A 141,719-nucleotide genomic window follows, 5' to 3' on the forward strand; every position below is an offset into this window, starting at 1 on the left:
TATATGGTTTAATTTTGAGGAATCATAGTAAGAAGACTGAGTTGAACTAAAGATAGGATGCCACACCAGTCAAAATACAAAGATGGATAAGGGGAGTAGTAGAACATTCAGTAACTCGGTATCTCAAACTAGCACAGACTCATGAGATAAATTACAATGACATTGAATACCCAGATCTCATTCCTTATCCAGGAGATTATGATTCCCTAAAGGAAGAGGATGATAAAATGTAAATAACGGATTTTAGAATTTTCTCTTCATATTTTACAATTCACATTTACACTTATATTATTATTATTATTATATTATTCATTTATGTTATTCATGTTTTGTGACAGTTGGAGCCTTAAAGCTGTAAGACACCAGGAATGTTTACTCATATTATCTTTTGTATTCATTTCTCTGTTATATTAGTTTCATTATTAGATTTGAACATATATGTCCAAATGGAAGAATATGGTATCTTATTTTGGTATCTTAAGTGAACTATATTTGTTCAAATGTCTATCATTATATTGGTACACATGTTTAGCAAGTAGTTTATGTTTAGCAACTTCACTGAGAAGTGTGTGTGTGTGTGTGTGTGTGTGTGAGTGTGAACTGGCTGTCGGCCTCAGATTCAGTGCCAGATATCTGTTTGGAAAACAACGTATTATTGGATGATGATAAAGACTATGGTGATGAAGAGTAACTTATTCCAAAGTCCTTTCTTAGTGCTCTGAGGTAAGGTTTGTATGGATAGGAAAGATTGGCTACCTAGGCTCGTGATTAAGTACTTTTGTGATTAATAAAATATTTACTTGACCATATTCAAGCCTTGGTAGTGATCATGCATTTACAGTTGAATTTCCACCACATTACATACAAGGATGGATATTTTAACACAACAAGTGAAAAATATTACACGTTACAGCAGATGAACATCCCCACAACCTTGATGAAGTATGTAGGTCTGGGTTGAATGTCGAGATGGTTAAATTGAATGTTTATAAACTGTGAACAAATGCATTTATGACATCCTGTGGGTTTAACACAGTTTACTTCCTCATTTATATAACGCCTATTTCTTTTGTGCATAATCCTCAGCTTGCTAAATTAGAGTGAGACACATGATAAGTAACATTAACAATCTGAAAAGATCTGAGCTCAGTAATGATGCTGAAATATCTCTTGGACAATGAATGGCAAATATATTTCAGCTGTACCATAAATAGTGTTTAGTTGGATTGTTATTTGTCCAATCAAGTCAACAAAACAAAATAAATAGACATTATTATACATAATGTGTAAAATTCCACATACACTGGATGGGTTGATTTTTAAGTGGTGGGATGTTGCTGCCTCACAGCTTACCTTGAGCATGAGGTAAGGAAACATGACAAATATGCAGATGTGTACATGCATGGGAGGCCAAGACATTTTACACTCCCCATGTAGTCACACACTTTTCTGCAGTTCATCAAAATAAAAAAAAAAGACTACTTAAAAGATTTATGTAAAATAATGTGCCTACTGTACTTTTTGTGTTTTAGGTCATTGTGCGATAATTGGAAGTCCTATTGTTAGAAGAAAACTAGGATGCTACGATAAGTTTAAGAAATGGTAGGTAGATGAGGGATAGTTGTAGTGTATTTTGTACATGAAATTAATGGTTGTGGCAAGCTGCATATTTTTGCAGAGATTGTGCAGTATGAAGAGTTTTGTAAAATGGTAGTAAACAACTACAGTCAGGTCCATAAATATTGGGACAGTGACACAGTTTTGGTAATTTTGCCATTGTACACCACCACAGTGGATTTGAAATGAAGCAGTCAAGATGTGACTTAAGCGTAGACTTTCAGCTTTAATTCAAGGGGTTTAACAAAAATATTGCATTAACCGTTTAGGAATTACAGCCATTTTTTACAGAGTTCCTCCATTTTCACAGGCTCAAAAGTAATGGGACAAACTAATATAATCATAAATATTAGTATTATTTTTATTACTTGGAGGTAAATCCTTTGCAGTCAATGACTACCTGAAGTCTGGACCCCATGGACATCACCAAATGCTGAGTTTCCTCTCTTGAGATGATTTGCCAGGTCTTTACTGCAGCCATCTTCAGTTGCTGCTTGTTTGTGGGTCATTCTGCCTTCAGATTTGTCTTCAGTAAGTGAAAAGCAGCTCAGTTGGGTTGAGGTCAGGTGACTGACTTGGCCATTTAAGAACATTTATTTTCCAAGCTCTTGGGCTGCTTTCACAGTATGTTTTGGGTTGTTATCCATCTGTACTGTGAAGTGCTGTCCTATCAGTTTTGCAGCATTTGACTGAATCTGAGCAGAAAGTATAGCTCTGTACACTTCAGAATTCATCCTGCTACTTCTATCAACAGTCACATTATCAATAAACCCCAGTGACCCAGTTCCATTGGCAGCCAAACATGCCCATACCATAACACTGCCTCCACATGTTTGACGGATGATGTGGTATGCTTTGGATCATGAGCCCTTCCTTTCCTTCTCCATACTTTTCTCTTCCCATCATTCTGGTACAAGTTAATCTTGCATCAGAACTGGTCAGGCTTTTTTTTAGAGGTTTTTTAGCAAAGTCTAATCTGGCCTTTGTGTTCTTGAGTGTTACCAGAGGTATGCATCTTGAGGTAAACCGTCTGTATTTACATTTATGAAGGTGGCTCTTGATTGTAGACTTTGACAATGATAGGCCTACCTCCTCCAGAGTGTTCCTGACTTGGCTAGATGTTGTGAAGGGGTTGTTCTTCAATAAGAAAAGAATTCTGCAATCATCCACTTTAGTTGTTTTCTGTGGTCTCCCAGGCCTTTTGGTGTTGCTGAGCTCACCAGTGCATTCCTTCTTTTTAAGAATGTACCAAATTGTTGATTTGGCCCTCCTAAAGTTTCTGCTATCTTTCTGATAGGTCTGTTTTGGTTTTTCAGCCTAATGATGGCCTCCTTCACTTGCATCAACACCTCTTTGGACGGCATATTGAGAGTTCCCATGAACAGCTACCAAATGCAAATTCAACACTTGGAATCACCTCCAGACCTTTTATCTCCTTAATTTATCATGATATAAGGAGGAAACAGGCCACAGCTGGCCATGAAACTGCTTATCAGTCAATTGTCCCATTACTTTTGAGCCTGTGAAAATGGAGGAACTCTGTAAAAAATGGTTGTAAATCCTAAACGGCTAATGCAGTATTTTTCTTGAAGCCATTGAATTAAAGCTGAAAGTCTACACTTTAGTCACATCTTGATTGCTTCATTTCAAATCCATTGTGGTGGTGTACAGAGGCAAAATTACCAAAACTGTGTCACTGTCCCAATATTTATGGACCTGACTGTATATTCAAAGAGAGGCACATCATTATGCACAAGATTATGTATATTCTCAAAGAACCTTGTCATCAGGGCACACAAAATGCAGTGCCTGAAGTCAGCATAATGAGTCATAACTAACCTCACCCTATCTGAGTGTGTGAGTATGGTCCAACTGAAAGTAAAATAGATAACAGGCAGAAGATTATAGTATTAAATTATAGTAGGCTAGGTCCATGATTATATTTAAACTGATCATCATGAACTTATGTCTTTTCAATCCCAGGGTTGGTCAGCATCCAAAAAGACAGAGGAATCAACATAGCTTTATATGTTAGTTGATGATGAACAGTGCTTGCAACCTCCTTCTACAGAAAAGAGTACATTTTATTGGTATACTTGACACATAGACCATATCCAGACCAAATGATGCTTTGCAGAAATAGAAATGTACATTTAATAACCACTGCATCAACAACCATTAAATTATAATTTTCACTGATCAATATTTGCCTGATGTGAAATTCCAAATCTTTAATTTCATATTTTAATCTTATACAGGTAAATTCCCTCATGATCACATGATTAATAACATTAAATCTCCTATCAGTCTCACAATACAAGTGCAACGGTAACAAGACAAACATTTCTCAGAGCAATTCTTCTGAGCACATTATAATGATTTCATTCATGGACATCTAATACAATAAATGAAACGTGGGACGTTTATGCTAATTTATGAAATTATAAATATAAGCATATTAACGATGAATGTTCAATTTACTCTATATACACAAGCTGTGAAAGCTAGTTAAACTTTCTTTTTAACCAAGATTAAACAGTCTTTCATCTTTCGTTCCATCAGACAGAGCAGCACCTGTAGGTAAAGGCATGTTTATCACATAAAAAACATTAATAAAAAAAAAAAAAACATTTAAAATCGTCTTAATGATAAAAAATGATAACTGAATCGTGTACAGATAATTCGCTGTTAGATAGCTGTTTCAGCTTAAGACTGCCATCAAGTGGATGCAAAAAAAAAAAAAAAAAAAAAAGCAAAGCATTGAACAGGATGCTAAAACATATGTTTTACTTAAATAAAATAATAACATTAAAACGAATCTCTCAAATATGCATGGACAATCTTAATTTATCACACTTTAATAGAAAAGGGGAATCTACTATCAGAGGCTCTCAGAAAGTAATCATCTGGCCTAAGACTTATGTGACCCATCACAAAGATCACACTTTTTCCCCATTCTGATGTTTGATATGAACAATAACTGAAGCTCTTGACCTGTATCTGCATGATTTTATACATTGTGATGCTGCCAGGTTATCTTGGCTGATTGGATAACTGCATAAATGAGCAGATGTACAGATGTTCCTATTAAAGTGGATGGAGAGTGTATGCCACTATTTAATGCAGTGTATGCTAATGAAAAATAAAGTACTAACTCTGTGTTGACAAGACAATCACAGTTCCCTTTCAGTCATGCTCGTGGTAGATTATAGCTTTCACATACCGACATATAATCAGTATTAAATGTACAGAGCAGCCAGGAAAAATATATGATTGTGTCACTAGTTTCCTCACACAAGACATAATACAATCTGAATGGTTAAGGTGGATTGTTCAGTGCAACCACTGTGACATTAGCAGATAATTTCCAGTGATCTGTGTTAAATGGTGTTCCCCTGATCCACATGTGAACATGGTGAGCAGTGCTCCTACAACACTCCCAGAAGCTGTGTGGACAACAATTTTGTTCCTGGTGTGGAAGTGAGGATACCTGCTCTAGTTCAAGTGCAGGACTTGCTTCATAAACTCATAAGTGGTGAAGGCAACGGCTTGCGATGGTACACAGCGGATGTAGTTGAGAGACAGGCCACGGTACAGTCCCTTTTTAATCCCGTACTGATTATACACGTGCTTAAGGGTCTTTGTAAGGGACCTAGGCAAAAAAAAAAAAAAAAGAGTATAACCACATATTAGAATTAGTAGAAACAACAATCTTTGATTGCCTCAATTAACACTAGTAAATTATTTACTACCACCTATACATATGATATAAAGGATAAACACTACTATCACCAAGATAGGGCACAACTATATTTAAAATCAGACAACAACTTACAGATATTTGTCGGCATCAGGGAGGGCTGCTCCCAGCTGCATTCTCCTCCGGGCAACATCCAGAGGATAGCTAAACAACACATATCAAGAGAGATTATTAAACTACAGGTTCAATAGTTTCAAGTATCAAGTGTATCCTTCACACATTTTCATACTTATTAAAATAGTATGTCCAGCTACCAAACAGAATTTTGGCCTCCATTTAAGGCCAGCAAATGAGTGACTCAGACAGAAATCTAAACATAGATCAGAACCGGGCCTCCCAGTGAGCAGAGCAGAACAGCTTAAAGTAACAACAAAAACAAAGGATTGGTTTGGAAGGAAAATGTTACTCATTCACTAAAACCACTACATCAAGATTATCCCATATATTCAACAATGGGTGCTTTAATAGAGCAGTTGTAATTAGTTTTTTACTTTTACTGTGTCATGTCCAAATTTAGGTTTAGGAGCCTGTAGCTGATCAGTTATTCCTCTGCAACCATGGCGAGCAGAAAAGCATCTCAGAATGCACAATATGTCAAAGGTTTCATGGTTTAGTCTTCTGAGATGCTTTTCTGCCACCAGATTATTGGCCAACAGGATAATTGCAAGAATGGGTAGGTGTTCCGAATAAAGTGGCCAGTCCGAAAACAATATTCCAATACTGTAATATCAAAAAAAAAAAAAAAAAAGAAAATCAAGAAAAAAAGAAAAAACAAATACTTAAAGTATGCCCTTGCAATCATGGTTTATAAATTTGATTTATTGCGGATCATGAAGCGTTAAAAGCCACTACATATTGATTTTCACTACATTTGTACACATGAATTTAAAAAGTCCTAGGTATAACTTACGATATGGTTTGAGCAATGGCCCCTGCTACTCCTCCACATAGCAGGTTAACATGTGTCTTCAGAACCAGGACATCAGGATTGTCCAGTGACGGCTTTCCCAGGAGCTCTGGGAAATGAGCCAGTCCCAGACTCTTCAGTGTTCCAAATGTAAAAAAAGAAAATCCTGGAGGAAATCAAAAATACAATACACACAATTCATATAGAGAAAAAGGATAGTATACAGCCGGGAACATCACATTTAAAGTTACAATGAGGCCCTGATTTATTAAAGTTTAACAACTTGACAACATTCGCAAAAACATTCAAGCTGATTTACTAATAGGGTCTATGTTGGAATGCGTCATTGACAAGAGCACGGTAGTATGTCTTTTGTGTGTTTGCATTAATAATTGAGCAAGACATTCAAAATTGTTTTATTGGCTATGCCCAATGCTTGAGCAATGGTTCTGATCAATTTTCCCTCTTTTCTCAGCTTCAAAATGGCTTGCTTTTCTCCCATAGACAGCTCTCTGGTCTTCATGGGGTTTATCCTTTTTAACAACAAATGCAGTCTTTACAGGTGAAACCCAGGGATCAAACCAAGAGTAGACATTTAGAGCTATTAAATGTTTAAACAATCAATCTAACAGAGCACATCAACAAGAAACACCTGTCAATCACATGTTCCAATATTTCTGATCATTTGAAAAATGGGTGGGTTCAAACAGAAGGTGTCATGTGCTAAATCGTTTAATACATCTAGATATAAATATCAGGAAATGAAAGCCAAAATTCTGATCTATCGTCTCATATTCATCTTTTGATCTCAAACCCAAATATCTTCAGTGTATATAAAACAAAATAATCGGCCTTGCAGTTCCAATACTTTGAGCAGAGACTGTATACCTTATGAACAGAACGCACTCTTTGTCTACACTACTTTTCGAAGCATCCCACTGACTTCAATCATGTTTTAGTTTCACTTTACTTTTCTGGGAACTCTCTGATATCTAAACTCACCCTAGCTATAGAGAACAATTAGTTATTTGCATGTTGTTAGGTCTCTTTGCATGTGACGTCATTTGTGCAAGGTTTTTGTATATCATTCACAACACACTCATTTACAGCATGTACAATTTACCCAACATACACCGAAATTAGTGCCTAAACCAGGGCCTAAGTTTTAATGAAATGACAACCAATTGAAAAAAGCTTAACCTGCATAGGGAGCCATGCCAATGATGGTTGGAATTAAACCACGGTAGAACCCAGGGATACCCCCCTCCTTTGAAAAGAAAGCACATTTTTTAAAGAAAAAAGGATATGACAAAACAATTCTCATTCAAACACCACCTTCCTCTTATACCTTCAGGTAGATGGTCTGGAAGGCGTTTCCTATGCCAGTGTAGCGATGCTCCCCGGTCACCTGAAACGCCAGACGAGCACGAATAACATCAAGAGGATAAGTGCAAATGACTGCCGTCATTCCTATAGAAGAAGTGCAAACACAGAGAAGCACACTCTGAGTCAGTTAATATCATTAATACACTCATTTATAACATCTAAAAACTAAGAAAAATATATTTTCTTATCTACACGGATGGCCAATATTACACACCTGCCATAGACCCAGCCATTAGCCGATGAACATGCCCAGATATACCAAGCTGTGTACTAAGGAACTACAAATACAAAATAAAATTAAACACACTAACACTGTTAAACAGACATTCTTATATAACTGTAGACCTTATACATACATATGAATAATGTGAAGTACCTTTTTATAGTTGTCAAAGGCCATAAATTGAATGGCCCCGTAGGGAAAGATCCTGACCATCATGGCCCCATTTCCTTTGTACAGCCCGAGGAAGCCCTCTTTTTTTGGTACAGCCCTGAGTGTAGCAAACACTCCTACAAAGTGCACAAGCATATACTGTATAGTTTGGTATCAGATTTAAGGTTTACCCTTAAAAGTATAATCCAAATAAATCTATTATCTTGCTCTTATTTGCAATAGGTATTACTTACCCAAGTGTTTGTAATGAGGATTATGAGCTTGTAGTAAAATTTTCACTCTGTCTAGAGGTGCAATAGTGGTCTTGGCACAGCATCCTGCTACACCTACATAAGTGGGAAAAAAAATGACACCCCATATTTAAATTATGGCTACTTAATCCTGTCACCTCACTGGCTCACAATGGCAGTCAAGGGCAAAATGAGCTTCTCTAAAGGTCGTATGAAGGAAACAGCTGCATAATTTGTCACTGTCAAAGCATGGCTCATCTTCTAGGCCAAAAACAAAGTCACTCTTAACCCAAATGCCTCAGTGAAACATTGCACAATCTAACTTTTACAAGTACAAACGATAAGCCAATGTGTCTATAAACGTGCAACCTTATCAGCCTTTGAAATATTCATAGATCACATAAACCTGAAATATGCTAAAGAGCCCTTTGCCAAACCACACTTTTTAGCATCTGCACCAATGCTCAGATCTTCCAGATGAGTGTGGCTGCCTGTGTGGGTGTTTTGATGATTCACATCAATCACACAATCCAGCAAACTGCAGTATTTCTATTTAATGCAATGCATGCAATGTCACATCAAAGGATTATCAGTATTGCAACTCATGTCGTAATCACAATGTGTAGAAACATAATTACACTAGACATTTTCTCCATGTTATAAAGCCTTATACAATAAGAGCTTACTATGTTGCACTCTATGTGTCACTGAATACACACACCTGCTTCTTTTGCATAAAATCCTGTACAGCTTGTTCAACCAGAAGATATATTGACCAACTTTACCTCCTGCTATAAAGGAGCGGAGGACGTAGTAGTAGTCCCTTTGCACAGTGTTCCCTCCTGCAATCTGAGACCGACCAGCGGAGGAGACAGACGCCTCGGTTGTCATGATTAGTGGATCAGCACTCAAGCACAGGCATGTCTTCAGCACAATCTAAAACATGAAACACCCCACATAAAAAAAAAAAAAAAAAAAAATTATATATATAATAATCATCATCATCATCATTATTGTTGCTGATGTTATTATTATTATTATAACACACTAACTGGATAACGCTGGTACAAACGGTACAAATTTTGACGCATCTCGGCACCACTAGAACTACAATATGTTTGTTTTATGACGGGTAATTATTATCAATCTTTACTTCTGAAAGAAATGACTAGAAATGATTTTTTTAGTGACTATGCACTACATCGTAGTTTTACGTCATTACCATAATGAACCACTGCACTGTCTGTATTGTAAACCTTATAAATAACCATAATATAATTAACTCTTACATCGTTACACTTACGTTTACTTATTGTAGTGATGTATGTTCTTATAAATTCATGTATATTCTCATAAAGGCATGTCATTATGAAGGTTATGCTATACATTACATTATCTAGATTACGAGTTCTCAAACTTTTTTATAGCCAATGGCCCATTTAGCTGTAAAATAAATCTCAGCACAGGTTTATATCATGACCATTTAAATAATGTGTACAGTGATAGTCTAGAGATTTTGTTCCTGAGCTATTCACTGACACACATTAGTCAACCTTCAAGTCAACATGATTTATAGGCTACTAGTTTTTCAGTTGTTTTGTTGAGGTTTGGATTAAACCCATTCAACTATTCCAGTCTATAATACGTCAGTAATAAATATAATAACTTTGATCATGCTGGGTTGTGATTTCCACCACTGTAACAAGATTAAAAAGTGACTGAGCTCCTGGATATGCTCCACTGACCTCTCTCTTTGGAAACCACTGATCTAGCTAACCAGATAGTGTCTAGCTAACTAACTGTCAACAGATCCGGTCAATAAAGCAAGGGATTAGTGCTGTGATCGGATCTTCGGTGTAATCTAGAATATTTTTGCTATTTTGCAGGCAGGAACCACGTGTTGTGTTAAAGCACAGAAAGCCCCCGGATATAAAACAAACCTACCCGTCAACAATGTCAACTGTCAGTCGAGGTTTTGGCTCCGTGTGTTTCCTCCGCGGACTTTGCGCCGGTCCCGTGTGATTCTGTGTGATCCTGTGTGATCCCGTGTGATCCTGTGTGATCGTCTACACACGCAGCAGTTCCGGATCACAGATGGTCTCCGTGAAATCTGCGTTACTGCATTTCCCTGCCAAATTTAATGATTAGCCAAATTAGCTAGCTCTTGAGTGACACTGCCAGATTGTGAATCTAGTGCAGTAATGTTAATGGGTTAAAATGTTTTCCATTGTAGACCGTATTGATCAGGTGCAGCCATCCTGATGACCGGGCTTTCCTCATAAGGCCAATTCAGGACATTAGGGACAAACTTCGCACGTGTCCCTTTCACTGGCTATCCGCCTCCGGTGCTCATTATAGGGTGCGTCTCAAATCGACTTCTAGTTCCTCAAACTAGGATCTAAGGATGGATTTGGTGGTAGTTTGTGGTTACTATATTCTGTCCTAACACAGACAAATCACCAAGACTTTGTAAATTGATTTACATATTAGAGCAGGGATCACGAAGTGCAGAACTTGGGATGTTACAAAATGCGATTCTGCATGTAATCTCAGTGTAAATGCTTGGGTTCTCTGCAGAAAGTATAGGGAGATAGTCTCCAATAAATACATATGATATGTTTACCTAATGTGTCTGATGAACTGATGAACAGATGGATTGTGTTCATAATATCAGTCTGTTTCGTCAGTATAAGGGGCCCCGTTAAAATTTTTATTTGTTTGTTTGTTTGGTCTATGGCTGCAAAAAGTTTAGGACCCGCTGTCTTAAGCTATTGGAGACCTAAAGCCATACCATAGAAAGTATGATATAGCTCTAGGATGACATTTACATTACGAAAACTTAGAACCTTTTCAATGCCGAAATACGAGTTGATTCCATATAGATAAAGACGCCGATTTGAGACAGACCCATTACGATCGTTTCTGTCGCATAAATATTACGTCATTGCTAAGCGGCAATGGAACGTCACTGTAGCTGAAAGTATGGTTTTAACTATTTTAGTTTAATGATTAACCTGCAATTTAATAATAAAATAGTAATATAGTTATTATTATTACAAATATTATATTGTATAATATTATATAATATTATTGTTTCAATATTATAACCAGTGTATACAACACAGCGAACAGTATAACTGGCCTATAAATAGCCTAACTAAGAATCTTACTTTATAATTCTATTTTAAATTGATAATAGCAGCAGACTTATTGGTCTTTACATTTCACTGCTCATGAAATCTTTGATATCAAATGTTTTATCATATTTTACCATATTATTGTCATGATTATTCTATATTATTATTTATAATTTAGGCTACTGCAATCTCTGTTATAATCTAACTGTTGGCTTACTGCTGTGTTTACATAATTCCTTCACAATTTAAACATTTAGCTTTTTATGGGTGTGTACAAAATGCTAGTGTTTGAAGGAGGGTTATTCATCCCAACAAGTCAAGGTCAAGGAAACCTAAAAGAATTTTATGCATCAGATACTGCAAAAAGGCATATGTTGCAATGACAAAGAACAACATCACCTTTTCATTCATTTAAGTTTATATACGGCCTTGTTGCATGTGTCATTGTGTTAAATGTGTTGATTTTGTTAAAGAGTCATGCTTTCAGTTTTCTGGCTTTGACCTCAACCTGCCTGTTGTGGACATTATATTGGGAATTCCCTTTGCTAACTGTATACTTGCAAATTTGTGTGCTGATACACAAAATCTTGAAAAATTTAGCATTTCTTTATTTGCAATCATTGAACTTTCATGAAAAACTATTACAGTGCATCTGATGTTGCACCTCAGGATACTTGATTATGTGTCAAATGTAAAATATAATGAGAGATATAAAAGTAGAAAATCTACTACATTCAATCTTAACATACCGTATGCTTTCCCATAACATTATTAACAAATATCTGAATAACACCAATGAAATTAATTCTAATACTACTAAAACATTAATAATGACAACAACAACAACAACAATAATAATAACAATTATTATTATTATTATTATTATTATTATTAACATTTTAGTAGAATTAGAATTCTTATTATTATTACCTAAAATGTAGTTAACTAGCATACTAATGGCATAAATACATTAAAGCCTTTACTTTCAGTCTATAATTTTGGTACTTTCAAAGTGACCACTAGATTTTGGTGCGTAACTGTGGGAATTTGTGCTCATTCAGCCACAAGAGCATTACTGAGTTAAGGCACTGACGTTGGGTGAGGAGGCCTGGGGTGCAGATCATGTTCCAGTTCATCCCAGAAGGTGTTCAGTGGAGTTGAGATCAGGAGTAGAGTTCGTCCACTCCAGGTTTGGCACATCATGTCTTCATGGAGCTCGCTTTGTGCACAGGGGCATTGTCATGCTGGAACAGGTTTGTGCCTCATAGTTGCAGTGAAGGGAAATTGTAACACTACAGCATACAACAACATCCTATACAGTTGTATGCTTCTGACTTTGTGGCTGCAGTTTAGTGAAAACCCACATGTAGTGTGAAGGTCTACACACAGTACTGTGCAAAAGTCTTGGGCACATGCAAAGAAATGCTGTAGAGCAAAGATGCCTTCAAAAATAATGAAACTAAATGTTTCTACATTAAAAAAAATACCATAAAGAGCAGTAAACAGTAATAAATGAAACAAAGTCACTATTTGGTGTGATGATCCTTCGCTTTAAAAAAAAATAGTAGTCTCAGGTACAATGTGTGCAGTTTTATAAGGAAATTAGCTGTAAGTTTTTCTGAGCGTCTTACAGAAGCAGCCACAGTTCTTCTGGAGACTTTGACTGTCACACTCGCTTCTTATTTTTGCAGCAAAACTCAGCAGCCTTCATTATGTTTTTTTGTCTGAAAAGTGTCTCTTATGTAATATGCTGCTTTCTTTACTGACATACAAACATTACTTTTGTGCTGGAAAACTAATGTTTGGAAATTTAAAATGTTTTTGTACTGAATCAATAATGTAGAAGTCATAAAATAAAAATCTATAACAAAATTTGTACTAAAAAATAAACTAGGGTGCCTAAGACTTTTGCACAGTACTGTAATTCTGTACATATAGTGTATGTTGTTGTGAAGGACACCTTGCTTATGGTTATGATGTGTGTCTTGACATTTACATGGCACACATGATGAGTGCAGAGGCGGTGTGGAGAGCAGAAGGGGTTCAGAGAGTGAAAGTCCACTGAGCGTTTTGTCTGAGGCCGGAGGGAGTGGAGCTGCACTACACGCTCACGTAGAAGTGCGCTTTAACACGGTGTTTTACACCGAGACAGCATGGCAGTGTTATGAGTAAGTTTCTAGTAGACTTATCGATGAGTTTATAGTAACTCGACCGACTTAGCCAGTTCGCTAAGTGAAAATGCTGAAGGACCAGGCGTCTTTTCCAGGAGTGGAGTATTATTAGCAGGTCAGACGCTGCAACTGTCTCTCCGGTATGTAAAGTATTTAAACTGGCTTTAAAGTGTACGCGCTACTGTAACACCACCACAGAATTAGCCGCTGATTATGAGTATTGGGTCCTTTTTCTCTAATTTTGTATAGAGAGTGGATTTCAGACGGTTTAAAGCGAGAATAAGTGACGCTGAGGCGGGCTTTGTAGCACCAGGAACGGATAAGCAAGTGGCTAAGTGGCTAAGGCTAGTTTAGCCAAGTTAGTAAATGTTCATCTGGACTAGCTAAGTCTACTTTAATAACTTGTCAGCGTTTGCGAAGGATTGGAAACACACAAGGACTTTATACAAAGTATAATACTAATAAATGTAAATGATTCCAAATATAATATTGAAAAGTTTTCGGAAATGAGTAAAGATAACTTTAAGGACTGTGCATTCTGGCACACTAGGGCGTTAGCTTTGGTTAAAGCAGCATTGCTGATATGCTGTTTTGCTTTAAACAACAACAACAATAACGGATTTTTAGATTGAATTTCTTCCACACTTAGGCTACATTTTATAAATGTTGCTGTGTTACATTGTAACTAACAGACTAAGGAACTTCACACACCATTTATTACACTAACACTTCAGTGCACCACATAATGGCCACTAACTCCAGTGTAAGGCATGTTAAAGTAATAATAATAAAGCAAAATTACACAATAATAAAATCAATCCATCATTTAACACCTTCAAAGTCCAGGCTTGCCAGCAGGTCCATCTTCTATTCTTGACTCCTGTAACTACAGTACCTTATTTACATTAGTTTCACTGTAATTACTTATCATTTATTACAACTATTTACTTATCATAGTTACTGAGTAGCACGCTTTAAGATAAATAACTGAATAACAAGTATAATAACAAGATATTAGATGAGATAAGAGATTATTAGGATGAGATCATGATATATTTATGTTTTCCACAGACATGCCCAGGTTTTATTGGACTGGACGCTAAATAAGGATGATCAAATTCCATATTTGAAAGATCTTCAAGCTAAAAATTATCTTAACTCCATTTCCCATGTGTGCTGACTCATCTTTTAACCCCCTCACTCTCATGAAGCTTAGCTATGCCTCATACTGTCAAACGACCAAAGAAAGTACACCCCCCAATAAAACAAAATGTTCGAAAGTTGAAATCATTTACTGATAAAAGACGAGTGGTGAATTCAGTCAATCCCAGGGGGCCAACAACGCGTACACGGCAACCAGTAACCAGACAGCCCAAAGCAAAGAATCAAGCAACCAGGGTGGTCCAGGGAAGTGCCATCAGCAAGGTCACCAAGAAAGCAGTCCCAGGAAGAGCAAGCAAGACCAATAATACATTTAACATTACAGGATCTGTCAGGTGCACACGTAGCTCTCAGACCCAACATGGCCTGTTTGCAGACCTCGCTGGCAGGAGGAGGTCCTTTCGAGGCAGTCAGTTGTCCCAGATTGTCCTGCAGGAAGTGAAGTCTCACAGGAGGGTGGTCACAAAAAAGCCCAACAAAGGCCACGAGACCAGGGAACAGGAGACTATGAAAAACCCAGAACTTTGTGACCCCAAAAGTGATGTCCAACAAAACAAGGCACTTGATCCCGACAGAGAGCATCCCCCCTTTAACCCAGGCTCTGAAGAAACAACAGTCGAGGAGGACAGAGAATCACTTGTTCTCAATGCTGCTAAGGTGGAGGAGGAGAAGGCAGAGGTCACCTCTGAAATGGTAGAAAGCGAAAACAACCCTGGGCCCATTCAGAACACTGCCAAACCAAGCATTGAGTTCAGTGATTTGCTTGTGAACTCGTGTGACTCAACTGTTAAAGTGGACTTTGTTTGTACACTTAATACCTCAGACCTGACAATATCCACGCTTTCACAGTCACATGATACTGATCCTCAAATAACTCCAAAAGGCTCTTCTCAGCCAGATGTGTTTGTGGTGCCCCCTGTAAATGAATTACTTAAAGAATCAGCAGCACTTCAGCACACTCCAGACCCTACCCAGGTGGCGGACAGTGAGCATCAGTGCACCTTAGACCCGAAAGCCAAAGACGTGAATGACGTGGATGTGAAAACCAAAGATGCAAATGACAATGATGATGAGTTGTACAACAAGAACGAAGGAGCGCTGTCACTCCTCTCATTGAGCGCAGGCTTTTACTGCAGCTCTCTGTCCGGCCTGGACTGTGAGTCACAAACACCAACATGTTTCCTAAATAAACTGTTGAGCAGCTCAGAGAGCACCCAATCCTCTTTTGACACTGAGTCAGAGGCTGGAGGTTCAGGACTGGCTCCAGGACCTGGGGAAGCAGGTGCTTCTTCCCTCCTGGAGGCAGAATTACACCAGCATTTCCCCCAAGTTCAGGAGAGAAAGAAGAGGAGGAGATGTGGGGCATGTGTGCCTTGTCTTCGCAAGATCAACTGTGGACAGTGCAGCTGCTGCTTAAACCGAAAGACTGGCCATCAGATCTGTAAGCTCAGGAAATGTGTGGAGCTGAAAAAAAGGCCCTCTCTGATCTCTGCTGGAGAGGTAGGCCACTTGACTTCATTCATTTGTTTCTGTTCCTCAGTGCTCACCATAGTTAAAGTGAAACTCTGTAGTTCGTGACAATAGCAGTTCATAGCGTAGCACAGATCATAAAGTATTTTCTCCATATACAGATGTTTTTTCATGCTCTTTAGCTCTCTGGATTTGTCAGTTCAACACGCAAGAGAGATGTTAATGTGAAAAGCAAAACTCTGGAAAATGACTCACATGGGCTTTAACAGAGTGTTGGGCACATTTATTAATCTTAGAACAGCTTAAGAATGCCAGCTGTCACATTCTGTGTTTTACACGGCTGCTTCCCCTGCTGTGACATGAATGGGAGTAGCCAACCACGAGTCGCTGTCAGCTCAGCACGTGGTGTGAGTGTCTGTTTGTGTGTGTTAGGGAATGATAGGCTTCCGTACGCTAAACTGCCACGATGACGTGTCTCCTTCCTTAGCCCAGAAAGCTGTAGCATGTTTTTAGCTGAAGTGTCACGCTGTGCTGAAATTCAGTGCTGTTCAGAGCATGTCATGTCACGCATTCGCACTGACAAAGTTGCCAAAAGGCAAATGTGAGAATGTTTACTCCCTTTCTTCAGTCGAGGGCCGTCTAGAAAATTGAGGTACAGAGTTCAGGACAGAATTGCAGTAAATAGAAACCTGGAAACTCTGTTGCTCTTGTCACTCCTGTCAGCATGAATGTTTATACATTTTCATATACATTGCACATTTGCTGCTGAAATGCAGTGGGAATCGATTTTAAATGAACTATGTATTATATAAATATCGTTGTCATAATCTAATGGAAACATTCAGGTCTTTAGTAATACAAAGGAATGTGCTGGTGTCTGCCTAATAGCACAACTTTTGCAGTGACATATTTAGTCCTTTTGAGATATTAATGCCACGTTATCAAAAACACACAAACAAACATACTGGAACATACTGGAATATGTATTACTTCATTGCAACAAATGTCTTACATGTAAATCTTGGTGAGGTTCTTAGTTTTACCTACACGAGTCATGTACATGAATTCTTTATATCATTAAATAGGTTGATCAACGATTAGCAGGCTTCCACTGCAGCTTATGCCTAGCTTAACTTCTCATACTAAAAGCTTTAACTGCTTCATAGACCCAGAAGGATAGAGGAAGCTGTTCACTGTCTCATATTCTGGATGTCAGAATAAAACATGGAAAATTTTGGTAAAAGCATAGTTGTTTCAGGAAAGTTGCATGAGGCCATCAAGTATCTGGGCACCATAAAGTTGTAGTAACGCACAATGGATATATTCAAAGATAAAGAAAAAACTTAATAAATGTGTAAACCCTATTTTTTCTCATATTGTGCAGTGGTTCGTTGTCATGAAAAACAATGTTTGTATGTGTGGGAGGAGTGTGAGTTAGAGCGACAATCCTGTGATTAAATTTGGTGATTTGATCCGCAAGATTGGTGTTAGAGCCAGCATAATTACTTTCATTATATACTATTATTACAATCAAGACAAAGCTAAACACATCATGGCTTTTGTCTTGACAATTCTTGTGCAAGACTGAACAGCATGTTGACTGTGCTAAAACACATCAGATTTTCAGGGTTGTGTGAAGTAATGTAAAGTCAGCATCATAAACAGTTTCAACTACTGGCTAGCTGAGAGTCAGACATTTTATACTGGGCGGTAATATAAAAGGCGCATCTTAGACTTAGTGCATAATAACGCAAATAATTTAGATTTTTTTTTTTCTTATTTCTTTTGCATTTCCATGCACACTAAAACAGTATTTTCAACCACTAAAAACACATCTTTTCAAATCTCCGAAGTGGCACAGCACAAAAGTGTTTGCCCTGTTGTTGGGAGATCGCAAGTTCAAATCCTGTCAATGCCACAGCCATTTGTGGCCAGAATTCAGGAGCAAAATTGCCCATGTGTTTTGGTTTGGGAGGGATGGCATTATACTTTCTTGCTCGTCAAGCAGAGCGACACTAGCTGATTGTCGGTGTCTCTGAGCTCATGTATACAGAAGAGGGCAGTGCTCTCCTCAGATTGTGTTACGCTCTGACACAGCAGTTCAAAAAGATGTGGAGGTTGGCTTCACATATCTCATTGTTGTGTGATAGGGGACATCACCTCTTTTCCGCATCTCTTCAAATATGCTATCCAAAAATTTAAGGATAAATCTACAGCTGGATTGCTATTACAATTGCTATTGCACAATATGGAGCAAAATAGCTTAGTTGAAATTATATTGCAGCATATAGCATTCTTGATTATGCCATGCAATAAACAAACAGGTAGGTGATGTGTCAGCTAAACTGTATATTTATGCTGTACTATACTGTATGGTATACCTGACCATCACACCCCTGTGCTTTTTGAACATGAACATTCATTCATTCATTTTAAGTAAACTTTTTTATCCTGGTCAGGATCTCAGTTGATCTTTAGCCTATCTTGGAAATACTGGATGCATGGTGTGAATACACACAGGAAGGGACACCAGTCCATCGGATGGCACCATGCACACACACATTTGCTATATCAGTTCACATTTTCTATATCCTAGTTTTTTACTGGCTTAAAGGCCAGTACTTGATTTAAAGGGGATAGTCTAGACACAGCAGGAGAACTCCTGGTGCTTTTAATAATATGAATGGGAATGTCAGTACCTTTGCAGTAAAACTTTTACTGTAGATTTTCTCTGTGGAAAATTAACCTATTCTTTAAAGTTATTTACTTGGACTTCTGTTGCCAACTGAGTACAACCCAGCGTATGCAGTGCCAAAGGGAAAACCCACACTGCAGCAGTAACCGCAATGCTTATGGGGATTCCTTGCGAAGACCGAGCGAATGCTTAGTAGCAGCAGCGAGGCTACACTGGCACATAATTCATGCAGCAAACATGTCCATAATATTCAGAGACTTTTACAGCCAAGTAAGATGAATATGGCAAACGAGAGGGTGCATTGATTTATTCGTTCTACATTGTGCAACATGCCAACCATCCAAAAGATGACAGCGGCTCTTGACGCTAAACTATTTTCTGCTTTTCATAAAATGTCTTTCTTATTTCACTTGTTTACTGAGACTGCATTGCTGACTTGCTACCACTGAGCTAAAATGCCATGTGTAACTTGTAATAGCTATAATTCAGTACTTGCCATACCATCACCTACAATTTTGTCATGTAGTCATAATAAACACAGCATGTGTGTTTGTTCCCACTGTATGTATTCTAAAAACTTGTTTTCTTTTGTCCAAATGACTAAAGAAAACTGTGCTCATAGTCAAATGCAACATTAAATCTTGGAGATTTAGCATTTATTAATTTCCAATTCACCAGCTCTGTGATTATGTGGCATTTGTTTTTCATTCTGTGGGTTTTTCGAGTAATAGGAGGAAAATTCTGGTCAGCGGGTACTGCAGCGAGCCAACTCGGCCAGTCTGGCTATACACTGTTAGCTCCCTTACGACTTTATGTAGTGTTTTAGTGTGCCACAGTGACAGAGCTACTGTAGTTTGCATTGTAAATGTAGCAGGGCTTTGCTTGGCCGTGTAGGGAGAGGAGGGAAATCAGGTGAAGTCAAAAGGTGAGAGGGCCAGTGAATAAATCAGGTCTGGTTACAGTCTCTCATCAGAGCTAATGTGTCATACTGGATACATAATTGCAGAATATATTATTCATTAGTCTCAGGCTTAGAGACTTCTAAAACAGAATGAATGTCACTAGTATGTCACAATAAACCTAATACATGGTTCTGATCTATCACAACTCATTATTAGCAATGAGCAAAAATGGGCAGCATATATTTTTATATATATTTCTATATACACCTGCTCATTCATGCTGTTCTGTAATCAGCCAATTATTATATTTATGGCAGCTGCACAATGCACAAAATAATGCAGATAGAGGTTCAGAGCTTCAGTGAATGATCCCCATCAGAACGGGGGAAAAAATCTGATCTCAGTGACCCTGGCATGGTTGTTAGTGCTAGGCAGGCTAGTTTGAGTATTTCAGAAACTACCTTGAGGTGGATGGCCTACAACAGCAGAAGAACATGTCGGGTTCCACTCCAGTCTGCCAAGCACAGGAATCTGAAGCTACAGTGGGCACAGACTCACCCAGACTAGTGGAAGATAAGCAAAACTGGTCTTTTACCAATCTTCAGTTGTCTAATTTCAGTGAGTGCCATCAACTGCATACTGTAACTTTATTTAATTTCAAGTTTCTTGCCTTCACTTCTTTCCTGGCACCATTTGGTAAATGTCAGAAATGTCCTATAATGTCGACAATCTCAGGTCATAGACATATTAGTTGGATGTCATGAAGTTGGGAGGATCTCCACTATGCTGTGATGCAGAAGATGATGTTATTTCACTTCACATGTAGTTTTCGGGCTCCCACCCTCCAGTTCCATAACCATAAAACAAGGTTTTCCATTTGAATTTAGAACATTTCTGCATTTACACTATAGCCATGCTCTAGTTGATGGTAGGCTAAAATTCCAAGACTGTATGCACTTACACTGCTATGCTTACACTGACAAAAATCACATGTAGAGGATTGTAAATAGTCAGGTTAGTAGCAAGCTGCCTGTCTTGGAGGTGTTTGTGTCTTATTAAAGTTCACTGCAGTTTTTCATAATCAGTTACATTTCTTCGAGTGAACATGGTCCTGTGCATTCAACAGTCTAAGTTCAAGCTTGTGTGTAATAGTGTGTCAAACCAACATACAAATACCCTGGTGCACTGTTGATAACCAAAACACACACACACACATTTGTCTTACTATCCTTGTCAGGTCCTTCCATTGACATAATTATGCAGCTAATTAATGCTGTGACTACACCTAAATTTAGCCCTACCTTTAACCTTAGTAACCAAAAAGAAACCTTTTAGGCTCATCTGGTTTTTTAAATAAAAGTTGGGATTTTTTGTAAAACAAGCAGTTCTTCTCATTGGGACCACCCAACATCAAAACTGTTAGATATTCCTATCCTTGTGGTGACATTTAGGCCCCACTAAGATGCCCATGAAGAAAAGCATGCCCATGCATGTACACACACACACACACACACACTGCTGTTGAACTCATTCAACCCTTTATGGCACTGCTATAGTTCAGGCATGGAAGGAAGTCTTGTATAAAGTAAGCTTGTGGGAGCCTCCACCCTGCCACTACAGCACATGGAAATTCCTGACTCTCAGGACTATGATACTGTGTTTGTGTTTACAGCTTGTTTTGTTTAGGACATATAATGGATGAGTATGATTTTTTTTTAAATATGCTTAAAGTTAAATGTGACAGATTTCACAAGAAACACAAAAACTGAAAAAGATAGTGTGGGTTGCTCATACTGTGAGTGTGTGTCAGACTGTGAGGTGTGGGCATGGCCACTAGGAGGCTGAGATGCCAGAAAGGATTCGTGAGAATCGTGAAGCATGAAAATGTGAGGAGGCAGCACTCACTGGCAAAACTACTGTAACATCTTTTCTCCTGTCTGCCTACCACTGCTTTTACCAACCTCCACACCCGGTATTTACCCACATATGAAAACACCAACCACATTACAGTATGTTCTGTAGTGGATATCACAACACTGTGAATCATTTTATACCTATGAATGCTGTAATGATTGTAGCTAAAGGTATTCTTTCTGGGTCCAAGTTATCTAGACATTTGAATATCTACACAGTTGTGCATAAAAACTGGAATCCAAGTCCCGTGTAGAGCAGTGAAAAAAAAAAAAAAATAGGAGCATTTGGAAAGGCTTTTCACAATGTGGGATCTGCAAAAATTGTTTGAAATATGGTTAATAGGATATAGTGCCTAGTACTCCACCCTGACACACACAGAGAGGGAGAGAGAGAGAGAGAGAGAGAGAGAGAGAGAGAGAAATATGGTCTATGTTTTCAATTCAAAATGGCCTATTTTACATTTTACCAACACTAAAAATGACTTTCCTTACTATATGTGTTTGGCTCCATTTCTCCAACAGATATTTTAAAGACCTTATGTTTAAAAGTCATTTATATTACCAACATGATGCCTTGGGGTATTTTCTCCCTGGAGTATAAGGTGAAACAAAAATGTTTGCAGATGTGAACCAAAAAAGGTATGAAAGGCTATATCTCATCTGTATGTTCTCTATCTTATATTCCTAGTCCCACCTTCCACTATGAAAAATGTATGCATCAGATATTGTTCCCAATAAAGTGCTCAGTGAGTGTATATGCAAAATCTTCCCTTAATCTACCAGCACATCTATCTCGTGTTCTAAATTTCAACTTTATATTGTACGAAACTCTTAAACTCTTGGTCTGGTCTCACTTTATATTAGGCGTCCCTGGTGATTTTAGTTACGTATACACTGCTATATGCAGCTATAATGTCACTACTGAGGATGTGTGCACATATACAGATGGATCACAGCACTACATCTTATGCAAATACCCATGTGTATCAACTTCAATTTTGGCTCATGTGCATACTCAAGTCTATCCTGGCAGTTGTAACAGGACATCAGGTTTCTCTCAAGTGTGTTAGGTTGAGGAAAATTACATTTGTATGGTTTCTGCTGTATCTGCTTGTTTTCCAGTAACATTTTCGTTCTGATTGGGACAATAGCTATAGTCCTTCATTCTTAACGGGTCCTTCAAAACCATCATTTTCGAAGGGCATAACTGATAGATCCTTTCTCTGTCCTGAGATTTTTTGCACCGGCGAGTTAACGTAGGTCAAGTTTAAATATGAACATTCCATTTAGGAATAATAAACTACAACTAAAAGGAATAAACAGATAAAAGTAGCTCTTTTAAGTAGGGTTTACAGCTTATGGGGGGGAAAAATAGCTTTGAAAGTGTGTGTTCCAAATGGCTGTTACTTTTAACCTTTACAAATAATTCTCACTGCAAAGGGTGTAGCCTTCTTAGGGAGTAGGGCATAGTCATGATAATCCCAGAATGCCAATAGCACCTAGCATCTGCATACTAACTACACAGGAACTGTCCATTTATTTGAAAGTGTAACTTTTTAGAGTGACATTTCCTGTATAGTTAGTATGTAAGGACTCAAATTACAGACTGGTGTTAACCTTTTTGATTCTGTTGGGTTAGCATGTTACAACACGATTATGGTACAGGGATTATATAAAACTTAGAAAATGTCAAGATACACAAGCCAGAACTGAAATTGATGCACATGTTTATTTACATAAGATATACTGCTGTAATCCATCTGTGTCAGTGTACACACCGTCAGTATTTACATTATAGCTACCTGTATTGTTCATGTGTAACTACACAGGTATTAGGACACTTAGTTTGAAGTAGAACCTTTGGTGTTCCTGTGTCACTCCACACACATACACACATAAAACACAGAGCCATACACTCTCTACATTCCCACCACTCAGGGAACCCGTGGGCTGGATGACTGGGGTCTGTTTCCGTCATCCGTGATAATAAAAGCTGCAGGCAGAGACAGAGTCTCAGTCCAGTGCCACTCACAGGCTCCACACTCTGCCCTTCAGAAGACAATGGTTGGTGATGTCCTTATCAAGGGATTCATTGATCTTTCAATCATGTAGGATTTTTGGGCAATCAGCCTGATTCAAAAGAAAAATTCAAGTGAAACAAAACAAGAAACTAATTAGACTGCAGATTGGAAAAATAATGACTTTGTTACTTAAAAGGTGTCTTAAATTTGAGTGATGGAAATGTAACATGTTTCTTCTTTCTTCATGTTAGAAGGTTTTCAGGCCTATTAAGTTAATCATATTGACTTGGCTTGCTGTTCCTGCTGTGTGGGGTCTTATTCATTGCGTGGGCTCATACATGGAGTCATTCTTTCCAAATCTGTCACCATTAATGCAAGTGTTGGAACTTTCCACCATTTCTACATCCCACTAGCACCTGAATATGTTGAGATAGGGCATGGTGTAGAGGGATGGGGCAAGCACCTCCAACCATCTAACTCATTAATTAGTTGTTAGTAAGGGACGGTTTGCCAACACGCTGAAAAGAGCATGATTAATGCTGGCACTGCTTGTGACTAATGACAGTTGGTCAGCTTGTTAAAGCTCGGCATATGGGACATTTTAAGAGTAAGCCAATAGGAGAGAGAGGTGGAAGAGATGCACCATCATCATCAAAATGATCTAATGCTTCCCTTGATATGTATAACATGTTCAGTGCAGTGACATGACAAATGTTTGGGCATTTGTTTTTATACCAGTGACACAGGGGAATATACTGTGTATATTTAAAAAAAAAAAGAAAGAAAGGAAAAAAAAAAGCCAACTTCAGCATGGATTCTACAAGAAAGCTTGTTGGGCAAACATTAACCTTTTGTGCAGTAAAGTGAGGATTAAAGTGAGAATTTTCTGAAACAGGGTTTATTTAAAAGCAGATAAAGCAAGAGCTTTCACAAGTGGGCACATCCAGCACATGCAAAAGATCATTATTCAACCACATTAATTTTAGCATTATTACTCACAAATAGCATCAGCTGGGTTTTCTGCAGTCAGAGATTACCTCATCAGGTTCACGCTGCAGTCTTCCTATCCGAGAGGATCTCACGAGCTCTATTATTCGGCAGCTGTGGCGTGAAGACCGCGTCTTTCTGAAGGCTGCTGATTCACTGCACGACCCAGAGCTCTGCTAACGACCGCACTCGTCATCGCTGAACGCACGATGACAATAGCTGGGGTGAGGGAGGGTGAGGGGGACACATGCTCGCAGATCATGAGAGAATACAAAGTTTCAGGAAAGTAGAAGCAAAGTTTAAATAGAGTGGGTTTACTTAAATGTGTGTGAAGTGTATCATATATAGACAACAGACCTTATAAGAAGTACAACCTTGTCTGACTAGTTCAGATGATAAAACCTGTCACTCCACCTTGACTCAATGTCATTTCACAACAATTCAGCATGTGATCAAGCAAGAAAGCCAATCTGTCTCCACACCTTATATGCCAGGTACGCTCTGATTTCCTAATGTAATCATGCATTTAAAGGAGTGCACAGGTCTTATAGAATGCATTATAAACTCTCATTTTTATGTTATGCATTCGCCTGTGATGATAAGACTAAGTGTGTGCACTACAATAGACTAACTAAGAACTAAGGAGTTGCGTTTATATTGTTTGCTGTATTAATGTAACAGTTAAACAGTTAAACGTGTTTCCTTGTGGTTGTGTGTAAATCTGAATGTGCTGATGGGTGTAAATGGCATTGTGTATGTAAGACAAGTTTGACAGTGGAAAGGATGGAAAGAGGACTCAGAACAGCGAAATACACCTCTCATGGGAGAGAGAACAGATGTGACCTCTGAGGTGCCTTATATATTTGTGCCCTGAGAGAGTATTAGTTATTACTTATAGAATAAAGTCTCTTTTTTTGCAATTCCATGTAGATATGTAACTAATTAATGATAACAAGTGCAGATAAATCTATGTATGTGGTTTACATGTATATTTTAGCAATGTAGAACAACCTGTTCCCATTCGAAAGCATAGCTCCCCTTGCTGCTTTCCGCTCCAGTCCAGCACTGCAGTTGTCCACCCCACAGCTTGTCTCTTGCCCTCATGCATACTTGTAGAGTAAGTGCCCACATAGGGGATCCTTTGTTTAGGAGGGTCTAGGCATGGCCGATGATTTACAAGCTGCTAAAGTCTCCACGCGATTGGCTGCCTGTGCTGTGTGTGCGTCGGTCAGAGGCATGCGTCAGGCGTCTGCGGCAGTGTGTAGCTGTTTCGCTCTGTGCTGATCATGCAAACCTGGGCAGCTCACTTCTCATCGACCACTACAGCCACTTATTCTTCTAAATCCAAGGGAGGCAAGATGGCTACCTTTTAGGATTATGTTGCCTAAAATCGAGGGCTTGCCCCTGAGGAGCGACAAGGTATACCACTGGCTTTTTTACAGCTATTGTCTCAAGGAGACAGAGGTGTTATGACTGTGGGTCTGCTCATTTGCTTTGTGTATCTGACTGTGTTTTGTTCTTATTCCTGCATCAGTAATGTGTGATGTTTTATGTTTTGATTCTTCTTTTCAGGTGAGGTGCAAAGATCTTTCTAAACCACAGAAAAACAACCGAGTCTCCAAGGTAACGGACACCCACTTTTTGTGTCTTTTAGCTATACGAATGTTTTCTCTTTCTTTTTTTCTTTTTCTTTTTTTTTTTAAATTAAGTACGGTTTTGGCACCTGCCGCTCTTTTCATTGAGGAATGCTGCATTTGTAATCAGCATGTAGCTATGTTTATGCTGCCTGGCTGGCAGGAGTGAGCATAAGATTTTCATCTGTGCTCCGTGCTCTGTTTAGTCTGTTTTCTATTGAGTTAAGTGAAGTTGTGAGACAGGAAAGGAGTGCTGTATGAATGAAGCCACCACAAGCAGCTTCAGAGAAACTCTCACCAGGAAGGAAGCATGCTTTTTTAGAAGTCATGTTGCAGTAAAGGCTCATTACTCTGAAATTGTGCACGCGACACAGTTTTGGTAAATTACTCTTTGGAGGGTTTAGAGAGGGCTAGGGGAGCATCACGACACTTGTTAGTCGTGTCAAGTTAGGAGCAAATCCCTCTTTTTTTCAGATTTCAGAATTGCGACTTGAAATCTAGACCACAAGTGTAAATCTGTGACCTACTTGTGTCTTTGATTCTAAAAATGTTAATTGTGAATCTTTGTTTAGTGATGGAAGAAATGGAAAGATTAAAGAGAAAGTGTTATTTAGGTTACTTTAGCTTTCTTCTTTTTTTTTGTAATGGAGTATTATATTGTCTTCTTTCTTTGGTAAATGGGAGATTTCGTCAGTGTGTGTAGTTAGTGAGATGCAAAAGATGAGAAGTCTCTCCTCTGTGTTTGGGTTGGACACGCCCACTCTGCTCTAACTTTCCCTGGTAACGCTTCCTTAGGGAGGCTTCTTAGAATTCTGTAGGCAATACGTGCTCTGTTGCTAGGGGTGTGCGTGGGGGGTGTGTGTCGTTTGCCGTGTCGTGTGTGTACGGTGTGTGTGTGTGTGTGTTTGTGTGCGTGTGTGTGTGAGTGTGAACAGGGTTGTTTTTACCCTGAAAAGGAGTCAAGTGTGACTTTCTGGGTTTTCAGGGCTTCAGACACAACAAACGAGAAACAAAGAAGCCGAGATGTCTGACGTGCTGAGAATGAGCAAATCATCTCCTTTATGCCAAGTGATCTGAACAAGCACTATTTGTGTTTTTACAGTAAACAAGAACACTTGATAAAATGAGTTATTTCAATTTAGATTCTGCTCTAAGCACATAAGAGGAGACAGCATGGGGTCAGAAATGATCACAGTTTTCAGTTTTAATTTCTGTGTCATGATCAGCAAGGTTCAACTCACTAAGATTTCAGGTTACTAGTTTACTATAGACATCAGGTTAACGCAAATGAACAGCATGAAATTGAAAGCATACATTATTACATACTGATTGTTGCCCTTGTGAATTTTATATGCAGTTGTTTTCTTCTTCTTTGTCTCCTTATTATTATTGTTAATTTTTAGAAAAGGCAAGCACTAGGCTTGGCTTAAGTATCAAAAATAAAGTGCACCAGAGTATTTGGATATTTTCTGTACAGACTATTAATGTGCACATATTAGCTGTGATAATATGAAGTAAAAATTGTTTAAAGTTTCTTTCACCACTCTTTGTGCAATTGACAGATATGTCATACACACTGACTTCAGAGAGATGCATGTGAATATGCACAGCTCAGCAGATTTCCAGCAGAGTTCACGAGGTGCATGGTCATTTAAAGTTCAGATGTGTTCAACCTTCATAGTACACTCTAAAAGCAATTCTCCACGTGCCAAGTACGACAGCCAGTGCACACATCTGTTTATTGATTGCTGCAAGTGCGAGTGCAGCACATACACAAGCATTTTGAAAGTTGCTATCTAATGGGACGGGGAATGGGAAATAATCTTCCTTCACACAGGACTGTGTGTATGTAAAGTAGCCTAGGAGTTTTACTGTCATGTCCCATTATTATTGGTAATTACAGCCAGCTGAACCCATCATTTGAAAAACTGTTCCAACTGTCCTTCAAGAGAAGGGTATTGCAGTTTCTGCAGCTATACAAGCAGTCCCCTCTCAACACTTTGCATTAAAACTGGAAAAGCCTATGACTTTGTAGCCTATACTGAGAACTTGCATGTGTTTTGTTTTTTTAGCTGCTGTTAGCCGCAGTTTGGATGTTAGAACATATTGCTAATAATAATACATTTGTTTTTTGTGCATTTATATTTGGTGTATATTGTAATACACTTTTATTTTTAAGATATCCATTCTTGCAGCATACTTTAACTGAAATGGAAAGGATTCTGGGCCTGTGTTTGACAAATCATCTGAAAAATGCAAGTTACAAACTATGGGCCGTATCAGAGCCTTCTTGTAAACACGGTCCAGTTGGTGGCCATCCTGCCAATTCTTTCCAGGCACTTATTTTTAGTCATACAAGACCAAACCAAGGGAGAAACTCATATACTAGAAACAGATTGACAAAATTATGTTTCAAAAATGGATTCAAAATAGCTATTAAAATCTGACAAAACTGTAAATAATGTGGTCTTTGGCTCAAATAATATGAAAGAACATGTAATTCAAGTTGCTCTAGCTACTGTGACCGCATGTTTCTCCATAACTATTGAAGCAAAAGACCCCGTATGTGTACACGTGTCAATGTAAGACTTGATAGGCTAGATGTTTTCTGCTAGTGTCATTACTAACAATGTAATTGGCTCTTTTTATTGGTGAGGTGGGACTTATGTAATTCAGCTGCAATGTTGAGTGTTACACGTTACCCCATTTATGGGCTGTTTCTACTCAAACTGAAAACAAAAGCATTAACAAAAGTGCATCTGATGATTCTGATCTTGGATTTAAGTCCATTGACTTGAATGAGGAGCGGAATTAAAATGAGTGCTACTCTCTTACAATTTGTTGTAACTAATCTTAGTGTCACAGGTTGTGCATCATAACACATCCTGCCATTAGTTGTATAAATTATTAAAATACGTCTAGTTTAATATGCAAAAAGTATATTTTATAGCGACAGATAAATGTGGGTGAAACCCATATTGTTATACTGAGACATTTGAAGTGCTCACATGATTAACATGATTATCAAAGCTAGTATCGTTTTCACATCCTGTTCATGACAATCAGCCTCAATATTTGCCTACTTCTCATTCATATCTCATTCATAAATTCGTTGATTCATTCATCTTCAGTAACCGCTTTGTCCTGGTCAGGGTTGCGGTGGATCCAGAGCCTATCCTGGGAACACTGGAAAACTGCTGTCCTGAGAGCTCTACACAAGAAAAATATGGCAACTTCAGAGGTGTGAACTGCACTCAGGTAATCTGAGTGGGCTGCCCAGAAAATCAACTTATACGTAACCCGAGTCTGAATACAGAAAACTTTCCCAGCGTAAATATTGATGTAACCTTTGAACTTACGTTGCCGATTAAGTCACCAACTCTGAATACGTTTCTATGGCAATAAAACTGATTAAACACATTTCTCGCAGTGTTGTGGTGGTAGTCTTTTCTCTGAATCATGACACAAAAATTTAACTAATAAAAAAAAATCTAACTTTAAAATTGAACATTTTAATGTTCCAGGTCACAAAGTACAAATGATATCAACACTCTTAGGTTTAAATTCCATATACAGTATATACACTTTCATAAACAGACATTCTGAATAGATCATGAAGACATACAGCAGAATCAGATGATTTACATCGGCTGCATGTTCAGTTCCTGAACATTTCCATGGTTGGTTATGAAAAGTAGTTTCTGATGCTGGCTGCTTTCTTTTTTATTCCACTTCTGGATTACATGCCAGAGAAGCTGATGACTATATTCTTCATGTTTTTTCTCCAGCAGTAATAGTTGCAGGTGCTGCCTAAGTTATTGCCTCACACTGTTTTTGGCATGGCTAGTCAATTGCATCACTGCATGTCCTGGCATAAAGGTTGTGAAGGGGGTTTATGTATACAGTATTATACACAATAAATTGAATAGCTGCTGGTGTATAATTCAGATTTCCAGTAAACAATAAATCCACAGGTTGCCTCAAAACCCTTAAATTCTTTAATCCTTTGTGTTTGTGTCTACTTGTGCTTAGATTTAGGCAAGAAGTGAAAATATGTAATATATAAAAAAGAGCCTAAGGTACTGTGTGAATTAAATTATAGCTACACTACCTGAGCGATGTGTTCTTGAGTGTTGATGCTTTTTATACTTTTGTTCTGTCATGGAAATACCAGTGTATGTGCTATATAAATTGGTGATACAAATAATATAAGAGTATGCAAAAAGAAAATTTTTCGATTACAAAGATTTCCACGGTTTTGTATATTACTTTTTTAGAAACTACAACCTGACATCTAAGATATAAATGAATGTCCAAAATCCAATTGACAACTGAGAGTTTTACAGCATGGCACTGTTCATATATTTAATTTCTCCGTGAGGACCTATGAAACATGGCCATGTAATGCAATTATACAAGACACAACACAGAGAAACACTGACTATATTGTATGCACTCCTGCAATTAAAGAAAAATCCACCCTGAACACTTTGCTTATCAATCTTTATAATCAACACATTATTTTTTATGGTGTCTACTATGTATTTTATAATGAAATTCTGAGTTAACTTACTTAAAAATAAGCTCTTTCTGATTTTTTTCCCAATTAAATGTCATAGGAACTGTACTAGCAATGCCCCGCTTGAGGCACACGACCGCTAACTTGAAACGGAAATAATGAAAATACAAACCTAACCAACAAATTACATCACAAATATTGCAATATTAAATTCAGAGTGGAGCCAGAACAGGAGAAGTCTAGTCAGGAGTGAACAATTATTTGTGGGGACTCCCAGCCAAAGAGGGCAAAAACTTTTGAATGCATTCATTGACACCTCCTTATCAAAATGTGCATTTATTTGAGTTCAGGCCATAGTCTTGCTGTGGCACCATCAGGTTGTTGATTTGTGATGGCCAGTAACAATATGCCCCACATCACTTCTATGCCAAGACCTGTTTAGTCATCATTCTGTTTTTCCTTGCCCAGGTTGAGTCACAGGGCATCTCAGTAAATGGCACTAGCTCAGAGCAGATGGAGGAGGAGGTGCCAGAGGACGAGGCATGTGATGTATCTCAAGAACACTCTGCTCCACCTGACTCGCCCACGCCTCTCCAGCACGGCCCTGCACCAACACCAGCTGAGAGTGAGCTCCGGCCTGCTGTCAGCCACCATGCACTTCCTACTCACCATGACTCTCACAATGGTGCTAAACATGTAAAACCAAACACTGAGAAACATACAGATCCCACCAAAACACAGTCTGAGCCCCAAAGGACTTTTAACATGCTCACCAGCATTCAGCCACCTGAGGCACTTCCTGAAAAGATGGAAAATGGAAAGATCCAAACGCCAGATCCAAGCATGGTGGCAGATGAACAACTTACATCCAACTTAGGTAGTAGTGTCTACTTTGAAGATGCTTTGTCTACACTAGCAACTGTAGTATGTTCCTCCATCACTGACAGGAAGGCTTTGGAGGAGAAGCTATTTGGTCCACAGACCTCAGAAATCTGTTCTTTTAAAAGTGAAAGAGAAGAACCATATCAGAGTCATAAACACCAAGAACAGACTTTTAACAATCCAGAAGATGACAACCCTCATCTTAAAGACTCAGTTGCACTGTCTTTTTCTAATATCCAGTCTTTAGTTGAGCATAGGAGCATAAGCATTGATCAGGCCATAGCTATTGAGGCCTTAACCCAGTTGGCAGCTACCCCAGAAACAGTGCCCTTCAAAATAGATCATCAGGGTCAGAACCCTCAGAATGAAAGCACATTGTCCACAAACTTTGCATCAAGCAAGCCGATACCTTTTCAAGAAGCTAAATCTATATCAGAGGTTGTTTCCAATAAAGTCCCAGTAATTAGTTCATCATTGCATCAGACATCTGTTATTTGCGGTCCATTCAACAGGCAGGAAAATTCCACCCACCGCAGCACCCCCACCCCCCACAAACTCTCCTTACATGATCTCTTAAAGGCTAGCTCAGAATGTGAAAAAATCTTGCACACCCAAGAGAATGGAAGATTAAGTCAAGCACTTTGTAAAACAGAGAGGATAGATGGCACTTTTAAAAAGATCAAACATGTTGATAGAACACATAGCTCAAGGAGGAGAGATGAAGAGGAGGTTGCTGCCCAGTTGTTGCAGCTTGCATTCATGATTGAATCACAACACAAGCCAGTATCTTCTGAAAACAGTCCACCCAAGGGAATGCCAGTTCAGACCATAAAATACAATCATCACGCCATTGGGCAACATTTAAAAAGGCAAAGCAAAACAAAATCAACCTCCTCAAGTCCAAGAATATCAAAAAAGAGAGCCACTGAGATTGATGGAAGTAATCACAGGATACCACTAGCCAAGAGATCACCCAATGGCAAAGCACTTCTCAAGATGAAGAGTAAAAGGGAGGCCTTGCAGCAAAAAGCAAAATTGCACTCCAAAAGGAATCCGTTTCTGCCCCAGACGCAAATAGACCTGAAAAAATACCTAGGACATGCTAATAATGAAAATAGGCGACTTTTCCATTTCAGCAACTCCCACAAGAGAGAGCACTTAGACCTGCAGGCTCTCATGAGCTCTGGGAACCAGAACACTCAGCATTTCCAAGCAGACCATGCCTCTCTGGGTCACTGCCATGGCAACCAGTGTCAACCAAATGGACATTGTCATAGTCTCACAAATGGTCACCTAGGTGCTACCCAAGGCCAGAGGCACGAATGTGAAGAACATTTAATTTCTCAGGTATCGAAAACCCACAGTGTGCTGAATCATGGTGCTAAATCACAAGTTCCCTGTGCCATACCTAATGTCCAAAGGCCAGACCAATCAGTGAGTCCAGGGAGGCAACATAAAGTTAACAGTCTCAACTATGAGCCACGTCAGGATTTCGTTGATCAGAACGGGTATTACAAAGTAGAGACATCCGGCTCTGTGACCATGTTGTCTGTGTCAGCTCAACGTATGGAAAATGGTGATGTAGAATGTCCCGGAGAACACACTCCCACCAAGCACACGCTCAACAGCTTTTTGGAATCTCCATTAAAGTTTCTGGACACCCCAGCCAAGAATCTGATCAACACTCCCTCAAAAAGATTATTGGACCTTCCCTCCTGTGACTGTATGGGTAAGCTGATAAAATGTAAAACAATCACAAACACTATTACTAGGAGGAATTTTTCATAAACACATTGCATTTTTTTAATTTGTAGATCAGATCATTGAGAAGGAGGAGGGCCCATTCTACACGCACCTTGGATCTGGGCCAACTGTAGCGGCAGTACGAGAGATGATGGAGAACAGGTGACATACTTTAATCTTAATCTCTTCAATGCATAAATTTTATTATCTTTCCTTCTGAGTGTAATTGATGTGTGAAGTGTGAAGGACACGTTTGAAGAATCCCCATTAAATACAAGATAACCTAGACCTGTTTTGATGCAATATGACATGGTATAATAACAACAAATTGATTTTAATTTTTAAAAATTAGTTTCGAAGATTGGGAGGATAAGCCTCCTTCATTGGGAATGACAGGTAAAGAGAAGAATAGAAGACAAGCAAGAAAAGAGGGTTTCTTTCACTTTCCTTCCTTACTCCTTTACACAGTACAAAAGGAAATTAATTTGATAAAATATCTAAATAATTTCACTTTATTAAATTACACAACAATTTGAATCTTTGTAAAACTGTACATAGAAACACTAGTGTGTACAAGCAGAAAGGCCAAACCTGGTTCTCATGCACTGTTGAAGTTACAACAGGAAGCCACTTTTCTATGCTGAAGGGGCCCCGCAGAGTGATTTTACCACACTATAGGTTCACAGATGACCTGCTGCAGGCTCATGTCTGTGATGCATTTAGGTGCAATGTGTAATGGATCCTTTCTCAGTCTCTAAAAACCACATTTTTTTTCCCTTCTAGGTATGGGGAGAAAGGTAAAGCCGTACGCATGGAAGTGGTGGTATATACAGGAAGAGAAGGGCGGAGCTCACAGGGTTGTCCAATAGCCAAGTGGGTAAGTGACCTGTCCCAATAAATACATTTAATTTAATTTTTTTCCCCAGATGGAAGGATTAGTGTTCTTGCTAGTGGCTATGGGTGTATTGTAAGTTTTCATTTAGCAGTTAGTCAGCATTTTCACTACCCAGTATACTGCCACCTCAAAAAAAAAAATTATATATATATATATATATATATATTATGTATGTATGTATGTATATACACACACACACACACATATATATATATATATATATATATATATATATATATATATATATATATATATATATATGCCTCAAAATCTAAATCCAAAATAGAAATCATTTAATTAATTTATTAATTCTTACTTTATTCTTAAACATATGTTTAAATTCATAAAGCAGATGACAGGCTGCAGCTACTAACCATGAAGGACTGAAGAACAATTAACACGAAAAAGAAAAAAATGAACTATAGTCTGTAACTGTGTATACACACAACTCCTGTGCCTGGTCGACTTATACCAGCACAACACACACTACCATGACAGTGTCAGCACTGAGAATGGTCCATTACCTAAATAACAGTTGGTGCTGTACTGCTATAGTCTTACAGTCAGTAAACATGGCAGATAGACTGCTGTTCGACCTGGGTATGAACTAGTGTTTTTCTCTGTTCAGTTCCTGACAGCACCACTGCTGGCTAGATATTTTTGGTTGATGGACTATTGTCAACCTAGCAGTGACACTGGGTGACAGTGAAATCCCAAGAAAATTTTTGCACCTACTACACCAGCACCACACACACTACCATGTAATTGCAATGTCAGTACTCAGAATGGTCCACCACCCTAACTTATGGCCCCTTTTCACTGATGGAGGAGCTAACAAATTGTGCATAGCAACAGGTGAGTTACAGCCTTGAATATTGCACTGCGTTGATCACAGGACTTCCTACAGCAGCAAGAAACAAACTACAACTTGTGCAAAAAGCAGCAGCAAGAATATTAACATGCACTTGAAAACAAAATGATATTAGACCAGTTTTAGCATCACTCCACTGGCTGCTGGCTTCCGTTAGAATTGATTATACAATTGCACCTTCATACATCCCTGAATGCCTGATAAACTATGTCTTTAGTGCTAGCGCTAGCCTTCGCCACATTCAGTGTATGATCCTTAAAAAGAGTGGTGTAGCAGCCCTTTTTAATGCTTCAGAGATCTGGAATACATTTCCATTAAATATTTGTCTGGTTCCATTTATCACTTGTTTTAAAAAAATAAATAAATTTAAAAAATTTACTCACTTTAGCCTATAACTAGCTTATATTATTGCCTTACTTTTGCTTGTTACTTCTATGTTGCTTTAGTTTTATTTTTACACACTTTTTATTATATAGTTTTATATTTGATATTGTTTTTATCACTTTTATTAGTTATGTCATTATCTTTTTTTGCCCGTTTTACTATTTATTTTACTATTTTTTTGATTACCTTTTGTTTATTTATTTACTTATTTATTTTTTACTTCAACTGTATATCATTTTGAGCTGCATTTTTAATGTGTGAAGATTGCTATATAACATTGTTGTTATTATTATTATTATCATTATTATTATTATTATTATAGTCAGTAATTGTGATTCTAAAAAAGTGCAACTATACAGTATAGCAGCTGTACCTGACAAAATGACCAGTGAATATTGATGATAGGCATGTGTATTGTATACATAGATACGTACATTGTGTATCGTGCATTGAAAAGTACAAGACAAGCTGAGTGCAAGCTAAGCTTTTGCAAGTTGAGAATAAATAAGGCGTACATATCTAGTTGTTTGTAATGATAGAGACTTGGGAGAAGGTTTAGGCTTTATGTGCTGGAGTTTTAATAAATCCAAAACAATAATCCAAACATTCAGAGGACAGGACAGCAATCCAGAACAGCAATCAGGGAAAATCCAACGGAGTATGCACACAAAATAAAGGTCATACACAGAAATGGAAGAAATTAATCAGTGACGCTGAACTTAGTTAAGAAATATCAACAGTGTATGAATGCAGGAATTAGTCGTTTCTTTAGTCCATAGACTATAAAAATGGACAGGTATATTGAACAGGAAGGGTGTGTGCAGTATTCAGAGGGGAGAGCCCTCTGCTGGTGTGGAGGTGTCAAAGTATGAGCTGGTATTACACTGTTACGTAAACCAGTAGGAGTTGAGTGGAAACAGTGTATATGCTACAAGCGGTACTTGGTGTGTCACCCATGGCAAATTTTACCAACCCTGGTTATGCCTCTCAGGTTATCCGTCGGGGCAGTGAAGAGGAGAAGCTGCTGTGCCTGGTGCGTCAGCGAGCGGGTCACTGCTGCCAGAATGCTGTGGTGGTCATCCTCATCCTAGCCTGGGAGGGCATCCCACGCAGCATGGCTGACAGACTGTACCAGGAACTCACCAACACTCTCTACAAATACGGATCGCCCACCAACCGCCGCTGCGCCCTCAATGAGGAGTGAGTCAGGAACTGCACGCAGCACAGAGAATGCCAGTGATTCATACACACACAGATGAACCACACACGGGTGGTTATTTAAGTAACACCAATGAGTGAGGGCTGATAGTTATTATTTATTAAGTATTTCTACTACTCTTTGACTAATATTTTTCTTTTCACCTTTTTTTTTTTACCTGCCTCCTCAGTCGTACCTGTGCTTGTCAGGGTCTGGACCCAGAGACCTGTGGAGCCTCATTTTCTTTTGGCTGCTCTTGGAGCATGTACTTCAATGGTTGCAAGTTTGCACGCAGTAAAGTGCCCCGAAAGTTCAGGCTGCACGGTGACTACCCTGCAGAGGTAAGAGCAGTAAGCCTTCAGTGAGGGGACACCATAGTTTTAAGAGGTGCTTTTTATTCCTGATCATATTGGCCCTGGTGTTTATGTATGTATGACATGAAAAAAACATCATGGGTTATATCCTTCACTGCAAACTGTGACATACAATATGACTGATTTTTTTTAACACTTCTGGGTTCTATTACATGGAAGCAATCACTGTAGAGAAAACATGACAGCAGTGGTACAGTTTATAATTGAACATGTTAATCTTTCATAATTTTTTATTTTTATTTCTACTTTTGAACCATGAGCTTCATCAGCAGTTTTATATGCATGAATAAATATAATATGGTTTGTATAATCGGCTTTCCAGTGTGTGCATTTTCAGATAATGAGAGTAATAAAAAGGTTAATTCCATTAAAATGTATATAGGTTATTTGAGAAGAAGGATATGTCCCATTCCTTTCACTTTTTACTCAGAAATTATGTGTAGCTTCTATTATTTGCATGTATTAACATGGTTGTGGTGGAATATTCGGTACTGTGCATGATTAGTTGGGGAGTGATAGCGATGCTGATTTATCTGAATGTGTATATAAGTAAAATGAAAAAAGGTTTAATAATTGTTCATGGTGCGAGCTTACACAGTATACAGTATACAGTACATTTTTCTAATGTGGAACATTGATAATGCAAAAAACTCTTTTGATTTAGAATAAAAGTGATGCCAATTTATGTATATGTACATAAACAGTCACTTTTACTCTTCTGCATATATAAAGGAAAAAGCAGTTGTAGTGCTACAAATAAAAACACTATACCAATATACCAATATTCATATAAACCATCATTTTTACTATTCCGATTACTGTAATCTCTTATTACAGCAGACTAAGCATATAAGTGCTGAACATATTTGGTAGAATCTGTGAGGCAGATCAACATCCTCATTCACAAACTGTGTTACTGCTGTCATGTTTCACTACTATGATTCACCTACAACGCTGAGGTGTAAAAAGGGTCTATTGTTAGAACACGAAATCTTAATATCTTTTTTTTTTTCAACAGGAGGAGAAGCTTGAAAATAATCTGCAGAATTTGGCAACGGATGTGGCTCCTGTGTATAAGAGACTTGCACCTGAGGCTTATCAAAACCAGGTATAACTATAATGACAGTCAAATAATTAAGTTGTAATCTTAAAGCATTTCACAACTCTCAAAGTAAGCATGAAATCACTAGAACTATGTGAGCCTCTCTGAGCAAAAGGGGGAAAAATAGCTCTGCAGATGTTAATTGAATATGAGTGCAAGAATCAATAAATTTTTCCACATTCTCAATATTGGCAGTATTCGGTATTTAAAATTTCTACTGATGCACTGTGAAGGCTGATATCCTGTTGTGAAATCGAAAAGTTGAGTTGACTTGTGTCCTTGTAGGTGGGACATGAAGAGTTGGGGCAAGACTGTCGTCTGGGCACAAGAGAGGGTCGTCCATTCTCTGGTGTGACGGCGTGTGTGGACTTTTGTGCTCATGCTCACAGAGACACACACAACATGACCAACGGGAGTACTGTGGTGAGCGTTGCATGTTATTTATGTAGGGCTATATTCAGAGTAGATGTAAGCGCACATAGTGAGGATTTAATACCGAAATTTCACTTTTTTATAAATTTCACAATTTATAGCTACTGCAGTAACTACTATAGGAGTTTGCTGAAAACAGAGGCATGTATCAGTTACGCATGATACTGGGTGTGAAATTAAGCATGATTTTCTTGCTCAATATCACCTTGATTGAGGAGCAGTATTAAGTCCAGTGTAATGAGTGTGATGTAAATACAAAAAGTCATCCTGAAATGTATGTTTTGGGTATTGTAAATACACTGATAAATTATGGAATACCAATTGACACCAATTTTAAATATATCCTTTTTCAGACATGTAGAAATGTCTGCATGATATGACCACCAAACCTGTAGAACCATGTCAATAAAAAGCATACTCTATCACTACCACTTGCAGGTGTGCACTCTGACTAAAGAGGATAACCGTGCAGTGAGAAACATACCAGAGGATGAGCAACTTCATGTCCTGCCTCTCTATAAGATCTCAGAGACTGATGAGTTTGGGCAGGTGGAGGGCCAGAGAGCTAAGATGGAGACTGGAGCATTGCAGGTGCTCTCTTCCTTTCCAAGAGAAGTACGTATGCTGCCTGAGCCCGTCAAGTCTGCCCGCAAGAGAAGACTTGAGGCCAAGAGAGAGCGAGAGAAGCAGAGCAGCCAGGAAAAGAAACAGGTCATCCCAGCAAAAATGAAGAACGAGCTCCTCAAAGGTATTGTCAGTAGTGCCATTTTTGATTCACTCAGCCGGTTGTGTTTGTGTGACACTCTCAACAGCAGAGGTTTACCCGTTGCATTTATAATTTTTGGCCTCTTATTGCACAGAAATAGGAGACACCTGATAACTATGCTTTTATGCTTTCTCAGCTAAAGCAACAGTCAGACAGAATGCGAACAAAATTCAAAAAGCCAATTCACTGAAGGGGAAAGGACAGGGGATGCGAAAAATGCACTTCAGTTACTTCATGCCGACTTTAACTAGGTGAATGCTGACCTGTGAATTTGTGAACCTCAGTCTCAGACAATAGAAAATAAGAAGGCGAGACAGTGGGAGCTTTGGTCAGTAAAAAATGGAGGAAGTGGTTATTATTAAGATATGGTCTATATCAATAATTCAGTTAGCATCAAGTGGTGACATCCACCCAAATATGCTAGTATTTTTGTGGAAAAACTTTTTTCTCTGCCTGCTAGGATTTTCTTATTTTCTTGTTGGCACCGGTGTTCTTAGAAATGAACCCCCAGACATTTGTAGAATGGAATATCCTTAATCTAATATTTGGCTGCCTTATTATAAGTATAACTTTTTCTCTGTTTACATTCTTATTGATTAGCTATATTTTTCTTCATAGGTTTTAAAAGCACTTCGCCTTGTTTTAAAATGGAGGCACAGAATTACTGTCCACCTATGCGAGTGACTCCAGACATGGAGACACGCTTTTTAAGTTTAATAGATTCATCCAGCCCTTACAGCAACACGAACTGTACTTCGCAAGTGGGCCCTAGTGAACACACTGCAGCACTTTCTCCCTACTCTCACTGCAACCTGCCTGCCCCTCCCCAGTTCACAGAACAGAAGCCCTTCAGAAACCAGCAGGATAGCTCCTTAGAAACCAAGTCCCAAGGTTTTAGTGACTACCATTTTGGAGTAAAGACAGAACCCAAGGAGGTGCACTGCTTCCAGGGTGGAGCTTCTCCGAGACTGTTCTCTCCAGCCCAGGCCGAGGGTCTCCACAGCCGACTGAACCAAGCACAACCGAGCCTGGATAACAACTACCACCATGGACCACCCACAACCTTGCGACCCCTGACCCCTGAAGAGGTTAAAGCTGAGGAGGTGTGGTCAGACAGCGAGCACAACTTCCTGGATGGGGATATCGGTGGGGTCGCAGTGGCACCATCTCATGGCTCCATCCTCATTGAGTGTGCTCGGCATGAGCTTCACGCCACCACTCCCATCCTGCGGCCTAACCGCGGCCACCCCACCCGCGTCTCTCTCGTCTTCTATCAGCACAAGAGTCTCAATGCACCAAGCCATGGCTTGCTCCAGTGGGAGGCCAAGATGGCTGAAAAGGCCAGGGAGAGAGAGGAGGAGGCTGAGAGGCTGGGATCTGAGGCTGCAAATGTGGGAAGGTCAAGGGCAGTTTCAGAAAGTGAAGAGGAAGATGTGTGGAAGGATGGGAGGGAGGAGCTAAAGATCCCTACTCGCCAATCACTAACAGCTACTCGGGACAACGTCACCACATCATCCCCATATGCTCTTACTTACGTCACTGGGCCTTATAACCGCTGGACGTGACCGTGGCCATGCCACTTTTAGCTAATGCCTTACCTCAGTCAGATCTCTCTGTTTTTAACACATGCTTGTTTTTGTTTTTTTTTTAATTTTGCTCTACATCTCAGCTTTTCAAATGATGCTGACTGCATTTGTCAGTTTTTAACTGTGAGATTTGGTGTCTACATTTTTTTTTTTCTTTCTTTCTTTTTTTTTTAAAGAGATGGTGCTCACAACAGATGTTTTAAAAGCTGGTTTTATACAAAGAGATGGAATTAGTGCATAGAAGATGTGACTATTTATTCTGAATGTTTTTTGCAACAGTTTGTATTTAATTTCTGGTCCAAGCCTGTTTACTGCAATATTACTGTGTCAACCTGAAAATGATGTGTGTAGTAAACACTCAGAATTGACATTGTAAAATGTGAATTCTATTGTTTTTGCCTCAGCTTGGGTGCTCTTGTCAAAAATTCAATAGTTGCTGTTTTATGGTGCCATTGTAGCAGTAACTTTGAATAACCACATACATTACTATTTTAAAGTATTGTGACACAGTTGGTTGTTGGATAGATTTGAACATGTAGCATTGGTTTTTATCATGTAATGAAGGTACATAGATACTGAATTATTCCCATTACACATTGCGTTGTTTGAAAAAAAAAAAAAAAGCACTTTGAAACAACTTGACTTTTGAAATGTCCTGTATGCACAGTTTTTGTTTATAAGCGACCTCCTTCATCCAGTATCTGTATATATGCTTTGCAAGTTGGTTTGGAACCCATTCAGGATTTTTTTTGAAACCATGCTTATGAAAGCAATAATCATGGAAGGTTATATGCTGCATTTTGATAGTGTGTGGAATCTAAACCATTTTATTACTGGAATTTGCATAAAATACAATATTACTAGTTTCCCAATTGTTTAGGTTTTTTCAACTCCAACAGAGGTTGAAACAAGACTTGAAAAACAGCATTTTATATAATCTGACATAATATTTTGTCACATATGTGTGCTAAAATGCATCAATAGTTTTACTGTATGTTTTTCCATGGTGCTTTTTTGAAGACTATACATCCAACTGATAGTAGATCATTTTATTTTTTTTTATTGATTTATGGTGTTTTTTATTTGAAATAAATCATGCCATGTTTTACAATTTGCATTCTTTGTAAATGTCTGAATATTATTTTTTTTTAAACCAACATATATTTGTTAGCCTGCTACTCCATTGCCTGAAATGGAGTACAGTCGTTCACAACTATGCTCACTGTAGAAATGCTAAGTTTTATATTAGACATTTGTTATTGCAATTTAGGAAATCCTCAGTTTTTCCAGTCTTTTTCCTTAAGGTGCTTAAAGTTTACTGTGTAAATGTAGTATATTATGATGTACTCCCAGAACTTTTATATTGAAAGCATTTGTGTCTAGAAAAAAACATTTCTTCATGCCAGCTGTGTAAAGTCACCTTTTATAGTTTTTTCCTGACAGCAAGGCAGAGAAAGTTCTTAAAAAAAAAAAACAAAACAATAGGACCTTCTGAAGACACAAAGTGGCATGGCTATATTCATTCTAGTGTACATTTCCAATTAAAGCTACTTTTGCTGAACAAGGAAATTGTTGCATTTGTGAAAAACACGGAGTGTCAAGCACTGAGTGCAGAGCTATCTTCTACAACATAGCGAAATGCTAATTTTCATAAATAAATGAAGACAACTTGGTGTTTACACAGCATCAAAGTGTCTCATTCATCATAGTCAACATTTATGGTATAGTAATTTGCTGTCTCTTTAAAGCCTATATTGCAGCTTGCTGCCAAAATAAGCAGCCAACAGTTAAGTCATATATTAAAGTAACATAAAATTAACTTTATGAAATGTGCATATGACTGAATCCTTTTGGAGAAACTGAGTGTGCAGATTGAAATTAATTTGAGTGTGCAGATTGATCGGTGTGAAATAGTCACTGCAGTGGTTTTGCAGCATTTTTAAGAAAGCTTTGAGACTAAATATGTAACAGGCAAATGTTATTGCATCATAAAATATATTCCGTTCAATTTTATTTTTATGGCACTTTTAACAGTAGACTTTTTCATAACGCTGCTTCACAGAAATGAGGAATTACATCTGGATTTCTAATGAGCATGGCAGATGTGAAAGTGGTGACAAAGACAACATGAGGAAGAAACCCTGAGAGGAAATTATTCGGTGGCGGCACTGGGTAGTGAGATTTTTATCATTACAGCAAACAATAAATAGTGAAAAGAGAGACAGCACTAAATCTGTTCGAAGGATAGAGAATTGGAATGATCATATTTTGAATAGGGTGAGGATAGAAGTGTAAGACTCCAGTGGTATTCAGGTGAGATTTAAGGGTCTATGTTCCATTTTGCAAATGTAGGTTACATTACACCAGTTAAAAAAGAGAGAGCAATAGTTAATGTTTTCAGTTTTATCAATTTTTCTTTGTACAGAAAGCCACATGTGTGACTATTTACATTGCAATTCAGATAAATGGGATGAAAAAACATTTTGTGATACACGAAGGGCATCTCACCAAGCAGGATAGTCATGTTTCTACTTTAAAAAAAAAACCCTTATTAAATATAATCACAATTAACTCATGTCATAGTTGAAGGACATTTTGTTACTGTAATGTCTGCTCCACCCACTCCGCTTATTAGCATGAACTCCATTTCCTAGAATCCTCAGCTTAGAAACAAACTACAAGATCAGTCACGTGAGCGGTCCCATGACCCTGAATCAGCGCCCCTCCCCCCATCAACAATTATGCAATCAATAACTAAAGCCCTGACACAGAACAAGCCTCATGTTATTCTGAATATACTGAAATAGTCAGTAAAAAAGCCTGTAAGCTTCCTCCACCCTGACTATATGATTGTGCCATAGACCTGTTATCTGACGCTACCCCACATTTCCCCTGGGTATATCCCTTGTCTGCCGAAAGAAATGAAACCATGGAGGAGTCCATCAGTGATGTTCTCAAACAGGGATATATTTGTGCACCTACTTCAGCAGCACTGGCTAGATTGTTCTTTGTGCAAAAGAAGGAGGTAGGTCTTCAGCCATGTATTGACTACAGGGGGAGAAGTGGAACAGAGCATTCAGCACCACTTCTTGACATTATGAATACCTCCTAATAACATATGGACTGGTCACTGTCTCTTCCATCCTTCAGGCCTGTAAACAATGTCCCCTGGGGCATGTTGGGAAAGATCATCATAGCGTACATTGACGACATCATGATCTAATCTCCCTCATGTGCAGAACAAGTCTGACACATGAAGAAACTGTGTATCTAATACCTCTACTCATTCATGCAATTATCCAATCAATGTTGCAGCAGTGCAATGCATAAAATTCATACACACACACAGGTCAAGATCTTCAATTACTGTTCACATGAAACATCAGAATGGGAAAAATGTGATCTCAGTGAGCATGGCATGTTTGTCATTGCCAGATGGGCTGGTCTGAGTATTTCAGAATCTTTACATATTTTCACATACACAACAGTCTCTAGAGTTTACATGGAATTTGATGAAAAATAAAACACTTCCAGTGGATAGCAGTTCTGCGGCTTGAAAATGTCTTGTTGATGAGGGAGGTCAGAGGAGAATGGCTGAGAGGAAGTGTTCATTAATTCAAATAATTCACTCTTTACCCCTGTCGCCTGTTCTTTTTCTAATCTTTCGAATGTCCAGTTTCAATGAGCCTTTGCCTGCTGTAGCCTCGGCTTTCTGTTCTTGGCTGATGGGAGTGAAACTCAATGTGCTATTCTGCTATTGTAATCCATCCACCTCAAGGATCAATGTGTTGTGCATTCTGAGATGCTTTTCTGCTCACCACAGTCATAAAGAGTGGTTATTTGAGTTACCATAGCCTTCCTGTCAGCCTGAACTAGTCTCTTTTGACCTCTTTCATCAACAGTGTGTTTCTGCTCACAGAACTGCTGCTCCATGGATGTTTTTTTTTTTTTTGGACTGTATTCTGTGAAAATCCCAGGAGATCAGCAGTTTACGAAGTACTCAAACCAGCCGATCTGGCACCAATAACCATGCTATAGTCAAAGTCACCGAGATCACATTTTTCCCCATTCTGAAGTTTAAAAGAATTGTATCTGCATGATTTTATGTATTGCACTACTGCCACATGATTGGTTTGCATAATTGCATGAATGAGCAGGTGTACTGGCATTCCGAATAAAGTAGAGAGTGAGTGTGTATTGAACAGATTTGGCTAATTAGTAGACAGGTAGCTAAAAGGTGCCTAAACGCCAAAGGTGTCTCAGAGCTGTGTTGACTGGAATGTGTGTGCAATCCACAGCACCAATCACTCTTGGAAACAACCTCTGAAAAGCATTTGTTGAATCGTTATTAATACTAGTTTACATGTTACTTAGGCTGTGCTATCCTGTTGAATAGGTAAAAGTACCCTGGAGCATGTTGGCCATACAGCAAGTTACCATGGCAATATAACCCAGTAAAAAGTGATTCACCACCATGAGTCAAAAAAAGCAAACTCAAAGATAGCATCATGAGACAGAACCCAGTTAATGGAACAAGATTCAAGCCAAATTTATACTGCTTGTGAATTTTTTAGAGTAGCCTACAATAAACACATCCTACATAATGCAGGGCTGCAGTTTATTTATTTAATAAACACATTTATCATGTTTTTATAATTTTCCATGTCAGAGCAAGTGGCTGCAGACTTGTTTAACGAGCCAAGTATGAAAAATCTTGACTTGGCTCCAGTTAAGTGACATCGACATTTAATTAAAATATTTTAAATTTTAATTCGTTTTTTTAAACAAAGCAAAGACATCCATTTATTTTTTAAAAACAACAGCTTGCCACATAAATAACACACCCTGGAAGGAGTTGAGAAATAACATTATAGAGCATTTAGATTAAAAAACAGATTCACATTTAAAATAAATTCAGCAACCACTGATGTTCTGACAGAAGTTTCAGCTGGCACAGAATAAAGTTTGTAGATGCCAAATGTTTGGTGATAAACAGGTCCCAGCTGATTTTCCATATACACACATGGAGCACTTTATTAGGAACACCTGCTGCCAATAGTGTGGCAGCAATGCAATGCATAAAATCATGCAGATATGGGCAAGCAGCTTCAGGTAATGTTCACATCAACCATCAGAATGGAGAAAAATGTGATCTCAGTGATTTTGACTCCGGCATGATTGTTGGTGCCAGAAGGACTGGTTTGAGTATTTCTATATCGGCTGATCTTCTGGGATTTTCGTGCACAACCGTCTCTAGAGTTTACTCAGAATGGTGCATTAAAGAAAAAACATCCAGTGAGCGGCAGTTCTGTGGACAGAAATCCCTCATTGATGAGAGAGGCCACAGGAGAATGGCCAGACTGGTTCGAGCTGATAGAATGGCTACAGATAAGCACTCTGTACAATTGTGGTGAGCAGAAAAGCATCTCAGAATGCACAGCACATTGAACCTTGAGGTGGATGGGCTACAACAGCAGAAGACCATGTCGGGTTTAACTTCTGTCAGCCAAGAACAGAAAGTTCAGGCTCACCAAAACAGGAAAAAACAGTTAAAGACTGCAAAAATATAGCCTGGTCTGATGAATCTCCATTTCTGCTGAGGCACACAGATGGTAAGGTCAGAATTTGGTGCCAACAGCTTGAATCCATGGATCCAACCTGCCTCAACAGTCCAGGCTGGTGGAGGTGGTGTAATGGTGTGGGGAATGTTTTCTTGGCACACTTTAGGCCCATTAATACCAGTCAGTCATCGCTTTATTGCCACAGCCTATTTGAGTATTGTAGCTGACAATGTGCATCCTTTCATGACCACAATTTTTTCTAATGGCTACTTCCAGCATGATAATGCACCATGTCACAAAGCAAAAGTCTTCTCAAACCGGTTTCACGAACATGACAATGATATCAGTGTTCTTCAGTGGCTTTCCCAGTCACCGGATCTGAATCCAGTAGAACACCTTTGGGATGTGGTAGAACAGGAGATTCACAGCATGAAAGTATACCTGAAAATTCTGCAGTAATTGTGTGATGTAATCATATCAACATGGACCAGAATCTCAAAGGAATGTTTCCAATGTGGAATGTGGAATCCATGCCATGAAGAATTGAGGCTGTTTTGAGAGCAAAGTGAGGCCCTACCCAGTATTAGTATAATGTTTCTAATAAAGTACAATGGCATGCCAAAGGAGCTCAAAACCACATAATCAAAAGTGTAGCTTATCTCTGGTGGTGTTCTGCTCTGGGTACATGCCCTGCTTAAAATAAACACTTCCCAATAAGAATTGGCCTAATTTTCCAATCAGTAACTACTGATTTTAATATAGTTAATTGGAACCAACAGGCAATTCCCATTGGGGACTGTATTAAATAGGGTAGTATCAGCTTGGCTGCTCAACTATCTTCCTAAACTTTGCATGTGAACATACTAGTAAGATTTCCAACCAGTTTATTGCTCCTGTGTAGAGCGTGTGTAACTGCACTGAACTGGCTTGGCATTCCGACTAGAGTACCACTGGGGAAAAAATCTACCCTAAGGAAATCTGAAATTACAAAAAGCCAATAGAATTATTTAAGATAAATGTAACAAACACTGACACTGAGCAAAGTTATATTTGATATTTGGTTAGGTTTAATGGGGGCACGGTGGCTTAGTGGTTAGCACTGTTGCCTTGCTCCTCCATGGTTGGAGGATTGAATTCCACCTTCGCTTTGTGTGTGTGTGTGTGTGTGGAGTTTGCATGTTCTCCCTGTGCTTTGGGGGTTTCCTCCCCAGTCCAAAGACATGAGTTGTAAGCTGATAAGCATTTCCAAATTGTCTGTAGTGTGTGATTGTGCTCTGTGATGGGTTGGCACCCTGCATAGGGTGTCCCCTGCCTTGTGCCCCAAGTTTTCTGGGATAGTATCCAGTTCCCCCGTGATCCTGTGTGGGATAAGCACTACAGAAGATGTATAGATTAGGTTTAATATTTTGATATTTGATATGTGAGATGAGGTTTCTGTGGCACATGGGCAGTATGTATTGTTTTCTATCACAGCGGTTCTCAAACTTTTTTGCAGATAGGGACCCCTTTAACTAAAAAATAAATTTCACAGATTTGTTTTATGAACAAGTATTAATCTTATTATTTAAATGTGTACAATAATATTCTAGCTGCTTGCTGCAGCCAAACAGCTTTTTATCCCTGAACTTTTCACTTACAGAACACTATATCCAAGTTGACGTTTTTATAGGCCTACTTGTTTTTGAGTTATTGAAGTTTGAATTGAAACCCATTCAATTCAAATGACCAGCCAAGAAGATTAATGATAAGAACTCACTACTAAAAATAATAACTTCAAAATGGATTTTCATGAAGTGGATTTCCAACACTTTAACTAAATAAAAAACAAATCACAAACTCCCTGGCGCTGCTCTGCTGAACCAGTGTTCTGTATATTGTATGCAGGTGGCCTTTATACTCAAATATTCTACAAATTTTTTAGATCCAGCAAACAACAAATAAAGAACAAGTAAATGCCCTACTGAAAAATCCAGCACATTATGTCCAGCTGCCATCTGCTAAAACGCAGGCTGAGCCGGTCACACTGGTAGATCAACTTTGCCAGCTGGTGGTGCTAGTAGAAGGGAAACAGTTTCTGAATTATAGTAACGCAATGAGAAAATCTCAAACATTTATTGTTCCGTTCAGACAATTAATAAGGAAGTTGGAAAATTACTTCCCAGCTGGCAATGTTGGTCTACCAGCATGACAGCTCGGCCTATGTTTTGATAGCTGGTTACAACAAGCTGTTTTTTTTTTTCAGGAGGGTGTATGCTAAAAAAAAATGCCCTCTTGAATGTTTCTGTAAGGGTTTCGTTGGTTAAATGGGGCTTATTTGTCTTCCTAAAAAGGTTTCACTTTGAACCCTTTCTGATAGGGAAACACTTTTAGGGTTCTACGCTGTTTTATGGTTCTACACTGAATGGGACAACTGAGGAACCCTTAAGGCAGGGGTTCCCAAACCTTTTGGGCAAATGACTCCAAATGGACGTTATGAATTTTTTGTGAGCCCAAACCCTGACCAACCTACATTTACTTACCAGTCTAGTGGTAATTGTTGTGCTGTTACAGTAAAATAATCCTCGCCAGGGTGGTGTGATATGGCCGGCCGCGAAGCAAAGGAGCCCAGTTTATAGTTGGCACATGGTTTTGTGTGTATGCAAAGCAGTGACAGCACAAGCAGCATTGTTCACACACTTCTTGCATATCTTATTCACAAAATGTCACGTCAGTGCTAAAGCATCCCTGTCCGTCAGGTTTCCAAGCTGAACAAGCTAAAATGTTTATCAGTTTCATGCACAGTGATAAGCTTTGTGTGATGAGCTGTGTCTCAAACCTAAAACTCTGACCTTACATTCAAAGGAATTTATTAATCTAGGAAAACCGCTTAGTGTTAGTCTTCAATAACAGTCTAGACTAGTACATAAGCATGTGATTTAAGAATCAACACTGTTTAGTGGCGGTAGATGGATGGGGAAGTTTGTCCATTGCTGACTTCTGCTAGTGAAGCATATCAAGATAGTGAAAAAACTAAAATATATCATATGATGAGGTTGTTCTTCTTTCAGCTGCTCCTGTTAGGGGTTGCCACAGCACATCACTTTCCATTGTCTACATACTGATTCAGCACAGATTTTTATACCAGATGCCCTTTCTGACAGAACCCTCCCCATTTATCCAGGCTTGGGACTGGCACTGTGAATGTACTAGCCTGGGCACTTCTAGTGGCTGGGGTCAGCACCCAGCGTGGGGCACAAACCCACAATCCTAAGATCAAGAGGCCCCTGCTCTACCAACTGAGCTAGCCAGGCACCCGAGATATAGCATATCATGTACTCTATTCATTTAAATGTGGCCTGTATGACTCCTGGTAACATTTCAGAATATTAGCACACAAAATCAGTTTTTGACTTTTCTCTGTCGAAGACTGTGAGGCCAACATTTGTAAATCAAGCTTAGGACCCTTAGTTCAGGAGCCCTTGCCTTCAGGGTTCAGAATTTTCAGAGTTAAATGAAAACAGTGGAGATATTTAATAAAAATGAAAATTAAAAATAAATTTAAAAAAGATGGGGATTTATGGAATAACATAGTAGAAGGTCACAATAGTAAGTTGCTGATCAGACAGAGATGAACACTGTGCTGAGAGCAGTAGTGTGGCTGAGGCTGGGTACAGTGCCACTGGGTGGGTGTTGACGCGTGGGCTTGCAGAACTGAGTCATTCATTAGCAGTGACGCGGTGTAGGAGTCCGCGTGACTTCAGCGGGTTGCCGTAGTTTCCGGTTGGCTGTGTGACGTAACGAAGAGCAAGAAGAATTTTACAGGCAAGATGGCGACTTCGGAGCCGGTAAGAGAGAAAGGGGTGCACTTAGCTAGCCTGTTCTTGTGTTTCTGAAAAAACGCCAGAGCTGATGTTTCTGCGTGTTTCTGGGTTGTTTTTGCTCTCATTATCAGGACAGTGCGGATCTGCGGCTCGGATATCTGTGTGGAAAGATGGGGTGCGCGGTCTGCTTCTCAACTTGCGGTGGATGAGCACCGATGCTAAGCTAATGCTAGCTAATTATCTTCTAAATGAACTTGGTTGGGGGCATTTGCCTTGTCTCTTGTCGCCAGTCAGAGAAAGAACGGCGCTTATGGTGGACTTTTTAGCTGGTATTTCTACATCACTCTAGGTCGTCGTGTTAGTTGCTTTTGAATGGACGCACTTGGTGTGTTTTTACCGGCTTGTCGGTTATTTCTGGCCAGTTGAACACGTGTGTTGGCTGCAGCTTTTGCTAGCTCTCTTTTCCAGGGAAACACAGAGCTGACACCGGCACCACTTCACATCGAAGCATAGATTTAATCAACCTAGGCTCGGGAATGCTATGACTGCTAAAATGTCTTTGCAGAAATATTTCGTCGTGGATTTGTAGTGTGTTGCTGTACTTGTGAATGAAGTAGCGTTAGCTAGCAGGCTAGCATACGATGAGCTGGATTCGTGATGAGCTGGACTGTTGTTCCGCCAGTAGAGGGTGTGTTGCATTCTCTAAATGTATTTACAGGGATTATCTCCGGTATTAGGCGAGCAGGAGGAATGGCCTTAACTGTTTCCCAGTGGCATAACGGTACTGCAATCTCTGTTTCCACTTCCTGTTTCTGGCTAATGCTGTTCTGCATGGAGCTCTGAGTTCATGTTTAGTTATTCCCTAATATTCACTTATACTGCATTTGCTGTGCTCTATATTTAAAGGTTTCCAGGTCAAGTTCCATAATTTATCTATAAATTAAACTTAAAGTTATAAGTATTATGAATTCATGTTACAGAATGCATTTGAATTCTTCTTCTTATTATTATTATTATTGTTCATGCAGCGAGGACCTGAAAGTGAAGAGGGCTCGAATGATAGTCCCACACCAGCTGCTGCCAGTCCTGAACAGTACATAAAACACCCTTTGCAAAACAGGTAACAGTGTTTCTTTAAACAAAAACAATCTACCGCACACTGACTGACATTCATACTGAGTCCTGCTGGCCTTATTTATGGTTAAAATCCATCCAGTTAGGGGTTTGGGATTATTCTATATATTACAGGTCAACCTGAGCAAGATAAAATGCCTCATGACATCAGGTCTGACTTTTCATTTCCTGTGATCACATTCATCACAGTCTCTCAGTCAGGTTGGCTATGCTTTCTTCTGCCATGCTGGATTATGTGTGTGTGTGTGTGAGAGAGAGATACTGTGACAGTCTGTCATTGTGCCGTAGGAAATGCTGACCACACACGGTGATCTGTGTGTTTCCAGAGCCGTCGGTCTTGTTGCTACACACTGCTCACCTTTCCGCTCTCTCTGCACCAATGAGAAGCCTCGATTGTTCTCAGTGTCACATTCAATACACTCTGTAGCATTTTTAAACTTTATCATCACTAGTCATTGGACTTTGGACCATTCTTGTTTTTATTTATAACCTGTACATGTATGTCTTCATTCCCCTTTCTGTTTGGATAAGGTATACTATCTGAATAATGTTACTTTTGCCAGTAGGTGCATCTATTGTTATCTGTTTAACAATTCTGTAATCCTACCATGTGTTAATAAGTTTGAGTGTTTGTCTAATGTAGGTATTTAGTCCTTATTTAAACCCTTAGTTAAGTTTCCACTGTGTCCTCTCTGTAGATGGGCTCTCTGGTATTTCAAAAATGATAAGAGCAAAAGCTGGACAGAAAACCTGCGACTGATCTCCAAGTTCGACACAGTGGAAGATTTCTGGGCGTAAGTTTGTGACTGTTGCAGTACTACCGCTGGTCTTTTCAGTACTGATTTGATGAAACACTAAATTGTTCTGTTTTAATCCTACAGGTTATATAACCACATACAACAACCCAGTAAGCTTGGATTTGGCTGTGATTACTGCTTATTTAAGGTATGATAGAAAGACATTTTTATTTCTGTTGACCATTTTGACAGTAAAGTGTCTCAACCAGCGTCCTTTATTCACTGATCACACACTGTATATGTTGTGGGTGCTCTGTGTCTCAGGATGGGATCAAGCCCATGTGGGAGGATGACAGGAATAAACTTGGAGGGAGGTGGTTAATGACGCTCGGCAAACAGCAGCGACACAATGACCTCGATCGCTACTGGATGGAGACAGTAAGTTGCTTTTCCTTTTTTCTTATTTCCCCCCCCCCCAGACGTTTTTTGCTTCTGAAGGGAAAGCCCTGTATTTTAATTATTTGTGCATTGTTGTAATGTTGCTTTATTGATGTTTTGCAGCTGTTGTGCTTAATTGGCGAGTCTTTTGACGAAGCCAGTGAAGATGTTTGTGGAGCAGTAGTTAATGTTCGTCCAAAGGGGGATAAAATATCCATCTGGACAGGCAACTGCCAAAATAGGGAAGCTATTATGACGATAGGGTGAGTTATATTATTTTGTAGTTGCACATCAACTAACGACAGCTTGTGACTGAAGTGTTGTATAATCAGTAGAAGTGGCTATGAGCTGCCGTTCTAGCTTTCAGTTTCTGTATGCATGAACCTTGCTCTCTAGGGACTAATCACATTCAGAAGGAACTAAACCTCTGATCTGAATAACACTTTGTTTAATATTTTAGCTCTGACCAGTGAGTTTCTATGTGTATAGAACTGTATAGTTGATCATTCCTGTAGCATTTGTAATCTTTCTCACACCTAGAGGTCCTTCCAATCAATTAGATCAACTCTGCATGTGTGAAGTACAATGATTTATGCATACTTCTTTTTCTTCCTTTCATTAAGGCAACAATACAAAGAGCGCTTGAATCTCCCCGTCAAAAACATTATTGGATACCAGTCCCACGATGACACCTCTAGCAAAAGTGGCTCTACGACAAAGAACATGTATTCGGTTTGAAGAAGACTTTCAAGTTGTAGGTTTATAAAATTACAAATTTGCATCACATTATTATGTTTAAGTTGTCAACTGCTGTAGTGTCCTTCCTTTTAAAAAAAAAAAAAAAAAGAAAAGAAAAGTAAGAAAGAAAATGTGCATTTGTAGTATTCCATTCTAAATGAACCAAGAATATCTAATGGTTTTGACCTATGTGAGGAACTGCATCAGCTGAAGCTATGCGAATCATGCTAGATGATATTTTAGAATTCAGACATTACGCTAATTAATAAAAGTGGCCTAGCTTGAAAAGTTTATGGCTTAGATTGAAAAGACACTGTTCTTTCCTTTATCCTTTCTTTTTCTCATGCTTCTTGATATGAAAACATACGGGGGAAAAAAAAACTATGAATACACAAGGACAAAAGGGCCGACAGCTTAATTCACACACATTTTATGGGCCTCAACTATTTTAACATGCTTTGGTTAGAGGTGTTTGGCATGAGACATGACTGCAGAGGCGCCTGTAGAGAGAATATCATAAAGGTTTGTAATAAATGAGCTTCGGTTGCTCTCCAGGTTTGAGATTTGGACGAGCGGCCAATTATTGTTTCAGCTATGCTGGAAGTGTGGAGTCTTGCTTGCGGACCTACTTTCATCTTTTGTGTTAGCCCCACATATATTTATGACCTACGCATTGCCGTTGAGCTACTTAGTGAGAGGATGACTTAAAAACCCATTCTGTTTTCCATTATTATTTCCTTTCCTTTGTTTTTTGAAGTTGTTAGTAATGTGGACTACTACTACTTAATATAGAACATTTTTACAGTGAATTATATAGTAAATACATATACAGCCATGCTTTTAGGTGTGCTTTTCACCTTTTCCTCTTACAATCAGCATTGTAAACGTCTAATTTGCACCACTTTTGGGTGAATTAAAATGAAGACAATACTTATTGTGAATTTATTTTGCTCATAATGTATCTATCTGTAATTCCAGGATTGTATATTACCTTCTTCCAAAGTAAAGTTGACATGCTTTGCATTAACAGAATTATTTGTGCTTTTTCTTTACTCTCTAACAGTATTAATGAAATATGGTACAACAAAACACATTGCAATGTAAATTCACTTTGACTGTGTTGCTTCATGAGTCATGGGTATATTGGTTTCGTAAAAAAACCTGTTGTTTTTTTTTTTTTTTTCCCTCCTAATTAAAGCTCTAATGCATTGGTCATACTTGTGAAATTAGCCACTGACCTAAATGTGTACCACACCTATTATCCTCTGACTACGTGACAAAAATTACCTTGCCATCCATCTGTTTGTATACAAATGTAACTGTGTAAATAAAGATGGTAGAAGAAAATTAAAAAAAAAAACACCTGTCTATTGAACACAAGTTTCTAATTTACAGTCTGTAAACCATGATGTAACCTGAATGCCATGTTTATAGACTAAAGCTCAAAATTGTAGACTCTGGGCAAAATATATCCAACTGTCAGAACTTTTTTTTTTTTTTTTAAGTTCAGAAACCTTTGGGCTGAATCTCAGATAATGGGCCGAGGTCTCCAACATGAAATTTTTTTTTAAACTAAAATACTGGTCAAACTTAAAGTAAAGGATACACAACTGGAAAAATAAATCATATGGGTAGGCACAGGTCTTACATTTTAATAGAGGCATAAGGAAAAGAAAGTACACCCTCACTCAGTTCTCTGTTTTTATTTATCAGGGCCTAAATAACAACTAAGTGGTCCTCACCGACTTCTATAAACAAATGAATAACCTCAGGTGACAACAAAAAGACACAGCAGGTTTCAATATGTAGTTGTTTTTTTTCTAAAAAGTAAACCAACACTCAGAAACCAGGTGGGAAAAATGAACACACTATAATTCAGTAATCTGTAGAACCACCTTTAGCAACACTAACTTGAAATAAGTACATTTTCTGTAGTTGGTCAGTCTTGGCCCACTTTTCTTTACAGCATTTCTTCAGTTCATTGATGTTTGAGGGCATTTGTTTATGGACAGTTCTCTTAAGATCCTGCACAGCATCTCAATGAGGTTGAGGTCTGGACTTTGCCTTTGCCATTCATTCATTTTCATTTTTAGCCATTCAGATGTCGATTTGATGGAGTGCTTGGGATCATGGTCCTGTTGCATGAGCCAATTTCGGGCCTAGATTAAGCTGCTGGACAGATGGCCTTGTTTGTCTCAAGAATATTCTGGTATAAAGTGGAGTTCATTGTCTCAATGACTCCAAGTTTCCCAGGTCCTGATAACCCCTCCACCACCATGCTTGACAGCTGGTATGAGGGTTTTGTGGTGATGCACTGTGTTTGGTTTTTGTCAAACAAACATAGTGCTGCACATGATGACCAGACCTCTCCAACTTGATCTCATCAGATCAAAGGATATTGTTCCAGAACTTTTGTGGTTCATTCAGATGCAATTTTGCAAATCTTAAGGCGTGCTGCCATATACTCTTGGGAGAGAAGGGGCTTTTTGAAAACCATACTTGTTCAGTCTTCTGATTGTGGTGTCATGGATATAAACATTTAATGTGCTTACAGAGGTCCGACACTAGACAGAGGTCTGATGTAGCTCTTGGGTTTTTCTTTATATCTCTGAGCATTAAACAGTCTGACCTTGGACTGAACGTGCTGGGACACTCACTCCTGGGAAGATTGGAGTCTTGAAGGCTCATCATTTGTAAACAATCCTTCTCACTGTAGAATGGTGAATTTCAAATTGTTTGGAGATGGCCTTATAACCCTTCCCATATTGATGAGCAGCAAGAATTACTTCTCTGAGGTCATGACCATTGTCCTTACTTCTTGGAATGACATAGACACACACCTGAGTGCTCAAGAACACCAAACTGCCAAAAGTTCTGCTTTTATAGAGGTAGTCACACTTCCTGATGATTAACTAATCTTGTGTATTTGATTAGTAACACCTGGCTGCTAATTACTCTCTTAACGATTGTGAAAGTAGGAAGGGTGTACTTTTTTCCCACCTGGATTCTGAACGTTGGCTTCTGTTTTAGGAAAAAATGACTACATATTGAAATCTGTTGAATTTTTTGTTGTCATCTGAGGTTTTTGTTTGTTTATAGAAGTTGGTGAGGACCACACAATTGTTCTTTAGGCCCTGATAAATAAAAATATAGAATTGAAGGAGGGTGTACTTTCTTTTTCCCAGGACTGTATGTTTAAATACTGATAAGACGGTAAGTTGCTAAGGATTACACATCAACACCTTGCATATACACCACACCTAACAGCCTCATGACATTACGTAAAGAATCCATTCTATGTGCTGAACCTTGGCAAACATTAGTGGCTGAAACACTGAGTGGAAAATTACAGTTCCAGTCAGATACTGTTGACCTGTCTATATAGCCCTGCGTTTAACCGAGTATGCACTGTTGTTTGTTGTCTATTCATTTATTCATTCATTCATCTTCAGTAACCGCTTTATCCTGGCAAGGTGTGCGATGGATCCGGAGCCTATCCCAGGAACGCTGATGTGATGAGTGGACACATTCACACACTCATTCATACCTAAAGGCAATTTACTGTAGCCAATCCAGCTACTGGCATGTCTACATTACCAAAAACTGATCTGCTAGTTATGCTTGTAGCTTTATATATCTACTCAAGTTACAACATATTTAATGATGTATGCTGGTGGGTGGAGCTACATTTTGCAATCCCTTAACCAAGAGCACATAATTATATCATAAAAACAAGAAAGGGTGTATTTGAATACACACATCATTAATAATGGATTATGATCAAAGGACGAGTCAAACAAAACAGTTCAATTTATTGGTCTTTAAATTAATTCAGTTTGGTAGCCACTTAGTGTTGTCTTGTGTAGATGAGAGTTGTTTATTTACATTTACATTACAGAGCATATGATATAAACACTGTATAAATGTAATGTAATATGCCTAGATTTCTCAAAACATACTAAATGTGCTTTATCCAATCGTGACAAAATTTACATCCCCACCATATACATATAATATGAATTTATTTCTATAAAATCTTTCAGTGTTAGAGGTATTTTGTGATTAGATTAAATAAGCTAACTACAGTGACTACCGAGGGAGAATTCTGTAACATATACAGCCTGCGTATATTTAACATTTACAGAATACTGCAGGTATGAAATTCCAACCAAGGCTGAGGGTTGCATTTGTGCAAAAAATATGCTTACATGCCTGAGTCACAGGCCAGTTTACAGGTTTGCATCTCTAACAATCTCTCTAGACTTTCCAATTTGAACACAAGCTACTAAGAAATAAAGATTTGTTGCTTAATAACCTAAAGGAAGAGAAGGCAAAATGTCAGCCATCAGGACAAAATGATAGTGCTCTCTTCATCCCTGTTTGAGAGAAGTACCGAAAGCATTGCAGAAGAGAAGAAATAAAACTCCACAGCATAGCTGAGTTCGAAGAGCTCCAGGTTCATGCTGAGTGTCCACTCGAAAATGGCAGAAATGTGCCTGTAGTAGAACTCCTTTTGAGAAAAGAAGATGCAATCTGACACAAGCAGGGGTTAAGGAATAGGTTCTAAGGAATGTATAAAGGAACACCAAGTAATTTTGACATATTGGCTCTGCAAGTTGCACATGTTTGTCTTGGCTTGTCCCTTAGCACAAGACTGAGAATGTGGCACACTCTGGCAATAGGTTAGTTATTTTGATGGAACAGTCCCTCCAATCAACACGTGGGCCAGGATAGGGAGTGACTCTGCCAGCATGGGTTCTACACAACAGCAGATGTGGTTGGGGCTGCTCCAGCAATTAAAGGAGGGGGGACCACACAACACTAGTTGCATATGTAACTGTGGTTCTATGAAATTCTGATAAGCACCAGGGTTTCTTGTCATTCGGAACCTGCACCCACACGATGACAGGCTTCTAGGGAATTATGTGCTGGATGATGGTATTTATTGCAAACACTGTGTCATACATGACTTAGTGGTTTTGTTGGAAGGTCTTAGCCAGCAAGTGCACATGCACAATATATCCAGATATTTCAATTGCTAAGAACAGCTTTGCACTCAAGCCTCCATCATTGAGCAGTTGACAACTTCAACACAATAGACTTTAAGTTAAAACTATAATAAATCCAGAAATGACTCTCATGCTAATACTCATAAGTTGCTCATAAGTTCCTGTTTACACAATTGTACTTTTTGACTATATAGTATACAGTATAGTAGAAGGGAAATTATTTATAATCGCACAATCTGGAGTCACCCAGACGAGGATGGGTTCCCTTTTGAGTGTGGTTCTTCTCATGTTTTCATCGTCATGTTGTCTAAGGGAGTTTTTCCATGCCACTCTCGACTCTGGCTTGCTCATTAGGGATAAATTTATAAATTTTATATTTCTGTAAAGCTGCTTTGTGATAATGTCCATTGTTAAAAGCACTTTACAAATCAAATTGAACTGAATTGTGTTTCTCACCACTCATGGAACCAAGTTCATGGAACCACAGTTTCATACTGTATGTAACTAGTGTCTCCTGTCCCAGAAATATATAAAAGCGTATGGCCCAGCCAGCTGGTTTCTTGTCAAACCAACACTTAATAGTGCTACATATGTAATGCATGCATTTAGACAGGATACAGAGGATGGTCAGTATGACCTGAATGCTGGAGAAGACGATGCGTATTGGGTAGAGGGCACGCTCGAGTCCAGTTAGCATGCACCTGCTTGTCAGAAATGTAAGCAGCACCGTGTAGAAGCAGATACACACGAAGCTCAAAGCAGCACCTAGGTTATGCAGAAACATCAGCTCTGCTGGCTACAAGAGGGAAGAAAAAACCACAAGGACATAGTCATTTTATGTTCTTAAATAGGTTTTGTTTACGAGATTTGGTTGTGTAGGCGAAGGTAATGCAGCCATGCAGTCGTATACAACTGGCAATCAGGAACATTTAGTTATTGAATACTGTATTTACTATTCTGTTTTCATTAAAGCACTACAATGTACACACAGACACACACTTTTGCTATCTTAGTATTTTATCGAAGACAGTAAGAGTAGTTTCTGACAGGGCACATCTTAGCTCTTTTTTCAGTGTTTTCAGTTTTGTGCCTGAGGATCTCCATTGCACATTACTTTAATCTTTAAAATCTTTTAATTGCATTGAGTAACAATTTGTTGGATTACATTATTGCAGGAATTGCAGGAACTACAGGAATGCAGATTTCCCACAGCAGAGTTTGACAATGCTGATCTAATTTCAGATTAGGCAAGGGTTTTAAACATCAGGTAATATTTCTATAATTCCTATAATGACCTTAATATTTAGTACATCTGGCTATTTAAGTATGAATTACCAATGCACAAACCTATGGCACACATACCATTTCAGAATTTAACAAAAATAAATCACACAGATCAGAGTTAATAAGCTATATATTGCTGTAATCACTTACTATTTGTACTTACATTGCAGTTTCCAGCCACAAAGGCTCCAACTCCAGCGATACAACCAAAGACCATGGCACATTTACTGAGGAGAGAGTGCACACTGCACTTTTTCACGATATGTGCATGATGGAAAATACTGAAAACCACAACTAGATAAAAAAAGAGAATGTACAGTATCATTCATTCATCTTCGGTAACTGTTTTATCCTGGTCTCAGTGGATACAGAGCCTATCCCAGGAACATTGAGCACAAGCAGAAATACACCTTGTATGGGATGTCAGTCCATCACAGGGTCCCATGCGTACACAATGTACAGTATAATATAGCTTTTTCACACACGGCATTCTCTTTGCTACTAATGGTCATAAATCAGCTTTCTATATAAATTTTATATATACATATATACTTTCATAGCATAGCCTCTACTTTAATTGATCTACATCACTGTAAATGAAGAATTAACTTGTATTACAATAGCTATGACACTCACATAAAAATGAAGCCCCATTGATTGTAGCACTAAACAGGGAATTTTCTGGAAAGTTGGTTCCACTTCCACTAAAATGTAAGAAGAAAAAATATGTGTCAAGACTGGCATGACAAATCCAAAGTGGCAGAACTCCAAGAGGTTTATGGGAATAATGTTTCCCTAACCTTATGGTGGGTATGTTATGTCCCGTGCAGCAACTTCCAGTTTCATTTGTCAGACATGAGTTGCTGTATTCCCTGGAAAAGAGATTTATTGATGAATAAAACCGGAAACACTGATTTATTCCCTGTGGCTGATTAACAGTTCAGGGTCACAGTGGCTCTATTCTGGAAACACTCTGCACGAGGCAGGACTGCACACTGGATGTGACACCAGTCCATCACAGGGCATCACACATTCTCACATTCGCACCTTTTAATTAGTAGTCAGTCCAACAACATGGTACGTTTTTTGGGAGGTCAGAAGAAAATGGAAACCAGAATGTACATGGGAAGCACAGGACAAACCCCACACAGACAATTAATAAGGCTACAGTTCAAATCCCACAGCTGTGAGGCAAACACTACATTCTGCATTACTGCCATGTTTTTTTCAGGCAACTATAAAAATATAATAAAACATTTGAAGGTCACAATGACCTACATGTATCAACAACTACATAGAAGATCCCAGCAGTGTGACCTGAGTGATGATTCAGTAATGGCATCGTAATCATTGAAGCAATGTTAGCCTTGTAATACTGGTACATCACTGCACAGACACAAAATATGAAGGCAGTTTATCAACTAAATTTGATACAAATGAAAAAAAACATGATAACATGGTAAGAATTATTAGTACATACCAGTTACTGAGTGAGCAGACATGGTGGAATCTTAATGCAAGTCCATACCTACAAAAACCAAAATTATAGGTATGAAAAAAATGACAAAAAAAAGACATCTATTAAACAGCATTTTGTATAAATGTTGTGTATTTCCTCCCAGTATACAACTTTACTTTTTTTTTTTTTTTACAATAAGCCAAGCCCTCATCAGCAGCTGAGGTGATTGGTTAATGAATAACCCGGAACTCAGTGATAGGGACTGAATCATATACACACAGTTACAAATTTGCTCAGCAATATAAGAAGACAAATTACAGGATAATCCATCTCCTGTACTACTGAATTAGGTGGATAAATTGAATCATACAGCCAAACCGACAGCTACAAAACAAGACAGGTGAGAATTCAACTAAGAAAGACAATATGATGGATGTTATGCCTTTGTCTTGTATTACTGTAATGAAGTGTATTTAAGTAGTGAGTAAAGGCTATCAGAGAATATATTTCATATTTTAAGAACCCAAAACACCAATTAACTGTTGTTGGGCTTTCTAAAATTTGGTTACAAGATACCACCCAAAATACACAAAACATGGAAAAGTTGAATTCTCCTGAATCCAAAGAGATATTTTCTATACTGCTATCCCAGAGCAGTATTATACATAGCTTGACCATTTCTCTCTAACATAATAAATAATTTACACAGGTTAGACAAAGAGCAGATTACTAGAAGATCTCAAGCTATTGTTTATGTTCTCATAAATACCATATTATACCGTGAGCAAAACAGTTTGACTTACACCGTCCAGCATCCGATGAATGAAACAGCACTGAGACTGATGGGTAAAATAATCCAGAATGCCATGTCTCTTCAGGTGAGTTACCAAATGATTTAGGAGATCTGATTCTGAGGGTGTCAGTAATTCTCTTCCGAATAGATTTAACCACCCAAGTGCTGTGTCCGCTTCATTGTGTTTCTATTCTCAGCACCTCAGCAACTGTACTGCAAGTTTCTTCCAGAAGAGAAGACCTTACCGGTTAGCCATGTCATCCACTAACCAAGCGACATTCTTCAGATTTAAAACCTTCTGTCTCCTTTAACCACTCCTTGCAATACATGGCCCTGTGAGAAAGCAGGAATGAGAATATTTGGGCTGGGCCAACTCAACTTTATCTCACTGTTTGCTTAGGCCAGTGCTTATTCATTCAGCGAGCACTCTCCTCACTAATCACACTGCACAATGATAGCAGTGAAATAAATCTACCCTCAATGTTCCAAACTCAGGTTTTAAAATGTGCTGGACAAAATAAAATGTGTTTTTGTTCCTGTCTTATTTCCTACACAGTAACCCAGGGCGTTTTGAATGGGAACACCAGGGCAACCATGTGTTTCAAACCCAAGTAATGAAAAGCAGTTACTTTAAAAAGCACATAATTTTTTTTTTTTTTAAGGGAACAATTAATGGACACTTCTCCCAGAAAACAATGCAATAGGCAAAGTCCAAATTTAAAAAAAACTATTTTTAGTACTAATAAATTGTCATTAAAATGAATAAAGCGCTCTGATGTAGGTTTCATGGTTTTTATCACTACTTTAAGGTAAAAGCCCATAGCTTATGTATATTTATGTGTTTGCTGTCGCACGTTTACAAAACCAGCCTGACTGGAGCGCCACAATGAAACGCGTGGAAACTTTTAGTTGCTCAATCCAGTTACTGGTTTTGTTTACGTAAGTGCCAGCGCCTGTGCGTCAGAAAACACCGGCTTCTGCGTTATTTAAAAAAATATATAATAATAATAATAATAATAATAATAATAATAATAATAAAAGAGCTTCAAATGGCCGTTAATTTCGACTCCTGAAGAAGCACACTTCAGAGTTCTCACTGCAATAGGGTGCATCCCTACAAATCTAACCCTATGCCTTATTCACTATATAGTGCACTATTTTCATCGTCCGCCATTTTGTAGTGCTGTTCAATGTTCCACTTTGTGCTTAATCAGTGTCTTTGTCTCACACTGAAAATACGACCTAATCAAATTTATTTATTTTCATTTTTAATTATTTTATTTTATCTAAATTTTATTTTAAGAAAATAAAAACCTTTATCTCTCTCTCTCCATATATATACACACACACTTCTCGTCTGGTCTTTTTTAAAACAATGCATATTTTATTCCAAAGATTTTAATTGTACCCATTGTTTATTCAGCCTAATTAAGATGGATAGTTTTGTATTGCTTCATATTGTTTTGTTTTTTTTTTTTTTAAAAAAAAAAAAAAAAAAAAAAAAAAAAAGAGTTAACAAATGGCTAAGTCTTTAAAGATGCTCGGCTTGGGTCGCTCTGCAGGTCAGGACCTGAACGACGGGTCCACGCCCCACAATCACTTCAGAATGGAGCACCGCCTGTGTGTCAGTCATTAAGGACCCCTGATGTAGGTGACTAATCAACTGCCCTGTGAATACAAATAACATTGTTTCCAATTAATTGTTTCTGGGAATTCCAAGTCTTTATTTTCAGTGATTTTCAATGCTTCGTGCTTTGTTGTTGTTGTTTTTTTAAACTATGATATCCATCGTACGCTTCTGTTTCACAGGAGAAATGTTAGATAACTAACGTTGGGTCCTAAATATCAAAACAGTCGACATGGCGGCGTCTTTGAGGCTGACAGTCCTGAGGCTCTTACGGCTGCAGGAGTCCTCAAGTTCAGTTAGGTTTGTAACAAAAAGGACCATTTCTTTGAGATGTTTATAAATATTTACATTCTCAGTTATTGCGTCAAAAATAGTGAAGTATTGTTATTTAGCATAGCAAGTTTAATGAACGAACTTTGCTAGCTATAGCGGGACTGATGCGGATAAAGTTAGCTCGTTAAATTAACCTAGCATAGTTATCTCTCCTATTAACTTCCTTCTTCAGACACAAAGCACACAGTTTAGGTTAATAAGTCATAGAAATGCAATGCTGATATTTTCACAAGTAATAGACTAGATATAAAAAGGTAATGAGGTTCACTGTTGTGTTATTTCTGTTAGCTCAGGTAACGTTGTGCTTTTTCCTGCGTCACTCACACACCAGTATAAATAGTGATTACTCACGATGTACACATATTACAGTAGTAAGTTAACATGAATAAAAACCCCGGACTTATACTATTTTACGATACACAATCTATTGCTATTTGTATTTCTCTATGAAATGTCCGTTATAGATGTATACTCCTGGGCCAAAAAAAATTAAGCTTTTAATGGTCATAACAACAAATCATTGGTCAGGAAAATAGCAAGAAGATATTTTTGGGAAAAAAAAAACATCCCAGAAGATATTTTTGGAAAACTTTGTACAAACAAATGGATTAAGAATTAAACAAATAGATAAAGGAAGTTAGTATGGGAGAGCTTTTCCCTTTGATTTTTTTTTAAATGTTTAAGCCTTGTGGTGCTTGATGAGCTGCATCAGGTGTGGCAGATAACCAAAAAGTGATTCATCTTTTAAGGAAAAAAAAAAAACATCCCAGAAGATATTTTTGGAAAATTTTGTATACCCAGACACGTGTTAGTTTGAATTTTACATCAAACATTTTAATCATCATTATGATTTTACCTTCGCATACATGAAGACTATATAAGTGAATTTCCCTGTTTCTAGCTTTTCCCCAAACAAACAGTTCAATGCTGCAAAAGTAAACCAGCAAATGGTGGCACAGGAGCTCTCAGGAGTGCATCTGTTTAATTCTTGCTCATTTTCTGACCACAGATTTGTTGTTAAGACCATTACAAGCTTAATATTTGCCATTTTGGGCTTGGCCTGTTTCTTTCTTTCTTTCTTTCTTTTTTTTTTTTTTTTTTGTCCTGGAGTGTATGTACAGTCAGTGTAATGTAATCCTCCTAATGAAAGGATGTTTACCATTAATCTTCTGTATATTAACACAAAAACTTCATTTGTCTCCGAGTCCTCAAATGTGTATTCATCAAACGTCACTTAACTTCGGCACAGTCTGGGTCTAGATATACGTTGATTGGGAGTTTGAAGAACTGTTGATTCATATCTGAGTAAGGAATAAGGTAGGAATTAGTTTGTGTGTGTGTGTGTGTTTGCACACACACACACCCTTTCCTGCTGTGTTGCGTAGGATGCTCTTGTTGTGACATTTAGGATAGTACTTAAAATCACATTCATGTGTCCAATAAGTGCAGGCTTAAATTCGACCTTTTCCTCATCTCTAATCGTCTTGAATGTAGTTTAGTGCAGTTCAATCCCTGAGACAGAGAAGAGAGATTAAAACTGTTAGAGATAATGGTAGTAGAGATGTGTGCTTGCTTTTCAGTTGATGAATTCTTATTGAATTCCACATATCAGTTCAACAGGTATGATTAAAAAATTAAAAAGATATTAATAACTAGAAATGTACCTTACTGCACTCACTGCTTAATTGTTTTAGGATATTTTTATGGCTGACACTAGGTATGACATGGAAATCCTCTGAAAACATTTAACTATTAATTTCAGAATGGTTACATTGTTTGGATTAGCAAATAACAAAGAAATAAAATAATCTCCATAGATTTTCAGTGAAAGATAGAAGTCAGTGCCGCTCCCTGTGGTCAGTCCAAAAGCACAGCATACAAGCTCAACAGTCACAGAACAAACCATTCTCAGGTGAGCTGTTTTAAGTCTCCATATATTTAAAATGAAATACCATATGTATCTTTAGATAACATGTGACTGATCTGATCTCAGTCATCAGTACCAGACATCAGATTCAGTCCATGTTCATTTAACAAGTATGTTGCTCTTACAGCCTGGTGTTCTCTGAAGACAATGTGTGCTTTGTTTTACAGGAAGATGGCTGTCCGTTTTCACAGAAGACACACCAAACCCCAGGAGTTTAAAGTTCCTTCCTGGGAAGCCTGTGCTGGGAACGGGAACTCTAGACTTCCCAACTTCAAGTTCTGCAGAGTGTTCTTCTTTAGCCAGGTAACATCTTTAAATTAACTGTAGTCCCTTCCAAAAAAAATTAATTTTGATTTAATATATGTAATTAAATAATTTTAATGAGAATGTTTTAATGCACTTCTCTGTTATACTGGGTAGTTGTGAAATTACAGTCAGAGAACATAGCCAACATAGACGAGAGTGAAGGACAGCTTATCTGTGTTTATCACTTAATGTTATGCCTGGTCAATTTGTCCTTGTTCTTTTGGTTCCCATTGACTGCAGAAATAGTCTGTACTTCCTTAACCTGGTTGTATGTCATTTCATGCAACACAGATTAGTCACAAACCAGTGATGTAAGACTAGATGATAATATCTTGACTTTAATATTTTCCCATTGTTTCCGCAGGAAACTTTTTCAGGTTGAAGGAGTGAAAAGTGTGTTTTTTGGCCCTGATTTCATCACACTTACAAAGGTATCAGTCAGAGGTTGACGTCAACTGTATTTATGTAGATTTTTATCAAAACAGCAACAGTAGATGAAACTGAGTTAATGCCTTTATTACTCCTGATCCTAGATGGATGATGATGTTGAGTGGGCAGACATTAAAAGGCATGCGATTGAGATCATCGCAAAGTTCTTTGAAAGTGGTGAACCTGTAACAACAGGAGTAACACATCCAGAGAGCAGTAAGTAAAGCACTGCAGAGCTTAGTGGAACAGCTCTGGTATTTGGAATTATGCCAGAACAGCGATAGAGTGGTAATTGTCATCATTTTTCTTTGTAGCTGTTTTCTTCAAAGAAATGTTTCACTGATAAGTCAGATTTCTCAAGACATTTTTAATGTTTGGTGTATGTTTTGCCCGAGAGTTACTAGATAACAAATAATGGAAGTATACAGTATCTCAACCAATTTTTTTGTAAAATTAGATGCTCAAGTCTTGACACGCTTGGCTTGCACGTTATTTCACACAGACTTGCAATATGGTTTATGATACAGTATGATTCAAAACCTCACCTTGTAGCTAAATGGTGCTATGGGGCAGGCATCTTGCACAACTAGAATCACTCTTTCCCTCAGAGCAATTTGGTATTGTTCCCTTTGGAGACAAGAGCCTTGAGCTGAATTGATCCAGAAAGCTAGACGTTATTTGGACAATACGTTGAACCTAAATTTGTAGGTGCAGACTCTCCCTGGTATTTTACAAAATCATGTACTTAAAATGTAGATTGTGTGGTGCAACAATATTCTGAAGCAAGTATATGATGATTTTGGCTGTGTAATTACGAAAGATTTTGGCTGAGATAGACGGCTAGCTACATTGGTCTTGTTCCTCCAGTGCTCATGGAAATTATCAGAAATTGTGTAAATAATTTTCATCAGTCCATGTCTAACTCTGATATGCTGAAATGTTTTATAACTTCATCTCTGTTTTTTGATTTTGTAGATGTGTCAGAGGAGGATGATGAGATTGTCTCAATGATTAAAGAGCTTTTAGACACTCGAATCAGGTAACTCATGTTAAACTAATTGTGCATATAAAGGACTTGCAAGTGTCACATTCAGTACCCTAACTTCTGAAAAAGGGGGGATGTACACAATATTAGGCAGGTGCTTTTAATGTTATGGCTGATCAGAATATATATGTATGTATGTATGTATGTATGTATATGTGTGTGTGTGTGTGTGTGTGTGTGTGTGCCAATGACCAGTACATCAGGTAAATCAGTATATTAACAGTAAATCTGATATAATTAAATGTAAATGGTATCAACAAGTGTTAACAAGTGTACAATGATGTAAATGAGTATTAGCAGCCTTGATGTTTAAGTATTACAGGGTTCTAAATTCAAAGTGCAGTATGCATGTAGTCTCATAGCTAGTGGAGCTTAGTGTGTAGATATGCTGAGTATAGCTCTGAGGATCAGGATTTAGATCAGTAACAGTCTGTAGGGTGTGTTTTCATGTTCTGGTGGGTGCTGCTGGTGTGACCAGTTTAAAAGCTCGTGGGTAGAAACTGTTCTTGAATCTGGTGGTTTTGGCTTGGATGTTCCCGTACATCGTTCCAGATGATAGAGGTTGAAACAGGAAGTGGCTGGGGTGTGTGCGGTCAGAGGTGTTGCTGCTGTCTTTCCTCAGACATATCTTGTGTAAATATCCTGGATGGGTGGGAGGGTTCCTGCAGTGATGTGCTGAGTGGTATTCACCACCCTCTTCAAAGCCTTGCGTTCAGCAGCTGCCATGCCAGACCATGGTGCAGCCAGTTAGAATGCTCTCCACCGTGTACATGTAGAAGTTGCAGAGGAGCGGTTGTGACAGGCCGGCTGTCCTCAGCCTTCGGAGGAAGTGGAGGCGTTGTTGGGCTTTTTTGGCGATGTGTGACGTGTTGAGTGACCAGGTGAGATTCTTGGCTTCGTGGATGCCGAGGAACTTGAAGGTGCTCAGCCTTTCCACCATGGTCCCCTCTGTGCTCAGTGGTTCGTGCAGTCTGCTCCCCCTCCTGAAGTCAACAATCAGCTCCTTGGTCTTGCTGACGTTGAGGGAGAGGTTGTTGTCGGCGCACTACTCCATAAGGAGTTCCACGTCCTCCCTATACGGTTTCTCATCATCGTTAGTGATGTTGCTGATAATCGTTGTGTCATCAGCAAACATTATGATGGTCTTGGAGCTGTGTTTGGTGATAGATATTGGTTAAAAATACGTACATTTGACTGTACCATCTGATGGCATAATAACATTTCATTTCTAATTAGACTAGTTGAAAAGTAGTATAAAGTTATATAAACCTTGCTTGACCATAATGTTTTGAAATCATGTCTTTTAAGTAGATCTAATGTTAATGCATGGAACTGTCATACATAGTTTTATAATTTATGTCTGCCTAATGAGTAGGCTACACAGACACTGCTTTATCAAGCAGATAAATGTACTGAATTTTCCTTCATTGACGAACTACTTAGTAAATCAGACCAAAAAGAACATTTGCTTTAAATATTTAAGATTTGCCATCTATAACATTGGTAGCAGTGAAGGTCTTTCTTTTCCCCCCATCAGAGAGAGTCATAACGACCAGTGTGTACTGTAGCTTTAGTGTTATTGATACACGACACCCCCAGTTTCCAACCTTCCGTTAAGAACAGAAAAGCTATGTAAGTGCTAATAGTGTCCTCTTGTGGAGATAGTTCAGCCTGCTAAACATCAAGTGATGAGCAAATGACTATATATATATATATATATATATATATATATATATATATATATATATATATATATATATATATATATATATATATATATATAAATATATATATATATATATATAAATAAATATATATATAAAAAAAAGGTTATTGAACAGAATTCAAAGGGAGTAGAACCCCTTTTATTTTGGGAGTATACATACCAATTTATTAAGAGGGAAAAAATTTAATGTTTCCCTGTGAAATATCTAAAAGCTGCAGATTAGATACTAAAAACTTGTTAACTTTAGTAAATTTGCCTATGAACTGTGCTATATTTAAATTTATACTAAGAACCAAACGGAGGGCACAGCACTTTCTCTGCTACAACTGCCTATGATTTAAAGAACAATTTGAAAAGCATCTTGATATGTTTCATGGTTCTCAGGCCTACCGTACAGGAGGATGGTGGTGACGTCATCTTTAAGGGCTTTGAGGATGGCACAGTGAAGCTGAAGCTTGTTGGCTCTTGCACAGGCTGTCCCAGTTCCACGGTTACTCTGAAAAACGGCATTCAGAACATGCTCCGGTTCTACATTCCAGAGGTGGATGATGTTGAACAGGTGAGAGACATAATACTAGTCATGGCCACTAGAACATGGCCACAGATACCCTATGTGGAAAAGGTTTTGAATGCCTTATTTCAAGATAACTGTACTCATCACACATTTCTCTGTTGCGTTTGTTCAGGTGGAGGATGAACTGGATGAAATCAACATGAAGGTGTTTTCAGACCTGGAGAAAAAATTAGAAGACTCATAGCTATGAGCCCAGTCCTTTGATGACCTGCAGAGTTTGAGCATATAGAGGAAGACCAAGACCATTGCCCAGTGGCCATTGTACAGTTGAAATAGTATGCTGACCTCTTAAAAAAAAAAAAAAAAAAAAAAACAGATTTGTCTTCACTGGTCGCAGTAGCAGTGTATCTGTAGACTACCCCAGGAACACCAGGCGTGAGGCGAGTACACATCCTGGATGGGACGCCAGTCCATCACAGAGCATCATGTGCGCGCACACACATGTTCACACACTCGCTCACACTTTTGGTGCAATTTAGAGTGAATGAACAAAAAGCTATATAATAATATACAGTACACCAAAACTTAATAATAACGAATATTAAAATAAAGGTTATAAAATATGCATTTAAAAAAATATAACAAAAGTCAAATGTGTTTTTCTTTTTTTTTTTTTTTTAAACAGTGCTATACAAGTTCTCATTTACTTTAATTCAGCACACCCATGGTTTTTACCCTACATTGTATATAATTTAAGATAGGATTTAAAGATAGGACTAAATAATTTCATGCTGAATAGAACTGTGAATAATGTAAATGCCTGAATTATCCGCTAAATGTCACAAGGCAAATATAATTCTGGTGTAGCTTGAAGTGTGTTGCAATCTATACACATTTGACAAGCCTCAAAAGCCTGTCTGTTATTCTGCTTTAAGTGCTTTATTATTGTAAATATCACTTTGAACCTGTAAAGCTTTGTATGTTCTACCCATGTTCACCTGGGTCAAGTATGGTGCCTTGTGATCCAGGGTGTGTTGCAACATCACATTTAGTGTTCTGGCTTTGGGATCACCATGACCCTGACCAGAATAACGCTGTTATTGAAGATGAGTGAATCAGTGTGTATTTTGTCAGGTGGTAGGACTTATGACTCTTCACAGATTGGATATCTTTTGAAAACCTGGGTGTTGGTGGCAGTTAAGAAGCCAGAATGCAGCTATTCTTTTACACATTATTAACAGGAGTGCAGTCTTTTGCTGGCTTTTCTTCAGGTTATACGAAATACACCAGAAAAATGAAACATTAAGAGGGATGGTGAAAATTTATTGTTACTGTTACACTCTAAGTTTGTTGCACTTTATAGAAGTGACAGATTAAACCCAAACTATTAGTCTGATAGATGTGTGTCTGCCTCAATCTCTTGGAAGTTGGCTGTTCAACATGGAGTCGCTGGAGTTAATCTTTTCTTCAAATATCTATGTGACTGTGCATAAATAATTCTTCTGACTTGAGGGTATTGTATTGAGGATTCAAAATAAGTGTAAGTCAAAGCTTAAGACATACCATACTTCTTATATTTGGTAAAGGGACATTAACTGATGTCAAAACCTATACATTTTTCAGTAAAACTTGGTTTCAGTTCTACCATTTGTTAAAGAAAAGAATTTAGGGGAAAAGGCAAGTTTTAAAATGCGTTATATAAATTAGTTACTGTTTTAGAAGATCAAGTACACTGGTCAGACTATAGTAAATATTAACTAACGTGGAGACAGCTAAATCAAATCACGTGAAATGTGCGTTAACCCCATAGAAAAGGGTTCCTCAAGAGTTACTGTGGCATTCTAAGTCTTTAAGTGACAAGAGAAGCCCAGGACCATGCAAAGGGTTTCCTTTAAGATAAGATAAGATGTACCTTTATTGATTCCCTGTAGGGGAAATTCAAGTTGACACAGGAGCACAAGTAGGAGGAGCAACATCAAAGAAAAAAAAGGTTTCCGTAAATATCTACACAATAGAAATAATAGAAATGATAGAAATAATAAAAATAAAATAGATCTGTGTGTACATATGCTAGAGTTCTATTTGTATATGTACATGTGTATTATCCTTGGTATTTATATACATGTGCAATATCGGTGGAATGACAAGAATCTGATGGCTGATGGCACGAAAAAGCCTCCCAGACATTTTCAGGCACGTGGCTGGATGAATCTGTGGCTGAACGTGTTCGTGAGCCTCCTCAGCTCAGCATAGAGAGGATGAGATGGATTGTCCATGATAGCTTTCAGTGTCACTCTCATCCTCTTCTCAGTCACTGCCTCCACACTATGCAGTTCCATCCCCACCGCAGAACTGGCCTTCCTCACCAGCTTGCTCAGTTTGTTAGCACCATAAGTCCCAATGCCAACTCCCCAGCACACCACAGCAAAGAAGATAACACTGGCCAGTACAGACTGGTAAAACATCTGTAGAAGCCTAGTGCATACATTACAGGACCTGAGCCTCTTCAGAAAGAACATCCTGCTCTGTCCTATCCACAGAACAAAAGGTTCAACCGTCAAACCTTTTTTTTTTTTTTTGTCTAAATGTGCATTAGACATTTATAACATGTTGCAATCATCAGTGACTGTAAATATAAGTCCTTGGGTGCTACTTGATTTTGCAAATGTGCATATTGTATTTAGGGTGCATGATTTTTTAAAACTTTTTTTTAACCTAGGAAACATAACCCGAGAGATATTTAGAGCAGAGTGCATGCTTAGTAGCAGCTTCCTTGCAGCCTGTGGTAGTTCATGTTTGCTTCAGGAGATCCTAGAGCGCACGTCGTTAGTGGCATGACGTCACTTGAGCGATGCGCATGCGCAGTGTTCATTCGCACCAGCGCTCTGTCTCCGTGCAGTACCAGCGGTAAGCGGCTACGCTAAACACACTATGGGGCATTTTGGGCAGTATTTGTTGTGCTTATGATAACACGCAACATTCTGGACGGCAGACATTATTATTTTGTTTGTTAATTTGTGAAGAATTCCTGTGGACTGAATGTGCAGTAATAGCCTCGAGCTAACTAGGCATGCTAATGAGTGGTGCTGAGTTAAAGAGCAGCTGAACAGAGAGCCCGGGGCTAACGCTAGCTCGCTGCAGGGTTGCTGACTGGACATTTCTCACCACCGTGTGAGTAGATAAAGAAGTTTGCTTCGAGAAAAACATATATAACCCCTTGTTGTTCATGTTTTCTGAGTTTGCTAAATTTTCTTTAAAGCCGCTGGATAGCGCTGTGGTTGTTGTTATAGAAAAGCCTCGCACGTAGCCGATGTATATCTATGGCTTGTCAATATCTAGCTCAGATCATTTAGCCTGTGTTAGCTTAGCGTAGATGCTGAGCCAGGAGCAGGGTGGCTAGCTAATTTGCTAGTTTCATGGCCTGTTTATATGGCTGTTGTTTATAGTGAAATATACAAGACGAGCTAACAACTTTGCTTTTCCGCAGCACAGGCCACCTGCAGTGTCCTTCATTTTGTGTTTTTAGCCGACCTGATTAATTAGTTGATGTATTTTAAATTCGCCCTTACAGCAGACTTGTTTATATTTGTATGGAGGAACGGCTGGGACAAGGCGCTAGCTCTGTGGCTAACAAGCTCGCTAGGCTGCACGATACTGACACGGAGACGATATCGCGATATTTCTTGCAGTATATTCAGACTAACTGGTGTATCAGTGATGTGCCATGCTTAAAGATCGACCTGCAGAAACCAAAATTTATTTCTTTCTTGTAATAATAATAATGGCACGATTTATTCTAACATGCTCATATTTCTTATCTGGAAATGTTAAGATAAGTCAGAATGGTTACAGAGCACAGTATAAAACACTGGCTGGTTAGAGGGATCAGTTTCATTTTGCAGGCCTGTGTGACAGTAGTGTTACAAAGACTAATATTAAACTACTGATGAACTAACATCTCATCTCAGCATGGTACCACAAGCCAAATTATAAGCTTTAATTACCTTGTGGGGTCCATGAGGCATAGTCAGGTGATCTGTGCTTTTTTTTTTTTTCTTTTAATTCTTCCATTATCAGCTTTAGTCAGATATTCATTGTGATCTTTGAATTGAATTGGTTTAATCCAAGCTTTGGTCTATAAAAAATGTCTGCCTGAATCTAATAACTATTTTAATTAAAAATGTGTTCTTTGAGTGGGGCGTTCAAGAATAAAGAATTCTCTGGCTCCAGTGCATAGCCAAAATATTACTGAGCACATTTAAATAATAAGACTAATATGTGAATAGTGGATTGTGTTCATAAAATAAATGCGTACCGAGATGGTCTGTGTCGTTGCTAATGGCTGAGGGGGTTCCTGACTGCAAAACTTTTGAGAACCACAAGTTTAGTGCATTGATAATTCTTGTCTTTGTAAGTGAGATCACCATTTCCACAGGACAACATTTGCTGCTGGTGCATCAACACCGTAAGCCATCCTCCATGGCTCAGTTCGGGGGACAGAAGAACCCTCCATGGGCGGCCCAGTTTGCTGCAACTGCGGTGTCTCAGCCCGGACATTCTGCACAGTCCCTTGACTTGAACAGTTTGCACTGTGAGTAATATAATAAGTGACACACATGATTATTTGTGTTTTTTATTATTACTGGTAATCTCTTTTACGTCCCCTGTAATCAAAATGTGAAGATTAAAAGGTCAGTGTTTTGAACCATGGTTTGTTCAGTGTTCATGGCTGTGTACTTTGGATTATGTTTAGTCTGCTTTGTTGTTCTAGATTCTGTCCTGCCAAATTGTGCAAGCAGTGAAGAGTGCTGGAAAGTTACATGTATCTTCTTTCGTGCTGTTTGTCCTGCTACAGCTTTAGGTGTTCAGCAGCCGTCTCTTTTAGGTGCCTCCCCCTCCATGTACTCCCAGCAGTCAGCCTTGGCTGCAGCGTCCCTCAACACGCAGTCCGCTGCCAATTACCAGATTTCCCAGCAGACTGCGGCTCTCCAGCAGCAGGCAGCTGCAGCTGCCGCAGCTGCACTGCAACAGGTGAGTTGGTGTAATGTTGCACAATCCTCTGCTGTGTTCATGCGTTAAAAGTGCTGGAATTCTGGCCTGAAAGCACTTACTCAGAAAGCACACTATTCACATTCCAACAGTTCAGCATTTGCTTGCCAAGGATCGTAACGTTTTAATGTTTTGTAAAGAGTTCATGCTGGCGGTCTGAATGTTGTTGTACTCGAATATCAGTGTCTCCTAGCTCAGCATCGCTGTAACTCTACTCACAGCTGCAGTGAATAAACACGAGGCTCTGCTGTGTGTTTAATTTTAGTCTCAGATCAATTCAGCCCTGCAGCAGTACCAGCAGCACCAGCAGCAACAGCAGCAGCAGCAGCAGCCACCTCAAGCTCCCCCACCACAGCCACCTCCTCAACAGACACTCTACAATGTCCCACATCAGGTACTCATGCTCATCCAATATTTTTTTTTATTTTTTTATCACATTTGTCTTTCAAGCTTTTTGCACAAAGAACTTAATCAACCTTATATAAGAGTAATATTGTCCTGGTAACAAAATATAAGTGTAATGTGCATTGCTAAGTTAAACTACTCTGTTACTGTTTGCATTTTAGCATCTCAAAATGTCATTGCTACATTATTTGGCAAATTCACAACCTAATGCAGCACTTTATAATTGTTGGGTGCAGATGACATATCTGCGAGACCATCTCTCAAGTAATTAATTGAATGAACCAGCAGCACAAACCCTTATCACCAAAAAGATTCACTATGGAGGGCAACAGATGGCTTGCCAGCTGTTCACAGTTAGGGTGAAAAAGGAAACCCAGATGCATAGCGTTTGCTGTTAACTGGTGCTGACGGACTGCAGATGTTGGTGTAATGTTAAAGAAAGACCGACAGAAACACATACATTTTAATTAATCTGATATGTATAAGACCACATGTAAACGTGGCTCGTATCTGAGTTTGAAAAGATTGGAATTTTTCTTGAAAAAATCTCAGATCTGTTTGGCTTTTAGGAAGAAAATGATATTTGTACTGCTTGTAATGTGAAAAGTTCCCTGTTCCCCTTCAAAGTTGTGGAAATACAAACAGACTATTCCTGATAATGAAGGCGTCAGCCAAAAAAAAGGCAAATATATTTGCCTGTTAGGATTTACAAGCAAATGAGCTTGCAGCTTTGTCTTTAAACAAGCTTCATAGTCCAGCTACAGTGGCCATTTTGTGATCTTGTAGAACATTTTAGATTTTTGTTAAGCACAGGGTCAGTTGTTGCAGTGCTGCATAAATCTCTGGTGCATCAGCACTGGCTTTTAACACTAAGTCAACACTTACAAAGTTTTGGCTGCCTTTGTTGATTTGACTTTAATTCAGCTCATGAAAACCTGGCTGTGATACACTACTTCAGACTTTTTTTTTTTTAAACATTTAACGTTGCATTTATAGTGCAATTGTTTAAATACAAAAATCATTACAAGAGAGTACATAGTGCATGTTCAGGAAGTGTTTTCTGGTGTCAGCTTGTGCAGTAAGCATGTTAGATGAGTCTTGGCAAGTAGTCCCAGGGTTGATTTCATGCCTCTTAGATAGTTTGCATCATGCAACTTGGTGACTGGTTTGGTATTTATTCAGGTTTAAAATGTTGCATTATAATAGTATGCATGGAATGACCTTATTTAAGCTTCATAAATGTTTTTTCTTGATGCCTTGTAATCGTTTAGTAATTGCTGCTGTTGTCATTATTCCACTCTTTTTTTTGTTGTTGTTGACAGCTTCCACAGCCTCAGCCTGCTCTGCTTTCACAGGTAAACATCATCATTATTTCTTGCTCCATTAAGCTTATGCATTTAAAAAATATGTTTAAAGAGTAGCACCTTCACTTTCCCCAAAATTTTAATGTTCGTTTTAGATGCAGCTAGATATAGTCACTGCTAAATAAACCTTTGTGTAGGCTGCAGCAAGAAACTGAATTTTCTAAACTGACAGAAATGCAGCTTCATTTAACTTTATTTATCTCATTAAAACTCACCAACTGGTGATTTAATATGCCATTGTACGGAATGTAGTTACAGCCAACAAGCTGTTTATTAGGGACACCTGTACACATACTCATTCATGCAATTATCTAATTAGACAATAGTGTAGCAGCAGTGCAATGCATAAATTCATGCAGATTCGGGCCAGCAACTTCGGGTAATTTTCACATCAACTATCAGAATGGGGAAAAATGTGTACTCAGTGACTTTGACCATGGCGTGATTGTTGGTGCCAGACGGGCTGGTTTGAATATTTCTCTAACCGCTCCTGGGATTTTTACACAAAACAGTCTCTAGAGTTTACTCAGAATGGTGCAATAAAGATAAAACATCCAGTGAGCGGCAGTTCTGCAGATGGAAACTCCTTACTGAAGAGAGAGGTCAATGGAGAATGGCCAGACTGGTTCGAGCTGATAGAACAGCTACAGTAACTCAGATAACCGCCCTGTACAATTGTGGTGAGCAGAAAAGCATCTCAGAATGCACAACACATTGAACCTTGAGGTGGATGGGCTACAACAGCAGAAGAGAACATCAAGTTCCACTTCTGTCAGCCAAGAACAGAAAACTGAGGCTGCAGTGGGTACAGACTCACCCAAACTGGACGGTTGAAGATTAGAAAAACGTAGCATGGCCTGATTAATCTTGATTTCTGCTGAGGGACACAGATGGTAAGGTCAGAATTTGGTGCCAACAGCATGAATCCATGGATCTACCCTGTCTTGTGTCAACAGTCCAGGCTGGTGGAGGTGGTGTAATGGTGTGGGGAATAATTTCTTGGCACTCTTTGGGTCCATTAATACCAATCAATCATTGCTTGAATGCCACAGCATATTTGAATATTGTTGCTGACCATGTGCATCTCTTCATAGCTACAATTTACCCATCTTTTAATGGCTACTTCCGGCATGATAATGCACCATGTCACAAAGCAAAAGTCTTCTCAAACTGATTTTTTGAACATGAACATTTATGGCCATCCCAGTCACAGGATCTGAATCCAGAACACCTTTGGGATGTGGTAGAACAGGAGATTCGTAGTATGAAATGGCACCTGAAAAAAACTGCAGGAATTGTGTGATGCAGTCATGTCAAGATGGACCAGAATTTCAAAGGAATGTTTCCAACATCTTGTGGAATCCATGCCAAGAAGAATTGAGGCTGTTTTGAGAGCAAAGGGAGGCTCTACCCAGTATTAGTATAGCGTTCCTAATAAAGTGCTCGCTGAGTGTATGTCCAGTAATTAGAAAGAAAGGTTGTTTCAGTTAGTGGAGTGCGTTTATTTACACATTTTCCTATTTTTATATTTAACTGTAGATATTTATGAATTGCAGGAAAGGAATCTTTCTTTAAATGTAAGCATATTGTTCATATTCACAGGTTTGAACTGGGTACTGAAGAACAAAGCTGATGCAACACAAAAACGCCATCTATGCATGGGTACTCTAAAATTAGAAAATTAGAGTGTGATTTTTACACACAGCATTTTACTTGCTATAGGACAGTTGAGGCCAAAAGTTTACATACACCTAGGCTAAAGATACACCACACATTTATTTGGCAAGGCAATTAGGGCATCTACTTTGTTCACATCAGAGGTCATTTTATAACAACTGATTAAAGACCGATTTAATTACTTTATACAGCAGTTAGTTCCAGTCAACTAATTTGATCGGTTGAGCGGCATTCCAAGAGTGCCAGTATTTCCTGTAACGGCACTGGGACGTTTCACTGTGTGTGTCACTCCGCTCGGCTGTGGTCGCCACGTAAAATTCCAGTTCCAAGTTAGAAGCGGTTACAACAGTAGTGTTTAACATCATCATCAGCAGATATGGCAAAAACTACTGTCAGTAGCATGTCAATTCATAAGTATAATATCTGTATGGCTTTTTTGTCATTTAAGAAATCTGGTTTGTGTTCCCCAGCCCCCTGTTGCTTTGCCAACCAGTATGAGTTTGTCGAACCCACAGCAGACGGCACAGATCACAGTTTCGTACCCGACCCCCCGCTCCAGCCATCAGCAGCAGACTCAGCCACAAAAACAGCGTGTCTTCACTGGGGTTGTCAACAAGCTTCATGATACATTCGGGTTTGTGGATGAGGATGTGTTCTTCCAGCTAAGGTAAGAAGTGATGGTGCAGCTGTGTTTTGGGTGGTTTTTAAAGAATGGATGTTTATAAAAATGCTGATTATTAACATGTTTCTATTGTGTTACTAGTGCTGTAAAGGGAAAAACACCCCAAGTGGGTGACCGTGTTCTGGTGGAGGCCGTCTATAATCCCAACATGCCCTTCAAATGGAATGCCCAGCGCATACAGACTTTACCTCAGTTACCCAACCAAACGGTGAGCAAAACCAATATGCCAAACTGATCATCCACCAAAAATCTAAATAACCAACAAGATAACTGTTTCTAGTTGTCATTGCAGTGATGCTGATTACTGTGCTTTAATCTCCATATAGCACCAGGCGGCCCAGCCCTTACCTCAAGTTTCCCCACAGCTGTCCAGCTTTTACTCTGATGCAGGAGTACAACGCTACACTGACATACACACAGCGGTGGATTCAAGACCAAATGTAACCTTTGTCTTTTGAAGCGTTCCCTCTTATCTTCTTTCCCTAATAGTGCATTCACGTCATGTTGGAATTATGGCAGTTTTAAGTTTTCAGCTTGTAAAAGAAGTTAATGTCTTTGTCCTACTTGTAATTACCAGTGGAAATCTCAATCTACTTTTTTTTTATAGTTATGACAACTGTCTTATTATATACAAACACAGCTAAACATGCAACTTCCACAGCTAAACATAGTTAAAAGTATAAAGGTCTGGATTTTAACTGCTGTATGTAAGATTTGGGAATGTTACCCTCTCTAGTACAAAAACATTATTGTGAGCTACTCGCAGAAGAACATTTCGTAATGTGCTCTTCACTACCATGCAGATTAATTTGACTGCTGCTTAAGGCAAGTAATACACATTCAGTGAAAATTCAGGGCTATGTTTATGGAGTACCAGGTGAAAGAACAAAACTTCTATCTTGTAACAAGAGCAGGTCTCTTAGTCCTGCTTCCTGCACAGTTTTTTCTGGGATAGCATCCACTGAGACCCTGACCAGAACAAAACGACGCGTGAAGATGAATGAATTGACTGCCGTTTACAAGTAATGACTTTATACAAAATAGTGTTTTGTGTTCTTAATACAAACCATAGTTTAGCTTTCTTAAGATAATGTTAGATGTTAAACTGTTTTTGCTAAGTGCTTACTATCATAACATAGTAAGAAAGGTGGCTATCTACTGAATACATTCATTTTGGTGTTGTGTGCGTTGCCTGAGCTTCCAAGTCAGATGGGATGAACAATTCCAAGAACAGCTCCATTGTTTATTTTCCATAATTCTTTCATGGCATGAGTGAACTGAAATACTGCTTCTTTTTCCCATTGCACAGGTGTTAGTCGCAGTTCTTTGCTGCCCTTCCTTTCCGCCAAAGATGAGCTGTGGCTAAAATGTTACTGTTTCTGCTCTGGTTTACAGCTTCATGCTTGTGTGTTGAATGTTAGGATTTATACTATGTTTTCCCACTACTCATAGTCTGTCTTTGGCTAAACAGTGTTTGGAAATTAGGACTTGAAGGAATAGTCTTTGTTCTTGAAGTGTTAATTGGGTTTTTCAGATATGTTAGATTTGTAGTAATGAATTGCATGATAAAACAAGCATATATTAGCTGATGTCTGTATTATGTGTAACTAACCAAGTACTTTGAAGTGTAATATTCAGGACCTCCCTGCACTTCCTAGTTCTAACCATTCCAACGTGATCTCTTGTAGTCTTTCCCAGGAGACAGTATAGATCATTTGCTAGGAATCTTTTTTTTAAAGGTGGATTTTACCTCTGGGCTTGAATAATCATTAATGACTGCATGTTCATATTTTATCACAGTCATGGATTTCTGTCTTTAAGCAATGGCCAAAAGTAATATATAATTGATTTTTGTATTACTGATTCTTCCTTACTTGTCCTCCTTATCATGGGGTTCTTTGTTTCCTCTTATCACCGGGTTCTTTGTGTGTAACAAACTTTTCCCCCAGGTCATAACCTTCATAATAGGTCACTCAAATTCATGTGCTGGAAGTGAAACAGTTTTCATATACTCAGTGGTAAATTGCATTAAAAAAAAATGATACCTCGCACCATATGAACATGGCAAGCACCACTGCCAATAGGCTAGTCCCAAACTGGTTGCTGTAATCCTCTGTCTCAGTTGATTCTAACTCATGTGTACTGCATGTTTCAGAGCCAGCCTCCTGCTCCCAACATGATGAAGCCAGGCCCTTCCATGATTCAGTCTCTACCTCCACCCACCACTTTCAGTGTGCCGGCACAGGGTCCCCCTCCCTCACTGCTTCAGGCTCAGCTTTCAGCAGCCTCTCTTGCTCCGTTGCTCCAGAATCCTCCTCAGCCTCTCCTTCCTCAGCCACCTCCAAAAGGTAGGGTAACTTAAGCCAGCTTCCCAGCATGTTCTGAGTTCGTGCAAAATGAGAGATGGTATTACTACCTTATACTCTGTTTTAGCTGTTGCTTCTGCCCGTCTTGTAGATTCAGTCTTTTCGGGGGGGTTACTTCAGCCTCCGGTACGGATGATGCCCCAGCCCCAGCCTGTGAGACGCATAGACCCCTCTCCTCGCTTTCCCAGCCGCAGTGATCGACCAGAACTCATTCTAAGGAAAGAAGACCGAAGGTCAGCATTTATTTATTTGTTTATTAATTAAAATTTCTATAGGTCATTCTTAATGCTCATTCACAGTGTGGCAATAATTACAGCTACAGGATTTAGCTGTAGAATATATAACATTTTATAGTAAAGAATGAGTCTAGTTGTGTTTTGCCAAATAACAAAATGGAGCATTTATTTTTAACTGTCAGCATATCTCATCTATTGCTCAACATCTGAGCACTTGCAGGGAGTTCAAAAAGTAATATGCACATAAGAGAGACACATTCAGTTAGCAGTATTTTGAGCATAACCATTTGGAGACATTTTACAAACATAAGTTTTCTTATGCAGCTCGACAGATAATATTTGCTGAGACATGTAGAGAGTAAGAGCACTGAGACTACACTTGTCTAGAGGTCTTGGACCACTCCTCCATGCAGAACATTTGGAGCTATTTTATTTTATTTTTTAGGATTTACACACATGTATACTGCCCTTATCAGTTCAGACCGAAGATTTTCAATGGAGATCCAGAGATGGCATTTGCAAAATATTCTTTTTTTTTTTTTTTTTTTTTTTTTTTTTTTTTTTTTTTTTTTTAAACCATTTCTGTGTAGATTTGGAATTATGTTTATGGTCATTATCTTGTTAAAATATTAATTTATGGCCAAGCTCCTGGAAAAAGCCATCTGCTTTTTCACCATATTTAACAGTGGGGTATCAGATGCTTTCCTTTGTATGCAGTCCCTTTTTGCTGAACATGCTGTTGGTGTGTGCATGGTGGAAAAAAAAAATATCCACACTAGCTCTGATAGTAGTGGCAATGACTTTTGAAGTGCAGGTTCTGCATTTTATAGAGTGCTCTCAGGAAGGGCTCCTTTCATGCAACTCGTCTAAGCAGCTTGTTGTTTTGAAGATGGTGTCTAATTGTAAACTGTGATCTGTGGGTTCTTTTCCTCTCTCAGCAATCCTCCTCAATGTAAGTGGAGTAGTATGCACGTGTATTTTCAAATATACTATACATATATTTTCAAGGGTGATGTGTGCAGCATCATATTTGTACTCAAGGTAAACAAGAAGCAATAAAGTTCCTAGAGAAAAAAAAAACCAATGTCTTCATGGACAGCAACTTGTTTACATTAATTTAAAAATATTACTTGGGGGTGTAAATATTTTGCCACATGTTTTGGGAGATTAATTAAATTCTACTTATTGTAATGAATTAATTGTAATTACTTTGTGGCAAAGTTTTGCATCCTGGAGCTCCAGGTTCCAGTTTGATCCTGAGTTTGGATTACTGTCTGTGTGGAGTTCCTGTGTATGTAATTAAATGATTATTTGCATGTAGTCGGGACAGAGACAGAGAGCGGAGGCGATCCAGAGAGCGTTCGCCAACACGCAAGCGTTCAAGGGACCGGTCACCTCGAAGAGATCGTTCTCCTAGACGTCCACGCAGAGTTGTACCTCGATATACTGTACAGTTCTCCAAGTTCTCCCTGGATGGGTATGTTTTGTGCTTACTGTTTACTATTAAACAATACTTTAACATGCATGTAAAGAACATAGGTATTTTATAGTTGCTATGTGTGTGCTCACTCCACAGATATAACTGTGACATGATGGAGCTTCGACGGAGGTATCAAAGTCTTTACATCCCAAGTGACTTCTTTGATGCTGTATTCACCTGGGTGGATGCCTTCTCCTTATCACGACCATTTACATTTGGAAACTACTGTAACTTCCATATCATGCATAAAGAAGTGGACTCTTTAGTGAAGAACACAGCTGTACTGGACCCTCCTGATGCCAATCATACCTACAGTGCTAAGGTGTGAGGACACAGTGTATCTTTTTCTGATTATTATTATTATTATTTTTTTGTTTGTTTCCTATGTATTCTTGTGTGTAAATGTTACCTAAAAAATGCTGCTTGTGGTGAAGGTGATGCTGCTTGCAAACCCCAGTCTCGACGAACTGTATCACAAGTCTTGTGCCTTGGCTGATGATCCGCAAGAGCTGAGGGACTCTTTCCAGCACCCAGCCCGCCTCATTAAGGTAAAGCCAGACTATAGTCATCCCACGTACTAATTCACTGCAGTCTACAGCCAGCTTAGAGTTTGGTAGTTAGTAACCTACTAATGGGTGCCAGTACTGCAGTATGTAACAGGACAACTGTCTCAGCAGAAGTTCTTGGATTAACAAATGTTTCACTACGTTATCCAGCCAGTTATTCAATAGCCACCAAATTGCTTGTTGTCAGGAGTTTTTTCTGCTTCTTCACAGGCTAAATGTCAAGTGTCTATTCTGTTTTTCATACATTGAGGCTGGGTTTATTTATTTCAGTACCTTTAGTGGGAGTTGGGTTAACTGATGTCTCTGTTTTGTTTGATTGTTGAATGCTTTAGTACCTGTTCAGCACTAATGTGTATAGCATATGATTTTTTTTTTTTTTGTTTTTTTTTTTTTTTTGTCAACTTGTTTCTTCTCAGTTCTTGGTTGGGATGAGGGGCAAAGATGAGGCCATGGCAATTGGTGGCCACTGGTCTCCATCCCTGGATGGAGCCGACCCAGAGAACGATGCCTCAGTCCTTATAAAAACAGCAATACGTTGTTGTAAGGCTCTGACAGGCATTGATCTGAGTTTGTGTACCCAGTGGTAAGTACAGCTCTTTTCCAAAGTTGTTCTAATTTGTCTCATTTTTACACGTGTGCATTTGTGAGTACTAGTCCTGAGCAATGCTTAAAAACGCTAACTAAAAACATCAGCAGTCTGTGACTCACTGCATGGTTTTGACAAAGCTCTGACATGTCAGGGGCTTATTTGTTTACTTAACTGTAATTTATTTTTTGCTCTTTTATCTTTCCTTTGCAATGTCCTTTTTGCTAATGTGTGTAACAGTCATGCATCTATGTGGTTGAATGCACTTAATCTGTTGCTAGAAAAGCAGAGCCAGAGGAGGAGTCGTCACCATTACATTCTGTTTTATATGACATTTGACATGTTAAATATCTTATATATTTAACTTGCTTTCACTGTGTCTTTGAATATGTCTTCCTCTCACAACTTTGTGGTTTATAAGCTATCCCTCACAAGCATCCAGTTCAGACTCTCAGTTTCTATGGGGAGGGGTCTGGCAGGAGGGCAGGCGAAAATGTCAGATTTGTTGTTTGTTTTCGTTTATTCTGTCTGTCAATTTTCCCAATACATGGCTGCTGTTCATCGTGAGAACCTACTGTGGAGATCTGCAGACTTATTTTCATGTCCTGTTCTGGGGTCATTTACCACAAAGTGGGGCAGTGGGATTGGAGCTGTGTGTGTATGGAAGTGTATTGGGGTTAGGCCTTGTGATGTCTGACAGAATGTTTCTTTCCAATGCACTTCTTCCTTTGCGACAGGTATCGTTTTGCAGAGATTCGCTATCACCGCCCTGAGGAGACTCACAAAGGGCGGACAGTTCCCGCACATGTGGAGACAGTGGTTTTATTTCTCCCGGATGTTTGGCATTGTCTTCCTACCCGCTCAGAGTGGGAAGGACTGTCCCGCGGACTCAAGGAGCAGCTGGCAGAGAAACTCTTGGCTGAACGGAAGGAGGCGGATGGAGAACAGGCACTGAATGCTAATCCTTCTCTTCTCATTTCCGCTTCTCACAGGCACAGGAATAGACAGACAAACACTCAAATACACAAAAACAAACACAGGCATCATACAAAAGCCCCTTTTTTTACTGTCCCTGTGTGTCCATCCTTTTTCCTCAACCCCATCCCCTCCTGCTTCCTCTACTTGCTCTCCCAGCACTGCCCTCGCCACCATACCCCACCCCACCCAGCCTGCAGTCACACACAGCGGAACAGATTAGGACATACTTTATTGAGACTGCTTCAACTGGTAAAACAGATTCTAGCTCTGCCTGTTCATAAATTGAATGAGAAACATATCGTATTTTTGTGTGGTTTACAAGTATACGTAATATTTAAATTCCACAGTTTGCTTGTAGGATGTGCACATCGATTCATTTGGAAATTGTTGACATTATGGAATGGCATGCTGGAATCTGGAGAGCCAGTTGTGATAAAATGTGTGTATTAGAATGTTTTCTGTTATAATTAATTTTACATTTCAAATCAATATCTGATGAACTCCGAAAATTCCTTAGGTTTTGTTTCTTGTCTGTCTTCATTTTATTTAAATTTTTGCTATATTCTCGGATTGGACTGTACCTAGACTGGTGGACTTGATTTCTCCAGGGAGGTTGGTTGATCCGAGGACAGTCCTCTATGAGTAAATGTTAAAAATGAGAGAAAAGGCATAAAAAATTAAGTTGCAAATTATAGTTACATAATCCTTACACACTGAGTTGGAGACCATCTCTGAGTGCATCTGTCACATTTCTTGGACCCACTGTCATTGATTATCTTTTTGTATTCCACAGAACTGGCATTGATTGGCCGATGGGTGGGGTTTGGATCGGTTATAAAAGCTAGAGAGCTCCCATGTATACTAGAAGTTGACGCATTTGGTTTGTTTTTTTGTTTTGTTTTGTTTGTTTGTTTTTGTTTTCAAAATCGAGAACTCAGTTGGAGGAGAAAATGAGAGACTGTTTTGACCTTGCTTCTTGCACGGATCAACTTTTATTTCAAAAATGAAAACCATTTCAGAGTTACTGTTTAACATTTTGTTCGTCTGTTTTCCACTGTTGTAGGAGGAAGAGGAGAAAGACGAAGACGATTCAAAAGAGGTTACTACCCCCACTCACTGGTCTAAACTCGATCCGAAATCTATGAAGGTAAATTGTTGGTTAATCATTTTGGCCCCATTCGCTGCTGAGCAGCTGCTTCATCTGTATGTGTGCATCTGTGCTTAGGTGAATGATCTGCGTAAGGAGCTAGAGAACCGATCTCTGAGCTCCAAAGGACTGAAGTCCCAGTTGATAGCTCGGCTCACTAAGCAACTGAAGGTGGAGGAGCAAGTGGAGGAATCTAAAGAGCCTGAGAAGGCTGAACCTACCAGTGTGGAGGAGGAGGAGCCCTGCAGAACCGAGGAAGATCGTGAGGTGAAAGATCACTTGAAAATTGATTTCATTCATATTCTGAACATGTGGACTCAAATTGCGAGCGTGGTTTGTGTTCTAAGAGAGAAACCATATAGAAGGAAGTGTGATTATTTGTAAGATTAGTCAGATGAAGTTTGTGTGACTTTCAGGAAGAGGAACGTAAGCGACAAGAGGAGTTGGAGCGTCAGCGTAGGGAAAGGCGTTACGTTCTCCCAGATGAACCCACAATCATTGTTCACCCCAACTGGGCAGCCAAGAACGGCAAATTTGACTGCAGCATCATGTCTCTGAGTGTGCTATTGGACTACAGGCTGGAGGACAATAAAGAGCACTCCTTTGAGGTTAGGAAAACTAATCCACTTTTTGATGGCTTCATCATAATTTGTTATATATTTATATTACATTTAAGTGCATAAAGATTGCTAGCAAGAGCAATTCATGTTAATGTAATACATCTCACAGTGTGCATATTTTGCTTAAGCTCATTGAGTGATGCAGTAGTTTGTTTTCTCTATTACATGCTGTGCTCCTGTTTAGGTCTCATTGTTTGCTGAACTTTTCAATGAAATGCTTCAACGAGATTTTGGCTACAGGATCTACAGAGCCCTTACTGCTCTCCCGAGTAAGGATGAGAAAAAAGAAAAGAAAGATAAGGCAAGGAAAGATGCAGAGAGAAAAGAGGTGGACAGGAGGGATATAAAGAAGGATAAAGAGGATGAGAATGCTGAGCCAGTCTCAAAAAGACCAAGAGAGGAGGAAGATAAGAAGAGGGTGAGTGGATGTTACATGCTCACCTGTGTACTAGCACTTACTTCAGCTGAAAATTGTGTTTAGTAAACTCTTGCTCATAAAACGAGTGTATGCAAATTTCAGTTCCCTTCTTCACCAGGTTCATTACTGGTGTATCCATACAGTCAAACTCGAATCTGGTCAGACTGTGTGCAAATTTGAGATAATGAAAAAAATGCTTGATTGGCAGTTAATCAGTCAATATCATCAATAATTCTAGCAAATATTATAAGTATAGTAGCATAAACAATAACAATAATTTTATTTAGATTAAATTTGTAAAAGTGAATCAGAATGCTCAGATGTATATCATTATTAGCTCAATTGAGTAATGGGTACATTTGTGTACAAGAGGCACCATGCAGCACTGACCTGGATGAAGAGTCACACATTTTTTAGGTTATTACATACTTTCATATTTCAAGACTAGAACGTATCAGTGACTATTTTATTTACTTTGGTAGTGTGCTTTTTTTTTTCATCATATGAAATAAGGGTTTGTTTATTTGTTCTGGAAAAAAAATGATGTAAATGATGCTTTAATTAAATTTGACTTCAGTTAAAATCTGAAATGATCATGTTCTAAAATAAATAAAATTTAGAAGGAAAAAAAAAACCTGGCTGTAAATAGAGTTCATATAACTGCCTTCTGGTGAGGTTAGGAAGCGGTTCATTTTTCTACCTGATTTCAGTAAACACTGCAGCCAAATAGTGAGAACATTGGTCCTGTTGATTTCCATGAAAAAAATTGGAAGCACCCATTCCTTATTTTTATTTATTTTTTTTTAACAGGATGAAGACAAGGAGAGGTCTTTGAAGAAAGAAGAATCCAAAGATGACGATGATAATGAAGATGAAAGCAGCAATAACAATGCTGACGAATATGATCCCATGGAGGCTGAGGACGCTGATGAATATGACGATGAAGGTATGTCTTATATACTTGTAAAAAGATGAGTTTATTTAATATTGCACAAATGAATCAGCTAATCATTACGGTTGTGTAATTCACAGATAAAGATGATGATGATTCCAGCGGGAGGGATAGGAGGGATGACCGCCGCGATGATAGAAAATCAAGAGATAGATCATCTAAAGATAAAGTGAGCTCTTTGTGGTCGATGTAGTCTTCAACAAACATTTGTTTCCTGCACCTCCAACTCTGTGATTAAATGCCTCTGCTGTCTGTAGGATGACAAAAAGAAGCAGATGATCACACATGACAAAGATCTTCTGATGGCATTTGTGTACTTTGACCAAAGCCACTGTGGCTACCTACTGGAGAAGGACCTGGAGGAAATTATGTACACATTGGGCTTGCATCTCTCCAGAGCTCAGGTATTATACATTTATAGGAATTTTTTTTTAAACAATAACTTTTACATCACTTTGTAGATACAATTTGAAATCTGTTTGAACAGAGGTCATTATTTGTCTTATAACTACTTATAAGGAGTGTTAGGTTCAGAGGTAGTGCTAACAGGCTAAGAATTCTTTGTAGGTAAAGAAACTGTTGAGTAAGCCATTAGTGAAGGAGTGCTGCTACTACCGAAAGTTAACGGACCGAGCCAAAGATGAGCCCAACCCAGTCAGGACAGCTGATTCTCAACTGGAGAACCCCTTGGGTAAGCAGTAATGCTAAGTCACTGCTAATACTTTGACCAAAATAATAGCTTGGTTAAGGTAATACCAGATCACCTGTTTAGACAATAAAACTTAGAATTACTGAAAGATAAACTATTTAAAAGTCATCATTGGTGATTAACAGTCTTTTGCTGATGTGGTTTACAGGTAATCGACCTCTGCTGCCCAGTCAGAAGACAAAGCGTGAGACAGAGGACAGTGACTCAGGCAGCCTTATCGTTTATAATGGCGCTATGGTAGATGTGGGCAGCATGCTACAGAAACTGGACAAGAGTGAGAAAGCCAGGGAGGAGATTGAACAGAAACTCATGCAGCAGGACACTAAAATGGGTAACACATACAGTCACGATATCACAAGAATGGGTGGTTGAATGTTTGTAGGATTTATATGAAATTATCACTGTAACCAGCAGCTGAACTGATTAGATTTTGGAATTGATCCAAACAAGGTCACAGCAAGGTCAAATGTCTGAATTAGTTTTTCTTTAATAGCTTCCTTCCTGTTTGAAGTATATCTTAAGTGTATTTGTGGCCTAAAAATTAGACTAGACTTGGTGGCGGATGCATCCCCGTTGATGCTGTTGTATTTAAGATGGCTCAGTTTATGCTCTCTGTATAATGATATTCAGGTATGCACAGCAAATCTTTGAGAGAATTTTGATTTTGTGAAAAGTTAATTTGGCAGCTCCCTTTCTACACAATGTGAAGTCTTGGGGAGGTGTATTGTAGCTTGTGTAAGCGTAATTTCTCTAACTACCGTTGTTGGTTAATGATTTACAAGTGTAATTGCATTTCTAGTGGTCTGGTCAGTTCCCTGCTGTTCTGGGCCACCCGGTTTTTGTGGTTGGTTGCCCTTTGACCTATGACGATGTTTTGTCAAACCACCAAGTTTTTTTTTTTTTTTTTTTTTTTTTTTTTTACTGTTGAGCTGTTTTGTCAGGCACTTTGCCTTTTGCTGTCATAGCACTTGGCCTTACAGTTGTTCATTCTTTTACCTGCTTGCACTATATGGCCAAATGTATACATCCACCTGACCAACACAAACATATGTGCTTCTTGAACATCCCATTCCAAAGCCATGGGCATTAATATGGAATTAGTCCACTGTTTGTTGCCGCAACAGCCTCCGCTCTTCTGGGAAGGCTTTCCACTAGATTTTGGACTGAGGTTGTCGGGATTTGCTAATTCAGCCACAAGAGTATTCGTGACACTGATGTCGGGTGAGGAGGCCTGGCACAAAGTCTGTGTTCCAGTTCATCCCAGAGGTGTTCATTGGGGTTGAGATCAGTTCTTCCATCATGTCTTCATGGACCTCGCTTTGTGCACAGGAGCATTTTCATGCTGGAACAGGTTCCTTAGTTCCAGTGAAAGGAAACTGTAATATTAAAGCATACTAAGACATTCTAGACAACTGCGTGCTTCCAACTTTCTGGCAACAGTTTGGAGAAGAACCACATATGGGTGTGAGGGGCAGGTGTCCACATACTTTTGGCATAGTGTTATTTACTTATTTATTTTGGTTTTAAAATGTCTGTTAGTGTGGACAGCTTCCGTTTTGAAACGTTGTCTCTGAAGCAGTGCATTCTATTGCAGACGAAGATGCAAAACACATATCAGAAATGGAGTCGACTAACCGCAGTCTGATGAGAGAACTGGAGCAGGTGAAATCCAGCCTGAGAGAGACAGAAAAGAACCTCAGAGCATGTGAACAGCAGAAGAGCAGCTACCAGCAGCAGCTTCGCAGCACTCTGACGAGCCTCAGCACAGTAATGAAGGACCTGCAGAGTGTCTTACCTAAAGTATGTACAAACTCGCGCTGAAACTCAGCCTGTTTTTTTTTTTTTTTTTTTTTTTTTTTGGTAAATTATATTTGTGCTTTTTCTGTGATTTTCATTGTACGTCAATGTTTTGTCTGTCTAACATAGGATGATCATCCTGAAGATGGTGACCAGAAAACTCAAACTAATGGCTCAGATGACTGAACTACCTTTGTGTGTGTGTCTGTGACCTGTTTAAACCTGTAAATAAGCACTAAGCTCATTTAATTAGAAGTTGTTGGGTTTTTTTTTTTTTTTGTACAAATTTTAACGACTGAGGAGGTCATGCTAATTTAGTTTTCTCCACATCATTTTTTTTTCAGACTTTCTACATAAATTATGTTCATTAATTTCATTCAGTAAAAGGCTTATCCAGTTCATTTGTGATATTTAATTCTTGTTCTAATATGATGTGTCATTGATTTCAGAGTTCTAGCAAAATGTTTTGTTTTTTTTTTCCAGTTGCCAGTAATCTTTTCTTTTCTCTCAATGTTCTATCAATATGCTTGGAGGTATGAGTGGTTTATCTAAGTTTAATTAGCAATAATGATGTTATTTATGTGTACAAAGTATGTAGAACAGAAAGGGTTTATTTCACATTAGAACCTGGGTAGAATTGTGTATTGGATGCCGGGCCAGGCTCAGGGTAGATATCTTTTTGTTGTACTGATGCCACAGATCACATTTTTTGTGTAATATCTTTGCCAACACTTTGCTAACTTGCTGCTATCCTGTTTGTTGGTACGCATATATGCTGACGCATGCATATTTGCTTAATTCTGTATGTTCTGTGATCATCTGGTATCCTATGCGGATGGCACTATGCATGTGTCATATTTTTTATTTTATTTTATTTTTTTTTTGTCATTTCAAGGGTTAATTCTGGCGCAAAAGCTCAGCTATGTTTTTGATATAGTGGTTATTGTAATAAACTTGACTCTGGTTCTGTACACTTCAGAAGAATCCTAAGTACTTTGCAGAATATTCCAGAATTGTAATTTGTGTGAATGTGAAAAATGTTTTCCCATATTATTTTTCTCTGGTCAGTCGTCACAATGGGTGGGTTATAGGGAACGGAAAAGAGCCAAACTTAGTAACAATGAGCCCAAAGCAACCAAGTGCATATTATTTTTCTAATCCAGATGTACTATCATGGTTGTTCTGTGTAAAAATAAATTGGTTCATTTTAACATTTTATTATGCATTACTGTTTTCTAGTCATTTTTATTGGTGGCTAAATGATTGGTTGTTGGTGAAACTGCCAGTCACGTCCTCTAGAGGGCAACGTTTGACAAATGACGAGCTTCTGCATTTTAAGGCCCTACAAATTTACAGTTAGAAGTAAAGGCACTAGTGTGTCCTCCTGCACAGTGGTGTGTTGTTTACTCTAAATGTTTTTCACTGAAACAAATTCAGAAGTTTCCAGGAACACCACACCTAATTATATATATATATATATATATATATATATATATATATATATAAATATATATATAAATAATTATATGTATGTGGGTCATTTGGGTCATGTTAAAAATTCTCCATCACGAACTAGATACATTTTCTAAGCATGGGGCTGATTCTCAGTAGATAAAATAGGGCATTCATTATTTGCCCATGTAGATTATCCAGAAACCTGGGGTGTATTTTAATTCTTAACTTGAGATACGAAAGCTTCATTGTTCTCCTTAAATAAGGATTATGTATTGTCATTCATGAGCCTTTTGTTTACTACACTCCCCCAAGACTGCAATGTGTGTCAGACAGAGGAAGCTGTTTTGGATGTGACTGCTTACTTGCATTACATTCCAGAGCAGAGAACTGACTTCAGGGGAACAAAAGAGGAAAATTAGCAACATTTTCACTGCTTTGTATGCTTGTTTATTCTTGTGTGCTCTTACTTTGTTCCAAAGTAAGGGAAATGTTTTCCTTTTCTCATCCAGAAAGTGTATGTCAGCTCCTATACTGCTGTAAAATTAATGGCTCTAACATGCCAAGATTCTGTCTCTGTTTCCTGCAGTCAGTTGGAACAACATAATACTCATTCCCTGTGAATGGCTAATATGTTGTACTAAATCATTGCAGGAAACAGACGCAGTCCATGATATGGTGCAACTGGTTAAGCTGATATATTTCCATTGCCACTCACAGATGATTGAAAATCAAGTTATGAAATGCTTAGCATATCTGGCATATTACATGTGCTCTACCTCATCTTCTACTGAGACTGTCTTTCACTCTGATAAAACCTATAGAAGTAATATGAAACTAGAGAACCATATTACCTGACCTGATGTCAAACATATTTTTGTTAAGGAAACCATTATGGGACATCAGTACTGCTTCACTGATCTCGGCCACAATATCACTCTGCAGTCCAGCTGCAGCAGAGGCAGGCGGAGTGTTGTGAAATCGGAGCGTGTGCAGGTAAGCACACACTCTCTCGGAGACAGAGGGCTTTTGTGCCTCCACCTTCTCTCAGCCTCTCAGGACTGGATAGCAGTCGCACATTAAAGAGCCACTGCACAATTGGCTCATTTAACACAGGCTTGGTGCTTTTACCCCTCCTTTCTTTTTCTGAGTAGGGAGCTTGGGTGTCTCTGTTGAGCCAGCTTTAGAAAGAAAAAAAAAAAAAAGATTAGATTGCTATGCCTCCTTGATGGTGCAGACAATTCAATGAACAGGGAAATAGAGAAGCTTGCAGATTTACCCTGTAGCTTTCTGAAAGTAAATACTGGTACCACTAACATGTAAAACATAATTACACACTAGCCACAAGAATTGGTTGTATAATTAAAATACTCTTACCAAAAGTGTTTTCTAAAGTAATTCGGTGTGTTGCTAACTTTGGATTTTTTGCATTTCTTTTGTTTCTTTAAGGCTGTTGTGTGATTGTGGCTGTTGAAGTAAACATGACTCTTTTGTCTACAGCTGGACCCATTAACCACTGATCTGCGTCAGACCTACGTCTGCCTTGGACGCTTCTCCTTCCACCCCCTTTTGTTCACACCCTGCCTTGCTTTCCTAAATCAGGCACCTCACCATGTTCAACGCCTCCCCCCCGAAATGATTATTCCATGTCTTTGTTGTAATCACCACAACAAAGCTGAGCTGTCACCCTCAGAAACTCTAGATTGGCCTGTCCTGATGGCTTTTCAGACCATGTTGAGCATATCCACAAGTTTGCCTGCCAAGTTATAGGATGAAAAGTTAGCTATTAAGCATGGAAACCCTTCAGGGACCTACTCCACAGGAGTAGACAAGCTAAGATACTTGAAATTGAATCAGTACTTGAGAAATCTATCCCATAAACTTAATAGGTTGAGTCTGACCAAGACATTTTTTGCTTTTTTGTGTACTCAAAATATGATGACTTGGAGGAAATAGCATTAAATGAGCATTAAAACCATGATCCAGCATAGCAAAGATCAATGGAACAAAATGCACACATACTGTACACCTAGAAGCATTCTCCAGTGTGTCTTTGCTCACTCTGCTTCTATTTCAAAATACTATATAAATAAAACTCCTTTTTGGGATACTAGGCTATTGCATTTCCCTTTTTAGGAGCAGCAGTCCAGGCCAGCATGCAGGAATAATGGTTGTTTAGCTAGCTGGTTCAATTTCATGCTATTAACTCTTCGCTAATAGCGTTACCTAAGATAAGCAGAGAATTTGCATTAGTACCGTCATATTTTTAGATTGTTATAATAATTATATATAATTATATATGTTATTTAAAAAAATAATTGTTAGATTTTTTATGAATTACTATAAATATTATAGACCTCAAAAAAGTGAAGGGGCATTGCACAGTTTGAATGGCCATGATGACTGTGAAAACCACTAACTTATGTAATGTTTGTTACTTTTAGATCAGTGATACATGAGAGGAGCCATTGATGGGTGTCTTTAGTGTTACATTTCTTATCGCTAGCTCAGGCCCCTGTGGTGTCTGAAGGTTCCTTATGTACAGCTCTGCCACTGCTCAGCAGCTCCAAGCCCGATGAAAGTGGTGTGGTTGTTGAGGAAATTATCCTGTTTCCTGGCTCTGAGGCCAGGGAATACAGGGTTACAGTGTGAGAAACCTGTGCAGTTGTTTTTGCTTGCCCCCTGGGCATCTCTCACTGGGAGCACCACGCCTCTGTGCAGTCTACAAGACTCACCCAGATGCTAGACTTTCCCTGCAAGCTTTTCATATTCACCGATGTGCCTGCTGGCCTGGAACCTGCTGGGCCTGCAGCCGATCACTATAGGAAGATTGAACTATGCATGGAAGTCTTAAACCAGTGTTATTGTGTGACATGTTCTTGATAAGCTATCTGGAGTGGGGGAGACTAACGGTTACTGTCTGTTAAATAAAACTTCCAGTAAGGCATTGCAAAAAGGGAGGGGAAAAAACCTCTATTGGAGGCACACTGCAATTAATCCACCAAGCAACAACGAGAACAAATGCAAGTTATACAATATCTGAGAACTGTATTATCGTTTGTCCTGCTTAACGTAAGTAAAAGATGTCATCTTTAAAAAGATGCCAGCTGTAACACCCAAACACAAGACCTTACTGATATTTACTGAAATGTATATTTTATATATATATAAAAGCTTGGTATTTCATGGTACCCTATCCTTGATACTTTATTAGATTTTACCTGCTGGAGCTCTTAGCCTCTCTTTTATTGTGACTGAGCTTTACTATACACTGACCCGGAACACTCCAGTAGAGGCATTTCCTGCATGGTTTAAGTTACCCTGGTGCAGGGTCATTGGAATCAGCAGGAGATATTTTAAAATGCCTGAATTTTTACTAACCATCACAGCACATGTTTGATGTTGCTTTAAATACATTATATTACTTTTTATATTATATTGCACATTATTGTATCGTAAACACTGGTCGCAGTAGTGAGACAAAAGTCGTGATACTGCATTATGCACATTGTCTGAAGCCCAAAAAAAGGACTGGTACGTTCAATCCTTTGCACATTTTCTCTAATCATTTCTGCTTAACAGGTATTTTAAAATATGATAGCGGACTGTTTGGCAGTGCTACGAAAGCAGACTTGCACAGCTGCATTTTTTGCATTATTTGCCTAGCTGTGAGTACTGTTGTCCTCCCCCTTCTTGCTGTATTCATATTCATGTACTATAACATGCACTTAAACTGTAGTCATATACGAGTCTCACCTTGCTGCAAACAGCGGTACTGTCAATGGCCTCATGGGATACTGCACTCTCCTTTGTGTAGCTGTATGCAAAGTTGCTTTACAGGCAGGAAGTCTACATAGAGCTGAGTGAAGAAGGGCATTAACATGTTCACAACATATATATTTTCATATTTGTCTCTCCTTACATTATCAACCTAGATCATAACTGTCCATAGACAAGCAGACAATAACACTCAGAGTCAATTTGTACATTATGTATTATGTGACACAGAATTTTGACTGTGAAAGGTTTAAAAACACATTAAGCATTAACAAATTATTAATGGGTACAAGTGCTTTTAAAACTGCCACCATGTCTCACCATGTCTTTTATTTTCTTTTTTGTTTTTCATATTCCCAATAATGGAACACCTTTTGCTTGAATAACTGTGGTGATTGCAGTTCTCTCAAGTAAAAGTAAAATGCTAATAATGATTTATTCTGTATGTCAAATAAAAGTCAATTAATTTTCAAAATTGCTATATCATGTTGATTGTCTTAATAATTGCCTTATTACCTTTGGAGACTCCTGTATATTTAAGTTTACTTTTCAGTGTTCTTTTGGAGAGACGGGACAGACTCTAACAGTTAAAATTACTTCCATTATGAACATGCTTCCACATGCCCATTTATTATTGGAACACATCAACTGGTAGCACATTGATTTTTTCCCCTGAAGTTTATTGGCACTTCAGCCTGCTAGTGGCCCCTTATACATCAGTGCACACCATAAAGATTTAACAAGGAGTGGTGAAAAGTGTCTTTGATCCGGTTTACAACCCAGTGCTTACACATGCAACCATCATAAAACTGTAATGAGAAAGAGAGAGATTTCCTCCAGAACACAAATTCACTATCATGTGCAAATGCTAAATTCAATGATTCAGCGATCTTTCTTTTGGAATTTTTTATTTGATTTTATTCGCTACTGAAATTGAACTACAGAGAAATGGTAGACTAATTTGGGACTGTTGCTGTACAGCTAAAATCCACAGGTCCATTAAATTTGACACACAGACTGCAGCTTAATCTTAAATAGAAAAGCTTTTTCAGTGGATACTAGGCTTAATAGTTGGGGAAACCTCTTTGGTACACTGAGAGATCCAAATACCTCTACATTGTCACATTTACAATGTTGAGACGTCTTGGATATATACTTAGTGTGAAAAGAAAATGTTGCTGTGCAGTAAAACCCAAATACTGTGGACATCAGGGCACTGAATACAAGACGAGTGCATTGTCTAAGGTCTTTTCTGAAGTGGGTGCAGCCCATTGCACCTTTCTCCAAAAAGGCTTTATTTAGAATGGGAAGATGTAATGTATACTTTACACAGAGGAATTGTAATATCCTATTCCACTAATGGGCCCACTTTCAATGGCCAGCCATATACAGCAGACCCTGTTTGGGTTTCATTATGCAGCTGGTCCTTTGATTTCAGGGAGCTGATGTATGAGGTGTCTCATTAACCACAGCCCATATAAACACAAATCAAACACTGGACTTATTTTATGAGGTATAACTTACAAAATGGACAAGCTACAAATGTTGATACTCCAAAACAAGACTCAGTTACAGGTAACTAGCCCTGGAGAACAGAAGTTTTCTTACATTTGAATACACAATTTACTACTACTCGTAAATGGTAATGCTGCATTACCTGGGGTGAATTTCTGCTTCTACCTCAAAGCTTATCAAAACACCCATATTCAGGTAGCATTGCTGTATCAGGGCTTCAGGGTCCCCAGTTTGATCCTGAGCTCAGGTTAATATCTGCGTGGAGTTTCGTTTCCTTTTTCCATGTCAGCGTGGGTTTCCTCTGGGTTCTCCAGTTTCCTCCCATCTCCCAAAAACATGCCAGTAGGTGGACCCAGGTCCTGTCCCAGAAACACTGGGCATGAAGCAGGAATACACCCTGGATGGGACACCAGTCCATCACAGGGCACCATGCACACACATTCACACCTAGGGGTAATTTAGTGTAGCCAATCCACATACTGGCATGTTTTTGGGAAATGGGAGGAAATCAAAAACCCTGGAGGAGCCCATGCACAGAAATTCCACACAGACCCAAGCTCAGGATCAAACCTGGGATCCTGGAGCTATGAGGCATTTAAGGTGTATTCCCACCTCACGCCCAGTGTTCCTGACCGGCTCTGGATCCTGACCAGGATAAAGCAGTTACTGATGATCAATGAATGAATGAATGAATGAATGAAGGAATGGAAAACTAAGACCATTATCCTATATTATTAATATGCAGCATACACAGAACTTTGAGTTTAAAAGATATTAATATATTTTTAATTTATTATATAACAATATACTCCATGTCTTGATTAAACTGTCATGATCCCGAATAAATGAAATTTAGTAAGCAAACAAGGCAAAGACAAATCATATTGCCTCAGAAACATCCATAACAATACATATCCTCCAGATTTAAACGAATTTAGAAACACAGTCTCTCTATACCTGCACCTGGTGTGCTCTATCAGGGTGAACTTACATTGCACTTAGATTGATCAAGACTGACAGTGTCCAAATCCATATAAACACCATATCAACAAAGCTACACTCTACATAGTACAGTAGCATGGAAGATTGTGGTTAGGATGCAGCCTGTGTGTGTTTTTCTTTCTTTTTTTTTGGTTTGTGTCTAGAAGCCGATCAGCGTGGCCCCGCCCCTCCGCTACGTGAGCAGCACCGGTTGCCTTGGGAGCGAGAAGCGCCATACAGACTTGAAGAGCAGTGAGGTCGCAGGCTTCCCCGACGATGTGAGGCGATGAAACTGCTTTAGATATATGTAATATATATAGTATGTACACAGCGTTTTGTTTGAGAAGAGTGTGAAGGTGAAGAATACGTCGCTTTGGTGTTTTTTGGGTGGTATTGAAATCCATATGCTGAGGTGAAAGAGCTCAGAGCAGCCATGTCTCAGCAGCAGCAGCAGCAGCAGCGGGTGGTTCAGCTGTCAGCCGCCGCGCTCGCTGTGGTGCTGCGGAGCGACCACGACGACTCAGCCAGCCCCAGCAGCGGCCACGACGTTTTCCTGGATTTTAAGTCCCAAAATCTGCGCAGCTTCTGGAATAAAAGGCTCGTGAAGGCAGTATCCGAAGTTTACTTTCAGGGCTGGATGGCAAATTCTGTGCTGCTGGTTCAGGGAAGTGGCAGTAATTTGGAGGTGCTGAGGGAAGCATGGATGCGCAGAGCTCTCAGGTCACCCAAAGGATTCACTATCAAAGCAGTGGGTAGGTTCTCCAAAATCCTCTACATGCATAACAGCTACTCAAGAAGATAACCTGAATCTCTGTGCAGGTCATTGCTTTGTGCTCTGAAACTCTGGAGCAGAGCAAAGTCTAGCTAATGGCAGTAGACTGAGGATCAGGGGAAGGAAATGTGAAGGTTTGTTTACACAGTACCTTGCCAAGGTCAGCATGGTGATAGGTCATAAAATTTTAAAATGCCCACAGTAGTCTATTCGCAGTAGGTCAGTGAGGTAACATGTCTTTCTGGAGCTCAGTGGACAATCAAACCACCTTTATATGTTCTATTAATGTCAAGGTCGTAAACTGTGGATATAAGAGCAAGCTTGAGTTCCAGCCAGGAAACTCCAGGATATGGATATATTACACGTACAACACAAACAAGGCATCAAGATCAAGTAATCCATCACAGAACTGCACGTACATTTTGTCTGCTCACATTTGCCAAGCAATAATCATCTCTCGCCTTAGTGGACAGTCCGTCTCACATGATAAAATCTTTGTATAAAGCTTCCCTCATTAATGTGTCCGTTACGGATTATTTTTCATAGAGACCTTGCAGATAAATAGTTTCTAGTTTAAGTTTAAGTACAAGAAAAGCACAGTGTAGAGTATTGGATCCTTGAGTTTAACCTGAACTGCAGTTTGCTGAGAGACCTCAACATGCCTGAAGGATAACTGTGTACGTGCAGCATTACTGTATTATTTCCACATAACAGGAAATAAATTGTAAGTGGAGGGTGGCCTTTAACCCCAAATAGCAACAACATCTTCTCCACACACAGACCCAGATACACACAGCCTGCAGTATTGTCTAACCTTGTGTAAATTCTGCTCTGAAATGCTTAGGCATTCTGAACACAAGGATTTCTGGTCTTGGAACAATCACTGTACAGTGACAACAGTTAAGGATAGTGTTTTTACTGGACACATGTTGAGGTGACAGGTCTGTGGTGACAGTGTGGTCGTGGCCCTACACACATGGTCGCTGCTGCTGAACCCACACAAAGCCATCAGCACTGTGTGAGATCAGCCATTTGCTCCTGCTGTCAGGGCAATGGAAGGTGGAGGTCAGCACAGGCAGTGCATGTGAAGAGAGAGCATAAAGCTGTGGAATTTAACTGGCAAGACCACACAATGGGATTGTCTGCAATGGTTGGGGACTTTAACTCCTCTGGCGCACAAACACTTGCGCTTTTGTAACTTCAGGGCAGACAAAAAAGCTGTTGCCTTGGTGTGAGCTCAGCCCTGTGGCACTGTAATTTACTATCTATTCACGAGGGGTACAGTGGTGAGCTATCTTGTCTCCAGTGGCTGTCCAAGAGACCAGTTTATAAGGCCAGGTCACGGACATTCATTCGTCTTTCCTCACTGCCTGCTGAATGTCTCAGTTGCTTTATTGCAACAAGAAGTGGGGTTTCAGTCACTGCTAATCTGTGGTTGATATTTTTACCTGGGTCAGTGTTTAGTTTTGGGTATCTTTTTCACGTTGTAAAAGCCAGGCATGTTATCTTAAAGAGTCTCTTTCCAGACCTTCTCTTTCCAGACCAATGTTTCCCCAGCAGGAGCTGGTTAGTGCCGCTCTGTGATTACCTATCAGTGGCTGTGATGATGAATTAGCCCATCACTCCTCATTCCTGTCATGATTATCAGTGTACATTAAGTGTAAAGATGGATGGTTCCCTGCTGCTGTTAAACCTGGCCGCTGGAGGATGAAGAGATTCTGTTCAGTGTAGACAGTCTGTTGTACATGGCACTCAAATTGATCTTTGTAAGCCTGAGTTGTTTTCAGAGTCTGTACTGCAGCTCTATTTACTGATGTTACAATGGTTAAAGGACATGAACATGTACTGTGCAATTCAGTTAGTTGTTGTTTTTGCTTTGAACAGGGTGTCGTTATCAAAAGGCTAGTTTGAATGCTTATATCTTTTTCATAGGCCAGTGGTCTTGCTGTGGACTGCAGGAAATTCACCATAAATAATTTAGAAGTGCATTTCGAATAAAAAAAAAAACTAAATGATGTACACCACAATGATATGTTTTGACACGTTTTAATACTCTTTAGTGAAAAGTCTTGTCAAGACCATCTCTGTAATCTGCGCTTATCTGGTGAAATTTGACGCTGCACCCACAATGGTTGCCTGATCTCTCTGCATTATTGAGTAGCTCCAGATCCAGCTCACAACAGGAGGCAATCTAAGTGCTAAAACATTCACACAGAGCCATACAGAATGCAATAAAGTGCCTGGTAATGTGAACCACCACAGAGTCCAGTGCTCTATTTAAGGCTTGCCATGTATATTCTAGCTGAAATCTTTTAATTCCTCCTCTCAGGTTCTTGTGTATAAGTAAAACATAGCGGCCTCCTCACTATTATTAGAAGTTTTCAGTATTCAGTGGAACTGTAAGCTAATCTCTGTGTGACAATGTTTTTAGAGAACTCACCCCTGACTGGTTGTTTTGGAGTCAGATTGCTTGGCCCCAGATCCCTATGTTTTGTAAATATCTCACATAGAACTGAGGGGTCATTCATCAGTGTGGGCCACGTCTCATACGTCTCCTATATCTCAGCATATTAGCCATGACCAGGCTCCATGCTGGACTGCTGTATCCAGACGGGAACGTCTTGGAGAGCTTACACATTGAAAGTAACACTCACAGTTAACCGGACACCAAAGGTCACGGCTCCCCTCCTCTCTTCATGGAGCTCATTGTGGACGTGGACAGATAAACAGTAAATCCAGGTGTGCCCCAGGCACAGATGAGGCCCCGTTCAGCCAACATACACTTGTAAAAGAACACAAGATTTCTCTCGTTAAGGCATACCTTGCTTTATTGCCTGAGTTATTAAGGTCCAATATGAATATGTTTATTCACTAAACATGCAAATTGCATTAGTAAGACTACATGCAATTGCATACAGTGCATTCAAAGTCCCAGTGTCAAATACCTTTATATATACTATATATATATATATATTGATATGAAGCAAAGATAATTCAAAACATATCTGAAAAATGACTAGAATGATCGTATAAAGGACATGCGCTCTCTGGATACCTTGTGTAGGAATAGAGAGACTGGATCTGGTTTCTAAGAAGGCTACCGCTGGAATGTTTTCTTGTGGTAACCAAACACCAAACCACAGTCTACCACAAGCAGCTGTGTGTGGTGCCTTCTTGACTTCACCGTCGTGCTCAAATGAATCCTCGTATCCTTTATCCATCACTGTATTTAAACAAACCTTGACAGCAAGCAGATGGATGACTTTGAGCCATTAGTTGTGATCTCATCACTGGAGTTGTCTTCTTCATAGAAACTCCGCCTAGTTCTTTTCATGCCTAGACTAATTTCACTTTTTTTTTTACCTGAAATTAATCAGACATGAGATTATTTATTTTGATTGTGGAAGCTCCGCTGTTGCTTTTGTTTTTTGTTTTTTTGTCTATGGATGTCTGTGTGCATGAACAGCCCAGGAGTAATGAACATGTGTCTGTTTTTTCATTAGAGAGAAAAGAGGAGTTTGTGTGGGTTGTTATGAATGCCTTTTTTCCTTTCAGGATGTAGCTGAGTCTGGCTCCATTTATAAGCTCTAATATGGAACATGACCTTGGCCTCGATTCTAGAAACTGACCTCTGTCTCAGAGTACACTGGACATCATTTGCCGCATCCTTTTCCCATTAGAGGAAGCTCCACAAATTTATGGCCTACAAGCAATCAGAGTCCTGGGCTGATAAACAAATTAAAAGAAATTAGCCAGCTTCCCTACAGTTAAGCAGAAAGTCTTTTCTGTCTGCCTATTTGTGAATCCCACCTTGCTCTCATTTTCTTGCTGCTTTTCTTGTGGAAGGAAATTTTATCAAGTACCGGTGTAAATTTACAGTCCAGTGAAGATTTTTACCTCCAAAAAGGGATTCTCGTTGCACTGCCTTAGTTTCATGCTCTTGCTTGACTGAAATCAAGACATACTGTGCTTTTAACTCTAAAGCTGTTCGGGATTTAGGCCATGATTAAGCTGTTACACTGGTAAAGGCCTCCCAGTGTAAGGATAACAAACTTTGAATCTGATGTAGTTCAGTCTTAGTTTGAGGAAATAGCTCTCATCTGGTGTGAATTACTGTCATGGACCTTGATTAGTAGTGTGTGAGTGCTATAAACCTTAGGCCCCACCAGCTTCTGGAGGTGAGACTAGCTTGAAACACCTGGAATGTTTAAACAACTCAAGGAGCAAATTTTGTGAAATGGAGCTCCCACAATTTTTCTGGACTTTCTCTGTCAAACAAGCAATAGAGGGCAGGGAACAACAGGGTGAGTGAAGATGCATGGGAAATATTTATGTGGCAGGGTATTTATGTGACATTTGATTAAATGTCATTTTGAAATAAATTTTAGAAGGATTCTTTTGCTCAAAGCAAACATACTAAAAATTCTAAATTGATGAAAAATACAGTATATAATCTGGTGATTGTGTAAAACATGTAATGATGACATTGTTATATAATAATTATAAGTTATTCTCTTTACATTTAGAACATTGAATTTTCTCAGCTGTATTTGCTAAGCAGTGCCATTTGGCAAATATTTGGCACAAGCTTACAAATGTCAGTGACCCTCCCTTTTTGTAAAATGATGCCAGATGTTTTGTAAGGTTACTGGGTTACTCTCCTGTCTGCAGTGAATATGTGTGTATGTATATATATATATATATATATATATATATATATATATATATATATAATTTATTATATACATTTATATAAATTTGTATATTCTCAACAATGTAGGAGTATCATTAATATCATTTTGTTAGCTTTGCTATTTTGTCATGGGAAATAGCACACCATTTGTGTCTTTATTTTACTTTACCCTGACAAATAAAAAAATATTGATTGGGTTCACTGGGCTGATTTAAATGTTAAATCAATAGTAGTAAAGCAATTAAAAAGCACTTAGTAAAAGGATATTTTTAAGGTTATCACATTTTTTTTACTGCACAAAATATGGATGTAGTTTTAAGGGAATACTTGTGAGCTTCTCTTGTTAATCATTGCACATGTCCACATAATCGACTAGGGCACCCACACATGATCACCCAGTGGAACAGCACGTAGCTAGAGTAGTGAGCTGAGGAACATAAAAAAAAAACAAAAAAAAACGTAAATCTGTGTGAAATACACCCGCATCAGTGTAAAGTGTTAAGTATCAGTATTCAGCAAAAACAAATACTGTCTAATGGAGTACAGAGAAGCTTGATAGTTTGGTCAGTCCTGGACTAGTATGTTCAGTTCACTCTGGGAATCATTGCTGCATATCAGTTTTGGACAGCTACTCTTTTGAGACAACATGATTATTAACACATGAATGAAATTGTCTCAGCAGCAAGGCCTCACAGCTCCAGACTCCAGGGTTCCATCCAAAGCTCCAGTTCATGTCTGCAAAATTTCACATCTTCACTGACATTTCTTCCAGCTAACCTGGATTCCACCATCTTGTGAAAAGGTTAAATCTAGAGACCTAAAGGGTTCTTTGACTTCTTTGACAGTAAAGAAGTTTCTGTTCAAATAGGGTTACAGTTAGAACCATTGTAGTAATGAAGAACCCTTAACTTTCCAAAGAATTTTTGTTACTGTGATCTTTACTGAAATACGGTATGTTTCAGTACACTTACCACTGTATCAGGAAGCCTGCATCTTGTAGTGAAATGAAAAACCATTAGCGTTAGCATATGCAGAAGGATTAAGACAGCTCATGATTGTTCTAAGTGAATAATGCTGATGTTTTCTAAACAGCACGTCAGATGCTGAGAGCTTTGATTTCTAGACTACTATGTCATATAGCCAGCAAAACCGCAATGGAATTTGGGTAAGGGGTGGTGGGTTTCAGCATCAATCCTTTCTTCAAGTAAATCAACTAATCATAGACTTGATGAGGCAGGATTTATTGCCTCCATTCTTCATGCGTGTTGTGCACGATCGGACTCGTCCCTCTCAGTTACATAGTGAAGCAGTACTGAGACCAGGTGTAATTGCACAACTCCTGGCAGCTGTGCTGATTGAGGCAGCAGTGTGTGGGTACAAGGCAAACAGAGCTGAGGAGACACAGATCTCCTCAGATTAGTAACAGATTTAAAGTCCTGTGGAAAAAAAATCAGCACTTGGGGAACAGTTTTGCAAGTGGGTTTATACTGGAGGACCAAGTGGATAAAGGACTTGCCAGGAATAAGATTTCAGCTAATAGTTACATGTAGGGGTGGGCAGTATGACAAAAATATCATATCACAATTCTCTAAGGAATTTCTGCAATACACGATATGTATCACGATGTAAAGGTTTACTCACAAACCTTGCCAGCAATCCAGTAATTTAAAAAGAGTTTTAAAAAAAATCATTCAATTATTTATGTGTCATGTAATGGAGGTGAAGGCAGATGCAAGTGCAGATGTGAATTTTAATGAAAAATGAACAATCCAGACAACGTAAACTTAAACACACAAAAAACATGAAATAGGATCTCGAAGCAAAAGACATACATGAACTAAAGAACAGAACCTCACTACTTAGCAGCAGTGTAAGACAAAAGCTAGATAATAAGTGAGGTGCAAGATGTGACTTAAATACTTGTGTTCATTAACAAAAACGTGACACAGGTGCAGACGGTCACGTGACATGATCCGGTGAGGTGCAGTCGCTGATGCGAAACCAAGCACCGATTTCGGCATAACCTTGACAGAGCGTGTGGCTCCCGACACACGAAATAAGTTCGAGAGGAGGTCCTGGACCACCAGACGAGATGTCTCCCAGCTGATCAGGGCCAACAGGAGATGCAACGCCATCCCTCAGGCAATGAGACGGCACAATCTCCTCCACGTACCTGAGGTGTGGTGCGACATCCAAGGTGGAGCATGAGCACGGAGCAACGGCCACCCTGAAGCCAGCAGGGGGAGCAAAGTTCAAGGCGGAGCCAGGGGGAAACGACATTCTCCACGAAGCCAGAGAGGGGAGCAACATCCTCCGCGGAGCTGTGGGAGGGGGTGTCACATCCTCCGCAGAGACAGAAGGGGGAGCGACATACTCCACGAGGCCAGAGGGTGGAGCGACGTTCTCCATGAAGCAAGAGGGTTGAGCGATGTCCTCCGTGTAGCAAGAAGGGAGAGTGATGTACACCATGAAGCAGGGGGAGGAACAATGTTCTCAGTGGAGCAAGGAGGTGGGGCGACTTCCTTAGCCAAGCAGGATGGTACAGCAACATTCTCAGTGGAGCAAGGAGGCAGAGCAGCGTCCTCGGTGGAGTAGGAAGGTGGAGCAGCATCCAAAGTGGATCTGAGTGTAGTGACATACAAGACGGAGCAGGTACATGGAGTGATGTCCATGGAGAGTCTGAGATCTGTAGTGGCATCTTCTGTTGGGAAGGGAGGCAGAACAACGTCCTCAGCGGAGCAAGGAGGCAGAGCGATGTCCGAAGTGGGGCAGGGAGGGTGGGAGATGGCTCCAGCCAGACTGGAAACCCCCCGAAAAACATTCCCTGAGGAGGCGCATGACATCAGGCCTAGCCATGAGATGGTCCAGGAAGGCATCAATCCAGTCAAGCTGTCTCTGGTTCTCCCGTATTTGCTCACCCTGGTCCCACATGCATTGAAAAAAATCTGCTGCAGCCATTCCTTTGGTCTAGCTTTCTGTCATGTCTAAGGTGGATGCAAGTGCAGACATGAATTTTAATGAAAAACCAACAATCCAAACAATGGTAAATGTAGACACACAAAAAACATGAACTAGGATCTTGAGGCAAAAGACATACATAGACTAAAGAACAAGAACATCACTACTTAACAGCAGCGTGAGCTAGACAATTAGTGAGGTGCAAGACGTGACTTAAATACTCATTAACAAATACATGACAAAAGTGCAGACGGTCATGTGACATGATCCGCCGAGGTGCAGTGGCTGATGGGATACATAGCCAAGACTAAAGTGCAGATTTCGGCATAACCATGACAATATAATGTCTACAAAAATGCTTTTATAATTAAAAATAGATCATTTTATATAATTATATAAACACTGAAAAGGAGAAAAATTTAAAATTTGTACAATTGTTTTTTTTTGCATTTCACAATTTTAAAGAATAAGCACAAAATTCAAAAAACAAATCAGCTGCTTTAATCAGGTTGTAATTAGATTTATTTTATAAGAATTATAAAGAGATATCAGAACAGCCTCAGAAAAAGCATGCTGTGACAAAATGTATCACAATATCAGTGTTATATGATTATATGACCCATCCCTAATTCCATGGTCCAGACAAAGCTCATAAAAACTGATTTCTCCACCAGGGAGCTCATATTTGGACTACATTAGAATCAAATTTGACTAGTTCTTTGACAGAGGTACAATGGCTTTATGTTCAATAAGTAGACGCAGTATTATCCAGGTACTGTATTTGGCTGAATAAAAGCTCAGACTGAGTAATCAAGTCATAGTGCTTTTAGTGTTTGTGTAGTTCAGAAAGTTTCAATCTAGGACATTAGTTGTATCTCTCCAGCTCTAATAACACTGTAGACATGTGCAATAGTCTAGAAATAGTTAAATACCCTGAGCTTCATATAGGCAGCTTGCACAGGTTAGCTTTTATCCACTACCTTCCCCCTCCCAGAGGGAAAAGCACATTCTGAGAAATGCCTCTGCATTTGCTTTTGCTAACTACTTTTGGACTGAGCAGAGTGGACTGAAAGGAATCTTGTTTGTGGTCGTGATGAGGAATGAGTCTCACCACATTAAAATGAAATCTTTATTAGTTCAGAGGGTCAGTCTTTCTCTCTCTCTCTCTCTCTCTCTCTCTCTATCTCTCACTCTCTCTTGGTGTGTGTGTGTGTGTGTGTGTGTGTGCTACTACATCAAGAGTTAATTACCTCTGTGGTTTCCTCGTGTGAAAACTGGAGACTGAAACCACAAAGATGAATAAATTTACTCTAGTTGAGGTGCATCCTGTCTGAAATTATTTTTTCAGCCCAGATCGTATAACCACATCTAAATCAAATATAACTATTTATAATGTTGGGGAAATAACCATCAAAAACAAACCACATTTCTTCTTAAAACGGACAAAAGCTCTATTGCCTTATTACTACAAGCATCAGCAGTCCATATGACTGTTAGTAAATTATGCATAATCAGTACACAAAGATCATCAAATTGTCCATAATATCAATGACCTAGTGTGATTTGAAGTAACGTGATTAGATTTAAGCAGATGATTGTTGCATGATTTCAACCAGCAAATGAACATAAATATGTCATGTTTGACGTCTGGCATCTGCTTTCAATTAGTTCAAATGGAGAAGAATGGTGCAAAAACAAAACATGCTTTTACCTAGAGTGTACAAGCACCACATCAAAATATAAAATATTATATAATATAATATCAAAATATATATTATCTCTGCTAGATAACATTCAGTATTTGACGGTCCAAAGCACAAAAACCCAGTGACCCTTTATTAGGAAAGCAATTCCACCCCAAATGGAAGTCACTACTTACATTAATACTTTAGTCTGCTGCCACCCTGTTCAAGCTTTTGTGCCATGCTGTGTAGTTACCATGGTACCTTGTAGAGTATTCATGGTAAATGAGACAAAGATTTTAATGTTTGGAGGCAGCCTCAAGTTACAATGAACACACAAAGTCTTCCCCCCTGAGAGAGAGTGGAAGTTACATTTACCCCCCGGCAGTGATCAACTAAATTCATTAATTCATTCATGTTTTTCCACCTGTTTCTGAAAATTGTCCAACTAAAGCACAACTAAAATGTGAACATGGTTTGGTAGTACATTTTAAAAGTATACGGTAATATTGTTCTCTAAGGTGTAATATTGTTCTCCTATCCAGGGCTTGTGCTGAGATCTATTTGATCTGTTTAGTGTAAAATAAAGTACTGCGATGTTCCTTATTATATTTACGTTAAAAATGTTCATGTACAAAAAACCTTTACAATCGAATGTTCTATTCTAGAAAAAAAAGATGTTATGTAACTGATACAGTAATTAGTAAAAAAGTGTGCATGTGAATCTCTCTCTCTCTCTCTCTCTCTCTCTCCACCACATTATAACCAATCAGGATGTCACGGTTTCCATATTGAATATGACAACAGGAAATAGGCTATATGAAAGGCCAAAACAACCAAGATCTGGACCTCGGTGTCCTCACAGCTACTCATGGCCCTGCTCCTGCCAGTGAAATGAGACACACATTTATAAGTGGAGTGTGGTATTCTTTCCCCTGTTTCCTCTTTCAGTGGCCCCAGTTGGTAGGACAGAATATGCTACTGGGAAAGAGGGAGAATATTCACTCACTTTCAGTAACCGCTTATCCTGGTTAGGGTCATGGTGGAATCCGGTGCTTATCCTGAGAACACTGGGCATGAGGTGGGAACACACCCTGGATAGGATGCTGGTCCTTCATAGGCCACCATTCACACACGTTCACACATATATTCACATCTAGGGGAAATTTACCTCAGCCAAGCCACCTAGTGGAGAAAACCCATGTGGACACGGGGAGAATGTGCACAGAAATTCCATGCAGAATGTAGCCCAAGTTCAGGATCGGACCTGGGACCCTGTAATTGTGAGGAGGCAACACTACCCACTGCAACCCCGTGCTGCCAAGAGGGAGAATATAGAACAAGAAAACAAGAATGTGACAAGTGTTATCTCTAAACACTGAACTAAGATAACAAGACCTATTTTATTAGCTTATATCTGTTGAATACAAGCAACAACAGAGGAATTCAACACTTTCACTATGCAGTCAGGATGTAAGGTATTTACTTTGGAACAGGGATTCATAAGGGTAAAAACTGAAGAGAAAGGCATATATGTGCAGTGTGTGTGTGTGTCAAGACTTGTGTGATACCAAAGTTGCGTGAGAAAAATGCCACTCGCAACACAGTAGTGAAATTGTGTAATATGCACAATATATAAACAGAATGTGTGCCCTCAAGCCATTGCAGTGTGTGCGGTTCATTCCCTTTTTCGAGTCCTTGGACTTCACTGATGTAATTTACCAAAAGCACTGACATTGTCTCTTTAAATGTTATATAGGAGTTTTAGTGCTGAGTGGCCAATATGCAACACATGCTGAGTAAAGTGGGATAAATTTAATCACAGTAATTATATATGCACTTGTATGTGGTGTGTGTATGCCCTCAACCTTCACACAGAAGAAAAAACTGTAACCCATCTCCTGGTTATAATTAATCCATTGGGGTTAATTGTTAATTCTCAAAAAAAAAGAAAAAAAAAACAGATGTAGGGATAGTTGGTTGTAGATTGAAATCCATGTCTTTTTTGCATTTTTAGAAAGATCATGATTGCATTTTGCTACATAATTCATTGCTACAACATAACTAAAAAAAATCATATCCTGGCAGTAATTCAGTTTACATTTTTGTTGTTGTTATTTAAAAAGGGAGCTGCTTTACTGGCACAGAAAATCCCAATTAATTGTGTGATATCCAGGTGTCACTATATTTACTGATTAAAAAAAAAAAACAACATTTATGCAGCTGCATTTTTACAGTTACAGGCCTGAGTGACCACTGGTACTGTTTTACTATAGTGCACTTCAATCATTCATGCAACGTTGTGGACTGAAATTGCAGTACAGCAACAACAACAACGGACAATAGTGAGTTGCATTTGCAACAATGTTAGTGATAACTACGGTGATGATTACCTTCTCAAAACAGCAATTAGTATGGTCAGTGTTATGGATTTAACTAAGTACCATCTGTATATTTACCACTACTGCTATAAACTCTCTAATTTAAAAGTAGAGAAGGGGTATTTTACACTGTTCACAGTGTGTGTGGCCATGATGATTTGACGTCACTCCGTAAATGGGGAAGGAGCTGGTAGATGAGAATACTACCCTAAGTTGACGAGTTGAAATTTCATGTTTTCGGTGGTTTTTACCGGTTTTAGGTGGGGAATTACAAGTTGCAACTAAGCTGTGAACAGTCCAACTAACGGCATGCTTTTGGGAGGTCAGATGAAACTGGAAAACCCAGAGCAAACCCATACAAACCCAGACAAAATATGCCTTTTTTGGCTTTCTGGTTACGACCCAACCACAACTAAGAGTAAGAGTAACAAAGAGTCTGATTAGAATGATATATTGATTTGTTATAATAAAACGTTAACAAATAACAAATGTTCTGTTGCCATTTTATAATAGCTTTGATTTAGTACTTGAGTATTTCTCTGATTAATATTTTCTCTTATACCTACTCAAAGAACTAAAAGTTCCAGAATTCTTTCTGTTTCATAAAAATGTCATGGCTTTATAATTTGAAATATTTTCCCTATAATTAAGCTGTATGCCTAGTGTTAAAAATTCCGACTCTTTTATGTTTTATGTCCTAGCTTGGAGCATCAAGGATAAGGGTCTTATGTGGTTTGGGGCCTTGTGTCATGTCTGAAAAACAAGGTTTATGTAACTTTTTAATGTATCTGTTTTGGCAAGCTTTGAAGACTGCTCTCAGTCTGCTTTTGTTATTTTAGTGCAAATATGTTTATGTATAATAAGCATGGAAATGAATATTAATTGAAATTGCTCATGTGTTTTTCTCAGGTGACTTATCTCCAGTACAAATGTCACCTATCTCTCAGTCACAGTTCATTCCACTGTCTGAGGTACTATGCTCAGTCATATCCGACATGAATGTTGCTCACGTCATGGTCAACCAAGAAGCACTAATTAATCACATGATGAAGGCCCATCCAGGTACCATGTTTTAACAAATTCATAACCTATTTCAATATTATTCAGTGTATTCTTTATGTCATTTCAGTGTTTATGGAAAACCTCAACCTAGTCAGATCTTCAACATTGCAATGTTTAGTTTGTCGTTCAAGTAAAAATTTCTTTATGGTTTTCTTATAAATGTTAAGGAATGGCCATTCCCACTCAAGATATCCTCTACAATGCTCTGGGAGCTCTCATTAAAGAGAGAAAAATCTACCACACTGGAGAGGGATACTTCATTGTTACACCTCAGACATACTTTATCACCAACAACATGGTGAAGGAGAAGAACTGGTGGACAAGTGACAATGACCATCTCTCTCCTCCTCCCATCACGTACCTGATGGGTAATGAGAGCTGCATGGATGCTTCTACTGAAGTACCCATTATGGCTCACTGCAAGTCTTGTAGTTGCTTCACACCTCAAGTAACTGCTCCTCCTTCTGTCCAGGAGCAATCTATCAGCATAAGTGAATGCACTGGGAAAAACCTTAAGTGGCCCAGAGAACACAAGCCAACTGTCCAGCACCAGTCCACATCTACGGCAGCAGACTACCAGGCTAGTGAGATCAGCAAGTCTACGACCACTAGCCGTAAGGACAAGGAAAAACCCGGACGCAAATTTGGCCTCAGCTTGTTTCGTCGTAACACGGGAAAGAAAGAGAATAAGCCAAAGAAGGAATATGCCACTTTCTCTGCACAGTTCCCACCTGAGGAGTGGCCGGTCAGGGATGAGGATGATCTTAATAACCTTCCCAGAGATTTGGAGCATGCTATCATTAAACGGATCAACCCTGAGCTAACTGTTGATAACCTTGTCCGCCATACAGTCCTAATGAAGAAAATGGAAGAGAAGGCAGAGAGAGTGACAAAGGCCCTGACTACTGACAAAGGAATGTCCACAGAGATCCTGCTCCCTAAGCAGAGGCACCTTTCAACCAAAGCTAGTGGCAGAAGATCAGCCTCTAAAGCCATTCGGAGCAAGAGAAGAGGTCCCTCAGCAAAAGAGAAACAGAGGACAAAGAGTAAGGATATTCCATGTGATGATGATTTACAGGGAGATGATCTCATCCCATCTCGCCTCAGGCCTGAATTAGCCCTAGATGAGCCTGCCGATCACGAGGACTGTGCAGCTTTGGATGCAAAATTTGTCTATAAGAAACGCATAGAGGATCCATTTCAGTCGATTCCAGGATGTCATACAGCCGTCAATCATAAAGAACAAAGGAGGAGAGAAGCCAAGACCTCTAGTCGACGAGAGCGAACAGGCCACAGGTCAAAGTCCTGGGATCCTCATCATGTGAAAGGTGTCACTGAAGAGGTGAAGAAAGCCTGCATTCTGTTTGACAGATCATGTGAACAGCTTAATGAAAGAGGGCTGAATTTGGACTCCACCATAGATGCTAAAACAATCAAAGAACTTCCTGGAGACTACAGCTCTTTCTACCCTGAGAACAGCACACTGAGGATAGAAGACAAAGTCAAACAGAAAGGCAGAGAGTTCAGCGATGGGAGAGTAAAGCAGTCGAAACAGGTTTTACAAGAGAGAGGTTTAAAAGATATTTCTGATCAAAAGCTTGGTACAGACCTTGCTTCACTTTCATACGAAACAACAGAATTACCTGTGTCATGGCCCAAACCTTCAGTTCGGTGTAGACTATCTCTTCATCTAGTTAACAGTAAGGAGGAATCTGACCACTGTCCTGACCTCCTCTCCTCACATCAGCAAACTGCCAGCATGGCAAGCAGCCAACACTTGGCAAACAGTGAGAGGGTACATAGAAACACAAGCCATGCAGATAGTGAAGTACACACTGATACGGAGCACCACATTTACCAGAATGTTGAAGATGATGACGATGGATGTAGCTCCCTCTGCCTGAATGAGGAACATGTCAATGAGTTGATTCACCCTGGCACATCTCGCTGCCGCGAACCAGTCTGTTTCGATGGGAACTGGGACAGCTCTTTCATAGAAGAGAACATATTAATCCTTCATCAAGATACCAAACGAGCCCCACAGAGACAGCATGAATACAGGTGGCCACAAAATGAGCACAAGCTTGGTTTGTCCCACCTACCAGCAGATGGCAGCCCTGAGGCAAACCCGCAACGCACGGATGAGAAGCTGAATAATCCCAGCCCAGGACACTCTGACCCCACTGATACCCTGGACATCAGTATCTTTGATTACAGTCAAATGAGTGAGAGGGCCTCAGACACTGAAACAGTACTGAAGTCCGCAGATGAAGACAATGACCAAGCCAGCCACTGGATTTGTCACTCACAGGACTACAACCAGAATCAATCAGTGGATGCTGATAACCTTCAACCTGCAAGTCTGAGTCACTGTGATCGTGCTGGAGCCTGTACGGGTGAAACAGCAGAGAATCAAAGCAACACAGCAGACAGTGGGATTGACTCTCCAAGGTTAGTCACTTTTATTGATCTGGAATCTGAAATCGAATTGAATAAAACTGATAGTTAATTGAATATATTTTATTATGTTAGCTGTGTTTGTAACTGTGTTTAGCTGTGAACTTCACTTTGCTAACTTTGTGGCGGTGGATAAAAACTGATTATAGGCTATGATTAACTGCACTGAAAACACCTGTCTTATATAAATGTTATAATATTCATTTCATTACAGGGAATTATCTTTGTTTTTGTTTATTTGCAGGACACGCATGAGTCTAACCTCACCTAACTCCGTGATACTGAAAGGGCTGAAACGTCGTAATTTCCTACAGAACCTTGAAAAGCTCCACTCCAAAACCAACGGTATTCATCCTCAAAGTTCCCTGCTCCAGCTCACACCTGTCATGAATGTGTGAACAGCTGGCTGTAGATTCACACAATGTGCTTTGAGCCCATTCAGTTACCTCTGTATAATTGTGCATATTTATAGCTATTACGTGTAAATATATTTGTTAATACAATATTGAGCAGTGCATGTGGTATTTTGGGGTAATTGAACAACTGAGATAGGGTTTTTATAGTTTTTTTCTTATTAGCTATTTTTAGTACCAGGCTACTCTGTTTATAAAGAGGGTTGCATTAGTTAAATTAATCCTTTACACTTCAAATTCAAAATATGAAGACCTTTGTAAATTATGACAACAATAAAATCTTTACTAAGCAATGTCTGGGCTTCTCTGTTTTATTCATGAAGTAGAGGAACCTGAAAACTTTAGGTAAACATTAAACAGAGCATCACAGTACACTGATTACTGATTACACAGTGCACAGAGACCTACAAATCTACAACATAAACTGTTTTTAATGCATTTAAACACAGATGCTGACTGCAAAATTTAATGTGAAGATGCTGTTTGAACAAGCTTTAGTGAAGCTTATACATACGTATGGAGATTATACCTGCATAGTTAACATTTTCAAGTGGAAGGATTCAAGTTAATTGAAGTAAACAACCAGATTTCAAATGTGTGACTGTGGTGGCATTGACGCTGAAATTGGCATGAATAAGAAGAGACCCTAAAGCAGTGTCTTGCAAAATAACACATGGCAGGAAACATCAGTCTGTGCTGATATGGTTCATCTTTACTATGACACCTCTCTTTAATGGGATGCAATGCTTAGTGAGAGTATCATCATTACAGTTGCTTTTTTTATTTTCAAACTTTGTTGTCTGGTAATTACCCTGCAGTAACTGATCGTAACAAGCTTGTGGCTGCCTGTATTAAATTTCATGGGGGTAGGTAGTCAGAGAACAGACAACTTCCTTCTTGTCTTGTTCCTATGCCTGTTCCTTTCTGTTTACCAGAACTGGGGATCCATAAAACCAATAACGCTTAAAAACTTGCTTTATACGACTGGTGTGGTTGCAAGCTATAATGAAAGTGTAGTACAGAGAGTACTAGCTCGTGACCACAGGGGAAGGATGACGTTAATAACAACATAGCCTCAAACAAAATTAAGCCAAGAAGCTATCACGCTTCCCTTATGCTATAGGGTACTATCTACTGAATTTTTAGAGTAATGCTGTAATAGGCAGTTGAGAGTTGACAACATATTGTCATCCAGCATACAGTCTAGTAGCTCTTCTGTGGGATCGGACCAGATGGGCTAGCCTTTGAATCAGTGAGCCTTGGGTGCTGATGACCCTTTCGCCAGTTCACCAGTTGTCCTTCCTTTGGTAGGTACTAACCACTGCATACTGGGAACTCTCCACAAGACCTGCCATTTTGGAGATGCTCTGATCCAGTCGTCTGGCCATCAAATTTGGCCCTTGTCAAAGTCACTCAGATCCTTACGCTTGCCCATTTTTCCTGCGTCCAACACATCAACTTTGAGAACTGACTGTTCACTTGCTGCCTAATATATCCCAGCCCTTTGACAGGTGACATTATAACAAGATAATCAATGTTATTCACTTCACCTGTAAGTGGTTTCAATGTTATGGCTGATTGGTGTATATACTAATATACTATTTTGGCTTCACTTTTGCCTTCCTTTTACGACCTCCATCCATATACGTATACAATCATAGGGTTCGATGAAGCATAACCATGGGAAAAAAGCACGCCACTGTGGCTGCAATAGTAAAATAGGCCCTGACAAACAAACCATCATGAGTAAGGCTGAAGGCTGTCCAACAACTTTAGTAACATTTGGATAGGTTTAGCACTTCTTAAAATCATCTAGCAGCAACAAAATTGCCATGGTCAATTACCTAATGTTTTACGTAAAATGAGCATGGCTTTAAAGACATTACAGAAAACCTAAGAGCATTTACAGAGTTCGGAACATATAAAATAAGACAGATGCACTATGTGTTATGTGATGCTATCAGTAGCAGGATCGGATGAAAGAAGATATCTGATATGTGGGTGCTTGATAATTTGCCATCTATTTTCAGTAGAGCCGTTTTGCACAAACAGTTTTGCATTGAGGAGTTAAGACTCCTCTGCTGAAAAAAAAAATCGATAAAAACCCTTATAGAATATTAATGGTTTTAATGGTTATAATAGGAATTGTATTGGTTTTAATGGAAACTGTAATGTTCCCTGTGGGTCTCTACTGGTAATTTGTTGCCTTCTATCGGTGGCATGTTATGTCTAGTGGGTGCCATTAAGGACCAATAATGGTAATGGTTTTAATGGTTAGCTGATGGTCTGTAATGGGATTTGCAGTGGAAAGCATTAGAATCTATGTAGTAGGTGGTGATGGTTTTCCAGCAGAGTCAGCGCCAGGCCGCTGGGTGGCAGCAGAGCGCAGGTGGGTCACTGAGCGTCTTTTTGCTCATGCGCTTAAACGCACTTGGCGCCAGAAAGTGTGAGGTGCCAGCGCTCCTGCCGACAGTGTGCGCGAGTTTCAGCGCGCAGCCGTGCTGTGTGGACGCAAACAAGCCCAGATCTTCAGGCCGCCGATTCCCAAAAGCCTGCAAATAGCACTCCTACCGCTGTCTTTCACTTCGATCAAAGGACAAACAGGTTGGAAAGTCTGTAAATCGGCATCATTTTCTTTTTTCAATATTAAATGGGGAGTTTGTTTTGCGTATCCAAATTAATCCGTGCTTTCAGATTAAACTTTACAAGTGAGCCTAGCCAGCTAAGCGGCTAACTAGCGTGCTATAATGACAATGTTATTTGTCTTTAGCTGTAATCCGGTTTTACGCGATTAAATATTACTTTATTACACGCCGTTTTACCGTACTGATAATTAAGCAGATTTTGGGAAAAGGTTGTTGAATGGTTGCGGTTTGTAAAAGCTGTAAACGTCATGAAGTTTAATGGCGGTAGCTTGTAGTGCGCTAGATGTAGCGATGTGGTTTGGGCTTAGCAGGACGGTAGGCCATGTTGTTTCATCGAGCTAAGAATGTGTGCTCTAACAATTTTCATCGTTAGCTAGCATCATCCTCACTGCTGTGTGGCGGCTCCTGACTCGAGCAGAGCCGGGCTCTTTTAGAGCTGCTAGCAGCATGCTTTACTAACACACTCGTCTGTTTTACCGTTATATTTAACCACAAAGGAGACGCGTTGTTGTTATGTAAGATGGGGGACGCCTTTCCCGGGCTTTTTGCGAGGTGGCTCGGCGATAGTTAGCTATTTTAATAGAAATCCGTTTTAAACATTCGTGATTCTCAGTTTAGCTTTTTTTTATAAACGATTTACTGATTCTACATTGTGCTTTGAACGCAGTGCATTTTCCACATTACGACGAATGTGTGTGTATTTTTTTTCATGGCGGTAGCTGCGCTGTAGCCGAGTTGCGTAGCTCCGTGGTTGTGTGAGGGCGGAAGCTAGCGGCGGCCATTTTAGAGCTAGTTAGCTGTTCCAGTCTGAGCTGCACAAGATGCCCACCGCGAAAGGCGTTGTAATTCTCTGAAGAGGCTGAGTCAGAATATGCGAATGGCCAGTCCAAGATTTAAACACGGCACCGACAAACAAGATTAAGCACTGCATTGAATTTAAGCGGTACTGTCAAGATATGAAATCTAATTTATGCACTAGCCAAATTGCTAGTTAGCCAGCTAGTTAGCAGATATTGCGTGCTTCGGGAAGCTAACTAGCCAGGCTACTTAGCCAGCTAACTTAGCCAACAATGGCATTCCCATATTTATTACTCTCTCTATAGTTGAATGCTGCAAGGTTTCCTGTTGTAGATTATAAAAAGGATTAATACCGCGACTATATAAACTCGTACTTGATAGATAATTATTAATAGGCTTGGGCTTTAAAAAAATTCCTGTGCACTTTGCTTTTACAGGTATACCTAGCCAGCTAAGTTAGCTCAAAAATAACTGTCTATCGGCTAACACTAGCCCGTTTTTAGCAATACAGAGATTTGCTAACTAGCTTAATGGTAATAGCCAGGTAGCCTTGTTTGTGTTTGTTGTGCTAAAGTGTTTTGTTTAAGTTGTTGTGGTTTTTTTTTTTTTTTTTTAAAAATTGTTCTCATTTGGTATTTAAGACCTGTCCCCTTATCTTTGCCAGTAGTATGTTTAGTCTAAAATGTGGTGTTTTTGTTTTTCACTAGCACCTCAGCACTACAGGTGTTAGCCTGGTGGTCAAGCAGAGTGCAGTAATCTTCTGTTTTACAGGTTCAACCAGAGGTCAATTCCTACATTTAAGTTAAGAGCTTTGTAGGAGAACTGATCAGGATTAACATACTAGATATTAACTTATCTTTACATCTTTTTTTAAACTTTCATGTCCTTTATGTGCAGCAAGCATTTGTAAGTTTGTGTTTTATTGTCTTCCCAACAGGCCAGATCCCTCCTGGCTCGTGCTGACCAGAACGGTCCCAAGCATTTTTTTATTCTGAGAAAGCGGTGCTCCTAGAGCAGCGCTAAGTTTCACTTAAACGGGAAGACGGAAGTCGTCAGGCTGGAGTGTGTCCTGATGGCTGAGTCAGAGACTGAGTGTGACACACCAGGCCTTGACACGCTGGGGTCTGAGTGTGTCATAACTCACACGCAAGTCGGTGACTTGCACTATGCAGCGGAGACTGAGATTATGACCCAGGAGGACAAGAGGCTTGACCTGGAAGCCATTCATGGCGATCTTGGGGCTGTGGCTTGTGTTGATGCCGTAACGGAGACGGACCATGACTACACTAAGTCTGAGGTACATCATGACCCGCAGTACTTTGGAGGCGCAGACATGAAAGGCAATGAGGCTCTGCTTGGTGAAGTGCTGCTGAAGGCAGAGATGGGTGGAGCTGGTGCAGAGCATGTAGTGAAGGATGAGTCAGACCATGGAGGAGAGCTGACAGTGGAGTCGGAGAATGGTGTCATCATTCATGAAGCCCAGGGTCTTCAGTGCAATGAGTGTGGGGAGATATTCAGCAGCATGACCGACCTGCATCAACACTTTGAAATCCATAAAGCAACCCATCCATACATTTGTATCCAGTGTGGTGAGAGCTTTGCTGTGGAAGCTAGTCTGAGAGGGCATATGAAAATACACATGAAGGACAAGGGCTATGCTACCACTGGTGTGGAGATGGTTGGTAAAGGGGTCATCGATGCATTCAATCTCAAACCACATCAGATGATGCACTCCCCTGAAAAGCCACACAGATGCTCTGAATGCGGCAAGAGCTTTGCCGCAGCCATCACGCTCAGAGAGCATATGAAAATGCATTCTGATGACAAACCCTACAAATGTACTCAGTGCAGGAAGAGTTTTGTCCGTAGGCGCCATCTAAAGAAACATCAGGAGCTGCATGCTCGCGAAAAGCCATTTACCTGCCCCCAGTGTGGGAAAGGCTTTGCTACGGCTTCTAATTTGAAACAACATCAGAAGACCCATGCTGGTGACAAGCCACATCGATGCTCCCAGTGTGGAAAGTGTTTCGCAGCAGCAGCCACTTTGAGAGAACACCAGCGAATCCACTCTGGTGAGAAACCTTACAAATGTAACCAGTGCAGGAAGAGCTTTGTAAGAAAACGCCACTTGAAGAAGCACCAGCTAGTGCACCAGGGTGGCAAGCCCTATCGATGCTCTCAGTGCGACAAAGGTTTCAATCACTCTTCGTCCCTGTCACGACACCACAAAGTCCACCTGGAGGCCAAAATGTACGCCCAGCCCGATAAGGAGTTCCCCTTTGATACGCCAATGAAGAGGGGAATGCACACAGGCGAAAAGCCATACAGCTGCAACCACTGTGAGAAGAGCTTCAATCACTCTTCATCGCTGTCCAGGCACCAGAGAACTCATTCTGATGGGAAATCCTACACTTGTGCCCACTGTGGCAAGAGGTTTAATCATTCCTCTTCTCTTGCAAGACACCAACGTGTCCATTTGGATGAGAAGACCTCTTATAGTGCTATTCCCACAGGAAAGGGATTCCCTCCTACTACCATCCTGAAACAGAGGATTCTGCAGAGTGAGAAACCATATAGGTGTTCTCAGTGTGGAAAGGGTTTCAATCACTCCTCCTCCCTCTCAAGGCACCACAGAATTCACATTGATCAGTAAGCTCACCGCTGAGGTGGCTGTGGTATTTTACAGTTTGTCCCAACTTCGTTTCAGGCCAACCTCAAATTTTTGTCTTCATAGAACTAGGAAAATCTAAAGTTTATTTGGGGTCTATAAATGGATCTTGAAGGTATATTAAAAATATAATTCTGCTTAAGTCCTTTACCTTTACATTTTAAGAGCGATGAATCTCAATAACTGGTATGATTGACACTGAGCTGTTGCTGATCCTGCGCAGTGTGCATATAGAGCTTGCTGCTTTTAATTTGACATCTGTATGATAATGTAGCAATTTCATGCTTAATGACCAGGCCAGCAATACTCTTACGCATACCCTCGGAAAGAAATTAGGGCGGATAATTTCAGAGCCTGTTTTGAGCTTTAGACATATAATTGGTGACCAAGTAAAGTTTTTGGGAGACTGGAGGAACCCACCACCCAACCCCCAAGCAAAGTCCATGTATCTTTACCCATCGTGTCTTATTCATGGCCTGTTCAGATACTATCGTTTGTAAATAAGTGTTGATTTTTATATACATATGTATAGGTGCGTGTGCAGTTCTTTTACACATTGAGCATTTTTGTATGACCCAGTCTGTCTTAACCATCTTTATTTTGAAAATAGGATGGTGCTTGAAAGTTTTGCTGGCTCCAGGAAAGCTGTTAGCAAAGGTGCAAGCCTGCATAAAATTTACTTCAAAGTTACTTAAGCTTTAGTCACCATTGCTTTCAGCTGCGATTAAAATCGGCTGAGCAGGGGTCAAATTACCTGAACAGGAGAGTCAAACTGTAGCATACTTTCCGGACTGAGCTTCTGGTCAGACAGCTTCATTCTAAAATGAGCTGTAAGAAACATGGGCTTGTAAAGAGGGGCAAATTTAGTCCTTCCTTTAGAATTGTCTGATTTACTGACTGACTCCAAAAAACCTAGTTTGACAGATTATAAATCATTGTATACTTACAATTCAGTGTAATTTGATCTAAACGTTCCCTCTGAAGCATTGCTTAACTAGTTCCCTTTGGTACTCTACAACTTGTTACTAATGGGTAAATTGTGCATATTTGCGTTCAGACCTAACATCATCACTGTAGAACTAGTTCGGACATCCATATATATATATAATAACCAGTAGTTAACTTATATTCTGGATACATGCAGCAAATTATCAAAATTTAGTCTAATAGATTGTGTGTAATTATCAGTACAATAAAAATAGCTTGCTCTTGATTTCATTTCTTTCAAAATTCCATGAAGATACACTTTCTACTTAAAGTACTGTGTATGGGGGAAGATCTTTTACATACTGATGTATTTTTTTAATATGGTTTGGGTAATCTGAAAGGGAAAAGAGGAATACTGTTTTTATGGGAGTGAACATTATATTGAATTTTTTTTTTCTTTTTGAATAATTGTACTTCAACTCATAGCATAGGCTTTTTCATTGTGTTAGATAGGTGCCTTATTGCATGCTGTGTAGAAATGTATGTTGAGCTGTAATAGAAGAAAAAGGTTTGGCTCCTCTCCCTATGTTTGCATACTAACCAACATATTTTATTTTTGACTTTAGGTAATTTTCTGTTTTGCTTTTCTGTATATGAATATATGTTTATGCTGTTACTGCTGTCTTTTAATTTCCCTGTCCATCAGCTGGTCTCATTGTAGAAAAAACTAAAGGTTTAAAAAAAAAAAAAAAAAAAGAGAAGTTACAACACCTTTGATCCATATTTTGATTGCCCTCTTAAGTGGTCAGATCTTGTTCCATGTCTTTACCCCATCTTTGAGTGGCACACACATGGATAAATAAAGGTTCTTGACTACCTGTTTTTTTTGGTTTGTTTTCCTTTTTTTTTTTTTTTTTAAAAAGATGGAATATTCATTTGCCTGTTTCATGAAACATTTCTAGTAAGGATGTCTTTTTGGACTCATTTTTGATTGCTGTAGGAACAGAATGGTTCCATCACAGGAAATGTTTGTTTATCCAGATTTCTAAATAGGACTGTTAAACTGATGTGATGACATCTGATGTAATGATGGACTAATGTTGCAAGTAATACTACATTTGGGTTTTCCTTATTTGCCATAGCTGTAGTTTGCGTTCTTTGTATATCAAGCATTAACGTTAAATTTCATTAAGTAACTACATAATGAAGTGTTTTGGGTTTTTGTGCGGTTCAAAATAGTCATTACTTACTTGTGCTCAGAAGACAAGTAGGAAATGCTGTTGTGTTGAATGTATTGTATGACGAGGAAAACCATCAGCAGTGGCTACTGATGCATTTCAGCCATAGCCTGTATATAAGGTCTAATCCACTCTGACATGCGCTTTGCACATCAGCCAGGGACAAAAATAAAAACCAGTTTATCATTACATAGTAATAGTTAATGTAGTAATTGTATGTTGGTAGTTAATTTTGTTTGCACCTCTGTGCTATGCTTTTCCTTTGCCTATCAAACTATTTCATGACTTTACAATGACTCGTCTGGGGAAACTTCTCCGCACGGATTTGTGTAACTATATGGGGCACATTTCTGGGTTCATGTAATGCTTTTGTACTAGGCTCTTTAGTCTGGTAACCATAATCATATGCTTCATGGCCTTCGATGACCACTAGTTTTAACCCATCTATGCTCTCTGTATATAATCTAATCTGTCTGTTTTGGTCTCTAGCTTGTCAAAGATAGTGTTTGCATGCTAGCTAAAACTAGACTAGTGGATCCCAAAGTGTGAGAGTACTGCAGGGGATGTGCAGGGAGACGGAATGGGTGCATAGTGTTTTCTCACCCCAGTAAAATCTTCAAATGACATAACTGTTAATCTTTTATTTGTTTATAGAGCGATAATACTTTTTTTTTTTTTTTTTTTGGTAAATTAGAAAAGGGGGTGGTTGGCACTCACTGTGCTAGACAGTAGAAAAGACAGATGAGCTGAGGGCTTATCACTCATCCTTGCATGATATGACAGTTTGAAATACAAAATATGTGGAGAAACACACAACTGCCTGCTGTCTGGAGTTCTCTGTCTATACGAGTTGAGCTTGAGTGAATACAAACTCCACAGTGTAAATAAATTAACTGGATCACCCATCATTCACTAAACTCCCGTCCTGTATCCTTTTCACAATTATAAGACTTCTGCTGGCTTTATGCACTCATGCTCTCTCTCCCATGATTGGCTGTGGCTCATGCCAATCACCAGGTTATCAGATTTCTTTCATGCCTGAAGTTGGGCCGTGACTGGCATATCAAAATGTTCCTTGATGTGAAAGTGTCCAATATCTTACAGAAATTAAGGATTTTACGTTGTAAATTAAAACACTTTTAACTCTTGTGTAAAACTTGTTCCTGTCATTGTATGAACAAAAATGTCACTATCTCACTTAAAAAAAAAAAAAAAAAAAAAAAAAAAAAAAAGCGCTCAGTAAAAATAGCTAGCTAGCCTAGCTAAACAACAGCCAGTTTTAGCAGACTGAAAGACAACCAGTGTATTTTTTTCCCACCAGTGCTTTTTAAAATTATTGTTCAACAGTTCAACTCAGTTAAATAATTCATCTTCACTGGTCAAAAATCAGTTTACCAATTAAATGTAAAATTCCTTAGTTAGGAATTTTCGTATCTCAACACCTAGCATGCTTATTAATCAATAGTATCAAATGGACTGTAAATGAGCCAGCTTTTGCTCTTAAGGCTGATTTTCCTGGTAGAGAACACCAAAAATATGTCCTTCACAGAACAGCTTTAAGATACCATGATGTGTTTAGCCAACTCGGTCTGCTGCAAAATGACTTAATGTCTGCGTGCCAATATAATTTACCGATAGCTAGCTATTTACATGTATAACTAAGCTAACTATTTGTAGCATATTTGTTCATTCATTCATATTCAGGAACACTATCCTAGTCAGATCATGGTAGAGCCACAGTCTATCCTGGGAACACTGGGTGTGAAGTAGGAATATACTTTGGCTGGGATACCAGTCCATTGCGGTGCACCATGTACAGCTGGGAGCAATTTAGTGGAGCCAATCCACCTACCAGCATGTTTTTTTGGAAGAACCCAGAGGACACCTGAGACATGGCCCTGAGATTCTTTTATATGTTATTTAAAAAAAAAACTTTCTGTGATGGTGTAAATTTACTAATAGTAGGTCAATAGGCCAAAACATCTACTCTCATTAAACTTTAAACTCAGTAGATTTGTGCTGTGTGCAAGATGTCTTTTTTAAGTAAAGAAGGAGCATTATTATGTAATATGTAAACGACAGATTCTCTCATCAGAAGTAAAATGGTTGTACTTTTCTATCTTGAGAGTGAGAACACCTGCTTCTGACCTACAGCTGTAGTAGTCTGTAATGTTTTAAGTGGTGTCAGTGTAATTTTAACAACTCTTAACTTTTAACAACTTTACCAATATGTTAACAGCATGTAATTAATTGTGATTTGTAGTCAGGGGGCAGCGGGTAGCGTTACCTCAGCTCCAGGGTCCTCAGGTTGTTCCTGAGCTCAGTTTGCATGTTCTCCCAATGCCCACATGGGTTTCCTCTGAGTTTTCTGGTTTTGTTCCACCTCCCAAAACATGTCAGTAGGTGCATGGCTAAGATAAATTCTCCCTAGGTGTGAATGAGTGTGTAAATGTTTAGACACAATGCATGGTGCCCTTCCATGGGCTGGCATCCCATCCAGCGTATATTTTCACCTCACAGCCAGTGTTCTCAGGATAAGCAGGATAAAGTGATGACTATTGTAACTGTTGGGTGATGTGAGTCAAAATTTGTAGTTATGTAAAACTACAAATGAAAAAATGTAAAATTATACATGAGTGACATGAATTCATGTTAAAAATCCAGCAGTGAAAGAGTTAAATGAAGGTCACGGCTAGATAGTAGCCAATGAACTCTGAGCTCTTTCTTTCAGGTGCTCTGTGTGCTCTCTCACTGAGAAGATCTGATGGATGAAAAGTGTGACAGTAGACAGTTCAAAAGTGAAAGGAGTCTAGAGGTCTTCAAATCGAGTGTCAGAGTAGTTAAATGCCCTGCCGAAAACATTAAATGGTTGACAAATGGTCATATAAGTGATAAGTAATTGGTGAGTTACTGTGATGGTGAGTTAAACTTTTTTTTTTCTCTCTAAAAGTTACCATTGTAGCACACTAGCCTTCATGTGTCTGATCCCTCCAAATAAAAGTGGGCATAAAGATTAAATTAAATAAAAAAAGAAATAAAAATGAGCTGAAAAAAATAGCTAAAAAAATTTTTTTTTATATATATATATATATATATATATATATATATGTGTGTGTGTGTGTGTGTGTGTGTGTGTGTGTGTGTGTGTGTGTTGAAATTGTTGGTTTTAACCAAAATCCAATATTTAGCATGGAGTGAAAAAAGATTTTTTTTTTTTTTAACACATAGCCATTGCCAGTTAAACAGCTGACAAACTCTCCATAAGCAGAACCAAGCTGAACATTCATATCTATTTTCCTTTAGTTGTTCTTAAATATAGACACAATGAAAAGAGATCACTCATTTATGATGATTATTATGAAGAGGTCTTTCATTATTTGAATATTTGTGATTAAATGGCCAGGGACAATTGTAACTTTCCACCTTCTAGAAAAGGTGCAGTGTTGAGTTACCTCACTGTTACCTGTTATTTGTTGCTGAGTTATGCATAGTTGTATGTACATACTGATGATTTCAGTGGAGTTGTGAGACCTCAGATTGAGATTGAATGTAATTAAGGGTAGAGCACAAAGAACCATTCATAATAATATATAAGCAGGTCAGTTTTTTTTAAAAAATTAATTAATTAATTAATTTTTTAAAAGAGGATCAGAATCCAGTAGAACACAGCAACAGAACCTTGCAAAGTAGATGGTGAGCCATCTAAGGAGCTGAACACACTTATTGAATGGATCACTTATTTGTTTGGAGTTACTTAAAATAGGAGTGTTAAACATGCAGCCTGTGGGCCAGAACCAGGCAGATAAATGTTCTAATCTGGCCTACCAAATGATATAAGCATCTGTATACTAAATTAAACTTGTCTTCTGGACTGTAATGAGCTTATTGCACAAACATGTCCACAACTGTGACACTTCCAGCTCTTTCACTACACATGCAGTAGCTGTATTTTATAGTCTGGGTCTGCAAGAGTTCCTGAAGTACTGTATGTATGAACACTGGCAACTTCTAGCAAGCTGGAGAAAAGCTTCAAACTGTATGCTTCATTATATATGCACAAGAATGTTGTTGTTCTTTCGGCTGCTCCTGTTAGGGATCGCCACAGCAGATCACTGGTTTGCATATTTGATTTGGCACAGTTTATAAGCCAGATGCCCTTCCTGACGCAACCCTCCTAAATTTTATCTGGGCTTGGGACCGGCACTGGGAGTGCACTGTCGTGTGAAACTCCAGTGGCTGGGGATCACCAAGATCGCCAAGGCCTAACCACTAGTCCTCCTGGGAACCTACATACACAAGAATGAAGGTAAGAAAATAACTATTAACAGAACACCCAAGCAAGTACCTCAAGGACAAGTTGCTGTCTCAATGTACTAATGAATGTAAACTATGCTGTTGGAAATGCAAGAGCCACACTATTTCAGAATGGAAATAAGTCATAACACTGAATACAAGGAATCCATTTAAATGAAGGATTTGGGAAAAGAGCTAGTCTCTGTTATTCCACTAGGAGGCAAAATAGAGCAATAAACTTAATTTCGAGCTAAAACTTAGATGTTGTAACCACGAATCCTTCCAAAAAAATGGGGATATTTATATAATCACAACATTTAAGTTTTTTTTTTTTTTTTTTAAATTTGTAAGTAATTTAGCAAATTATATATTTTTGTAATGAACCGCAGTGTGTTCGTGTGTTTTGTAGGTGATCTATGTTTTTAATCCGTTTCTGAATTCAGCATGTACCTTTCAGAGAACACTTAAGCGGAGATGTTCATATGCTATTGCTACACAGAACTGATTCCTTTGGTCCAGCCCACATGACATTAGATTGAGTGTAGTCTAGCTATCATAACATGTGGTAGGACAGAAAGATTGAGAAAGCACTACATCTAACAAAACATATTGCTCAACAAAGCTAAAGTAAGAGTCAAAGCATACACCTAAGTAAAACCAAACCAATTAAACAGTGAATTCATTTAAGTAAGAAAAAATAAAAGGGAATAAAGCCTAATTTAGATTTAACTAGGTTTATAGGTTTGTAATAGGTTTAGGATTAAAGTAGTAGAGTAGTGTAATATAATGTATCAGGATAGCTAGCTACTAGGTAGGATAACATTACACTTATGCTGCTTCATAAAAAAACAAATTGAAGTTATACTTTTTAATCAAAACATAGGATGACAAATTAGTGGGAGAAATGAAAAATATTAACCTGACGAGGTTGGGTTTGGTGCTTATTTTTCAGTAAAGTTAATGATTAGTTATAGAGTAAGGTGCATTGGTACCATATAATTTGTCAGTACTGCAAATATTTTCTCAGAATACAGTATCAAACTTTAAAACACATAAAAAATATTATATTGGGTTGGACACAGTATTTTATTTTTAAAAATTTAGAAATCCTGACTGGTTACTTCGCTTGGTAAACTAAACACAATGGTAATGTCAAGCCCAGCTTTCAGTTTGTGATAACCTTTTTTTAAAAAAAAAGGAAGTGAGATTTGCTTATGTACACTCAGAAAATACAAATGTCGACAACTTGGGTGGTTTATTGTCTAATGCTGTGTCAAATTCTACATGGGTAGCATTGCCGCCTCTCAGCTCCAGGGTCCTGGGTTCGATCCCGAGCTCAGGTTACTGTCTGTGCGGTGTTTCTCATGTTCTCCTCATATTCACGTGGGTTTCCTCTAGATTTTCCTCCCAATGTCCGAATACAGGTAGGTGCTAGATTGGGGTGAATGACTGTGTGAATGGTTCCCTATAATGGACTGGCATCCCACTGGAATGAATTCTCCTGCCCTGTTGCTGGAACACGCCACCCTGCAACACTGCCACTCTGATCAGCAAAAAGCAGTTACTATGAATGAATGAATGTATGAATGAAATTAGGATTAATGAGTTCCAACCCCTTTGTGTAGGTGTTATTTAAAACTATTGTCAAAGACGTAATTTCACAAGTGAGGTTCCTTATTTGTGACCAGAATAGTTCCCTGTTCTGCGCATAGTTCAAGTTCCTCACAGATCGACTTTCACACTTTGTTTGTTTGTCATTGTTGGATATTGGTCATATGTTCTTAATAATATGACTGTCTTTTGTACTGATGGCGTAATATTCCCCCTCATGATCTTCATTCTCGTACAAAATGGAAATGGAGAGGAGTGCACAAAGGTATGTTGTAAATTAATCACTGTAAGTATTTGATCATTTCTATAATGTATAGAGTGAGTCGTACCAAACTCATACCATTTTGACTCTAACAGGTTCTGAACAATCGACACTATTCATGTGAAGGAAGGAATCTCACCTATATACCTAGCAGTATTCCTTCATCTGTAGAGACACTGGACTTCAGTTTTAACTTGTTGCCTTCTTTACAAAAGCATCTGTTTCCTCCACTGAATGATTTGCAGGTCCTGGATCTCACAAGGTAAAGAGTTCTGTCCATGTAATGATCATTGCTTAACACTAATGCTTCTTCTTACTTTTAATATATATTAAAATAACAATATTTTTTGTACGTTTTGGCCTTTCAGATGCCAAATCCAGTACATTGCTGATGATGCTTTCCACAATGTGAAGAATGTGACTACTCTAATTCTTACTGGAAACCCCGTTTCATACATAGCACCTGACAGCTTGAACTCATTACATAAATTACAGAGATTAGTTCTCGTGGACATTGGCCTGCTGTCTTTAAATGTGCAGTTCAACAATCTCACCAAGCTTCAGGAACTAAAAGCTGGAAGTAACAAGATTCAAACAATTGCTCTTCCACCATTCATGATCAACTTTAAAGACTTCTGCGTACTGGACCTGCATGCAAATAACATATCCAGAATAAAAGTAAATCACACGGCTGTACTGCGAGAGATGAGGGGAAATATCACTCTAATACTCTCCAGCAACCCAATATTACATATCGAACCAGGAGTATTTAAGGACATTTACCTAAAAGAGCTTAACATACAGAGTGCTTTCGTTTCATTTGATGCAATGAGGTATGGTCTAAAAGCTCTCAGTGGTCTTAATGTTGGAAAACTCATTATAGGAAACTACATAATAGACAAGAATATAAAGATATCAGATGCTGATTTTCTTGACGGTCTCTGTTTGATCAATTTTAATGAATTATATTTTTTTCAAAAACAACATTCAGATTATGAAATCAATGTGTTCCACTGCATGATCAATGCAACAAAAATCACTCTGAAAGAAGTCCATATAGGAGCCATTCAGCATGTCTCATTCCGTCAGCTTAAAGAACTTTACATGCAGCATAACCAATTGCCCCTCATACTGGAAATTTCACATCTACACTTGTTAGAAAAACTAGTGGTGGTTTATCAAGATCCAGTATATTTGAGAGGTCTGAGGGACTTGCCCAAACTCCAGTATGTGGATCTAAGTACAAACAAATTGCATTTGTTTGACTGTTGTTCAGAGTTTTTCTCAGGGATGCCAAACATTCATACCCTTAACCTGAGCTTTAATGAAATAATATATCTGAGCAAAAATCCATTCTCTGGACTTGACTCCATGAAGATTTTGGATATTCAGAGGACACACTTAAGGGGATTGAATGTACAATTTAAATTTTTTAAAAGTCTCAAGAATTTACAATATCTGGACATATCATACTCACACAGTACATTTTTGAGGACCATGACCTTTAGTTATCTAAGTAGTTTAAAAGTACTGAATGTGGCAGGGAACAATTTCCAAGGAGATGCGCTAAATTATGTATTTCAAAATGTCACAACTTTGGAAGTTCTTCAAATATCAGATTGTGGTATTCAGAACATAGACTGGAGAGCTTTTCAAAGTCTTTCAAGACTACGACATTTGTTTCTTAGTCAAAACAAGTTGACGGTTTTAGATTTTGTAACCCATCCAAATCTAAGAAGCTTAACATTATTAGATGTAGGAACAAATAGCATTTTTAGCATCCCACCTCATATTCTGCAAAACCTACCAACAAATCTCTCAGACCTTGACCTGTCCTTTAATCCAATTGAATGTTCCTGCTCACACATAGATTTTATTATGTGGATTGTGAACCATCAACAATTATTTCAACAATCAACTAACATTTCATGTGAAATTTTGTCACAAGATTCAAAAATTAGACTTATTGACTTTGACACTGAAGGCTGTGTACATATCAGAAGACTGACAATTGTGTTATGCATATGTGCTGTCACTTTTCTTGTTATTGTATCAGTTTTGACCTACAAATTTCAGTTTTATCTGCGATATGGCTATGTCCTGCTAAGAGGTTATAGGGCCTCCAGACAGCAGGAATGTTCTTATGATGCCTTTGTTATCTACTCCAGCAAAGATGAATCATGGGTAATGGATGAACTGGTCGAAAATCTGGAAAATGGGAGTCCACCCATTCACCTTTGTCTTCATGTGCGGGACTTTGAAGCTGGCAAGGCCATTACCTCCAACATTATAGATGAAGGCATCATGGGTAGTCGTAAAATTATTGTGGTTGTATCTAAACACTTCGTTGAGAGTGCCTGGTGTCGTTTTGAATTTGAAGTGGCGCAGTCTTGGCTAGTGATGCAAGGCAATGCTAACATCATCATCATCATTCTAGAAGATGTGGAAGAGAAGTCAAAGAAGGTGTTTGGTCTTCATAAGCACCTGAAAAACAATACGTATCTAAAGTGGAGTGGAAACCCAATAAATAACATGAGATTCTGGATTCGTCTTAGGAAAGCTGTGATCACAAGAAACTGAGTTTTTTTCCCCCACACTGGGTTAGTAAATTGGTGTCACTTTCTTATGAAACAGAATAAAAGATTCCCAAATAAATAATTTGTGCTTGTGTTCAGCTAAGCAGAGTCAAAGTTTTTAACTCAATCCTCTACTGGAATGCTTAGATTAAATCAGTCTTATCCACTTTGTGAATGGAATAACATTGTAGAAAAGAAGAGGAAATGAGACTCGCTTATATCCATTTACAAAGTGCAAATGTTTACCTCTGTGGAGTTGTCCCCCATATGAAAAAAAATAAATAACACATGTCATTTGTGAGTGCTGTGATTTGTGCTATAAACATTATTGTGCTTAATTGGTTTTTGAGATAGTACAGCATTATATATCAGTCTCAGTCAGCGGCTAAAAGTGACTTCACAGTGAATTGAATATGTAATATTTATAAAAAAAAAAAAAAATGAAACAGACACAAACTATTTTGTATAATACAAATCTCCACAAATAGAATAATAGTAACATGCACTGTGAAGTCACTCTCAACCATAGACTTACACTGGAAAAAAATCCATTACAATAAAACAGAAACCAAACCATATTTCTATTAAATACTAAATAAATTATGTGATTTAGTGGACTGAGTATATTGTAGAAGGCAAGGGAGAACTGAAGTGCTGGTTTGATGTCAAATCTAGTCAGCATAAGTACAATGCGTGCATTTGGTAATTATTTAGATAAGATGGAATTTCATGTGTAGTTTTTTTAGCCAACATCATGTGATTACACATCCTCTTTTTGGCAGACATTATTCAGAATTATTGTCAAATACGTCATTTCACGTGTGATGTGAACTTCCTTAACTGTGATTCACACTCAGTTTGATGTCACAGAAAGATTTTGATCATACTTTCTTAATAATATGACTGTCTTTTGTATAGATGGAGGAATATTCCCCCTCATATTCTTCCTTCTCATCCAGAATGGAAATGGAGAGGAGTGCACAAAGGTATGTTATAAAGTCATCACTGTAAGATTTTGGTCATTTTAATGATTGCTGTATTTGCTTATTTGTCTATGTCTGTTAAAGTGCACATTTAAAATACAATGTACTTAAATGTGAGTCGTAAGAGTGAGTGAGTACTTAAGAGTCAAATCTTACCAATCTTATCCATATCATTTTGGCACACAGATTAGAAACAATCGACACTATTCATGTGAAGGAAGGAATCTCACCTATATACCTAGCAGTATTCCTTCATCTGTAGAGACACTGGACTTCAGTTTTAACTTGTTGCCTTCTTTACAAAAGCATCTGTTTCCTCCACTGAATGATTTGCAGGTCCTGGATCTCACAAGGTAAAGAGTTCTGTCCATGTAATGATCATTGCTTAACACTAATGCTTCTTCTTACTTTTAATATATATTAAAATAACAATATTTTTTGTACGTTTTGGCCTTTCAGATGCCAAATCCAGTACATTGCTGATGATGCTTTCCACAATGTGAAGAATGTGACTACTCTAATTCTTACTGGAAACCCCGTTTCATACATAGCACCTGACAGCTTGAACTCATTACATAAATTACAGAGATTAGTTCTCGTGGACATTGGCCTGCTGTCTTTAAATGTGCAGTTCAACAATCTCACCAAGCTTCAGGAACTAAAAGCTGGAAGTAACAAGATTCAAACAATTGCTCTTCCACCATTCATGATCAACTTTAAAGACTTCTGCGTACTGGACCTGCATGCAAATAACATATCCAGAATAAAAGTAAATCACACGGCTGTACTGCGAGAGATGAGGGGAAATATCACTCTAATACTCTCCAGCAACCCAATATTACATATCGAACCAGGAGTATTTAAGGACATTTACCTAAAAGAGCTTAACATACAGAGTGCTTTCGTTTCATTTGATGCAATGAGGTATGGTCTAAAAGCTCTCAGTGGTCTTAATGTTGGAAAACTCATTATAGGAAACTACAGACTAAGCCAAGTGATAAAGATATCAGATGCTGATTATCTTGCTGGTCTGTGCTTGATACATTTCACAGAAATATATTATCTCCAAAAAGAACGGTCACCTTTTAACATTAACATGTTCCACTGCATGGTCAATGCAACGAAGATCACTCTGAGAAGAGGAGCTCTTACAGGCATGGAACATGTACCATTTCATCAACTTAAAGAACTATACATAGGTGACCATCATTTATCGATATTCCCAGACCTTTCACATGCACATTCCTTAGAAAAATTGGTGGTGGTTGATAACAATGCAATGTTATTTCACGGTCTCAGTGACATGCCCAAACTCCAGCATGTGGACCTGAGTAGAAACCAATTGATATTACAAGATTGTTGTTCCTGTTATTTCAGAGACACGCCAAATGTTCGCCACGTGAATCTAAGTCTTAACGCAAATATATGGTTGAATGAAAAACCATTTTACTATCTTGGATTGATTGAGGTATTAGATTTCCATCAAACAAAACTAGATCTAATTGGACAATTTGGAGTCTTACAAAATTTGAAGTATCTAAAATATTTAGACCTTTCATACACAAGAACTACTTTTAGTAGCTACGTATGTTTCTATGGGCTTAAGAGTCTTAAAATACTGAAAATAGCAGGCAATACTTTCCAGGGAAATACACTGTCTTATTTATTTGAAAATCTTACAGCTTTGGAGGTTCTTGACCTGTCACACTGTGGCATTGATCGAATAGACTGTAAAGCGTTCAGAAACCTCCAGAAGCTTAGCCAGTTACTTCTTAGTCGAAACAACTTGATGGTTTTGGATTTTTTGACACAGCCAAATCTACAAAGTCTAACATGGCTAGCTGTAGACCAAAATAGTATTTCTGTTATTAAACTTAATACGCTCCAAAATATACCAGCGAACCTCTCTGTTTTTGACATATCTTCTAATCCAATCAGTTGCTTCTGCACCCAAACAGATTTTATTTTGTGGATAATAAAACACCAAAAAATATTTCCTCAGTCTTATAATATTTTATGTAAAACAGTATCATCAGATTCAAAAATTAGACTTATTGACTTTGACACTGAAGGCTGTGTACATATCAGAAGACTGACAATTGTGTTATGCATATGTGCTGTCACTTTTCTTGTTATTGTATCAGTTTTGACCTACAAATTTCAGTTTTATCTGCGATATGGCTATGTCCTGCTAAGAGGTTATAGGGCCTCCAGACAGCAGGAATGTTCTTATGATGCCTTTGTTATCTACTCCAGCAAAGATGAATCATGGGTAATGGATGAACTGGTGGAAAATCTGGAAAATGGGAGTCCACCCATTCACCTTTGTCTTCATGTGCGGGACTTTGAAGCTGGCAAGGCCATTACCTCCAACATTATAGATGAAGGCATCATGGGTAGTCGTAAAATTATTGTGGTTGTATCTAAACACTTCGTTGAGAGTGCCTGGTGTCGTTTTGAATTTGAAGTGGCGCAGTCTTGGCTAGTGATGCAAGGCAATGCTAACATCATCATCATCATTCTAGAAGATGTGGAGGAGAAGTCAAAGAAGGTGTTTGGTCTTCATAAGCACCTGAAAAACAATACGTATCTAAAGTGGAGTGGAAACCCAATAAATAACATGAGATTCTGGATTCGTCTTAGGAAAGCTGTGATCACAAGAAAATAGTAGGCTTTGTTCTAATATTTTAACATATTTTATGCTTTCAATTATTGTGAAGCCTTTTTTCTTTTCTTTTTTTTTTAAATACTTTAATAAATTTTTACAAGCTCATAATGCTCATACATTCTTGCTTTGTATTCATTGTACAGAAATCTGCTTTCATTAGCAGTAATAGTTCCAGCTGGTGATATAGATGTTTAGAGTACATAATGTGTGCAACACAGGTTGTTTCCTACTGTTAGAAATAGACTCTGCCTGTTTTTGAACATTACTCAGTCATTAGATAACACAGAGTAGGAAGACATTTCTTCCATATTAATAAAGATTTCAAGCAGAAAAAAATTCCCTTTATATTTCTCCACCTCTTGTACAGCCTAAAGTCACCTTAGTTCCAGCTTTTTTGATAACATTTGAAAATGCAAAACCATATCTTTACTTCACTTTAATAAGAACCAAATATCTTTGGAATGTATTTAAAATTGAATATATGGAAATTAACTGTCGCATTCCTTCTCTAAACATTTTGTTGGTGTCAGAATGATGTTTCATCACGACACACCCTCTAGGTTTGAAACCCAACAAGGCATACTGGTTTATCCTAGACATACTTCATTGTTCACATTCTCCCATATAAAACCTGTCACACAACAGTTTCACTGAAACTACCCACACTCAGAGATCTAGCCTGTGCATTTCCACAGAGGAATCAAAATGTCTCGACGTAGCAGTGTGGCAGACCAGAGCCATTATAGCTCTCTCGGAAAGTCCCAGAGATCTGAGACCTATGGAAAATACAGCAACCCCAGACCCAACAGCCGGAACAGCCAACGAAATGTACTCTGCGATTTCTGTCTGGTGAAAAAGATGAAGGCTGTGAAGTCCTGTCTAACATGCCTGACCTCGTTCTGCGAGACTCATCTGCAGGCTCACTATGAATACCCAGCGCTGATGAAGCACAAGTTGGTGACAGCAACGGGTCAGCTGAAGGAAAAGATCTGTGCCGAACATGACAAACTACTGGAGGTCTTCTGCCGCTCTGATCAGATGTGTGTCTGTGTTCTGTGCATCATGGATGAACACAAAAAACACGACATTGTCTCAGCTGCAGCTGAGAGGACAGAGAAGCAGGTGAGTATTTCTTCTACGATACATTTCCATTTACATTTATGGCATTTGGCAGACACCCTTATCCAGAGCGACTTACAAAAGTGCTTTGAAGTCTATCAAAAATACATTCTGATACTGACTCTCTAGGTCACAAACTAGGAATACCATCAGTCCAAAAACTCTGTTGGGGAGGTAATAGACAAGCGCTCAGACAATACAATTTTCTTTTTCTTTTTTTTTTTTTTTGGTAAGTGCTAATTTAAGTACTTCATGAAGAGATACGTTTTTAGACGTCGTTTGAAGACTGCCAGTGACTCAGCTGTTCAGACATCTAGGGGAAGTTCATTCCACCACCTTGGTGCCAGAACAGAGAAGAGTCTCGATGCATGCCTTCCTTGAACCCTGACAGACGGTGGCACCATACTCTACTAGATACTCTACTAGAACATCTCTTATTATGTTTATTAAGATGTACATATTGAAAATGTAGCCTGATATCTAATGTTTTAATATGTCAATTTAAAATAATAATAATAATAATAATAATAATATTGTAATAGCTCTTCTTTAAGATGTACATATTAAAAATGTAGCCTGATATCTAATGTTTTAATATGTCAATGTAAGATAATAATAATAATAATAATAATAATAATAATAATATTGTAATAGCTCTTCTTTAGATATTTCAACCTTACATGCATCATTGCTAAGACACATGTGATCCTCATGTGATGATGCCCAGTAAACATAAGCGCTTTTTTACTCTTGCAGAAACAGCTTAGTGCTAAACTGATGTCCTCTCAGCAGAAGATTGATGAGAGAGTAAAGAAATGGCAAGATCTGATGCAGGCTACAGAGTCTTTAAAGGTGGGGCTTTAACAGGAACCTGTGGAATGCACTCTACTCTGTTTTTCTTATTGCTGCCATACTGCGTTTATATATTATTTAACCTCGATTACCCCAACTAAACTCTCATTTGCCGATTCTCCACAGCACTCATCTCAGAGTGTGTTGGAGGAAAACGAGAGAATATTCACCGAGTTGATGCAAGCTCTAGAGAGGAGGTACACTGATGTGAAGGAGTTGATCCGGGCCCAAGAAACAGCCCTGATGACTCAGGCTGAGAGACACCTGAGCCGAATGGAGGAAGAAATCACATTACTGAGGATGAAACACAATGACCTGGAGAGGCTTTCTCAGTCCGAAGATCACATTCATTTCTTACAGGTATGGGTTCCTACATATCAATCAGAAAATATGGTTGCAACTGTGGTTTTTTTTTGTGAGATATGTATGAGATATAATTACATAGTCATTACCATAAAATCAACTCTATTCTGGCAATAGAGCTGGCAGGCTCTTTCTGCACCCTCAGGATATGAAGACTTGTCCAAAGTGACACTGGCCCCACTTCACTCTTTTGATAAAGTTAAGAAAGCAATCTCTGAGCTTAAGATTCAAGTAGAAGATGCAAGCAAGGGAGAACTGAACAAGATCTCATCAGCAGGTTGGTGAAATACAGCACAATTTATGTAAATTATTCCTTTTAAGTGTTTTATGAGTACCTGATTTATCATATAAAAACATTTGTGACTTTTCACTTTCTTTACAGTAAGAGAAGTTCAAATACTGCAGATTCTGGAACCAAAAACAAGAGAGGACTTTTTAAAGCGTAAGTTGTTTTATTCACTACAGTCAAAATGTACTACATACTAGAACACAGCCAGTTTTAGTGAAATTTATAAAAGTCTGAAAATAAACCAGAAACCAATAGTTTGGTTAAACACAGCCTGAGTGACATTAAGTTGACAAGTGCAAGTATTCAGGACATACACCCTAATAAATTCAAAACCAAGCCACTTATAAGTATTTTTAATGTAACTAAAACAAGAAAATCATGTGAAACAGGGGAGTCTCAAAGTAAGGGTAGAGGGACAGGTGGGGACAATTGTATGGCCTTGGGACTAGAAACTGAGAAAAATGAGAAACATTTATGTTAGAAAGAAAGAAAGAAAGAAAGAAAGCCTTTTACTGTTACATAAACAAATACTACTGCACAGTGAAATTCTCTGCATAACTAGCTTGTTAGGAAGCTGGGGTAGGAGCACATGATCAGCCCTTGCAGCAGGTGATTGTTATGGGCCTTGCTCAAGGGCAACTTGATTTCACTGGGATTCAAACTGATGACCTTCTGACTGGTATCCCTAACACCTTTACTACTGAACAACCCTGTTCTTGTTAGGCTACATCTGGAGCTCAAGTGGTACAAATGTCTCGGTTTCATTTTGTCACACATTAAGAGCCTTGGCAATGTTCCAGCCATCTGAATCCAGTTATACAGGGTCTAGTATGATTCGCACATAAAACATCATCTTTTGTTAGTTATTAGCGCCCCCCAATGCCCTATAATATGTTTGGCGCTTGTTCAAAATGGCAGCACTTGATGTAATTCTTGAATGTGTTCTTTTATTACATTGACAGATTAGTCATGATTAAAGTTGCAGGTCGGTTTTGCAGACCAGATTTATAGACAGAAGATGCTATTCAACAAAATTCCACAGATTCCAGATAAAATGTCACTCATGCTGTTGTGCAACAAGACAAAACAATAGCTGAATGGCTCAAATGTATTCACAGCACTCAACAGGTCATGGCAAATTAAACTGTGAACCTAGTTAGGAAACTACAAGTATATACCCAAATTCATGTTATAAGCAATTATTTTGGGAGAAAAAGCCAAACTGTATATGCATATATATATATATATATATATATGTAAGCATTCATGTGAGCACATTTACAATAAAACTGCAGAATGCTGGTTATGAGCCATCACTTGCTGTGCTGTTTTCTGTGCAGATTACAGTCAGCTTTCCCTGGATCCTCTAACAGCTCACCCGAACCTACACCTGTCCAAGGGAAACACAGTAGTGCAGATGAGCAGTGAACACCAATCATACCCTGAGCACCCAGAGAGGTACGACTACTGGCAGCAGGTGCTGTGCAAGGAGGGTATGACTGGCAGCCGTTACTACTGGGAGATTGAATGGAGCGGTACAGAAGTGGACATAGCCGTAACTTATAAGGAAGCAAGCAGGAAGGGCAGTGACAATGCTTGCAGCTTTGGCTGGAGTGACAAGTCCTGGAGTCTGTACTGCTCTGAGTCTAAATGCACCTTCATGCACCGCAGTAAACGTATCTCTGTACCATTGCCTATTTCTTCAAAAATAGGAGTGTATTTAGACCACAAGGCTGCAACCCTGGCATTTTATAGCATCTCAGACACAATGACTCTCCTCCACAGAGTACATACCTCATTCACTGAGCCAGTCTATGCAGGCTTTGGAGTCTGGGGCTATGGAAGTACTGTAAAGATACTGTAAAAATGTTTTATATATTTAAATACACTGGGAATATTTTGTAAACGACTTTAGGTTGTTCATTGTCGTTCAAAGGCCATGCCTCTATAACCACACTGTAAACAACTGAAGGAATGATGATACCACAGCTACTACACCAAAACCACTAGATGGTGTTATTCGATCTCTTTGTTACTGATTTAAAAATCCAAATTAAGTTCAAATAAATTAATGCATTTCTGATTTGATCTTTGACTCACTGCATGCTTGTGCACTTTTTCTGTGAGACCTTTTCTAGTTATCTTTACTGGTGGGTATTTTTTACCCACTGTTTAGCAACTTTTCTGGTATATTTTCTCCTTACATTAGCTATCATATCCACATAATTTACCTTAAGAAATTGAAATATAAATCTAATAAATGATATGCTCCAGTCAATTATTCAGAGGTTTAGTCAGATTTGTTTAATTTACCTTCTTTACAAATTCAACATCAATGTTTACAAGTCCACCATAGCAACTCAGCTGAGCTCCTTCTGCAATTTTCCAAATTACAGAGAAGGCCTTTTTGAACTTGGCCTACATGCATAAATGTGCATGCATTAGAGCAAAATGAGAATGTTTCTTACTAAATGTACTGTCAAAGTCAAAGCAACCTCAAACCTCTAAATTTCAAGTAAAGTCTGTAAACTGTAAAGTACAGTAGACAGGTCTATAGCTTTGTAAAAACAATTTAAATTTTGTATTTTCTACAAATGGATATATGAGCACTTATTTGGAGCTATACTTGATTCCACCTTAAAATGCAGACTAATAACCCTTAATTTTAGCACTGCTAAAATCAGTCTATATGAGGATAACTGTAAGTACAACAGATGCTTGCGTTATGCACAGATCTAGCTAATTATGTATCATTGCACGTGGATTAATACTTTGCATATACAGTACTGTGCAAAAGCCTTAGGCACATGCAAAGAAATGCTGTAGAGCAAAAATAATGAAACTAAATGTTTCTACACTAAAAAATACTATAAACAGCAGTAAACAGTAATAAATGAAACAAAGTCAATATTTGTTGTGACGATCCTTCGCTTTTTTTTTTTTTTTTTTTTTTTTTTAAATAGTCGTCTCAAGGAAATGAGCTGTAAGTGTTCCTGAGCATCTTGCAGAAGCAGCCACAGTTCTTCTGGAGACTTTGACTGTCACACTCGCTTCTTATTTTTGCAGCAAAACCCAGCAGCCTACATTATGTTTTTTTTTTGTCTGAAAAGTGTCTTTTATGTAATATGCTGCTTAACATTTTTCTGTAACATTTAATTTTGTGCTGGAAAACTAATGTCTGGAAATCTAAAACGTTTTTGTACTGAATCAACAATGTAGAAGTCACAAAATAAAAATCTGTAACAAAGTTTGTGC

At 38.8% G+C, this 141,719-nt stretch overlaps 11 protein-coding genes across 21 annotated transcripts; 9 read left to right on the forward strand and 2 right to left on the reverse strand.

Moving 5' to 3' along the window:
* Positions 1-3,680: 3,680 nt before the first annotated feature.
* Positions 3,681-10,653, reverse strand: slc25a16 (solute carrier family 25 member 16). 2 transcript variants are annotated; one of them, XM_026932472.3, is made up of 11 exons: positions 10,239-10,653; positions 9,080-9,230; positions 8,298-8,390; positions 8,047-8,180; positions 7,885-7,948; positions 7,633-7,754; positions 7,485-7,551; positions 6,288-6,450; positions 5,453-5,521; positions 5,108-5,269; positions 3,681-4,191 (listed from the first exon to the last, which is right to left on the reverse strand). In XM_026932472.3, exons 2-10 carry the CDS (start codon positions 9,183-9,185, stop codon positions 5,113-5,115), a joined length of 975 nt encoding a protein of 324 aa, XP_026788273.1. In that variant the 5' UTR covers positions 9,186-9,230; positions 10,239-10,653; the 3' UTR covers positions 3,681-4,191; positions 5,108-5,112. The 2 variants fall into 2 exon arrangements, with proteins under 2 accessions (XP_026788273.1, XP_053088433.1); XM_053232458.1 differs by having other exon boundaries at positions 3,681-5,269; positions 10,239-10,652.
* A 591-nt stretch (positions 10,654-11,244) lies between these two features.
* tet1 (tet methylcytosine dioxygenase 1) lies at positions 11,245-42,619 on the forward strand. Of its 4 annotated transcripts, none has more exons than XM_026935928.3 (12): positions 11,245-11,274; positions 14,674-16,263; positions 26,324-26,374; positions 31,373-33,515; positions 33,601-33,691; positions 34,313-34,406; positions 36,671-36,879; positions 37,068-37,218; positions 38,270-38,359; positions 38,639-38,776; positions 39,224-39,533; positions 40,170-42,619. In XM_026935928.3, exons 2-12 carry the CDS (start codon positions 14,821-14,823, stop codon positions 41,114-41,116), a joined length of 5,667 nt encoding a protein of 1,888 aa, XP_026791729.3. In that variant the 5' UTR covers positions 11,245-11,274; positions 14,674-14,820; the 3' UTR covers positions 41,117-42,619. The 4 variants fall into 4 exon arrangements, with proteins under 4 accessions (XP_026791729.3, XP_026791714.3, XP_034158647.2 ...); XM_026935913.3 differs by lacking the exon at positions 11,245-11,274 and adding an exon at positions 11,358-13,742; XM_034302756.2 differs by lacking the exon at positions 11,245-11,274 and adding an exon at positions 11,358-13,599.
* A 7,773-nt stretch (positions 42,620-50,392) lies between these two features.
* eif4e1c (eukaryotic translation initiation factor 4E family member 1c) lies at positions 50,393-54,577 on the forward strand. The gene is made up of 7 exons (XM_026937057.3): positions 50,393-50,522; positions 51,527-51,618; positions 52,331-52,426; positions 52,514-52,577; positions 52,694-52,807; positions 52,931-53,070; positions 53,431-54,577. The coding sequence occupies exons 1-7, from the start codon at positions 50,505-50,507 to the stop codon at positions 53,543-53,545; spliced, it is 639 nt and encodes a 212-aa protein (XP_026792858.1). The 5' UTR covers positions 50,393-50,504; the 3' UTR covers positions 53,546-54,577.
* Positions 54,578-57,337: 2,760 nt separating this feature from the next.
* On the reverse strand, positions 57,338-63,063 carry si:dkey-228d14.5 (uncharacterized protein LOC796266 homolog). Of its 2 annotated transcripts, XM_034302735.2 has the most exons (8): positions 62,101-62,186; positions 61,319-61,366; positions 61,117-61,224; positions 60,639-60,710; positions 60,475-60,542; positions 60,002-60,132; positions 59,173-59,350; positions 57,338-58,078 (listed from the first exon to the last, which is right to left on the reverse strand). In XM_034302735.2, coding segments are annotated over exons 3-8 (639 nt in total). In that variant the 5' UTR covers positions 61,119-61,224; positions 61,319-61,366; positions 62,101-62,186; the 3' UTR covers positions 57,338-57,890. The 2 variants fall into 2 exon arrangements, with proteins under 2 accessions (XP_034158626.1, XP_026792845.1); XM_026937044.3 differs by lacking the exon at positions 61,117-61,224 and having other exon boundaries at positions 62,101-63,063.
* On the forward strand, positions 61,585-71,395 carry zgc:110319 (uncharacterized protein LOC796111 homolog). The gene is made up of 10 exons (XM_026937020.3): positions 61,585-61,697; positions 63,653-63,737; positions 63,900-64,017; positions 65,868-65,962; positions 66,145-66,280; positions 66,648-66,714; positions 66,817-66,928; positions 67,688-67,751; positions 69,868-70,042; positions 70,170-71,395. The coding sequence occupies exons 3-10, from the start codon at positions 63,950-63,952 to the stop codon at positions 70,239-70,241; spliced, it is 789 nt and encodes a 262-aa protein (XP_026792821.2). The 5' UTR covers positions 61,585-61,697; positions 63,653-63,737; positions 63,900-63,949; the 3' UTR covers positions 70,242-71,395.
* Positions 71,396-72,769: 1,374 nt separating this feature from the next.
* Positions 72,770-92,254, forward strand: ccar1 (cell division cycle and apoptosis regulator 1). Of its 3 annotated transcripts, none has more exons than XM_026936555.3 (26): positions 72,770-72,904; positions 74,433-74,588; positions 74,853-75,028; positions 75,312-75,440; positions 76,774-76,806; positions 78,963-79,159; positions 79,256-79,382; positions 79,501-79,614; positions 81,330-81,522; positions 81,632-81,773; positions 83,098-83,253; positions 83,353-83,578; positions 83,691-83,804; positions 84,239-84,405; positions 85,146-85,356; positions 86,450-86,533; positions 86,612-86,800; positions 86,950-87,141; positions 87,338-87,571; positions 88,382-88,517; positions 88,604-88,692; positions 88,781-88,927; positions 89,091-89,214; positions 89,381-89,563; positions 90,827-91,032; positions 91,159-92,254. In XM_026936555.3, exons 1-26 carry the CDS (start codon positions 72,790-72,792, stop codon positions 91,213-91,215), a joined length of 3,897 nt encoding a protein of 1,298 aa, XP_026792356.3. In that variant the 5' UTR covers positions 72,770-72,789; the 3' UTR covers positions 91,216-92,254. The 3 variants fall into 3 exon arrangements, with proteins under 3 accessions (XP_026792356.3, XP_053088378.1, XP_053088379.1); XM_053232404.1 differs by having other exon boundaries at positions 72,871-73,168; XM_053232403.1 differs by lacking the exon at positions 79,501-79,614.
* A 6,709-nt stretch (positions 92,255-98,963) lies between these two features.
* stox1 (storkhead box 1) lies at positions 98,964-116,211 on the forward strand. Its single transcript, XM_026943192.3, has 4 exons — positions 98,964-99,506; positions 112,150-112,302; positions 112,470-114,753; positions 115,004-116,211. Exons 1-4 carry the CDS (start codon positions 99,188-99,190, stop codon positions 115,155-115,157), a joined length of 2,910 nt encoding a protein of 969 aa, XP_026798993.2. The 5' UTR covers positions 98,964-99,187; the 3' UTR covers positions 115,158-116,211.
* A 1,393-nt stretch (positions 116,212-117,604) lies between these two features.
* si:ch211-198a12.6 (uncharacterized protein LOC563253 homolog) lies at positions 117,605-123,123 on the forward strand. 4 transcript variants are annotated; one of them, XM_026938324.3, is made up of 3 exons: positions 117,605-117,776; positions 119,323-119,398; positions 119,553-123,123. In XM_026938324.3, the coding sequence occupies exon 3, from the start codon at positions 119,688-119,690 to the stop codon at positions 121,266-121,268; it is 1,581 nt and encodes a 526-aa protein (XP_026794125.1). In that variant the 5' UTR covers positions 117,605-117,776; positions 119,323-119,398; positions 119,553-119,687; the 3' UTR covers positions 121,269-123,123. The 4 variants fall into 4 exon arrangements, with proteins under 4 accessions (XP_026794125.1, XP_026794134.1, XP_034158627.1 ...); XM_026938333.3 differs by having other exon boundaries at positions 119,323-119,386; XM_034302736.2 differs by lacking the exon at positions 119,323-119,398 and having other exon boundaries at positions 117,605-117,784.
* Positions 123,124-126,593: 3,470 nt separating this feature from the next.
* LOC113538004 (toll-like receptor 4) lies at positions 126,594-132,541 on the forward strand. Its single transcript, XM_053232230.1, has 3 exons — positions 126,594-129,617; positions 129,710-129,876; positions 129,983-132,541. Exons 1-3 carry the CDS (start codon positions 129,531-129,533, stop codon positions 132,192-132,194), a joined length of 2,466 nt encoding a protein of 821 aa, XP_053088205.1. The 5' UTR covers positions 126,594-129,530; the 3' UTR covers positions 132,195-132,541.
* A 512-nt stretch (positions 132,542-133,053) lies between these two features.
* On the forward strand, positions 133,054-135,953 carry LOC117596455 (toll-like receptor 4). Its single transcript, XM_034301731.2, has 3 exons — positions 133,054-133,176; positions 133,360-133,526; positions 133,633-135,953. Exons 1-3 carry the CDS (start codon positions 133,090-133,092, stop codon positions 135,839-135,841), a joined length of 2,463 nt encoding a protein of 820 aa, XP_034157622.2. The 5' UTR covers positions 133,054-133,089; the 3' UTR covers positions 135,842-135,953.
* A 504-nt stretch (positions 135,954-136,457) lies between these two features.
* On the forward strand, positions 136,458-140,547 carry ftr14l (finTRIM family, member 14-like). Its single transcript, XM_026942747.3, has 6 exons — positions 136,458-136,963; positions 137,717-137,812; positions 137,939-138,172; positions 138,293-138,452; positions 138,558-138,617; positions 139,805-140,547. Exons 1-6 carry the CDS (start codon positions 136,547-136,549, stop codon positions 140,326-140,328), a joined length of 1,491 nt encoding a protein of 496 aa, XP_026798548.2. The 5' UTR covers positions 136,458-136,546; the 3' UTR covers positions 140,329-140,547.
* Positions 140,548-141,719: the final 1,172 nt, after the last annotated feature.

Source organism: Pangasianodon hypophthalmus, chromosome 3 (genome assembly GCF_027358585.1).
Source record: "Pangasianodon hypophthalmus isolate fPanHyp1 chromosome 3, fPanHyp1.pri, whole genome shotgun sequence".
In the NCBI taxonomy this organism is placed as follows: domain Eukaryota; kingdom Metazoa; phylum Chordata; class Actinopteri; order Siluriformes; family Pangasiidae; genus Pangasianodon; species Pangasianodon hypophthalmus.

Bases quoted from the DNA above. Each gene is read 5' to 3' on its own strand.
- eif4e1c (XM_026937057.3), top strand. The intron at 52,578-52,693 runs GTATGATAGAAA...TCTGTGTCTCAG, and splicing joins GTGATTACTGCTTATTTAAG to GATGGGATCAAGCCCATGTG. The intron at 53,071-53,430 runs GTGAGTTATATT...CCTTTCATTAAG, and splicing joins GAAGCTATTATGACGATAGG to GCAACAATACAAAGAGCGCT.
- zgc:110319 (XM_026937020.3), top strand. From the start codon at position 63,950: ATGGCGGCGTCTTTGAGGCTGACAGTCCTGAGGCTCTTACGGCTGCAG. The intron at 66,281-66,647 runs GTAACATCTTTA...TTGTTTCCGCAG, and splicing joins GAGTGTTCTTCTTTAGCCAG to GAAACTTTTTCAGGTTGAAG. The intron at 66,929-67,687 runs GTAAGTAAAGCA...TTGATTTTGTAG, and splicing joins AGTAACACATCCAGAGAGCA to ATGTGTCAGAGGAGGATGAT.
- LOC113538004 (XM_053232230.1), top strand. From the start codon at position 129,531: ATGACTGTCTTTTGTACTGATGGCGTAATATTCCCCCTCATGATCTTC. The intron at 129,618-129,709 runs GTATGTTGTAAA...TGACTCTAACAG, and splicing joins ATGGAGAGGAGTGCACAAAG to GTTCTGAACAATCGACACTA. The intron at 129,877-129,982 runs GTAAAGAGTTCT...TTGGCCTTTCAG, and splicing joins CAGGTCCTGGATCTCACAAG to ATGCCAAATCCAGTACATTG.
- tet1 (XM_026935928.3), top strand. From the start codon at position 14,821: ATGCCTCATACTGTCAAACGACCAAAGAAAGTACACCCCCCAATAAAA. The intron at 33,692-34,312 runs GTGACATACTTT...TTTCCCTTCTAG, and splicing joins CGAGAGATGATGGAGAACAG to GTATGGGGAGAAAGGTAAAG. The intron at 38,360-38,638 runs GTATAACTATAA...GTGTCCTTGTAG, and splicing joins CTGAGGCTTATCAAAACCAG to GTGGGACATGAAGAGTTGGG.
- slc25a16 (XM_026932472.3), bottom strand. From the start codon at position 9,185: ATGACAACCGAGGCGTCTGTCTCCTCCGCTGGTCGGTCTCAGATTGCA. The intron at 7,552-7,632 runs GTATAAGAGGAA...TTCTTTTCAAAG, and splicing joins TCCAGACCATCTACCTGAAG to GAGGGGGGTATCCCTGGGTT. The intron at 5,270-5,452 runs GTAAGTTGTTGT...TTTTTTGCCTAG, and splicing joins CCTGATGCCGACAAATATCT to GTCCCTTACAAAGACCCTTA.
- LOC117596455 (XM_034301731.2), top strand. From the start codon at position 133,090: ATGACTGTCTTTTGTATAGATGGAGGAATATTCCCCCTCATATTCTTC. The intron at 133,177-133,359 runs GTATGTTATAAA...TTTGGCACACAG, and splicing joins ATGGAGAGGAGTGCACAAAG to ATTAGAAACAATCGACACTA. The intron at 133,527-133,632 runs GTAAAGAGTTCT...TTGGCCTTTCAG, and splicing joins CAGGTCCTGGATCTCACAAG to ATGCCAAATCCAGTACATTG.
- ftr14l (XM_026942747.3), top strand. From the start codon at position 136,547: ATGTCTCGACGTAGCAGTGTGGCAGACCAGAGCCATTATAGCTCTCTC. The intron at 138,173-138,292 runs GTATGGGTTCCT...TTCTGGCAATAG, and splicing joins ATCACATTCATTTCTTACAG to AGCTGGCAGGCTCTTTCTGC. The intron at 138,453-138,557 runs GTTGGTGAAATA...CTTTCTTTACAG, and splicing joins GAACAAGATCTCATCAGCAG to TAAGAGAAGTTCAAATACTG.
- si:ch211-198a12.6 (XM_034302736.2), top strand. From the start codon at position 119,688: ATGGCTGAGTCAGAGACTGAGTGTGACACACCAGGCCTTGACACGCTG.
- ccar1 (XM_026936555.3), top strand. From the start codon at position 72,790: ATGTTTGCTTCAGGAGATCCTAGAGCGCACGTCGTTAGTGGCATGACG. The intron at 74,589-74,852 runs GTGAGTAATATA...GTCCTGCTACAG, and splicing joins TGACTTGAACAGTTTGCACT to CTTTAGGTGTTCAGCAGCCG. The intron at 83,254-83,352 runs GTATGTTTTGTG...CTCACTCCACAG, and splicing joins TCCAAGTTCTCCCTGGATGG to ATATAACTGTGACATGATGG.
- si:dkey-228d14.5 (XM_026937044.3), bottom strand. From the start codon at position 62,165: ATGGCATTCTGGATTATTTTACCCATCAGTCTCAGTGCTGTTTCATTC. The intron at 60,711-61,318 runs GTATGTACTAAT...TCTCTTTTCCAG, and splicing joins GTCTGCTCACTCAGTAACTG to GGAATACAGCAACTCATGTC. The intron at 59,351-60,001 runs GTAAGTACAAAT...TCCCTCTTGTAG, and splicing joins TTGTGGCTGGAAACTGCAAT to CCAGCAGAGCTGATGTTTCT.
- stox1 (XM_026943192.3), top strand. From the start codon at position 99,188: ATGTCTCAGCAGCAGCAGCAGCAGCAGCGGGTGGTTCAGCTGTCAGCC. The intron at 99,507-112,149 runs GTAGGTTCTCCA...TGTTTTTCTCAG, and splicing joins ATTCACTATCAAAGCAGTGG to GTGACTTATCTCCAGTACAA. The intron at 112,303-112,469 runs GTACCATGTTTT...ATAAATGTTAAG, and splicing joins CATGATGAAGGCCCATCCAG to GAATGGCCATTCCCACTCAA.